We start from the raw sequence: 106444 nt of genomic DNA on the forward strand, positions 1-106444 counted from the left end.
CATTTCTAAAATTACTCCTCCAGGATTCATGAGTTTTTCTTGATTAGTTAGAGGAGTTAACTCCCTCCTTCAAGCATTACCTTATAGACCTCAAAGTTAAGATTCTCAAAAATGTAAGGAACTCCACTCATATCCTGAATGCTTATTATCCAAATGGAATAGTAACCTTTATGTATACATAACTCAAATAATAACCAATGAATTGCCACTGGCGCTCCATTAAAACACACACATCATACACAATTAAGGTAAGAGCTAAATATTCTTGTTTTTCAGTTTCTCTTTTGCTATGGCGGCATGTGGATAGAGTTCAGGAACCTATATAAAACTGAGTGAAGAAGAAAATGCTTTTATTAATCACAACATGAAATTAACAGACATCCTATTAGAATTAAACCAGGATAAATACTGCTGTTATAAAATTTACATTTCTCACATCCATTCCAGAGGAAAATCTTACGTATTAGGGCTCATCTTAATCTTATGGACTGATTTCAGTAAAACTTTTAAAATAGTAAATAGCAATTAACATATTCTCAAACTGTGCTAAGTAGTTAGAAAGGTAACTATAAAATATATAATGATAACACCCGGCAGGATTAGAACTGTTTTATTAAGAACACATCTCTGTTTTAGCTGTTACATCAGTGTACTTTTTTCACTGGTAAGGCAACTGCTTGCTGTGGGTGCCACAATGATTACCAAGTTTCTTCTTAAAAGACACTTGTTTGATCAAGACTCAAGTGAGTTTTCTTTCCCAATTTTGCTCTTTTGGAGCAGAAGGAAATACCTTGGTCTTTGATATATATAAGGATGAAAATATGAAATACAGCTGTTATAATCTTCTAAATCACAAACAGGGGCAATGAATTATTATTAGAAATAAGTCTTTGAAATATTTCACTTTTAAAATAACAAGGCTTCTGAATAATCTCTCAAAACTAGCTTTCTATTTTAGTACATGACTTGATAAACATAGCACATTAGATAGGTTTTTAGCAATTTCTACAACACTTTGCCCTCACTAAGGGTTAGAGTATGATTTCAAACAATTTCTACATATAAAACATCTTTAAATAAGTTTTGTGTTCACTGAACTGAGACTTCTTTCACTTATGTACCTGTGGAAGTTAATTTGAGCATACACATATATACATACTTGCATACATATGTGTACATGTATGTTTTTTAAGTAAGTTACTTTTACCATTAGAATAAACCTAGACACTACAGGGACAACTCTGGGAACAGTGCGGTCTGCCTTAGCAACCCTGCTCTAGGTTGAGGAAGGCAGGTATAGTTCACTGAAGGATGTGATGAGGCTGTAGTAAGTCTTCTCGTCATCTGTTAATCCTGCGTTGCCTGGTCTCACCACCACAGCTACGTGCACATCTGCTTCCTCAGCAGCACTGGCCTCTGTGAAAATCAAAGGATGTGTGTGTGTGTCAGAAACACCAAAAAATGATGTCTGAGATTTGCATCAAAGCCAGCAGGGGGATGTGGGGATGGAAGAAATGAATTTGGCCCTGATTTGATAACTGTTGAAGCTAAAAGGTGGGAACCGTGGGGTTGACTATATTATCTCTTTTATATATGTTTTAATTTTTCCATAATAAAAATTTAAAAAATACATAACTGTACTTGACAGAAGAGAATGGCAGTGTATCCTACACTTCTGAGCTTTATTAAGTACTTATGAATGCAGAAGGATGGAGTCATGTTCTGTCCTACACCTTTCCTCCACTTCCTCCCATCAGCCCATACCGAGAACTGAGCTGTTTCCCAAAGGACAGGCTGTTGGTAATACCAATTAAAATGATATGGGGCTGGGCACGGTGGCTCACACCTATAATCCCAGTACTTTGGGAGGCCTAGGCAGGTGGACCCAGGAGTTCACTTGAACGTCCAGGAGTTCGAGACCAGCCTGGGCAACATGGCGAAACTCTCTCTCTACAAAAACAGAAAAATAGGAAAATTATCTGGGCGTGGTGGTGTGTGCCTGTAGTTCCAGCTACTCAGGAGTGCTGAGGTGGGAGGATTGCTTGAGACCAGGAGGTCAAGGCTGCAGCGAGCCGAGATCGCAATACTGCACTCCAGCCTGGGTGTCAGAGACCCTATATCAAAAAAATAAAAACACAAAGAAGATAATGGGACAAATGGAATGCTATGGTCTAATCAGCCCAAGATATCTGCTCTTACCTCCAGACCCTAAATATGTCATGCTCCCAGCCTAGAATGGAGCAAGTTAGGGTGGGAAACAGGATACTGGACTATGATAAGAGAGATGGCGCTTACTAGGACAGATAGAACAAAACTGGTGAGAAATCTGGAATACATCCTGTGGAGTTTAGATTTGGTATAAGAGTAATCCCCAATAGTTTCTCAGCCTTTGGAGAAGAGTCACAGCACCTGAATAGATTAACTGCAGGGCAGTCATGCTGAGAGAGTTAAGAAGTTCCCAGGAGACACACTGGGGCTGAGCTGTCTCTTCCACCCACCCACCCACCTCAAGTGCCTATTTTCTGTTCTGCCTGCGAAAGGGCCTGTCACCTTCCCAGAGCAAACAGTAATCAAGACTCCCCTCTCTGTGTGGGAATGCCTTCTTCAGCCCACCTCTGCAGATGCCACTGGAGAAAGGCAGCTAGCTTCCACTCACCCCTACTTCCTAGCCTGACTGCCCTGAGCAAAGTTTTCATCGTGACTGGCAACCCGGGAATTTGACCAAGTTGAGCCATCACAATCCACGTGGGACTTGACACTACGAGTGGCTGTTCCATATTCAGGCTTCTTATCTAATTCACCGCAGGGCAAGTTTTATCCCTAAGCATCTATTTGCTCTACTATTATAATACTGAGATACATTTTCATACTTGGGTATTATTTGGGATTTTATTTTTTATTTTATTTTTTCAGACAGGGTCTCTCTCTGTCGTCCAGGCTGGAGTGCAGTGGCATGGTCTCCGCTCATTCCAACCTCTGCCTCCCAGGCTCAAGCGATTCTCCTGCCTCAGGCCCCAACAGAGTAGCTTGGATTACAGGCGTGTATCACTACTGCCCAGCTAACTTTTGTATTTTAGTAGACACAAGGTTTCACCATGCTGGCCAGGCTGCTCTTGAACTCATGACCTCAAATGATCCATTCGCCTTGGCCTCCCAAAGTACCAGGATTACAGGCGTGAGCCACCGCGCCCAGCCATTATTTGGGATATTAACTTAGTTTTTCATTCTGCCGCAGCAGTGGAAAGCATGTGGTACCAAAACAGGACCAGAGAGAGAGAAAAGAGCGAGCAGGCAGACAGCTCCCTGCCTCATCCCATCTGCCAATGACCCAAGTTCTGGCCCCACCGCCTAAGCATGTATGGGGCCAGCAGAAGACAAAGGGCAGGAATAAAACTGCCTTACAGAGAATCAAAGGGAGCCAATTTCATTTTGAAGCCAATTTAGGGATTATTTCTATTCTCCAAAATTAGGAATAATTTCTACAACTACAACTGAGGAAAAGGCTTAAGTGAGAAGAGAAAGATCTGAAATTATAGATGTACTATGTGATCCCAAATACAAAAACTAAGTGGCTACAAGAATATGAAGAAACTGTAAGTGGTCTAAGGACAGGGGTTGTAATTCTTAATATGGAGATAGAGCAAAGGTCTATCTCCATATTAGATAGAGCAAATTGAACTGTGCATTTAATCCCAGAATTGGCTGGCTCTGAGCAGAGCACTCGCCACAAACCAGACCCTTAATTCTAAGACTGCAGAAATTTACCATCCAAAGTGCTAGGGAAATTAAATATAAGCAAAACTACAGACTTTCATCTCCAACAGCCTGAATGGTTAAAGAAAAACAATTCACAGATTAAATCAGCTAAACTCACCAGAACAAGGCCTATTTCCTTTTCATAAGAAGCAAAACATATTAAAGGTTTTCAAATTCCCATTCTTCACAGGAACTGATAACACATACCTACCCTTCATTGATAGTAATGACCCCCCACCCTACCACTCTAAGCCCCTCAAAATCAGAAGAGTATACTGAAGTTTCAAATCAGGAAAAGGTTTCTATACAGAAGAATGATAGGCAAACATTTACAGTGAGTTCAAAGTAGAGGCCAGGTGAAATGGTTGTTGCTAAGGCTAATGCTCATTGACAGTACATTTCACATGGCCTGGCTACCTAGTCATTATACAGTGACCCTTGAAGCACTGTGTCTGTGCATCTGTCAGTCTCTCTTCCAGTGCAATCAGATATGTAAATATAAAGCTTTCCAGAAAGTAGAAAAAAATGAGCTGAGAGTTTGTAGAAATGCTTGGACACACAGGACATGGGCTGATCCCTGCCAAATCTTTTCAGTTTTCAAATCTCGTCAATTAACATCTAGATTTAAAATTCCAGGCCAGCTGTGGTGGCTCACGCCTGTAATCCCAGCACTTTGGGAGGCTGAGATGGGTAGATCACCTGAGGTCAGGAGTTTGAGACCAGCCTGGCCAACGTGGCAAATACCTCGCCTCTACTAAAAATACAAAAATTAGCAGGGTGTGGTGGCAGGTGCATGTAATCCCAGCTACTCAGGAGGCTGAGGCAGGAGAATCGCTTGAACCTCGGAAGCGGAGGTTGCAGTGAGCCGAGATTGTGCCACTGCACGCCAGCCTGGGTAACAGAGCAAGACTCCGTCGCAAAATATAAATAAAAATAAAAATAAATAAAATAAAATTCCAGTCTAGATTAACCAAGGACTGAAATTTAACAAAGACATTAATAATGACTGAATGTCTATCGTATGTCAGATAAAATTAAGCCTGCTCTGCCTCTATTTCTCTAGAAAAAGTTATTAAAACTTTTTAAGATATTAGATGACCTATGCTGATTGTTTTTAAAACCGCTTAGCAAATTAGTATCTGCGTACATACCTACAACTCTTGCCTATCTCAATAAACCAAAAGCTCAAGGGTCAGCAGAAGAGAAAGAACAGTTCAAACACACTACCTCAGGTAAGGCACCTTTACCAGAAGCCTGGATTTTCCTTTGGGTCCTAGCTCTGAAAATCTCAGGAGTGACATTAGTTCTATAGTAACAGATAGGGAGGGCTGGAGAGAGGACTCCTGCCTACAGACTGCTGAAGCTACTACCAGGAGGCCCCAGGAGTCATGTGGAGTTGACTAAGCAAAAGAGCATCCTCCTCCTCTCCTCCGCCCCTTTTCCCTAACCCCTTCCCCAGCCTCCTGTCACAGACACAGTTTGCCAAGAGCAGCTGCACAGTACACAAAGCCCTGCTTTGGGGTAAACAGAAGGTATGATTTCAGGCCTGGAGAAACCTGCAACCCATCGCAGAATGGAAGAAACACAAGTATGCAGAGCTGCCCTCAAATACAAGGGAAATTATAAACCTACCAAAAGTAGGCTCAGTGGGTGATGCACTAACACTCTAAGGAGAATGAATGCTCAATCACAAGTTGGAGCCAGGGGAAAGCCTTACCAACCAGGGGCTTTTCAGTAAGAATTGCAGAGGCCACCTTCCTTCAGCACTCTTTACCTTTCACCTGCTTGTTTCCTCATTCACTACTTTCTCCTTCTGTAATTCTCTAGAGGACTCACATTCTTAGGTAGATGCTCCAGTATGTTTTCCATTTGATCAAAACTACTCTTGAAGGCCAGGCACAGTGGCTCACACCTGTGATCCTAGCACTTTGGGAGGCAGAGGCAGGAGGAACACTTGAGGTTAGGAGTTTGAGACCAGCCTGGCCAATATGGCAAAACCCCATCTCTACTAAAAATAAAAAAAAAATTAGCTGGGGTGGTGGTGCGCACCTATAATCTCAGCTACTCAGGTGACTGAGGCATAAGAATTGCTTGAACCCAGGAGGCAGTGAGCCAAGATTGCACCACTGCACCCCAGCCTGGGCAACAGAGCAAAACCCTGTCTAAAAAAAAAACTACTCTTGAAATAATGTATATTACCAACAAAGTATGGTATACACTGTTTTGTGCATTCAACCCATAATGTAATAATATACATGCTACTGTTACTATAAACAATAAAGAGGGCCATGCTGAGTAAAAAATATATACGTCTCTAAGTGAATCATATATAACAAAGCCTGAGATTCACAACCTCAGAGATTCCTGGGGAACGAAGACCATCTGGCAGGGGTGACTCACCTACTCACAACGGGGAAGTGCATCAATTGGAACGATGGGCAAAACTGCTTAAGCTAATTACAGTTCTCTTTCTCTCCCTCTTTATTTTGGCTGGGTGCATATAGCTGATCTTACTATTGTTAACCGCATTTGATGTAGGTCTACAGTGACTTTATTGTCAACTAACCACCCCTCTCTGCCTGCATGCTCCTTCCCATGACAATTCCTCTAAGTCTTCCTTTGTTAATTTCCTGTGTCATAGTGTGTATGTGTGTGTACATAGCAATAGGTGGGAAATCATGGACAAGGAGTTAAACGAGAAGAGTTAGTCTTTTCAATGCCACTTCCCCACATGCAACCCCCAGAGTTGGTTCATTCTTTTTTGAGACAGTCTTGCCCTGTCACCCAGGCTGCAGTGCAGTGGTGCAAACAAGGCTCACTGCAGCCTCGACCTCCTGGGCTCAATTGATCCCACTGCCTCAGCCTCCCATGCAGCTGGGACCACAGGAGTGAGCCACCACACCCAGCTAACTTTCTGAATTTTTTTGTAGAGACAGGGGTCTTACATTGTTGCCCAGGTTAGGGTCGAACTCCTGGGTTCAAGCAATCCTCCTGCCTAAGACCACAAAAGTGCTGGGATTACAGGCATGAGCCACCATGCCTACGTTCACTGCTGTTTTTTGTTTGTTTGTTTTTTAAATTCAAACATGAACCAGACAGTTTCTTTATATAAAACTGTAAAACTGATTTTTTAAGGATCCCCATATAGACTTTCTTTAAAGAGGCAATATATTTGTAGTGCCAGGCCCAGTTCATATCCTGGAGTATATAATATAAGAAGTCTATTACTCACCTCGAGTAACATCTGTCAGAAACAAAATGTTGTTGGTTGAGCACCCAATGCTGTCTGCAATCTTTCGGTAACTTTCACTCTCCACTTTGCGTCCAATCTTGGTATCAAAGTGACCATCGACAAGCTGAACAAATAGAAGGTGAAAGACTCACAATACAAATACACTTGCAGTGCCCCTCATGCCTTTCTCTGAAACACATGATAATCACAGTTACTTCATTCATTCAGTATTTACTGAAAATCTACTTAATAGGGAACTTTATGGAGGCTACACAAAGTAAAAATAAAGATTTTATAGCAACAGACATTTGGAAGAAGAAAACTAGCAGCTTAATATACATAAGATCATTTTATAATCTACCTGGTTTTCACTAGCATTCCTTTTACATCTGAAATAGCTTAAAATAAACATGCCCTACATCCTACCCTTAAAGATGATTTGCACTCAAACTACTTACTGGATTGAATTTTACTCCTGATGAAAGATTCTGAACACTGTCGTTTAATCTTATGGTGAAAAAATTTCTCTAACCTGCCTTATGAATAAGCTATTATTTTACTTACAAGAAATTCTCATTTTCTAATTAAAACATTTTGAAATTCTACCCAAGGGCTCATCTATGTCTCTGCCCTCTTGGAAACAATTGGAGTCAAATCTGTAACTTGCTAATTTAAGCAACAGTAATTAAAGTAAGTCCATATTTAGGGTCAGTTACTAAGATGTGATTTTTTGAATGTTTTCAGAACTTTTCACAACTAAAAACAAGCATAGTAAGCACTCAAAGACAAACTGGGTTTGGCCTATGGGAAGCTAAAAATAAATAAATAAATAAATAAAAAGTAATTTTAAGGTTTTTTTTTAAGTCAAGATTGATTTTGCGTATTTTCTTTTTCTCGCGTTTGCCTCACTTAGTAACTAGAGAGTAAAATCCTTATTAGTGAACTCAGTAGGTACTTTTGTCCTGTCATGATTGTCACAGAGAGCAGAAAAGAAGTTGTATCTGTATTAAGAGAACAGTCACCAAGGATTAAAGGGTTTCATTATTGATTTAATATTTGATTTAAAAATAAGACAGAAAGTAGGAAAATCCTAAAATTAGAATATGACAACCTCCAAAGCCAAAGTGTTCTTTGCACATGATAGGTGCTCAATAAATATTTATTTTAAAAACTTGTCTGGCCAAGATACCTACTGTAAGTAACCTATTGTAAGTGTGGTCTATATTCAAGTTACTTATTATAAGTTAAAATTGCAAGGTCAGTCTATATTCCAGTTACCTATTGTAGGTTAAAATAAGTAAAATTTTTTTTGTTGTTGTTGAGACGGGAGTCTCGCTCTGTCGCCCAGGCTGGAGTGCAGTGGCGCGATCTCTGCTCACTGCAAGCCCCGCCTCCCGGGTGATGCCATTCTCCTGCATCAGCCTCCCGAGTAGCTGGGACTACAGGCGCCCACCACCACACCCGGCTAATTTTTTTTTTTTTTTTTTTTTTAGTAGAGATGTGGTTTCACCATGTTAGCCAGGATGGTTTCGATCTCCTGAGCTCATGATCCGCCCACCTTGGCCTCCCAAAGTGCTGGGATTACAGGCGTGAGCCACCGCACCCGGCTGGTAAATATTTATTTTTAAAAAGTATCTGGCCAAGTTACCTATTGTAAGTAATCTATTTTAAGTTGTCTATATTCCAAGTTACCTACTGTAAGTTTATTCAGCTAATCAGCACTTCTTTTTAAAACTCTAAATGGAGTCACTTCTTTCATTGATCACCCCATCCTCCAGGGGGCGCAGGGATGATGACACAGAGGGGCTAGCAAGAATTTTCTCATGTACACGAAATGCAACAGGTGACGACCTTAACTTATCACTGTATTTAAAAATGTGCCTGGTTCTCCTGTAATATGCTGTTTCTTCTTAAACAAAATCTATACTTCTTCAAAGAGCCAGAAACAAATGAGTGCACCTTGTCCTCTGCTGTATTCAAAAAATCTTTATGTATTTCTCAGGACTGCACAATCCTGTTTTGCATCCTACCTGATTTTATTTTTGAAGACACAGAATAAACTTTATGTAACAACCTTATATAAAATAAACTGTAAATACAATATAATTAAAAGTGATTATTTTCTTCTTACCTAATTTTAAACAACCAAAAAAAAAAAAGCATTCTATTAGTTCCAATTAGTTTTCCTTTAACATTCATTATTTCATGCTTTGATAGCATCAAAAAACAAAGTAAACTAGGTAACCTACCTCAAGAATATCTCCCTCCGTAGAGTGCCCAAATAACAGTTTCTGTGCCTCCACACTCCCTGAGGAATAGATGTACACCTTCATTCCAGCCTCTCTCCATTTCCTGACTGCTGGAACTACATCTGCAAAGAACCTAGAGGGAAGACCACTAAGTTAAAACACAGGAACACGTCATCTAGCCGTATGAAAACCTGTCAAAACAGATGCCATATGTTTCTCTATTTGTGCCCAAATGGTAACCTGAGAAGCAGCTCCCTGAGACTACAAACTCCTGCAGTTCTAATAAACGTATTGTCCAAGTTCCAGGCTCACAGCAGGTTAGAGGCAACAATCTATGTGGAAAGGAGGATAGTTATGAACAGACAGCCACTAGTGACAGTAAAAAGGGACTACAGATAAAAGGATGAAATGGGAAAGAGTTTTTTAAATTCCCAAAAAACTCAAAAAAGCAAACAACAGCTTTATTATACATAATATAATATAATATATATGTTATAATATAACATAATTTTGGATGTTCTTCATGACAAAGAAAGGTTAAATTATGTCCAGTGTGCTTTAAGAAAGCATGGAAATGCTTTTTTAAAAATATCTGCACCCAAAATAATCAAAACAAAGTTTGAAGGCTCAAAGCTATAAACTTATGATTAGCTAGAAAATGGAATTACTTTTTTTATTTTGAGACAGGGTCTTGCTCTGTCACCTAGGCTGGAGTGCAGTGGCGTGATCTCAGTTCACTGCAACCTCCACCTCCTGGGCTCAACTGATCCTCCCACCTCAGCCTCCCAGGTAGCTGGGACTACAAGCAGGTGCTACCACCCCCAACTATTTTTTTTTTAATTTGTTGTAGAGATGGTGCTTCGCCATGTCACCCAGGCTGGTCTCAAACTCGTCGACTCAAGTGATCCACCCACTTCAGCCTCCCAAAGTGCTGGGATTACAGGCGTGAGCCACTGCACCTGGCCTGCATTTCTTGAGAACTAAGAAAACAACGTTTTATTATATGGGGAAAAAAATTACGTAACAAATCAGTTGAGACTTGTACCATCTCACATTAACCAGTCAGCCAAAGGTGTCTTTTTCTGACTTCTGACACTGTCTCTTTTACCAATTCCACAGTGTCTTCCATATTCATGGAGGAAATTAACATCACAGGAGAAAGGTGAAAAGAGAAGCACAAAGAACCTAGGTTGTAGAACCAGTCATCTTTAAAAAATTACCTGGAAAATGTCAGTGGAGTCTTCCACTTTGTATGTATTAACATGCTTAATATGTTGCACTAATTGAAGGAAAGAGATCAACATATTCAAAACCAGTAGACATATAAGTATGTTATTCTGAGTACTAGTTTGCACTCATGGAGACAGGATTTCTCCTGTCTTCAGCAGTTAGTTGTATAATTAAGGAACCAAGACCAAGAGAAGTAAGGGCTAACTACCGGGTGCACAGTCTCCTGTCTCCACTTTTTTGAGTGCTTTACAAAGTGAACCTGGCTGATATTCCCAGATCACTGGCATATCCTGAAATTCCAGTCCATCCTTTAAAAGGTAGAAGCTCCTTGTAAAGTACATAAAGAAACAACATCTCATTTGACAGAAACACAAAAGAAATATACACAGCTGGAAACAATCTTGGATCTTAGGGTTTACAGCAGGCAATGGCCCAAAATCCTTAGAGGCAAAGTCTTATTAAGAATTTCACGGCTGGGCATGGTGGCTCACGCCTGTAATCCCAGCACTTTGGGAGGCCGAGGCGGGCAGATCACGAGGTCAGGAGATAGAGACCATATTGGCTAACACGGTGAAACCCTGTCTCTACTAAAAATACAAAAAATTAGCTGGGCGTGGTGGCGGGTGCCTGTAGTCCCAGCTACTCGGGAGGCTGAGGCAGGAGAATGGTGTGAACCTGGGAGGCGGAGCTTGCAGCGAGCAGAGATCACTGGGCAACAGAATGAGACTCCATCTCAAAAAAAAAAAAAAAAAAAAAAAATTCTTAGCAGGCCGGGCACGGTGGCTCATGCCTGTAATCCTAGCACTTTAGGAGGCCAAGGTGGGTGGGCTGCCCTGAGCTCAGGAGCTTAAGACTAGCCTGGACAACATGGTAATACCCTGTCTCTACTAAAATACAAAAAATTAGCCAGGTGTGGTGGCCTGTAGTCCCTGCTGTTCGGGAGGCTGAGATACAAGAATTGCTTGAACCCAGGAGGCGGAGGTTGCAGTGAGCTGAGATTGTGTCAATGCACTCCATCCTAGACAACAGAGCAAGACTCTGTCTCCAAAAACAAAAATAGGCTGGGAGAGGTGGCTCATACCTGTAATCCTAGCAGTTTTGGAGGCTGAGGCGGGGCGGACCACTTGAGGTCAGGAGTTCAAGACCAGCCTGCCAATATGGTGAAACCCCATCTCTACTAAAAATACAAAAATAAGTATGGTAGCAGGCGCCTGTAATCCCAGCTACTCCAGAGGCTGAGGCAGGAGAATCGCTTGAACCCAGGAGGTGGAAGTTGCAGTGAGCTGAGATTGCACCACTGCACTACAGCCTGGGTGAAGAGCAAGAATTGGTCTCAAAGCAAAAACAAAAACAAACAAATGAAAAGAATTTCTCAGCAATATGGTATGGACAACATAGCAAGACCACACCTCTACAAAAATGTGGTGGTACATGCTGCAGTCCCAGCTAATCAGGAGGCTAAGGCCGGAGGATCACTTGAAAGCTAAAGTGAGCTATGAAGGCACCACTGCACTCTAGTGTGGATCACAGAGCAAGACCGCAGCTCTAAAAAAAAAAAATAGGCCAGGTATGGTTGCTCATGCCTGTAACCCCAGCATTTTGGGAGGCCAAGGCAGGCAGATCGCTCAAGCCTAGAAGTTTGAGACCAGCCTGGGCAACATGGTAAAACCCCATCTGTACTAAAAATACAAAAACTAGCCGGGCATAGTGGTACATGCCTAGTCCCAGCTCCTTGTGAGGCTGAGGTAGGAGGATCAACTGAACTGGGGGAGGTCAAGGCTGCAGTGAGCCATGATCATGCCACTGCACTCCAGCCAACAGAGTGGGATCCTGTCTGAATCAATCAAGAATTTCTCAGTAGTGTAATACTCCAAAGTCTCCTCAGGCAGGAGTGCTTTTAGGAACTCCATAACCAAGACTCAAAGAATCTGTGGAAGTTGCTCAAAAGAGCAAAGAAGAATGTGGTAGTGAGGATATCCTCTGAGTAACCTCAACATGATGGGGAAACAATTTCCTATGTCTCACAGAGCAAAAAGCAGGTAATTCACAGTCCAGGGAAGCAGCCCAACAGAGCTGTCACTCATGTGCTAAGAATCAAATATGACTTAGTTCAAGGAAGTCACCATTTTCTAGGAAGCTATTTTAAACGGAGACTTTGACAAGTCCTTCAACCAACCCACAAGACCAGACAGGCAGGTCCGGGTAATCTAATCAGCTGAAATATTTTAGCCCAGTTTTGAAAAAATGCAACAAAGCTCACTTGTTAGACTTAAAAAGAATGTGGATTTTTATCTATTTTACCAATCATGTGACTTACGCTGGAAAGGGAGACTAGTGAAAAAACATATTTGGATTTGGGACTGGTGAAACGTTTAGGCTGACTCGAGCACATACTCTGCTTTCATGCGCCCAGCTGTGAATGCCGCCCTCCACATGTGGCCCTGCAGCTGTTTGAGTGCAGTGGTCTTTCGATCCAGGGACATCTGCCAGCACACATTATCTACCACGGCCTGGATCATCTGCTGCAGATCATCCACTCCATTCCCAGACGCTGCAGGGATAGGAACAGCCCCATCCAGGTGGGCGTCCTCTTCAGCCTTTAAGTCAGAAACAACATGATGTTTGTTTTTTGCTTATTCAAAAAAGAGTCATTTAAAACGAGACCCAAAAACCCAGCAGAACAACTTTCTCCATCATTAGCCCTAGTATGGCTGCAAATTGAAACAGCATATACTTTGGAGCTGATACAAATGATTCCTAAAAGAACCTGGATTAATAAATTTGCATTACCTTTCCTTTTGCTAAAAGCTGAAATTTAAACTGAGAGGCATGTTGTTTATGAGACAAGAGAGCACATAAAGATAGAATTAAGACTTGATTTGTTGATTCACTACTGGGATCAACAAACCAGGACTTTAACTCAATCTGATCATTTTCTCTGCACTATAACTAATTGAGAAAGAAACGAAGAAAATCTCATAAATTAGTTTATGCCTGGAATTCAGTGAAAAGAAGCTAGTGAAGTAATGAGGTTGGTTCACATTCAGTCTCCTATGATCTCCCACATCTTGCAAAAATCCTAATAGCCACTTAGAACAATGACCTTGTGACAAAGCAGTCCAATTTCTAAAGATACATATATACATATTTATATACAATAATGGGGGACTATGTATGTATGTTTCAACAAGGTTTTGACAACAAAAAAAGGTAAGGGAGGAAAGTAAAGTAAGTCCTCATTTAACATCATCGAAAGGTTCTTGGAAACTGTGACTTCAAGTGACATGACCTTCTCAAATACTGTCATTTCCTTCAACATCATTTTGTTATAACATTTATGTGGGAAAAAAATTAGTTTTGTTATAGTTGGTTTAAAATTGAAAATTGAAATTGAAGTGCCATTTCACTTAAAGTCAGTTTCCAAGAACCTAAAAACAACATTAAGTAAGGACTCATGTATTTCAGATTAACCCTGAGTTATCCAGAAAATTAAACAAACCCAAATATTCCATGCCCAAAGGACATAACTACATTTCGAATCCTAATTCCTAACAGTAAAACACCTACAGAGAGCATTCCACAGTATCCAATATAGAACTAACTAGAAAATAACTGCCAGGCCGGGCGCGGTGGCTCAAGCCTGTAATCCCAGCACTTTGGGAGGCCGAGACGGGCGGATCACGAGGTCAGGAGATCAAGACCCTCCTGGCTAACACGGTGAAACCCCGTCTCTACTAAAAAATACAAAAAAAACCTAGCCGGGTGAGGTGGCGGGCACCTGTAGTCCCAGCTACTCGGGAGGCTGAGGCAGGAGAATGGTGTAAACCCGGGAGGTGGAGCTTGCAGTGAGCGGAGATCCGGCCACTGCACTCCAGCCTGGGCGACAGAGCGAGACTCCGTCTCAAAAAAAAAAAAAAAAAAAAAAAAGAAAATAACTGCCAGTGAGTTAGCTCTGCAGACCTTTTAAGATCTTTGCCATTGAAGCAATTTTAACAAGAAAAACAACAGAGCAGGAGTTCCGTAGCACACAATGTGGAAGGAAAAGACAGACTGATGACTGCTGGGAAGAGAGCAGAACAAAGCACAGGAGACCAAAGGAGGTATGAGGGCTGGGTCAGAGTGAGCTGGGGTGAGGAGTCTGGAAGGGGAGTATGGGTGTGAGGACCCAGGAGCACTGTAGAGGGGGCAGCAGGGACCTGCAGTGAGGAAGGAGGGAGTGCAAAATGATGAAGTACTGTCATGGAGAATGACGTAGCTTGGATGTGTGTCCCTGCCCAAATTGCACATTGAAATTGCACCATCCTCCTTGATGCTGTCCTAGCAATAATGAGTTCTGGCTGTTTTAAAGTGTGTAGCACCTCCCCTCCCCACTCTCTTGCTCCTGACTTTCACCATGTGAGACGCCTGCTCCTGCTTTGCCTTCCATCATGACTAGAAGCTTCCTGAGGTCTCCCCAGAAGCAGATGCCACTATGTTTCCTGTATAGCCTGTAGACCTGTGAGCTAATTAAACCTCTTTTCTTAAAAATTACCCACTCTCAGGTATTTCTTTACAGCAATGTAAGAACAGACTAATATAGAGATGTTAATAAAAAATGCACAGACTGCTCAAAACCTTTTGCATTCTACCCAGAAAGGGCTTTTTTTTTTTTTTTTTTTTGAGACAGAGTCTTGCTCTGTAGCCCAGGCTAGAGTACAGTGGCGCCATCTTGGCTCACTACAACCTTCGCCTCCCATGTTCAAGCAATTCTCCTGCCTCAGCCTCCCAAGGAGCCAGGACTACAGGTGCCTGCCACCACATCCAGCTAATTTTTTGTATTTTTAGTAGAGGCAGGGTTTCACCATTTTGGCCAGGCTGGTCTCAATCTCCTGACCTCGAGTGATCCACCCACCTCGGTCTCCCAAAGTGCTGAGATTACAGGTGTGAGCCACCATGCCCAGCCTAGAGTTGCCTATTTCTAGAGCTATTTAAATTGCCTAAAAATGCCATATATTTGCAAACTTAGGCCCTTTCTGGGTGGGCTGGGGGTAGTAAGCTCATGCCTGTAATCCCAGCACTTTGGGAGGCCGAGGAGGGTGGATCACTTGAAATCAGGAGTTCTAGACCAGCCTGTCCAATGCGGTGAAACCCAATCCCCACTAAAAATACAAAAAATTAGCTGGGCATGGTGGCAGGCGCCTGTAGTCCCAGCTACTCGGGAGGCTGAGGGAGGAGAATCGCTTGAACCCAGGAAGCAGAGGTTGCAGTGAGCTAAGATCGCGCCACCACACACCAGCCTGTTCGACAAAGCGAGACGTCATCTCAAAAAAAAAAAAGAAAGAAAGAAAAAAAACAAAGAGCAACTCCAGAAACAACAAACTGACATGATCCAGCCTTTAATCATGTACTGTGAATTCCTAAGCAGGCAACTCACTAAGTCACTGCAAATTCCATTCCTTATCAAACCAGGGCACTTATTTTACAAAATGCTCATAGCATGTTCTAAATCTCCAGGTACTCTCATTTCTAAGACACTTGGGAATGTAAGCCAGAAATGTCCCAACCTGTTTCCTCAAAAGACTGACATCCTGCTGGCACTCCTCTTCTTCCCAATGTGTCTGCAGATACTCTTTAACATTTTCTTCGATGTAAGGAAATAAAATGTCCTGCATAAAAGAGTAAAAGAAAATACAAGAGTTAGCTTGTATCAGTTATACAAGATCCAGTTCTTCCACAATCTTACCTTACATAACTGTAACAAATAAATCAATGGAACTCTTTATAAAAATTGCTGCTGTGAATATAAGAGCAAGAAAGAGAGACAGAGGCCAAGAAACAAATAAACCAGACCAAGAGTTGGCAAACTACAACCTGCAGACCAAATCAAGTCCACTGCTTATTTCTGTAAATGAAGTACCATTCTTTTCAGCAGATTATTTGAGTGATATGTACAATAATGTGGTATGCATTGGGGATACAGCTGTGAGCAAGACACACTTGATCCATGTACTCAAGGACCTTTGGTCTAGCCATCTAGTTCCGTAGTTGGGAGACTTTTTCTGTAAAGGACCAGACAGTGAAGATTTTAGGTTTTGCAGGCCCTACGGTCTTGGTTGCAAATACTGAATTCTGCCATTGTGATGTAAAAGTAGCCACAGACATTGTTTAAATAAATGAGTGTGGCTAAATTCCACTAGATGTTACAGGGGACACTGTGCAAGCAGCAATTTATATTACTCTACACAGCTCAGTGATAGCTTACTGAAAGAGCCAAGAAATTTTGAAGATCTAATTACATTAGTTGCCTTGTAAATGTTTAGAAGTTCAAATATGGATATGCTTTTTTTTTGTTTTTTTTTTTTGAGACGGAGTCTCCTTCCGTCGCCCTGACTGGAGTGCAGTGGCGCGATCTGGACTTACTGCAAGCTCCGCCTCCCGGGTTCACGCCATTCTCCTGCCTCAGCCTCCCAAGTAGCTGGGACTACAGGCCCGCCACCACGCCCTGCTAATTTTTTGTATTTTTAGTAGAGACGGAGTTTCACAGTGTTAGCCAGGATGGTCTCGATCCCCTGACCTCGTGATCCGTCTGCCTCCACCTCCCAAAGTGCTGGGATTACAGGCGTGAGCCACCGTGCCCGGCCTATGGATATGCTTTATGGTCACGTGGTTGTTTCAATGAAAAGGTCATAGAATTAATAAAAATCAAACTGTTGTTACAATATTTACTCATCTCCTTTGAAGAAAACAGGTAATAAAAGGTACCTCCTAAAAATAGTGCTGAGAGGCCTGGCCAACATAGTGAAATCCCGTCTCTACTAAAAATACAAAAATTAGTCGGGGCGTGGTGGTGCGCACCTATAGTCACAGCTCCTCAGGAGGCTGAGGCAAGAGATACGCTTGAACCCGGGAGGCGGAGGTTGTAGTGAGCTGAGATTGTGCCTGCACTGCAGCCTGGGTGACAGAGTGAGGCTGCCTCTCAAAAGAAAAAAGAAAAAAAAGAATAGTGCTGAGAATACAGCTACATAAAGAAACTACTTTAAAAGCTTTCCAGCAGGGCGCAGTGACTCACGCCTGTAATCCCAACACTTTGGGAGGGATCACGAGGTCATGAGATCGAGACCATCCTGGCTAACACAGTGAAACCCCGTCTCTACTAAAAATACAACAAATTAGCCGGGCGTGGTGGCAGGCGCCTGTAGTCCCAGCTACTCGGGAGACTGAGGCAGGAAAATGGCGTGAACCCGGGAGACGGAGCTTGCAGTGAGCTGAGATCGCAACACTGCACTCCAGTCTGGGCGACACAGAGAGACTCCGTCTCCAAACAACAACAAAAAAAAGCAAAAAAGCTTTCCAAGGCTGGACGCGGTGGCACCAGCCTGTAATCCCAGCTACTTGGGAGACTGAGGCAGGAGAATCACTTGAACCTGGAAGCAGAAGTTGTAGTGGGCCGAGATCACACCACTGTACTCCAGTCTGTGACACGGAGAGACAGTCTCAAAAAATAATAAAAATAATAAATAATAAAACAAAAGCCCTCCAAGGGAACTATACGACGCAAATGATTTATAGTACTTGAGAACTTAATATTCTTTAGAAAACAAATTAAACAACACAAAGGTAATATTGGTGGGCTATTTTTTTTTTTTTTTTTTGAGACGGAGTCTGGCTCTGTCGCCCAGGCTGGAGTGCAGTGGCCAGATCTCGGCTCACTGCAAGCTCCGCCTCCCGGGTTCACGCCATTCTCCTGCCTCAGCCTCCCGAGTAGCTGGGACTACAGACACCCGCCACCTTTATATTTTTAGTGGAGACGGGGTTTTTACCTTGTTAACCAGGATGGTCTCGATCTCCTGACCTCGTAATCCGCCCGCCTCAGCCTCCCCAAGTGCTGGGATTACAGGCCTGAGCCACCACGCCCGGTCCCCATTGGTGGGCTATTATTTCTTTTTTTTTTGGAGTGCAGTGGCATGATCTTGGCTCACTGCAACTTTCCTCTCCTGGGCTCAGGTGATCCTCCCACCTCAGCCTCCTGAGCAGTCGGGACTACAGGCGTGAGCCACCACACCCAGCTAATTTTTTAAATTTTTACTAGAGATGGGGTTTCACCACGTTGGCCAGGCTGGTCTCAAGCTCCCGGACTTGGGCAATCATCCCACCGCGGCCTCCCAAAGTGCTGGCATTACAGGCATGAGCCACCATGCCCGGCCCCACATAAATTTATTTGGCTTTTTATTCTCTAACATTAATAGAGACATAGGCCCGGGCTCGGTGGCTCCACCTGTAATCCCAGCACTGTGGGAGGCCAAGGCCAGCGATCACTTGAGGTCACGAGTTTGAGATTAGCCTGGCCAACATGGTGAAACCCTGTCTCTACTAAAAACAAAAACTTAGCCAGGTGTGGTGGCTGGCGCCTATAATCCCAGACACGAGAATTGCTTGAACCCAGGAGGCAGAGATCGCAGTAAGCCAAGATCACGCCACTGCATGCCAGCCTGGGCGATAGAGCAGGACTCTGACTCAACAACAACAAACAAAATTAAGTGGCTTGATGGTTCCTAAATATAAATCACATCATACAAATAATTAATAAAACACGATACAAACAGTATGTAAAGCATAATCTTATTTGGGGGGATATTTAACACACTGAACAAAATATAAGAGAACATGAAAAATGTTTTCAAAGGTTCTCTCTGGGTTATGACATTAAAAGAAACTTTTTTGCATATCTCTTTTCTACAATAAAAATGTACAACCTTAATAGTGCAAAAAGTTAGCAAAATTAAATGTTAAAAAAAAATCAGAGATTGCCGACAGTGCTTTTCTTTTTTCTCTTTTTTTTTTTTTTTTGAGACAGTCTTGCTCTGTCAGCCAGGGTGGAATACAGTGGTGCGATCTCAGCTCACTGCAACCTCCACCTCCTGGGTTCAAACAATTCTGCCTTGGCCTCCTGAGTAGCTGGGACTACAGGTGTGCACCACCACGCCCAGCTGATTTTTGTATTTTCAGTAGAGACGGGGTTTCTCCATGTTGGCCAGCTGGTCTTGAATTCCTGACCTCTGAGATCCCCCCATTTTGGCCTCCCAAAGTGCTGGAATTACAGGAGCCACCACCAAGCTGGCCTGCTGACAGTGTTTTAAACAAAATCACCCCCTACAAAGAAAAATAATTAAAGGCTGTATCCAGAGAATAAAATTACGGGAAATTACATGCAATGGACAAGAAGAGCCAGTTATCTGAGGCAGTATGACTGAGGAATTTAGCAAAATCCAAATTCCAATCAGAGTGACTAGACTGTGACTCCAACAGAACAGACCTTATCAGCACAGGCAGTGAATCAGCTATACTATGATCAATCTGAAGAACCACATTTGTGCTGAGCCACTTTTCTTCCCTGGCTCAAAGTCACTTTGACGATCTTGCTACCTAGCATCTTTCTCTATTAAAGTTAGCCTTCCCATGCAGTCTTCCCACAGATGTTTACTGTCAGATGTCTGTGATAATAATATTAGGAAAATGTAATACATTAGGTTTTTTTAATTTATTGTTTTTTTTCTTCTTCTTCTTTTTGTAGAGACAGAGTCTCACTACATTGCCCAGGCGGGTCTTGAACTCCTGGGCTTAAGTGATCCTCCCATCTCAACCTCTCAAAGTGCTGGAAGTAAATAACTGTCACAAGATCTGATGGTTTCATTTTATTTTATTTATTTTTTGAGATGGGAGTCTCGCTCTGTTACCCAGGCTGGAGTGCAGTAGCACGATCTCGCCTCACTGCAAGCTCCGCCTCCCGGGTTCCCGCCATTCTCCTGCCTCAGCCTCCAGAGTAGCAGGGATTACAGGCGCCCGCCACCACATCTGGCTAATTGTTTGTATTTTTAGTACAGACAGGGTTTCACCATGTTAGCCAGGATGGTCTTGATCTCCTGACCTCGTGATCCACCCGCCTCGGCCTCCCAAAGTGCTGGGATTACAGGCGTGAGCCACTGCGCCCAGCAATCTGATGGTTTTATAAAGGAGAGCTCCCCTGAACATGCCCTCTTGCCTGCCACCATGTAAAACGTCCCTTTGCTCTTCCTTTGTCTTCCACCGTGATTGTGAGGCCTCCCCAGCCATGTGGAACTGTAAGTTCATTATACCTCTTTCCTTTATCAACTATCCAGTCTCAGGTATGTCTTTATTAGCAGCATGAGAACAGACTAATACACCAAGCTCTGTTTAAATACTTCTAACAATGAAAATTGCTACTTCTTGGAGTGGTCCATGCTATCTGCCAGATAGTTTCAGCAGTTGTGGTATTAGAATTGCTCCTCAAATAGACTTCCTGAAGACCATAGTAGGAGCTATCAAGAAGTTTCTGCGTTCTGGCTGCCACATGGTCTCAGGAATTAAAATCCTACTGTCCTCATCTTCATGGGGGTAAACAGGGCTGGACCCACATGAGGTATGTAGGTTGAAAACTGAAACCTTAGGAATGAACATCAGATTTCACATGTGCATTCAAAATGAATTAATCAATGTTGTACTGATAAGACAAAAGATAATCCCATTAAGGAGATTAAATTATAATTAGCAAAAGATATGCTGTTATCTAATTAAGTGCAATGAATCACACTGAACAAGGGATGGTTATCAGTACAGAAGGGCTAGTAATTGGAGTAAGGTTTTAAGAAGCAGCACAAAAGAGACAGAGTATCTCCATTATCTCCAATGAGTTCCAGAGAGGGAACTTGACTGGCCCAGAGTCCTAGTCCTTAACAGTGGAGGGGAAAGGAAGGCATTCACATTCATCTCCTTGAACTTGCCTAACATCCCTGCAAGGTAAGCCCTTTTTCAAAGATGAAGAAACTGAGGTTCAAAGAGGTTTCACTGCAGGTGCAGAGTAAAGCCAGGACTCAAACCCAGGCCTATCAAACCCCAACACCTGTAGCCATCCAGCTCTCACGGGTGAATGACTTCAAGGAACACTACTCACTAGGATTATCTAACTCCCTGGATCTTGACAGCATATTCTTTATGGAAATTTCTAATATAGCTTTGATTCCCCAAAGAGGTTTCATACGAAGAAAATGAGAGATTATGGTTCACCCAGCAGTTCTGTAACATTTCCTATAAAGTATCAGCAATAATAACTCAAGAAGTTATAGTAATGGGAGTAACTGCCAACATTTACTGAGCACTTAGTATGACAAGCACTTCTCTTTTCTACCTATAATCACTCCTTTGTGATCTTATCTAATTCCATGACTTTAAATACCATTTATACTAATGATCCCCAAATTCTTACCTTTGGCTTGGACCTTTTCCAAATGCCTACCCAATATCCCTACTTGGATGTCTATTAAGTATCTCAAACTAAACACGTCTGAAACCGCACTCTTGATTCCATCCCTTAATCCTCCTCCTCCCTCTACATATCCACATCACAGTAAATGACAGAGCCATACTTCTAGATGCTCAGGCCAAAAACCTTAGAGTCATCTTTGACTCCTTTCTCTCAAACTCCACATCCAACCAATCCATCAGCAAATTCCATCAGCTCTACCTTCAAAATATATTCAGAGCCAATCACTTCTCACCACTGTCACCACGAAGCAATCAAAATTTACTCAACTTACTGATAATGCATGGCCTGAATAATGTCATTTTAATCTTCATAATAACCCTATGAAATAGGAGCTCCTATTTCCTCCATTTTTCAAAGGCACATAAAGGTTAAGTACAAATTAACAAACTGGGATTACAGTTTATCAATCAGGTCTTTCTTTTTGAGTTTGTAGAGTCAGATCCCTGGAATCTACTCCCTGTCAGATCAGGGGGTGAAGATCTTTATCCCCATCAAAGGGATCTAATTAGCTTCCTGAACTTACAACGACTTGGACCCATACGAGACCAGCCCAGGGAGTTATCAAGTCTCTTGGAGTCCAAGTATACACAAGCTTAACTGTCAAACACTGTTCTGATAGTGAGCTCCAAAGTCCCACCCAAGGTCTCAATGCTGAAATTACCATTAGTGTCCAAACCGCACACCTTAGTTTCTCTTTACTCAGTAAAGGGGTATCAGGTCCACACTTTTTAGACTTAAGAAAACGAACTTGTTAGGTCACATCATGAATCACTGGAAAGAAAATCAAGCTAAGAAATGAACCCCTCATGCACATACGTAGAAGGCAAACAACCCCCTTCTGTCCTAAACATGTTCTGTCTTGGAAAAGAAACACATTTTCCTGAAATGGTGTCACCTGGGAAAGGTCCAGAGAGGAGCCAGGAGGGCCTCTGAGGATAAAGCTACCAAGTTTCCACACAACTCTTTAGTGAGCTGATGGGAAAATGGTGCAATAGGATTAGGGCGGGTTGGTTTCCATTCCTCTTCTGACCTGCACCTCCACCAAAACCAATTTTGAAAATCAAATGAGTTGATAAATGTGAAATTCAAAGTTTCATATAGAAATAACCTTTTATTGTAAAAAAGAATACTTTTTTTTCTTTAGTGGAGTGGTAGGTAACACAGGGTAAGCTGTAAGGATAGAAAATGTTAAGAACCATCAGACAAAGAAGAAGTAAGCACTTTTCAGGGCTAAACACAGGGTATCATTTTAAGTCTGTACGAGCAAGATAAAATCCAGCCTATGTATTTAAAATACAGGGGTTATAGCTTAAAATTAGTGCCCCTTTTAAAAATTGTTATTTATTTTTTTGATCATGCCACTGCATTCCAGCTCTGTCACCCAGGCTGGAGTGCAGTGGCACAATCACGGCTCACCACAGCGTACCTCCTGGGCTCAAGTGATCCTCCCACGTCAGCCTCCTGAGTAGCTGGGATTATAGGCGCACACCACCATGTCCAGCCAATTTTTTATTCTTTGTAGAGATGGGGTCTCCCTATGTTGTTGCCCAGGCTGGTCTTGAACTGCTGGACTCAAGTAATCTCCTCGCCTCGGCCTTCCAAAGTGCTGGGATTACAGGTGTGAGCCACCATGTCCAACCCCTTTTACTCAATCAGTCTGACTATATATCTTTAAAAGATCTCTATGACTTTACTGTGTACCTAGGGAAAAAAACAGAAGGAATATTCACCAAATTCTTAATGGTCAGCTCTGGGTGGTAGGAGCATATCAGGGCTTTCACGCTCTATATCATACTCTTCTTTATCTGCAATTTTATAATCAAGGTGAACTAATTTTCTAGGAAGAATATTTGGGGAGGGTAGGAAAACCTTTCCTCTAGTCTTACATTAACAGATGCAAGTTTCTATAGAATAACATATTTCACTTTTTATCTTAATTTTGTTAATAAAATTTTCTTTTATGACATTTAATTTCCATTATCAACTGGTTTCATCCTCCAAAACTTGTACGTTTTGGAAATGTTGAGTCAATGAATTCCAAGGCCACTCTAGAAACACTTTCAGTTAAATCATCCAGATATAATAAAGTACCACCTTGAGGAAATCTGAAATAGCAAGGACTGTAGAGTGTGGAAGAAACTGAATCCCAGTCCCTCCCAACCCATTCCAGAATGCATATCACCATCACCCAGCATGCACGGCATGCCTGATATGTTAGCACTATGTGAGGCTCTGGTCCTTGCCCTTGAGGAGCCTTCCATATAGCCTGGAAAAGAGGACACACATCCAACATCACAAGTCAGCTACTGGCTCCGGTAGCAAATACTACACATGGTACTGGCAATGAGTACAGAGGACGTGCTTAAATAGGTCCTTTAGAAGCAGAGGTAGCTCTTACTTCCATATTCCCACAGCTTAGCACAATAAATAATTTTTTTTTAAGTTAATGAGTGCATGAGCTCCACACTTGGGGAGGAAAAGGTATGACATTCCAAGTTGGAAGAATGGTGGCAGCAAGAAAGGGCATGATTGGAATGTGCATGTTCAGCTGTGTAAAGTGTAAAGAAAAAGAGGGATAGAAAGTTGGAAAACCCAATTTGTTGAAGTCTCATCTCACAGCCAATGGGAGACTACAGAGGACATTGATTGTGCAAAGGTAACCTATTTATGTAACTGTCTTCCTTTCTAGGTTCCCTGAGGGTGAGTTGGGTCTTAAGGACTCTGGATCCCTACCATATCCTGGAACATGACAGGTATTCAATTAAATGTGAGGGAAAGGAAAGAAGGATTGATTAGGCTGGAAAGATTATGCTAATGCTACAATACTGAAGGTTCTAGAAAAATAAGGAACCAGAAATCAAGGCCAGAGGTGCTTTCTATTTTTATAATTTTTTTTTAAGACATGGTCTTGCTATGTTCCCCAGGCTGGTCTCAAACTCCTAGCCTCAAATGATCCTCCAACCTTTGCCTCCCAAAGTGTTCGGATTACAGGGGTGAGCCACCGTGCCCAGCCTGAATTATTTACTTAATGCAGATTCTTTCGGTTCCAACAATGATGATGATGACGACGACATATTCTGTGTGAGAGCAGGATGAACATGACAGTCCCAGCTTTAGGGAACTAACAGGTGGCTGGGTGAGCAGATTGTCTAATGCTCGTGTGGTAGGCAGCCCAGGTCTCCTGAATCCTAGGTGAGGCCCCTCCCAGCTAGGTGGGACAGTTTCCTTCCAGAGGAGGCTAGAGGTGCTTTCTATCTACCTTTTTTTTTTTTTTTTTTTTTTGAGACAGGGTCTTGCTTTGTCATCCAGGCTGGACTGCAGTGGCACAATCATGGCTTACTGCAGCCTTGACCTCCCAGACTCAAATGATCCTTCTACCTCAGCCTCCTGAGTAGCTGGGATCACAGGCATATGCCACTACACCTGGCTAACATTTTTTATTTTTAGTAGAGACAAGGTCGTGCTACGTTGCCCAGGCTGGTCTTCAACTCCTAGACTCGAGCAATCCTCTCACCTCGGCCTTCCAAAGTCCTAGGATTACAGGAGTGAACCACCAAGGCTAAGGCTCTATCCACCTCTTGATATACGCAAGATGGTGATTCTCCAAAGACTCCTCACCTTGTTTCAAGCCGAGTCAACAAAAATCGTCTCACATACTACCATGAATGTAGTTGGGAAACACTGCCCTAAGCAGTAGAAAAGGTTGGGGAGAAGGGGGCAGTGGTTTATCAACCCATCAATAACTACTTATCTGCCATTCCAGTGCTTCCACAAATTCTTAGAGATCAACAATATCCTGCATCTTATTTTTAACGTATCTCTGCGTAGGGCAATAAGGAGCAGACTAACTGGGAGTAAACATGGTGGAAGTAATTGGAAGCATGGTGGGTTTCAGGAAATGTAAGTTCCCTCTTTTCCTTACCAATCCTTTCTATTTCCTCTCCAGTCTGATACTTCCTGCATTATAATCAGTGTTTCTATAGGACTTCATAATTTTCAAAGGCTTTTGCATTTAACCTTCATCACCACCTTTATAAACAAAACATATCCTAGTAACCCATCCTTGCGGATGAAAAAGCCTAAATCCGTAGACTGAATGAAGATAGGGAAAGAGACCCTATTACAGTTACTGGTGTCAGTAATAAATAGTACAGGTAGAAGAATGCTTCCAGTTTGCCATCCCTTGTAGGCTTTATTCTAGCTGTTTCATCGTGTGGGCAGAGTGCACATCATACACTTCTCAATGCTGGCAATAACAGAAGTAATAATACTTATCAAATGGATGTTTAACCAAAGTTGGGAGATAACTATCAGACTTCAAGCTGCCTTCCTAGAAAGACCATAATTTAATATAGCAGTTTTCATAAGGAAGATGTCAACTGCAACACTCCCCAATTATTATCTTCTAAAATACATTATTAGAATATGAGGACATAAATTATAAGCACTGTTAAATAATCAAGAATGAATTCACTATTTCTAAAAATGCTTTACCAGCCTGAACAACCCATTGACACCCCATCTCTGCAAAAAATTTTAAAAACTAGCTGGACATGGTGGCACATGCCTATAATCCCAGCACTCTGGGAGGCCGTGAAGGGAGGATTGTTTGAGATCAGGAGTTTGAGACCAGTCTGGGCAACACTGTGAAACCCCATCTCTATAAAAAATAAAAATAAGTTAGCTGGGTGTGGTGGTGCACACTTGTGGTCCCAGCTACTCAGGAGACTGAGGTAGGAGGATTGTTTAAGCCTGGGAAGCCGAGGCTGCGGCGAGTTGTGATCGTGCCACTGTATTCCAGCCTGGGGGACAGAGGCAGACCTGGTCTCAGAAAAATAAAAACAAAAAAGAACAAACACCAGAGGTATGTGTCCTGTGGTAAAGGGCAAGGATGGTAGTGGTGGACTGTAGATGCAGCGGGAACATCTAAGGAAAACTGGGCTCTGCTGCAGCTCTACTCCCAACAAGTTGCAATGATCCTAAGGCAAGACACAAAGATGTAGTATAAAATGAAAATTTGTTACCATATACTTTTTTTTTTTTTTTTTTTTTGAGACGGAGTCTCGCTCTGTCGCCCAGGCTGGAGTGCAGTGGCCGGATCTCAGCTCACTGCAAGCTCCGCCTCCCGGGTTTACGCCATTCTCTCGCCTCAGCCTCCTGAGTAGCTGGGACTACAGGCGCCCGCCATCTCGCCCGGCTAATTTTTTGTATATTTTTTTTTAGTAGAGACGGGGTTTCACCGTGTTAGCCAGGATGGTCTCCATCTCCTGACCTCGTGATCCGCCCGTCTCGGCCTCCCAAAGTGCTGGGATTACAGGCTTGCGCCACCGCGCCCGGCCTACCATATACTTGTTTAAGACAGAGTCTCGTTCTTTCACCCAGGTTGGAGTGCAGTGGCACAATCTCAGCTCACTGCAACTGCTGCCTCCCAGGTTCAAGCGATTCTCCCACCTCAGCCTCCCCAGTAGCTGGGATTACAGGTGTGCGCTACCATACCCAGCTAATTTTTGAATTATTTATTAATTTTTTTCTTTCTTTTTTTTTTTTTTTTTTTTGAGACAGAGCCTTGCTCTGTTGCTCAGGCTGGAAGGGAGTGGCACAATGTCGGCTCACTGCAACCTCTGCCTCCCGAGTTCAAGTGATTCTCCTGCCTCAGCTTTCTGAGTAGCTGGGATTACAGGTGCCCACCACCATGCCTGGCTAATTTTTGTATTTTTAGTAGAGACGGGGTTTCCCCATGTTGACCAGCCTGGTCTTGAACTCCTGACCTCAGTGATCCACCCATCTCGGCCTCCCAAAGGGCTGGGATTATGAGCTACCACGCCTGGCCTAATTTTTGTTATTTTTAGTAGAGACTAGCTTTCACCATGTTGGCCAGGCTGGCCTTGAACTCCTGACCTCAAGAGATCCACCTGCTTTGTCCTCCCAAAGTGCTGGGATTACATGTCTGAGCCACTGCACCCAGCTTGTTACCATATACTTTTATAGCACAGTACTTCACATTGATTAAAGGACTCTCATACTAACTGTATCATTTAACATACACAGCAGCCAAGCAAAGGAGACAGGACAAACAGGAGGGTCCCATTTCCAAGGCTGAGTGCAGCAATGGAAAAAATAAGAGTTTTTATGAATAAGACAATCTGAGTTCAAATCCCAGGCATCTTTTTCAACTTTTCAGAGCCTTAGTTCCATCCTAAGTAAAGTGTAGACAGTACATACACATGGTCTTTTAGAATGAGTCAAGGATTGAGTACTGCGTGTATACAGTACTCAATGTTTCCTTCCATCGTTCCACAGGAGGAAGGACTACAAGTTCACACACCTACTCTGACTTCAAAGCTCCAAGTAGATTATCTTTCAACTCCCATGTTCAACCTCTCCATCTGCGCTCAGATTCAAGAACGTAACTCAGCATCTCTTTAAAAGGTGTTTAAAAGATTAGTCACTGAGATACTCTACTAAGTTTTTTGTTCAGGTACATTTGTGAAATGTCACTCTCTTGAAATCTCACAGTGTGTATGTGTGTATATATGTATGATACTGAAGGTTCTGAGAAGTCACGCAATAAAGAAATCTATTTGCATTCATTCTGACTAGCATTTCCCAAAAGTGCATTTAATGGAATCCTTTATTACATAATTACCATAAACATCCACATAGACCTAACTTTCTTGTAAACATACTTTTAGGAACAATGGTTTTGATAAACGCATGTCTAACAAATTATAATAATAGATTAGATTATAATAGATTAACAATATTAATAACTAACAATAGATAGCATTATAGGACAGGGCACAAGAAATTATCCTTTAAACGAGATCCCTGAATCATTCTTTTGCAGCCTGCATTGAATTTGCACATTGCCTAGCGTCAAACTCAAAAATTTATTCAGGCAACTAAGATATTTTTATTTTCGGATTTCAGAATAAGTCTGCCGGCCGGGCGCGGTGGCTCAAGCCTGTAATCCCAGCACTTTGGGAGGCCGAGGCGGGTGGATCACGAGGTCAGGATATCAAGACCATCCTGGCTAACACGGTGAAACCCCGTCTCTACTAAAAATACAAAAAAAACTAGCCGGGCCTGGCGGCGGCGCCTGTAGTCCCAGCTACTCGGAGGCTGAGGCGGGAGAATGGCGGGAACCCGGGAGGCGGAGCTTGCAGTGAGCTGAGATCGCGCCACTACACTCCAACCTGGGCCACAGAGCGAGACTCCGTCTCAAAAACAACAAAACAAAACAAAACAGAATAAGTCTGCCACAGACACAAAGATTCCAAGAAGTGGCTCATAATGTCCTCTAGCCGAAGACACACTTGGGGAAAAAGGTGGGGGAGGGGTATTATGTGTTGATGCAAAATTGATTTTGTATGAGGTTTCTTACTCCCTAAATCTACCTTAAGATAATGGTAGTATCTAATGATCTAATGCCACATCACTACCTCTCCTGTTCTTATCTTTGGTCTCCTGATGACAGTAGAAAGCAAGAGAGAGCCAGAATGGAACGAGTGAGCTGTTAACTATAAATAACAAAAATGAGGACTCCTTTTTTCTCTGAAAACCAAGAAAGCGGTTACTCTGTCACAATCCAAAAAAAGGAAATTAATCAATCATCAGTATTTGTCCTGAAATTTTCCGCAGAGGTCTCTTGTGTGATTAAAAACGTGAAGAAGGTCAGGCGCAATGCTCCCGCCTGTAATCCCAGCACTCTTGGGAGGCCGATGCGGGCGGATCACCTGAGGTCAGACCAGCCTGACCAACATAGCAAAACTGTGTCTCTACTAAAAATACAAAAATTAGCCGGGCGTGGTGGTGCACATCTGTAATCTCAGCTACTCAGAAGGCTGAGGCACCAGAATCGCTTGGGGCGGGAGGCGGAGGTACTCGCTTGAACCCGGGAGGTGGAGGTGCACCACTGTACTCCAGCCTGGGAGACAGAACAAGACTCTGTCTCAAAAACAAAACAAAACAAAACAAAATGTGGGGAAGAGGCCGGGCGCCATGGTTCATACCTGTAATCCCAGCACTTTGGGAGGCTGAGGTGGGTGGATCACTTGAGGTCAGGAGTTCGAGACCAGCCTGGTAAAACCGTCTTTCTACTAAAAATACAAAAATTAGCTGGATGTGGTGGCACATGTCTGTAATCCCAGCTACTGGAGAGGCTGGGACAGAAGAATCGCTTGAAGCTGGGAGGCAGAGGTTGCAGGGAGCTGAGCTCACGCCACTGCACTCCAGCCTGGGTGACAGAGCAAGACTCCGCCTCAAAACAAAAATTAAAACTGTGGAGAAAATGCTAAACTCGATTTCTTCTGAACCTATGCTAAGATGTCAAGGTACTGTGATTCTTCTAAAAGAATATTAAGTGGTTGTTATGTTTGGTGTCCTAAAAGCATACATGGATTTTATATTATAACCTACATCAAGAAACTCATTCAGGCCAGGCGCCTTAGCTCATGCCTGTAATCCCAGCACTTTGGGAGGCCAAGAATTCCAGACTAGCCCGGGCAACATGGCAAAACCCCGTCTCTACAAAAAATACAAAATTAGCCAGGCATGGTGGCTCTCCCTTCCGTCCCAACTACTCCTGAGGCTGGGGCAGGAGGATGCCCTAAGCCCAGCGAGGTCGAGGCTGCAGTTAGCTGTGATCGCACCACGGCACTCCACTCCACTCCAGCCTGGGCAACAGAGTGAGACTGTCTCAAAGAAAAAAAAAAAAAGCCTCATTCACAGTTAATTTTTTTAAAAAAATGGAAACTAAAATAGAATTTAAAACCCAAGCTGCTCAGTTTCTCGGAAGATGGATTTTTCCTACTTCGTAATATACTTTGTATATCTCGACTACGATTGTGTATGCAAGCACCTCTAAGAAGTACTTGTATCTACAATGAATTCTTTTTTTTTTTTTTTTTTTTGAGACGTAGTCTCGCTCTGACGCCCAGGCTGGAGTGCAGTGGCGCGAACTCAGCTCACTGCAAGCTCCGCCTCCCGGGTTCACGCCATTCTCCTGCTTCAGTCTCCCGAGTAGCTGGGACTACAGGCGCCCACCACCACGCCCGGCTAATTTTTTGTATTTTTAGTAGAGACGGGGTTTCACCGTGTTAGCCAGGATGGTCTCGATCTCCTGACCTCGTGATCCGCCCGCCTCAGTCTTCCAAAGTGCTAGGATTACAGGTGTGAGCCACCGCGCCCGGCCTGCAATGAATTCTTAAACCTCAGGGAGCCAAATAAAAAGACAAGGCCTGAGGAATTCTTTCAAAAATTAGAGTAACATTTCATATTTACTTATTCTAACAGACAAAGAACAAAGAAGGAATCCGCTAAGTTGTAAGCTGAGGTGCAGACAAGTGCTGGTTCACAATGACATCCTAGAAGGAATGCTCTGCATAAGAGCTTTAAGCGTCTACGATTTTCTGAGGAAAGTGAACGGAATCTAAACGTGTCCTGTCGCTCAAAAAAATCAGCGCTGTGGACCACAGAGCCTAACAGAGTAAAATAATACAGCGTGTAGTTTGGCCACTAACAGCAAGAGTGGGAAGGGACAAAGAGGAACCTTGATTGCCCGACACCAGGGCCACCTGAAGACTCATCTTGACACTTCAGTCTTTCCATTTTGAGATTAGAAGCTTCAAGGACCATTAAATCGCTGCCGCTGCCACAACAGGCCCGACGGAGCAGAAAGGCTGCGCTCACCGGCAAAAGTAACCGGGTGCACACCTGCCGGGTGGGGAGGCCCACACGGTCACACCCCGCCCCGGCTTACCTACCCTTCGGCGATTTTTAGCGTCAACTTCCATCCCTTCCCACCCGTCTGGATCCAACCAAGCCCAAGGGCGGGGGAGGGAGAAGCTAGTGCCGCGAGGAAAAGCATCCCCGCAACCCGCCGCAGGCTTTCTCTCCTCCCTCCCCATTCCACAGAAGACGCAAAGCCACATCGCCTCTCCTAACGCTCGTCTCTAATGCAAGGCCTGCAATACTTAGAAAAAAATAGTAACTGTTTTTAAGGAAAAGTAACATCCCCGCTCCCTTCCGCCCCTCACCTTCACGAAAGCAATCGGGGTTGTGGTACCTTCGATATCTAACAGGATCACGGTGACTTCGGCGGGGACCGAAAGCACGACCATTTCCCTACCGGATGCTACGGGACTCGGCCTGCAGTCGGGGAGGGTGGAGGGCGGCGCCGGCTGCGGCTGCGGCTGCGGCCCCCGGTACCGTCCTGGGCTTCCGACGGCCCCGCGCGATGTTGGAGCCAGCGACCAAGTGCAGACCGCCGCGCGTAGGGAAAACACCTCTGCACACCTGGAACTGGAAAAGGCGGCCGCCCAGGAGCCCCTGAACTCGTGAGCAGGACGGGGCAGGAGCCCGAGACCACGTGGGCACGAAAAGGGGCGGGCCGTGCTGCGTTCGGCGGGGCGGGGAGGGCGAACGCCCAGCGCCGATTGGTCGCCGTCGGGCTTCCAACGCGATCCGTCAAAATGGGCCTCGCGTGGGCGGGAACAAAGCAGCGAACGCGGGAGCAGGGTGCGCGAGAGCGCGCCCACCGCAGACAGGTTGAGCGAGCGGGAGAGGCCCGGGGCACGTGCAGAAGGGAGCCCCGCGAGTGGCGCGCCGGGGATGTGAGTGCCCCTTGTCCTCTACTGCATCCAGCCCCCTCCCCGCCCACCGCCTCCGTCTTGGCATAGATACAGTCATCTGGCCAGCCTCCGCCCCTCCTCCCGGCCTCAGCCTGCCAGAGAGGCCGCGCGAGGCTCGGGCTTCGGCCGATCAGCCAGGAGGCCTCGCTGCGCCCCCTCGGCCCGCGCGCCAGTGGCCACAGCGGAAGAGACGCCCGCGCTGCGCTGCCCGGAGGGGCCGTCGCGCGCTCGCTTCCTGTTCGGCTGGTTTCTGCCAGCTCGAGGACAAAACACGCGTGCGCGCGGCGGGCTAGCGCGCTCGCCGCCTCAGTCGCCAACGCCGGGCGCAGTCCGCTTTTTTCCGGAGTAGCCCGGCCGCGGTGCTAGTCGGTAGCAGCGGCCGCCGCAGCGGCTCCGCACTGGCGAACCGAGGGCAGAAAAAGGCGGGGTTCACGGCTCTTTGGTAGGAGTGGGCTGGACCGGACGCCAGAGACAAAGGCTCCCAAGGCAAGAGGGACTGTGGCCCTGCGTCGGCTCTGTTCGGGACTGCTGACCCCAGGACTTGACGCCCCTTCGTTTTTCTCTTCTGATTCTTCTCTTCTCCCAAGCCCGCATCCCCTCACGCGTGGCCTCTCTCCTTGCCGGGAGGGCCGCGATGGAGGTCCCGCCCCGGCTTTCCCATGTGCCGCCGCCATTGTTCCCCTCCGCTCCCGCTACTTTAGCCTCCCGCAGCCTCTCCCATTGGCGGCCGCGGGCGCCGCGGCAGCTAGCCCCGCTCCTCCCTTCACTCGCTCCCAGCTCCGCCCGGCAGGGGGCGCGCCGGGCCCAGCGCCACGTCACCGCCCAGCAGCCCTCCCGATTGGCGGGCGGGGCGACTATAAAGGGAGGGCGCAGGCGGCGCCCGGATCTCTTCCGCCGCCATTTTAAATCCAGCTCCATACAACGCTCCGCCGCCGCTGCTGCCGCGACCCGCACTGCGCGCCAGCACCCCCCTGCCGACAGCTCCGCCACTATGGAGGATATGAACGAGTACAGCAACATAGAAGAATTCGCAGAGGGATCCAAGATCAACGCGAGCAAGAATCAGCAGGATGACGGGTACCGCACGCTTCTTCCCCCGCTCCCCCTCCCCCAGCGCGCCGCACGCGCCCTTCGTCCCTCGTGAGCCGCGCGCTGCCCCCATTCTTTCTCGGAGTCGATTCCCCGCGTGCCTTCTGGGCTCCACTAGCTTGGAGGGAAGAGGAAAGTAAGAGATCGAGGGGGTGACTGGAGAGACCCGGGAAGAGTGGGGGAAGGGCGGAGGGGTTGGAGGAGGAGGGCGGCGGCGTCTGTGTCCCGAGCGCGCAGGCGCCGCGTGGGACCGGGGGGGAGGGGCCGGCCTCCCAGCGCTGCTCGCTGCAGCTGCCGCCGCCTCTTCGTTGTGTCTCTTATCACTCGGCGCGATTTTCCTGGGAAGAGTTTTAGAGGACTCTGAGTTCGGGCACAAGCAGGCTACTGGTACCCATGTTCACAAAACGTATTATGATTGATGAGTTCTCTGGGTGGAATGTTGGCTTGACAGCTGAGGACGAGGATGGACCTAAGATAAGATGTGAGGGATTCATCTAAGAAGTTGGGCCTTCTATCTGAAGGAATCTGGGCAGAACCTTTACTATATTTTATTGGTCTCCTTTGAGTTTTGCTTTATGTAGTGCGGAGAGCGAGCTGTCCGCTGGTTTGAGTAACTTTGTTGGGAAATTGGGATTTTTGTGTGACATAGATTAAATGTAAACATGGATTAAATTGCTTACACTTAGGGGGTAAATGTCCCTGTTTTTATTCCACGATTTAATTCCAGAACTGAAGGATCATTTGAGTTATTGCTAATTTTTTAAAAAACCTTTTATTTCTAGTAAAATGTTTATTGGAGGCTTGAGCTGGGATACAAGCAAAAAAGATCTGACAGAGTATTTGTCTCGATTTGGGGAAGTTGTAGACTGCACAATTAAAACAGATCCAGTCACTGGGAGATCAAGAGGATTTGGATTTGTGCTTTTCAAAGATGCTGCTAGTGTTGATAAGGTAGGAACTGTGTTTTGCATTGTGCTGCTTTTGTGGTGTTGTGCACATTTTTCTGGGGGTTGTATGCTGCTGTCAGATTAAATAAATCTGTCTTGTAGGTTTTGGAACTGAAAGAACACAAACTGGATGGCAAATTGATAGATCCCAAAAGGGCCAAAGCTTTGAAAGGGAAAGAACCCCCCAAAAAGGTTTTTGTGGGTGGATTGAGCCCGGATACTTCTGAAGAACAAATTAAAGAATATTTTGGAGCCTTTGGAGAGGTGTGTGATTATGTTTACACAAGTTAAGCTTGATGTGTTTATAAAATGTTTAATCCTGGTCCGATTTATACAGGGCAGATTCATGTTTCGTGTGAGGGTAGGATTAAATGACTGCTCAAGTCGCTTCCAGGGACTGTACCTTGATTTGATTGCTGCTCTGATGGAAACCCAACTATCTAATTTAGCCAAAACATGGGCACCTAAATGTGGTCGGTGTTTGGACTTGTTAGCTAGTGGCATCTTTGGGGTACAAAATAATATTAAAGGATGTTTTGTTTTTGTCTCAATTGCTTCAAATATACAGCAAATCACTGAAGGTTGATGTTGATCATAAAGCAGTGATGTCTGTATAGAAGTCACCTGTTAATAACATGTTTAAGTTGAAGCCTGAAAAGTACCTGTGGCATTCTGACACTCTGGTAGCATTTTACAATTATGGGATGACCTTGAGTGTGCATCTCGATTTCAGATTGAAAATATTGAACTTCCCATGGATACAAAAACAAATGAAAGAAGAGGATTTTGTTTTATCACATACACCGATGAAGAGCCAGTAAAAAAATTGTTAGAAAGCAGATACCATCAAATTGGTTCTGGGAAGGTAAAGCCATTTAAGTACTTTAAATGAAAATTTTAAGGTTTTCTTTTCTCTTTTTTATTTTTTTACTTTTATTTTTTGAAATTTCTCAATGTGAGAAAAATAAAATGATTAAATTTTACAACTCGGGTAAAAATTCTATTTTTGTGTTTTTTAATTTGTTTATAGTGTGAAATCAAAGTTGCACAACCCAAAGAGGTATATAGGCAGCAACAGCAACAACAAAAAGGTGGAAGAGGTGCTGCGGCTGGTGGCCGAGGTGGTACGAGGGGTCGTGGCCGAGGTGAGACTTAATTCTTGGAATATGACTCCATGGTTTAAGCCGTATACTGCTAAATATGAGTAGTTCTGTATGAAACTAAAACTTTAAACTTAAAACAATTCCAACGGGAGGAAAACGTTCAGCTTAGTGGGGGTTGTGTGTGGTGGTTTTTGTTGTGAGCTCACTGGTTTCAAAAAACTGTTAAAAGTATGGTCACTTTGACAATTAGTGTCATCACTGACAGGAAAAGTGTACCATTACATGATGCATCATGGCGTGGTAGGTTTTCTTGGGCAGGAGTCCTTGTTTTAAACAGAACAGTATACCTGTCTTGAGCTTTAATGGAAAATTGAATGATTTTCCATTAAATTTAGGAAGTTTGTTACTGGCACAATTGGACTTTCTACCCCCTTTTTTTGTAACAGTTGGAAGAATAGTTTTTCAAGCAGATAGCAATATATATGTCCATTCTGCCCTTTAAGATTTGCAGAGTGAGAGACAAGAACTCATCATTTTATGTTAGAATTGGGGGTCAGAAGTTGTTTCCTAACAATCATTGTGCATTGTTTCAGGTCAGGGCCAAAACTGGAACCAAGGATTTAATAACTATTATGATCAAGGATATGGAAATTACAATAGTGCCTATGGTGGTGATCAAAACTATAGTGGCTATGGCGGATATGATTATACTGGGTATAACTATGGGAACTATGGATATGGACAGGGATATGCAGACTACAGTGGTAAGAACATTTAACTTAATTTTATAAACCAGTGGTATTAAAATTCATTGTTAACATATAGTCCTGTTCTGAAATTGTGTGTATGGGCTTTCTGTTTGGAGTTAAGTGTTAGAGGCATGTTACAATCATAGGGTGATTATACTAACATAGCCTGGTGGTTATAAATGAACTAGGATGTATGATTTACGACTAGCTTATAATGGGTGTTAAAATATCTTAATATTTTAATACTTTTTATTTAGCATGCAAAGATTTGTAGATTTAATTGTTTCTCAGTGTATTGTAAAGAAACAGTTTTGTAGAAAACTAATATCTTAATGAAATTTGTGTTTTCAAAATAGGTCAACAGAGCACTTATGGCAAGGCATCTCGAGGGGGTGGCAATCACCAAAACAATTACCAGCCATACTAAAGGAGAACATTGGAGAAAACAGGTGTGTATAAGAGTACAGGAAAACAGTAGAAATGTCTAATTTAATTTAAAGATCAATAGACAAACGTAAAAACAAAATACTATGTAGCCTGTTTTTACTAAATTGTTGATTTTTTTAAATTGCTTTATGAGCCTGTTTTGCCTAAAGTGTCTATAGATCTTTAACTTTAAAGTCTTATCTCACTTTCTTTAGTATTGCAGAAAAACTTAAGAGTTTTTCTGTTTGCTTTTGTGTACCAGGTGGTCTAGAGGAATAATTAAACATTTTAGAACTATTAACAGGTAAAGTACTGAAATGGGTACAACTTAAGGAAAACAAGAATGTTGTCTTCTAACTCTGACATTATACCTTGTTTGTACCCGCCAGCGGGAACTTCATTGCAGGCCGTGTGTCACCCTGACCACGTCTATCTCTGGGGGTCGCACGTTGCGGGCAGAGCGCAAGGCATACACCAGAAAACGCTGTCCTGTGGTATGGTCTCTTCCAACTTCATGTACCAGCGTAAAGATTAAAGTGGAAAACTTCAGACTTTGGCTTCTTTTTTAATCTTTTTGGAGATTAAGTGTCTAAACTTAACTTAAATGGTTTTTTACAGGAGTTAAAATACATAAATGCCTTTTTACAGCTTAATCATTTTGGTCTTCTGTTTAGTGTTGTATTTCAATTGTGGAGCCTCATTTTAAGTGTTCATTCTTTTAAGATTTAATGCTTGCTTTTTCTTTTTATAGCTAATAGTGAAATCTACAAACCAAAACAAGAACTTTTAAATCTGGGATATAAATTAAAGATCATATGCACAATTCAATTTATGTTCTTGTAATAATCTTATTAGAAATTGGTGTTTCTGATAGCATTTTACTTGGGTTACTAGAGATGCTTCTAGTAGACCTTCATCTAGCATAGTTGAACGTGTGAATATGGGAAGATTGTATTCCCAGATTCTTTCCTGAATAGATTTGAATTTAATATTATTTGGGAACTCCAGGGTGAGTTTATTGACTACCCAAACTGTATTTTGCCAATAAATATGCATATGATCTTTAATTATTGAAGAAAAGAATAAAGTGAGGACTTAAAACAATTCATGAAAGTGGACCTTTAAAAGCTTGTCAGAGTTGCACAAATCTAATTGGTATTTTGTTTTTGTTTTTAGGAGGAGATGTTAAAGTAACCCATCTTGCAGGACGACATTGAAGATTGGTCTTCTGTTGATCTAAGATGATTATTTTGTAAAAGACTTTCTAGTGTACAAGACACGATTGTGTCCAACTGTATATAGCTGCCAATTAGTTTTCTTTGTTTTTACTTTGTCCTTTGCTATCTGTGTTATGACTCAATGTGGATTTGTTTATACACATTTTATTTGTATCATTTCATGTTAAACTTCAAATAAATGCTTCCTTATGTGATTGCTTTTCTGCGTCAGGTACTACATAGCTCTGTAAAAATGTAATTTAAAATAAGCAATAATTAAGGCACAGTTGATTTTGTAGAGAGTATTGGTTCATACAGAGAAACTGTGGTCCTTTATAAATAGCCAGCCAGCATCACCCTCTTCCCCAATTTGTAGGTGTATTCTATGCTCTTAAGGCTTCATCTTCTCCCTGTTAACTGAGGTTTCTACCACACCTTTGAACAATGTTCTTTCTCCTCTGGTTAGCTGAAGACTGTCCTGAGAGGAAGACGTAAGTGTTGTGATTAGTAGAAGCTTTCTAGTAGACCATGTTTCTTCTGGATTGTAATAAAATTGTTAGTAGTTCCTTTTACTTTGTTCCTGTCTCTGGAAAGCCATTTTTGAATCACTGATTACTTTGGCTTTAATCAGTGGTCACCTAGTAAAAGCTTTGTAATCATAACACAATGACTTTTAATTCTTGATAAAAATTCAGATGCACACAGGAGCACTGTAAAACTGGTAGGATCTAGGGTTTAAGAGCATTTAAAGTAATTATAACTCAAGGATTTTGGTAGAAAGGTATGAGTGTGGTCAAAAGTTAGATTAAAATTAGAAACGGCAAAAGATTTAGTTGTGTTGTTTTCTCACAGTCACCACAAGATTGAACAAAATGTTTTCTGTTTGGGCATTCTGAGGAAGTTGTATTACAGTTAGCTGTTAATGCTGTGTGAGTTTAGAAAAAGTCTTGATAGTAAATTAATTTTTAACACAGTGCATGAACTGAGTAGTTAAACATTTCCATATTCAGACATAGGAATAGTGGAAAAGGTATCTTAGGTGTGTCAGTCAATCCAAATGTGACTTGAGTCATTACAGTGGACCCTCTGGGTGCACTGAAAAGCCGTTTTATATCCAAGTTTGAGAGGACCTGGAATAAATAGCTTTGAATTTTGCATTCAGTGTAGTTGGATTTTGGGACCTTTGCCTCAGTGTTAGCTACTGGGATTGGCAGATGTGTTTGCAGGCAGAGTAGTTGATTTCACACAATGGGCGATCTCAAAAAACTGGTGTTTTTTATGCTGATGAGCCCCACCTTTTTTTTTTTTTAATTTGGTGCTTACAACTTGGTTACAATGATTGTACTTTTTGGGCTATCAAGTTATAATGCTCTTGGCCTTTTTTTGCTGCTGTTTTGCTATTTGTTCTCACACACACCTAGGCCAAGTACCAGTGCTGGCTGTTAGAAGGGATTCTTTTCATTCAACATGCAACTTTAGGGAATGGAAGGAAGTTCATTTTTAAGTTGTGTTATCAGGTGCAGTGTCTAGGGTAGTGAATCCTGTAAGTTCAAATTTATGATTAGGTGACAAGTTGACATTGAGATTGTCCTTTTCCCTGATCAAAAAATGAATAAAGGCTTTTAAAACAAAATCCAAACTTTTAATCAAGTCTTGATATGTATGACTGAGAAAAAATATATCTAGAGATGATTGAGATGTTTTACAAAGAATTGAAGGGAAAATAAGAATTCACTTGGTTTTTTTTGCAGGGGCTTTGAACTCTAGATTTAATTCAGATATCAGGGCCTATCAGTTCACCAACTGATGCAAATTTGAATAGATACTCTTAGGTTAAGTGTCCTAGGTTGGATGAACTGTGAAGCTAGTATCAAGATCTCATTCCCAAACATTAATTTAGAACAAAGTAATTGGACAAGTTTATTGGGGAGGGGATAGAAATGAATTCTGAAGTACCTATAACAAATAGTTTGTATGTTTTCATACATCGTATTTGCCTTTTGCATTGTTTAGACCAAATTCTGTGTGATGTTATCCTAACAAAAGACCTTAGTAATTTCATTGGTTAACGTGTTAATCTATAATCTCGCTCATTTTTATAGTATGAGGACTATTAAAATGAGATGTCTGTTGGGATGCTAGCATGGATAAGCATAGCTTATTCCATTACTCTTCAGTGCATCTTTTCGTAATAGCAGAGATCCTCACTAATCTTCACAAAATGTAATATAAGGGCATATCTGAACAATTAAGCCACTTGCCATTACCAAGATTTGATTTAATGTCAATCAGGATGCTAGGCTGCATGCTGTAGATCATGCCTGTATTTCCAAGTACTTTGGGAGGCCAAGGCAAGTGCATTGAGTCCAGCCTAGGCAACATGGCAAAACCCTAGTCTCTACAAAAATTAGCTCAATGTGGTGGTGCACACCTGTAGTCCCAGCTACTTGTGCTGAGGCGGGATGATTGCTTGAGCCAGGGAGATGAAGGGTGCAGTGAGTCATGTTCGTGCCACTGCACTCCACCCTGTTTGACAAAGTGAGACCCTGTCTCAAAAAATCACAGGATGCTAAACTTCACCAATTAAAAAGCTGACTAAGTTGGCTGGGTGCAGTGGCTCATGCCTGTAATCCTAGCACTTTGGAAGGCCAAGGTAGGTGGATGGCTTGAGTCCAGGAGTTCAAGACCAGCCTGGCCAGTATGTCAAAACCCCAACTCTACTAAAAATACAAAAATTAGCTAGCTGGGCATGGTTCTGCACTCAGGTGGGAGGATCGCTGGAGTCCAGGAGGTGGAGGTTGCAGTGAGATCTGTGCTCCAGCCTGGGCAACAGTGAGAACCTCTCAAAAAAAAAAATGACTAAGACCAGGTGTGTTGAGCTGCAGTTGAGCTATGGTTGCTCCATCACACTCTAGCTAGCCTAGGCAACAGAATGAGACCCAGTCTCAATTTTTTTAAAAGGTGATTCGAAAACATGTAAGTGTATGAATAATTTTAGTTATAGCTGTGTGTGTATACCATTTCAATTGATTCTAGTGTTGAGTAGTTACAAAGAGTCATTCATAGAAAACCCCCTTAAACTTACAGCCAAATAGAGTTGGCATCTAATCCGTGGTTTCAACTTTTAAGCAAAAACAATGCAAATTCTATATATTTTTTATAGTCACTAGAAAATATTGGGGGTTTTTTTTTGGAAAATACTGTCTATAAAAATATAGGCTGTTCTTTTAGGATTGATTGGGGTCTTAACATTTGTCTTGAAATAGATTAGATATGGAATTTCAGCAAGATTTAGTTAATATCAAAAAATACACCTTTGATTTTACTACTTTTTATAAACTAGGAAAGGATATAGTGATGTTCTGGGTGTTACAGAGTAATGCTGAACATTCTGAAGACCTTAACTTCTGCTGTTCTTCCCTCCCCCGCCACCCTCCACCCCCAACCAGAATGAGCTTGGAATTGTGCTGTTGTTTGGTTTTTCTTTTTTCCTTCCCTGAGTTGGAGTTTCACTCTTGTTGCCCAGGCTGGAGTGCAGTGATCTGATCAGGGCTCACTGCAACCTCCCCTTCCCAGGTTAAAGCGATTCTCCTGACTCAGCCTCCCAAGTAGCTGGTATTACAGGCATCTGCCACCATGTCTGGCTAGAATTTTTGTGTTTTTAGTAGAGACAGGGCTTCGCCATGTCAGGCTAGTCTCGAACTACTGACCTCGGGTGATCCACCCGCTTCCACCTCCCAAAGTCCTGGGATTACAAGCATGAGCCACCGTGCCCTGCCAGAATTGTGCTATTCTTAAGTGTCAATTTAATCTCTGGTTTTACCGTTTAAAGATATTTACCACTTCAAAGAGACTTAACCACTCATAAAGAGATGTACCCATTCGGGGAACTGTATCATAATCTTAGAGGGTGGTGAGACTAAAGTGTAGTTTGAAAAAGTATATTCAGCTGGACGCAGTGGCTCACACCCGTAATCCCAGCATTTTGGGAGGCCAAGGCGGGCGAATCACGAGGTCAGGAGGTTGAGACCAGCCTGGTCAGTATGGTGAAACCCCATCTCTAGCAAAAATTAGCAGGGCATGGTGGTGGGCGACTCTAATCCCAGCTACTCGGGAGGCTGAAGCAGGAGAATCACTTGAACCTGGGAGGCAGAGGTTGCAGTGAGCCAAGATAGCACCACTGCACTCCAGCCTGGGAGACAGAGCAAGACTCTGTCTGAAAAAAGAAAAAGTATATTCAACATAATCTTGTCACTTAAAATCCAAATAACCAAAAAGGCTAATTTTGGTTTCTTAAAGACCAGCACAAGCTAGAAAATGTGAGAAACTTTACTTGCAGGCAAGTTTTTCTCATACTGTTCCAATGGTAATCTCCTTTTGGGAGTCTGACCAAAAGTGAATTCTCTTCAAACCCAAAAAATACATGTCTATAAATATTTTCAATGTAGTTTCAGGAAAATTAGAGACTTAGAAAACTGTTCTAAAATGCTCTTGAAGCTGTTGGCTTTTATGGTAACAAACTGACTAAAATTGAATTTGTTGTAGTTGATGAGGTTGCACAAAGGGTTTCTTCATATGCTCTCCACCTTCCACCTGAGTATTTGTATTGGCTGATGAACACTGATAGGCGATTGTTTTATTGATGACAGAGTCTCACTCTGTTGCCCAGGCTGGAGTGCAGTGATGCCATCATGTCTCACTACAGCCTCAACCTCCTGAGCTCAACCAATCCTCCCACCTCAGCCTCGCATGTAGCTGGGGCCACAGGCACATACCATCATACCTAGCTAATTTTTTTTTATTTTTAGTAGAGATGAGGTCTTGCCATATTGCCCAAGTTAAAGCCTTTTTTTTTTTTTTTTTTTTTTTTGTCTTGGAGATAGGGACTCACTATGTCGCCCAGGCTGGTCTCAAACTCCTTGGCTCCAGTGATCCTCCCACTTAGGCCTCCCAAAGTGGGGAGATTACCAGCATGTGTCACCACATCCAGCTTTAGCTTTAATCCCCTGATTTTAAAATGGGGAAGTCAGCTAATTGAATGTACCAATGCTGATTACATTCTGCAGTCTGTTAAACTATAAAACTCCTATCAGGCATACTTAACTTTAAGCATTAAGATTGGTCAGTAATCTTTATTATTTTTTTATTTTTGTTTATTTTTATTTTTATTTATTTACTTATTTTTTTGAGACGGAGTCTCGCTCTGTCGCCCAGGCTGGAGTGCAGTGGCGAGATCTCAGCTCACTGCAAGCTCTGCCTCCCGGACTCACGCCATTCTCCTGCCTCAGCCTCTCGAGTAGCTGGGACTACAGGCGCCCGCCACCACGCCCAGCTAATTTTTTGTATTTTTTAGTAGAGACGGGGTTTCACCGTGTTAGCCAGGATGGTCTCGATCTCCTGACCTCATGATCAGCCCGCCTCGGCCTCCCAAAGTGCTGAGATTACAGGCGTGAGCTACCGGGACTGGCGGTCAGTAATCTTTTATACACTTGGTTTCTGAGTGTTGAGATCTATTGTAGCAAAGTAGGATTATATTACAATTGATCCATTCTTGTTCCTCTAATGGAATTTGAGCCTGGATAGTCTGGAGCAACTACTCTTCCCATGAAAGACATGGCCTATGATATTGACTCACTATTTAGATTGCCCTTGGACCATGAAACATCTGGGGCATATATGTTTTTCATAGACACTGCAAGCAGAGGAATGAAAGGAGGGTGTGAGTAGTGGGGGTTAAATGATATTATAGAATAGTTTCAATATTTCATTACCAGGAAACCCTTTAAATTTCTTCTCCCCATAGACAATGTGTTTTGAATGGCTTTACTTATCAAATATATTGCTCTCATTATGTAATAACATTTCTATTAATCAAAGATATATAGCTGTCGGAACTTACAATGTGATAATCTACATCATACCAGGTTAATTTATTGGCAGCCAAATCAAGAATATTTCTGTTAACTTGTGTACATTTTTTAATGATATATAACGTCTAACAGGCTTTTAAAATACCAGAAACGCTGGCTGGGCATGGTGGCTCACACCTGTAATCCCAGCACTTTGGAAGGCAAAGGCGGGTAGATCATTTGAGGCCAGGAGTTCGAGACCAGCCTGGCCAGTATGGTGAAACCCTGCCTCTACTAAAAATACAAAAATTAGGTGTGATGGTGCATGCCTGTAATCCCAGCTACATGGGAGGCTGAGGCAGGAGACTCGCATGAACCTGGGAGGCAGAGGTTGCAGTGAGCCAAGATTGTGCCACTGCACTCCAGCCCCCAGGCGACACAGCAACACGGTCTCAAAAAAAAAAAAAAATTTAGAAGTGAGAATAAGAGGCAACATTTCAAGAGGTAATGGCTTAAAATTTTCCAGAAGTGACAAAAGAATCTGCAAATTCAATATACCCTACAATTGCAATTAAGAAAAATAAAAATCTCCATGAAGATGCACTATGGCAAAACCAAAAAAATCAACAACAAAATCTTAAAAGCAGCCACATCTAGAACCAACTACCGGTAATCAGGAAAAGAAATAAAGGCACATGTTAAACTACCATGAAGATGCAACCATCCAAATATAAAATGTGGAAAATTCGTAAGAATGTCCCATTTCTTCAACAAGTAAATGACATGAAAAGAAGTGGGAAATGCAGGTGGATCTAAGATTAAAAGAGACATGTTAAGCAACCTTTATTATAGTAAGCAAGAATATAAAGTGCAAATTAATGATCAAAAAGACAAAGGATCCAGCGTGGGCAATAGGGCCAGACTTTGTCTCAAAAAAAAAAAAAAAAAAAAAAAAAGGGTAAGTGTGGGCAAGGAATGTGGAGAAAAAAAAGAACCCTTTCACACTGTTTGTGATAATGTAAATTAGTACAGCCGTTATGGAAAACAGTATAGAGGCTCCTCAAAATATTAAAAACAGAGCTACCATATGATCCAGCAACCCCATTATTAAGTATACATCCAAAGAAAATGAAATCAATATGTCGAACAGATATCTGCACTCTCATGTTTATTGCAACATTATTCCCAATACTCAAGATATAGAATCAACCTAAGTGTCCATCATCAGAAGAATGGATAAAGAAAATATGGTAGGGCTAGGCACGGTGGTTCACACCTGTAATCCCAGCACCTTGGGAGGCCAAGGGGAGTGAATCACCTGAGGTCAGGAGTTTGAGACCAGCCTGACCAACATGGCGAAACCCCAAATTAGCCGGGTGTGGTGGTGTGCACCTGTAGTCCCAGCAACTCAGGAGGCTGAGGCAGGAGAATCACTTGAAACCAGGAGGCGGAGGTTGCAGTGAGCCGAGATCGTGCCAGTGCACTCCAGCCTGGATGACAAGAGTGAAACTCCATCTCAAAAAAAAAAAAAAGATAAAAAGAAGAAAATTCCCAAATCTGTGACACCATGGATGAACCTAGAAGACATTATGTTAAGTGAAATAAACCAGACACAGAAAGATGAACACGTTCTCATTTACATGTAGAATCTAAAAAAAGTTGATTTCACAGAAGTAGTTAATGGAACAGCAGTTACCAGAGACTGGGGAGGGAAGGGAGAAGGAGGGGATGAGGAGAGGATGGTCAATGGGTACAAAGCTGCGATTAGGAAGAGTAAGTGTTGGTATCCTATTTTACAGTAGGGTGACCACAGTCAAAAATAAGGTATATCTCAAAATAGCTAGAAGAAAGGATTTTGTATGTTCCCACCACGAAGAAATGATAAATGTTTGAGGTGATGGGTATTTTAATTACCTTGATTTGATCACAATGTATACAGGTATTGAAACATATTGTATCCAATATGTACAATTATTGTGTCAATTAAAACTTTTAGCCGGGCGCGGTGGCTCAAGCCTGTAATCCCAGCACTTTGGGAGGCCGAGACGGGCGGATCACGAGGTCAGGAGATCGAGACCATCCTGGCTAATACGGTGAAACCCTGTCTCTACTTAAAAATACAAAAACTAGCCGGGCGACTAGGCGGGCGCCTGTAGTCCCAGCTACTCCTGAGGCTGAGGCAGGAGAATGGCGTAAACCTGGGAGGCGGAGCTTGCAGTGAGCTGAGATCCGGCCACTGCACTCCAGCCTGGGTGGCAGAGCAAGACTCCATCTCAAAAAAAAAAAAAAAAAAAAAAAAAAAAAAAAAAAAACACACAAAACTTTTAAAAATTAAGTACAAATCATTTTTATTATGACATTGTACAGGTTTTATGGAAAATAGAGAGTTACTTCCCCATGTTTGAAGAATTCCCATCCTATGAGTCATGGTGTACCAAGAGTACCACCCAATATAGAAATTTAAAAATCACTTTCCCCGGCTCCCTGATACCCAGAGCATAGACATGTTAACTCAGCTCTATCGATTAGAATTCTCTTGCATTGGACTTTGAGCCTGAAGCTGGTGAATCAAAAGAAGTAGGAATTTCGTGGAATCAGTGCTGGGATAGGGAGCAGCCATGGTGGCAATGAGTTTTCAGAAGAAGCAGTGGTTCTAGCAACAACATCCAGTATCTATACTGATAATGTTGAAAGGAGTAGCATCTGTGTGTAGCAAGACAGCAGCAGCAGAAGCAGCAGAAACAGGTGTCTTTATGAATCCAGTTCTGGCGTGATTTTGGAAATATTTCCTGGATGAGAGTTTCCAAGTGTGGCTTTCCAACCCCCCTGCAGAGCCTGAGATACCAAAATAGTCATTATTAAAATCACTCTTAGCTAAAACAAAGACAAATAAAAAACCCATGGGAATTAAGAATGGATATTTAACAAACATATTAATCAGAAGCACTTCCACAATAGCAGAGTAAGGACATCCAAAAATCTGCTCTGTCAAAGTGTGTCTGGAATTGGTTCCTTCCAGTGGGTTCTTGGTCTTCCTGACTTCAAGAATGAAGCTGTGGCCCCTCGCCAGGAGTGTTACAGTTCTTAAAGATGGTGCATCCAGAGTTTGTTCCTTCAGATGTTCAGATGTGTCCGGTGGGTTCATGGTCTCCCTTAACTTCAGGAGTGAAGCCACAGACCTTCGCAGTGAGTGTTAGAGCTCTTAAAGGTGACGCACGTCCAGAGTTGTTTGTTCCTCCCGGTGGGTTCGTGGTCTCACTGACTTCAAGAGTGCAGCCACAGACCTTCACAGTGAGTGTTACAGCTCATAAAAGTAGTGAGGACCCAAAGAGTGAGCAGCAGCAAGATTTACCGTGAAGAGCGAAAGAACAAAACTTTCACGGTGTAGAAGATGACCGTTGGGGTTGCCACTGCTGGCGCCGGTGGCGAGCTTTTATTCCCTTATTTTGCCCCGCCCACTTCCTGCTGATTGGTCCATTTTACAGAGTGCTGATTGGTCCATTTTTACAGAGTGCTGATTGGTGCGTTTACAAACCTTCTGCTAGATGCAGAGCACTTAATGATGTGTTTACAATCTTTTAGCTAGACAGAAGAGTTCTCCAAGTCCCAGCCCACCCGGAAGCCCAGCTGGCTTCACCTCTCAAAAGCAATGAGGACAAGTGGCAAAAATGGTCAAAATCAGCATTTTCAGAACTCTGGATAATAGTCTTGCAACAATCCAAGGAGTACCTTTTTTCAAAGGCTTTATTTCAAGGCCAGGTGTGGTAGCTCATGCCTATAATCTCAGCATTTTGGGAGGCTGAGGCAGGAGGATCACCTGAAGCCAGAAGTTCAAGAGTATCCTGGGCAACATAGAAAGATCCTATCTCTACAACAAATTAAAAAAAGAAAATTGGCTGGGCGTGGTGGCTCACGCCTGTAATCCCAGCACTTCGGGTGCGAGGATCACGAGGTAAGGAGGTCAAGACCATCCTGGCTAACACGATGAAACCCCGTCTCTACTAAAAATACAAAAAATTAGCCAGGCGTGGTGGCACATGCCTGTAGTCCCAGCTACTCAGGAGGATGAACCAGGAGAATCGCTTGAACCTGGGAGGCGGAGGTTGCAGTGAGCCAAGATCGTGCCACTGCACTCCAGCCCGGGTGACAGAGCGAATCTCCATCTAAAAAAAGAAAATTAGCTGGGCATGGTGGCACATGCCTGTAGTCCCAGCTACTCAAGAGGCTAAGGCAGGATTGCTTAAGACCGAAGTTAGAGACTGCAATGAGCAATGACCATGCCACTGCCCTGCAGCCTGCCAGGACCACAGAGTGAGACTATCCTCACCCCCTGGCCCCCCCAAAAAAGGGTTTTATTTCAATAAGAATAGGGAGCTTTGTGTATTCTCATCCTCCTCTTTCCAGCTCCATGGTAGCCTTGAAAACCAACATCTCTGCAACTACAGTGAGTACAAAAACCAGATGTTTAGGAACCACTGGGACACAACAGATTTAGACCATCCCACAAACACCAATTCCTACAGAATTGCAGCTATTTGACTTACCTGGTAATTCACTGAAACAAGCTTTATACTCAAATTTGTCCTTATCTCACCTGACTCAGAGCTCGCTCTATGCAAAAAGCCATAGCCCTAGATTGAGTCTCAAAAACATTCGATGGCAGTTGTTTAACATCACACCCATCTGAGGTGGCAATATGAGTTAGGGCTAATTAGAGACTAACAAATAAAAAAAAGAAATAAATAAAAACTGGGGAATAAATTATCCATTGAGGGCTTTAAAAATCTCCAACACATTATTGGGACTCTAGAAGTCCATACTCATGGCCAGAGCTGTACACATGCCCAGGAAACAGCTGAGAACGGGCTAATCTTTCACTGCTGCTTGACCATGAGGGTCTACACAAGCAGGAAGGGAAAGCTAAGGCAGAGTTGTTACCAGCCTGCTGGAGCATCAAAGTCATACCCCAGTACACTCAGAGAGCCCCTCAGCAAAGGCTTGGAGTCTTACTGCTTCAAAGCATTTAAGGAAAACACATTAAGTGAAATTGACAGAGTTGAAGAACAACAGTTGTAAACAATGAAACTTCATTTTCAATAATGGATAGAACAACCAGGCAGAAAATCAACAAGGAAACAGAAGACTCAGAACAACAGACTAAACACTAAAACAACCAGACCTAATAGACATCTATAGAACATGTCTCCCAACAATAGCAGAACACATATTCTTTTCAAATGGACATGGAATATTCTCCAGCATAAGCTGTATGCTACATTATTTTTTTTTAAAAAGCCTGAATTTATTTTGAAGTCATACAGAATATTTTCTGTGACCACAATGAAATCAAATAAGGACTTAAGGAAATTTGAGAAATTCACAAGTATGTGAAAATTAAACAACAAACTCCAAAATAGCCAATAAGTCAAAGAAGAAATACAGGAGAAAGTGAGAAGTAATTTGAGATGGATGAAAACTAAAACAGCTCTGGGCACGGTGGCTCTCGCCTGTAATCCCAGCACTTTGGGAGGCCCAGGTGAGCGGATCACACGGTCAGAAGATTGAGACCATCCTGGCTAACACAGTGAAACCCCATCTCTACTAAAAATCTAAAAAAAAAAAAAAAAAATTAGCCAGGTGTTGTGGCAGGCGCCTGTAGTCCCAGATACTCGGGAGGCTGAGGCAGGAGAATCACTTGAACCCAGGAGGCCGAGCTTGCAGTGAGCCAAGGATCGTGCCACTGCACTCCAACCTGGGCGACAGAGCAAGACTCCATCTCAAAAAAAAAAACAAAAACAAAAACAAAACTAAAACAGCATATGAAACTATGGGATCCAGCTAAGTTAGTTCATGGAGGAAAATATATTATTTAATTTAATTAATTTATTTATTTGAAACAGAGTCTCTCTCTGTTGTCCAGGCTGGAGTGCAGTGGCGCAATCTTGGCTCACTGCAACCTTTGCCTCCCAGGTTAAAGTGATTCTCCTGCCTCAGCCTCCCAAGTAGCTGAGATTACAGCTATGTGCCACCATGTGAGCTTATTTTTGGTATTTTTTGTAGAGACTGAGTTTTGCCATGTTGCCCAGGCTGGTCTCAAACTCCTGGCCTCAAGCTATCCACCCACCTCGGACTCCCACAGTGCTGGGATTACACGTGTGAACCACTCTGCCCGGCCTGACATCTTGCTTTTTAAATAAAATATTAGGACTGGGCACAGTGGCTCACACCTGTAATCCCAGCACTTTGGGAGGCCAAGGCAGGTGGATCGCTTGAGGCCAGGAGTTTGAGACCAGCCTGGGTGACATGGCGAAATCTGGTCTCTACAAAAAATACCAATAATTAGCAGGGCCTTGGTGGCTTGTGCCTATAGTCCCAGCTATTCAGGAGGCTCAGGTGGGAGGACCACTTTACCCTGGGAAGCAGAGGTTGCAGTGAGCTGAGATGGCACCACTGCACTCCAGCCTGGGCAACAGAGTGAGACCCTGTCTCAAAAAAATAATAATAACAAAATAAAATAAAAAGTAAGATGTCAAATCAATAACTATTTTTCCACTTTAAGAAACTAGGAAAAGAAGAACAAATCAAACTCAAAGCCAGCAGGAGAAATGAACTAATAAGGATTAAAGTGAAAATTAATGATATAGAGGATATAAAAACAATGGAGAAAATCAACAAAACTAAAAGTTGGTTTTTGAAAATCAACAAAATTGACAAACCAGTAGTTATATTGGCCAATAACAAAAGAGAGAAGACTTAAATAACTAAAATCAGGAATAAGAGAGGAGACATCAAGAGAGACCTTACGGAAATAAAAAGGAATATAAGAAAATACAATGAACAATTGTATATCAACAAATTAGATAACCCAAATGAAATGGGTAAACTCCTAGAAAACAAAAACTACTGAAATTAACTCAAGAAGACATAGAAAATCTAAAGAACTCCAGTCTGGGTGATAGAGCAAGACCCTGTCTCAAAAAAATAAAGTAAAATAAAAACTAAAACAAAAAGAAAATCTGAATGGATATATAACAAGTAATGAGGTTGAATTAATAATTAAAAAAAAAAACTTTCCATGAAGAAAAGCCCAGGACTAGATGCTTCCGAGGTGAATTTTACCAAAATGTTTAAAGAAGAATTAACACCAGTTCTTACAAATTCTTTCAGAAAACAAGAGGGAACTCTTTGCAATTCATTCTGTGAGGCTAGTATTACTCTGATATTAAAGAATAATATAGACATAACAAGAAAACTGCAGACCAGTATTTCTTATGAATATGTACACAAAAAGTATCAAAACAAACCCCAAGCCTGGGCATGGCGGCTTATGCCTATAATCCTAGCACTTTGGGAGGCTGAGGTGGGTGGACTGCTTGAGGTCAGGAGTTCGAGACCAGCCTGGCCAACATGATGAAACCCCCATCTCTACTAAATATAAAAAAATTAGCCAGGCACATTGGCGCATGCCTGTAATCCCTGCTACTCAGGAGGCTGAGACACGAGAATTGCTCAAACCCGAGGGGTGGAGGTTGCAGTGAGCCAAAATCACGCCACTGCACTCCAGCCTGGTGACAGAGTAAGGCTCTGTCTCAACAAACACAAAAGCAAAAAACCCTAAAACTTAGGAAACTGAATCCAGCAACATATAAAAAGGATTATACACGATGACCAGATGGGATTTATCCCAGGAATGCAAAGTTTGTTTAACATCTGAAAATCAATATACCATACAGTATTAATATAAAGAAAAACCACATGCTAACCTTAGCAGATACAGAAAAAGCTCTTGACAAAATATAATACCATTCCATGATAAAAACAAATACACACAACAAACTAGAAATAGAAGGTGTTATCAAGTGAATTGTGTTCCCCCTTCAAATTCATATGTTGGAACCCTAACCTCCAATGTGGTTGTATTTGGAAACAGGGCCTTTATGGAGGTAATGAAGGTTAAATGAGGCCGGGCACAGTGGCTCACACCTGTAATTTCAGCAGTTTGGGAGGCTGAGGTGGGCAGATCACTTGAGGTCGGAGTTCGAGACCAGCCTGGCCAACATGGTGAAACATCGTCTCTACTAAAAATACAAAAATTATCCAGGCATAGTGGCGCACACCTGTAATCCCAGCTACTCACGAGGCTGAGGCAGGAGAATCGCTTGACCCCAGGACATGGAGGTTGCAGTGAGCCGAGATCATGCCACTGAACTCCAGCCTGGGTGACAGAGCGAGACACCGGCTTAAAATAAAAGAAATAAAGGTTAAATGAGATCATATGGGTGGGGCCCTAATCTGAGGGGACTACTCTCATTATAAGAAAAGGAAGAGACATCAGTTCTCCCCCACTTCACCAACACAAATGCAGAGAAAAGGCCATGGGAGGACACAGTGTGAATGAAGCCATCTACAAGCCAGGAAAAGAGATATCAACAGAACCCAATCCTGCTGGCACCTTGATCTTGGGATTTTAGTCTCCAGAACTATGAGAAACAAATGTATGTTGTTTAGACCACCCAATTTGTGGTATTTTCTTATGGTAGCCTGAGCAGACGAATGCAGAAGGAACTTCCACAACCCAATAAAGACTATCTAAAAACAAACCCACAACTGGCTGGGTGCAAGGGCTCCTGCCTATAATCTCAGCACTTTGGGAGGCCAAAGTGGGAGGACTGGTTGAGCCCAGGAGTTTAATACCAGCCTGGGCAACATAGGGAGACCTCATCTCTAATAAAAAATAAAAATAAAAATAAAAATTGCAGGGCAAGGTGGCCACGAACCTGTAGTCCCAGCTACTTTGGAGGCTGAGATGGGAGGATCACTTGAGCCCAGGAAGTCGAGGCTGTAGTGAGCGGTGATCATGGCACTGCACTCCAGCCTGAGTGACAGAGCAAGATCCTGTCTCAAAAAAAGAAAAGAAAAGAAAACAAAGAACAAAAGAAAGAAAAGAAAAAGGAGCAACAGTAAAGCTGATTTTTGACTTTTTTGACCTCTGAATAGAAACTGTGAAAAACAGTTAACAGTGGAATGATGTGCTGAATGTGTTGAGAGTAACTACAGCTGAGAATTGCCAATCAGTCAAAATTATTTTAAGATTGGAGGTGACTCCAGGTGCAATGGCTCATGGCTGTAATTCCAGCACTTTGGAAGAGAGGGAAGGATCGCTTGAGCTCAGGAGTTCGAGAGCAGCCTGGGGAACATAGCAAGATCCTGTTTTAACAAAACATTAAAAGATTAGCTGAGTGTAGTGCGTGCCTATGGTCCCAGCTACTCAGGAGGCTGATGTGGGAGGATCACTTGAGCCCAGGAGGTCAAGGCTGCAGTAAGCTATGATGGTGCCACTCCACTCCAGCATAGGAGACAGAGTGAGACGACCTTGTCTCTTAAAAAAAAAAAAAAAAAAAAGATTTGGGGTGATAAAAGACATCTGATAATCTTCTGCAAGAAAAAAATTAACATGTAATCACCAGAAAGCTGTCACCAACAGAAATTCTAAAGCTAATACTAATTGTGGAAGAAAAGTGATCCCACATAGAAGTCCCTGGGATACATAAAGGAATAAAAGGGAAAGAACATGGTATAAATGTGGGAAAATGTAAATGACATCGACTACTGTAAAAAACTAAATGTTTGGCTAGGCGTGGTGGCTCAAGCCTGTAATCCCAGCACTTCGAGAGGCCGAGGCGGGCTGATCACAAGGTCAGGAGATCCAGACCATCCTGGCTAACACGGTGAAACCCCGTCTCTACTAAAAATACAAAAAATTAGCCGGGTGTGGCGGTGGGCACCTATAGTCCCAGCTACTCGGGAGGCTGAGGCAGGAGAATGGCGTGAACCCGGGAGGCAGAGCTTGCAGTGAGCCGAGATCACACCACTGCACTCCAGCCTGGGTGAGGGAGCAAGACTCTGTCTCAAAAAAAAAAAAAAAACTAAATGTTCATAGATAAGTGTGTGTGTGTGTGTGTGTATATATATATATATATATTTTTTTTTTTTTTTTTGAGACGGAGTCTCGCTCTGTCACCCAGGACTGGAGTGCAGTGGCCAGATCTCAGCTCACTGCAAGCTCCGCCTCCCGGGTTCACGCCATTCTCCTGCCTCAGCCTCCCGAGTAGCTGGGACTACAGGCGCCCGCCACCTCGCCCGGCTAGTTTTTTTGTATTTTTTAGTAGAGACGGGGTTTCACCGTGTTAGCCAGGATGGTCTCGATCTCCTGACCTCGTGATCGCCTGTCTCAGCCTCCCAAAGTGCTGGGATTGTATACATTCCACCGCTTTTATAACATCATGGATAAAATTTAGTTTTCAGAGTTTTGTTATGAAGACTATACTATAAACCTCATTGTACAATATCCTTTATTCCTTTGGATTGCAATAATTGTTTGTTGTACATTTCCCAAAGTAGTATAATTTATCACTATTGCCATATTGCTCTCCAAAAAGACTGAATAATCTACAGAGCCACTTATACAATTTTTATATTATTAATTTGATTTTGTTATGTTTGCCAACATTGGTCTTAACTTTTTTTTTTTCCAGCTTAAGACAGATGTAATGGTAACTTAAAGTTCTTTTAGTTTTCTTTCTTTCTCTTTCTCTTTCTCTCTTTCTTTCTTTTTTTGAGAGGGAGTCTTGCCCTGTCACCCAGGCTGGAGTGCAATGGCGTGATCTCAGCTCACTGCAACCTCTACCTCCCGGGTTCAAGCAATTCTCCTGCCTCAGCCTCCCGAGTAGCTAGGACTACAGGCCTCCGCCACCACGCCCGGCTAATTTTTGTATTTTTAGTAGAGGTGGGGTTTCACCATGTTGGCCAGGATGGTGTCGATCTCCTGACCTCATGATCCACCCGCCTAGGCCCCCCAACGAGCTGAGATTACAGATGTGAGCCAATGTGCCTGGCCTAGTTTTCTTTCTTTACATTTTAATATGACTGAACTAATTAGTAGTTCCCAAAACGCAAAAAAAAAAATTGGATTATTTGCCTTATACGTTTGACAGTGAAGCAGGGTATTTTGACCGTCAATTTGACCATTCAGAATATTTAATATACCACGATTTATTATTTGTATTCGTCACAGTGTGGACAGTTACTACTTTATACAGAAACTTAATAAGTATGTGGGAAAATTAGATTAGTAATGTATTACAGCATCTAGTACAATGGATGAAGCCCGAATGATGAAAAAGGAATTACTCATTATTTCTCATGGATTTTCTAAGAAAAAGTGCACATTATCAGCCGGGCACACAGTGGCTCACGCCTGTAATCCTAGCACTTTGGGAGGCCGAGGCAGGCGGATTGCCTGAGCTCAGGGGTTGGAGACCAGCCTGGACAACACGGTGAAACCCCGTCTGTACTAAAACACAAAAAATTAGCCCGGCGTGATGGCGGGCATCTGTAGTCCCAGCTACTCGGGAGGCTGAGGCAGGAGAATTGCTTGAACCTGAGAGGCAGAAGTTGCAGTGAGCAGAGATCATGCCACTGCACTCCAGCCTGAGCACTCCAGTCTCACTCCAGTGAGACTCAGTCTTTTGTCAAATTTAAAATGAATATTACTGTTAGTAATGACATCAAATAAAAATGATTTTACCTAAAACTGCACATGGTAAAATTGGTGATATATATATTTTATTTTAAAAATAATATCTCTTTTTTAAATTTTTATTTATTTTCTTTTCTGGTTCATGTTCTCTCATGAACATCTTTTCTCTCTCATGAACATCTTTTCTCTCTCACTGCAGCCTGAACCTCCTGGCTCAAGTGATCCTTCCGCCTTGGCCTCCCAAAGTGCTGGGATTATAGGCGTGAGCCACCTTACCCGACCATAAATGTTCTTTTTATTTCTCTGAAATTATTTAATCAGAATCAGTTTTTTTTTTTTGTAATTTATCTATTTATTTTATTTTATTTTGAGATGGAGTTTCACAGTTTTTGCCCAGGCTGGAGTGCACTGGCACGTTCTCGGCTCACTGCTACCTCTGCCTCCCAGGTTCAAGCGATTCTTCTGCCTTGCCTCCCAAGTAGCTGGGAATACAGGCACCCGCCACCATGCCCGGCTAATTTTTTTGTATTTTTAGTAGAGACAGGGTTTCCCCATGTTTGGCCAGGCTGGTCTCGAACTCCTGACTTCAGGTGATCCACCGGCCTCAGCCTCCCAAAGTGCTGGGATTATAGGCATGAGCCACTGCGCCTGGCCCTATCTATTTTTTTAACAGGCTCTCTTGCTCTGTTTCTTAGGCTGCAGTGCAGTGGTACATTCACTACTCATTGCAGCTGCAAACTCCTGGGCTCAAGCAATCCTTCTGCCTCAGCCTCTGCCCACCTCAGTGTGTGGTGTGTGCCTGTAGTCTCAGCTACTCTGGAGGCTAAGGTGGGAGGATAGCTTCAGCCCAGGAGGTCGAGGCTGCAGTGAGCCAGGATCACATCACTGCACTCCAGCCTGGGCAACAAAGCAATACCTTGTCTCAAAAAAGAAATTTTAGGCCGGGAGCGGTGGCTCATGCCTGTAATCTCAGCACTTTGGGAGGCTGAGGCGGGCTGATCATGAGGTCAGGAGATCGAGACCATCCTGGCTAACACGGTGAAACCCCGTCTCTACTAAAAATACAAAACATTAGCAGGGAGTGGTAGCGGGTGCCTGTAGTCCCAGCTACTGAGGAGGCTGAGGCAGGAGAGTGGCATGAACCCAGGAGGCAGAGCTTGCAGTGAAGGGAGATCGCGCCACTGCACTCCAGCCTGGGCGACAGAGGCAGACTCAGTCTCAAAAAAATATAAATAAATAAATAAATAAATAAATAAATAAATAAATAAATAAAATAATACTCTGAGGTACAATATAAGTTTCTTTTTTGAACCTAAAACTATTCTTATCCACTTTAAGCCAGCAAAAAGGGTCTCTAGAGGGAGTCTGATAGCAAGACAGAGTCTCAAGTAGGGTAAGATCATTACAAATGACATCCTATCACCTTTGCCATATTCTGTTGGTTGGAAACAAGTAACAAGTGCTGCTTGCACTCAAGGCAGGGGACTACACAAATGTATGAATATTAGAAGTGGAGATAATGGGACGCCACCTTACAGTATGTCCGCCATAGCTGGAAAGAAAGAAATGATAATACTCCAAGAAGAAAGCATGATAAATTGAAGGTACAAAATAAGATGACCAGAATATGCCCAAACATAACAGTTATCACAGTGTCAATGAATTAAATTCACCTAAAAAATACAGAAGAAAAAATAAACAGAAGACTTGGATGTGCTGTTTCTAGGAGACATACCCAAAAGAAAATGATACTAGAAGACTAAAAATATTGGCATTAGAAAACATACAGAACTGCAATACTAACAATATTTGGTAACAGAGAAAACTGCATTCAGGGTAAAAAGCTGTAACAGAGATAATGTGCGATATTTCATATTAATAAAAATCTAAAACACCTGGCAGATATCATAGTTTTGAATCTTTATGAACCAAACAATATGCCAACACTTTTAGTAATCAAGGAAAATTGAACAAATTCTGAATCATAATGGGAGATTTTCACACACATCTCTCACAAAATCAACACATCAAATAAATAAAAATAAGGCTATTTATGATTTAAGTAATGTAATGAGCAAGTTTGATTTAAAGGCATAGATATAGGCCAGGCACAGTGGCTCATACCTGTAATCCTAGCACTCTGGGAGGCCAAGGCAGGTGGGATCACCTGAGGTCAAGAGTTTGAGACCAGCCTGGCCAACATGATGAAACCCTGTCTCTACTGAAAAAAAATACACAAATTAGCTGGGTATGGTGGCGCATGCCTGTAATCCTAGCTACTAGGGAGGCTGAGACAGGAGAATCGCTTGAACTTGGGAGGCGGAGGTTACAGTGAGCCGAGATCTTGCCACTGGACTCCAGCCTGGGTAAGAAAGCAAGACTCTGTCTCAAAGAAAAAAAAAGGAAATAGATATAAAAAACTGATTATGCTTTAAGACACAAAGAAAATTACAACACATTTCAAAAGACAGAAATCAGGCCATTTCACTATTTGCAATGCAGTAAAATTAGAAATTAAAAGAAAATAACAACCATTGAGAGATCTATCCATGTTAGACTGGGTGTGGTGGTTGACGCCTATAACCCCAGCACTCTGGGAGGCTAATGTGGGAGGACTGCTTGAGCACAGGAGCTCGAGACCAGCCTGGACAATGTAGTGAAACCCCATCTCTGCAAAAAGAAAGAATATATATATATTTTTAAAAGTGATCTATTCTAGTCGAAATTAAGAAATATTCTATTAAATATACATAATAGATTTTATATTATATCCTGATTTCAGAAATATTAATATATGAAAAAGATCATTTTAGGAAAAATACCGTATGTCTCTGGTTCTTAAAGATTATCCTGCCGGGCGCAGTGGCTCACACCTGTAATCCCAGCACTTTGGGAGGCCGAGATGGGCGGATCACAAGGTCAGGAGATCGAGACCATCCTGGCTAACACGGTGAAACCCTGTCTCTACTAAAAAAATACAAAAAACTAGCCAGGCAAGGTGGCGGGCGCCTGTAGTCCCAGCTACTCCGGAGGCTGAGGCAGGAGAATGGCGTAAACCTGGGAGGCGGAGCTTGCAGTGAGCTGAGATCCTGCCACTGCACTCCAGCCTGGGCGACAGAGCCAGACTCCGTCTCAAAAAAAAAAAAAAAAAGATTATCCTTAGCCTCCTGCTCCCCTCATGCAAGCTGCAATCATTTCTGCCCCTATTTGTTAGGATCCTGAATGCCAACAAGTCTCCTCCTCCAGAATTTTCTTTACATTTCAAGACTCAAGAGAGCATATTTTGGGGGACAGGAACAGTGCTAAATATATTTGCCTGTTAACATATTTAATTCTCACAATAACCCTGATGAGAGAAATCCAGTTTAGAGTGTGTAGAGTAACTAGCTCCATGAACATCTGTTAATTAAAACCTCAGCAAGGACAAATAATTTGCCCATGTCTTGTCCTGTTAGAGACAGAATTCAAACCTGGCTGGCTAGACAGCCTGTGCCCTTTTCTGTACATCAACCTGCATGCCACTATTGTGTTCAAAGGTGTTTTCCCTAGCTTGGATTCTTGTGGAAAAGTTTAGCAAGACCATCTACATACCAGTCCATATCCCTTAACTATGTTAGACTAGTAAGAGTTGATCTGTAAAATCTCAATGCTTATTCATTTTCTTTTTCTTTTTTTCTTTCTGTCCTGAATGGTGTTAGAGAGAACACTATCTCACTGTTTCTGCAGGCTATTTTATTTTATTTTATTTTTTTGAGACAGTCTCACTCTGTCACCCAGGCTGGAGGGCAATGACGTGATCTCGGCTCACTGCAACCTCTGCCTCCCAGGTCCAAGCAGTTCTCCTGTCTCAGCCTCCTGAGTAACTGGGACTACAGGCACCTGCCACCACACCCAGCTAGTTGTGTATTTTTAGTAGAGACGGGGTTTCACCATGTTGGCCAGGCTGGTCTCGAATTCCTAACCTCAAGTGATCCACCCACCTCAGCCTCCCGATGTGCTGGCATTACAGGAGTGAGCCACGGTGCCTGGCCCATTTCTTCAGACTTTAAAACCGAGAAAATAAATTAACTGGGACTGAGAAAATAAAACTATGCCCTGCTATGCATGAATCTGGGAGGACACATACAAATAAAGTTAGCTGCAAAGTTAAAGAGAAATAATCTTTCCCTCAAGGACATGCTGCAGCTGTAAAGCATCAAAACACCCCCTTCCTGGAGTGACTACTGTTTTCTCTCTGACTGAGAAGCTTCGTTCCCTGAAATGATAGAATAGAAACCAGTTTGAAATTATGTCAGAAAGAATGAAATATGCCACCCTTACTTGGAACATCTAAGGCACAAAGAAGCAACTTTAATTTCCAATCCAGGTGCAAAGCTTCAGAGGACTTTGTGAAAACAACATTCCACCTTAACTTTCTAGTACCCAAAGAAATGGGAACCATGGCCAGGCATGGTGGCTCACCCCTGTAATCCCAGCACTTTGAGGGGCCAGGGCAGGCAGATCACCTGAGAATTAGAAATTCTAAATTAGAAATTAGAAGTTAAAAGAAGTAAAATTAGAAATTTTACTTTCAAGTAAAAGTTCAAGACCAACCTGGCCAACGTGGCAAAACCTTGTCTCTACTAAAAATACCAAAATTAGCTGGGTGTGGTGGCGGGCGCCTGTGGTCCCAGCTACTCAGGAGCCTGAGGCAGGAGGATCGCTTGACCCCAGGAGGCAGAGGCTGCAGTGAGCCGAGATTGTGCCACTGCACTCCAGCCTGGGTGACAGAGTGAGACTCTGTCTCAAAAAAAAAAAAAAAAAGAAAGAAAAAGAAAAGAAAAAAAATAAAAGAAATAGGAACCTGTTCTCCTTTGCAGTCCAGATCTGATGTTGTCCCACTTTACATACAACCCTATTTTGCTTTGATCCTATCTTTATTTAATTTTCGCCTAAATGTCTCTCTTCCCCAAATCCTATCTTTTTTTTTTTTTGAGACAGAGTCTCGCTCTTGTTACCAGGTTGGAGTGCAGTGGCGTGATCTGGGCTCACTGCAGCCTCCACCCCCCGGATTCAAGTGATTCTCCTGCCTTAGCCTCCCCAGTAGCTGGGACCACAGCTACTCCCCATGTGCCACCATGCCCTGCTAATTATTGTGTTTTTAGTAGAGACAGGGTTTCACCGTGTTGACCAGGATGGTGTCGATCTCTTGACCTCGTGATCCGCCTGCCTTGGCCTCCCAAAGTGCTGGGATTACAGGTGTGAGCCACCATGCCCGGCCCCTATCTTTTTTTTTTTGACGCAGGTTCTCACTGTAGCCCAGGCTGGAGTGTAGTGGTGCAATCACAGCTCACTGCAGCCTCCACCTCCTGGGTTCAAGTGATCCTCCCACCTCAGTCTCCTGAGTAGCTGGGACCACAGGCGTGTGCCAGCATGCCAGACTAATATTTTTGTATTTTCTGTAGAGACAGGGTTTCACCACATTGCCTAGGCTAGTCTCAAACTCCTGGGCTCAAGTGATCAGACCTCCTTGGCCTCCCAAAGTGCTGGGATTATAGGCTTGGGCCACCGCGCCTAGCCCCCATCTTATCTTTTCTTTTGTTTGGTGACATATCTCATAGTTTCTCTGATGTGCAGCCTCTCTTGTTGTAGCAAGTCAGTAAACCGTACTTCTTTCAACTACAGATTTGTCCCTGATGGTCTGAGGCTGATTGGGCTGGAACAATATCATGGAGGTATGGCCAAGATCCTTGCTACCATGAACCAGAACCCTTGGTAATAATATGCACATCTGAGACTTCTTGAGTCTCCCCTGCATTAGGCCTCTCTGTCCTTGATTACATGGGTTTTGCATTGAATCTGGACTTTTATTATCTCTTTGGCCCTTTAGAGTCATGCTGATTTCTTGAGTCAGCAGGCAGAGCAATTTATCCTTGGTCTTAGGGCCCAAATTCATGAGTTTTTCTTTTATATTTTGTATTTCAAAAAGAGAGACACAATGTATTTAAAAACAGTTTCTTTTTATATTACTTATAAAAGTAATATTTTTATTTTTTACCACGAGCCAGCCTCTTGTGGTTTGCCTCCAAGATACTTACACTACTTCCTGGCATAACTTCACAGAGGACAGTGAATTGTAGAGGCTACTCTGGAGAACTTTGGCTCAAATAAGATTGTTCATTTTAGACATGTCTTAAAATGAAAAAGGAAAAAAAAAAAAAAACCCAAGTCTTATGAGGAGACTGTCTTCTCTATTCTTTTTCTTTTTTATTAATTTTTTTCTCTTTTTTTAAATGTCTTTCCTTTTTGTCTTATCTTTCTAAAAGAGAGATCATTTAGTTTAATGAAAGATTCCCTCCCTCCCGAAACATCCTTCATTTCCATTCGTAGGGGTTTAATAAATATTGGCTGCTTTATTCTGTGAGTTGGCAAAATTGTGAAGGGCCCAAGTTACTGTTTCAACCAACCAGATGTAAAACTCGTGTGTGTGCATGTGTATCCTGAATTGGGTTTTTCTATATCTAAACTTTTTCCCTCTCCTTAGAGCAGAAAGATTATTAGCTTTTCTCCAATAATTGTACATGTATCTATAACTGGCTCCTGCTTTTTCTTCTCTTTTCTTTCTTTTTTTTAAAGAGACAGAGTCACACTATGTCACCCAGGCTGGAGTGCAGTGGCTATCCAGAGGTGTGATTATAGTACACTACACCCGAGAACCCCTGGCCTTAAGCGATTCTCCTGCCTCGGTTTCCTGAGTAGCTGGGACTATAGGTGCACGCCACTGTGCCTGGATTCTTCTCACTTTCTTTTCCTGTTTTCTCCCTCCTATCCTCCCTCAAGAAATTTTGAAGGTGAATTGACTAAAAAAAAAATCATTTTGTTGTCATGTGTGCACTCTAGAAAATCTAGTCCACATAAATAATCAAAAATTTCTAAACAGAAAAAGTTAAAAATGGTATTTTGTTATGTAAAAATGCTAATACTGTATTTTAATTTTCATAATACTAAAGTTAAATTTCTAATGCTTTAAACTTTCTAAATTTTTATATTGGGCTTAAGAGTCAAATAACTTATTATTTCCAAAAATTGTGTAAGATTGAAAATATAATATGGTGCTTAATTAAATAAAAATGTAATTAATTACAGATGTCTTTTAAAAGGTTTTGATTACGTGAAATTCCTGTAATACTATAAAATGTGTTAAAATTTTAATTTCTAAGTTCTTAAAATCTTAAGAACTTATACAACAAATTAATTGATATGTGATCTTTGGATACTTGAACAATTTTAAGTTAAAAAATGATATAAAACTCTGGTCATAGCATATGATGGAAAAATCTTAATCTTCTGAGACTTGTGATGTCTTCAAAGGAACCACTGATGCATGTGTGGAAATTTTATAATATAAAGAAAAAGAAAGGTTAAAAAAAGCCCTCCCTAAGATGGTTGCTGAGGACGAACTACTGCTTCCGCTGCCCCCCGGGCTGTTGGAAACCGGCAAACAGATTCTGGACGAAGTAGAAGTAGCGACTGAACCCGCCGGTTCCCGGACAGTCCAGGAGAAGGTGTTCAAGCGCCTGGACCTCCTTGATAAGGCTGCCGAAATGTTACCGCCGCTCGAGTTGTTCAGCCGAAATGAAGATTTGGAAGAGATTGCGTCCACCGACCTGAAGTGCCTGTTGGTGCCAGCGTTTCAAGGAGCCCTCACCACGAAACAAGTCAACCCCAGCAAGCATCTAGATCATTTGCAGCGGGCTCGAGAACACTTTATAAACTACTTAACTCAGTGTCATTGCTATCATGTGGCAGAGTTTGAGCTGACCAAAGCCAAGAGCAACTCAGCCGAAAATCACACTGCTAATTCCTCCGTGGCTTATCCTAGCCTCGTTGCTATGGCATCTCAAAGACAGGGTAAAGAAGAGAGATACAAGCAGAAGAAGGAGTTGGAGCATAGGTTGTCTGAAATGAAATCTGCTGTGGAAAGTGGTCAAGCAGGTCAAGCAGATGATGAGCGTGTTTGTAAATATTATCTTCTTTACCTTCAGAGGTGGATTGATATCATCTTAGAAGAGATTAAGAGCATTGACCAGGAAATTAAGATCATGAGAGAAAGAGACTCTTCAAGAGGTATCAACTTTTTTTATTTTTTAATTTTTTTTTTTTGAGACGGAGTTTTGCTCTTGTTGCCCAGGCTGGAGTGCAATGGCCTGATTTCGGCTCATGGCAACCTCCGCCTCCCGGGTTCAAGTGATTCTCCTGCCTCAGACTTCCTAGTAGCTGGGATTATAGGCATGTGCCACCACACCCGGCTAATTTTGTATTTTTACTAGAGATGGGGTTTCTCCATATTGGTCGGGCTGGTCTGGAACTCCTGACCTCAGGTGATCCTTCTGCCTTGGCCTCCCAAAGTGCTGGCATTACAGGCATGAGCCACCATACCTGGCCCAAAAGGCATCAACTTCTAACTCATCTCACCAGGAGAAGCCTCCAGTGAAACCCTTCATTCTCACTCAGAATACTGCCCAAGTCAAAGTGTTTGGAGCAGGTTATCCAAGTCTGGCAACTATGACGGTGAGTGACTGGTATGAGCAACATCGGAAATATGGAGAATTACCAGATCAGGGAATAGGCAAGGCAACACCAGATAAATTCAGAAAAGCAGCTCAGCAACAGGAACATCAAGAAGAAAAGGAGAAAGAGCATGATGAACAAACACTCTACAGAGCTCGGGAGTGGGATGACTGGAAGGACACCCATCCTTGGGGCTACAGCAGCCACCAGAACATGGGCTGCAGGGTGCACACCTCCCCCACCAAGGAAAGCCAGGCAGTCCTCCCCTCCCTGGGTTCACGCTTCAGCTGTGTACAACGAAGGCAAAGATGCTAAATCTTGCTCAATAAAGTGTCAAGTGATTAAAAACAAAAACAAACAAAAAAACCTCTGGTCACTAAATACAGATTTTATCTATTCTTATTCTCATAACGTTATAAAATGACTACACAAAGGATGTGCAAATGTGCTTTTCAGAACAGGGGATCTGATAAAAAATAAAATAAGCAAACAAGCAAAAATAAACTGTGCAAATGCTTTGGATGATATCATATATGGGTTTGTTTTGCCAGCTTAACATTTAGGAAGATAGTCTAAAATGTGTACCAAAAAAATTAGGTAGATATTTCTTGATTTTCTGTCTTCTAGACTTGCCTGCAAAAAACAGAAGTTGGTTGCTTTGGTTAAAAGTGATAATTAATAAAACAATAAAGACTATACTCATAATAATTACAGAGAAATATGAATATGTATGCAAGATAATTTAGTTTATTAAATAAATTCTTGATATATTTACATTATAATTTCAAGTATAAATACATTGATTTGTTTAATATACTGATTGGATTAATTTTATGTTAAAGTTAAAAGCTTTAATTTTGTAACTTATTTACATAGCCATGTAATTATATATGTCTAAACACACACATATAAATGTATATTAAGATCAATTGAAGAATCATCTATAAATGGTTAAAAAAAATTTAAGGTGAAATCAATGTTAGTAGATTTATTAAAAACAGATAAATTCTTGACTAACAATTGTTACATGGATGATATTCTAAAATAAAAAAGAGTAAAATTAGAATTTGGGTTTTCTTTTTGGAAAATGACCAAGATAGTCTGTGACCAGATAACAGCTATTCTTTCTAAACACCAAATATTCTATTGATTCTCTAGACTTCTTGACATACTCTGGAATAATTTTGACCAAAAATTCCTCACTTTTCAGTTAAGTTGCCAGTAATGAACTGTTCCCTACTGATGTGGTTTTAAAATATGTATAATAACTTTAGCTATCTTTTGAAGTTTTTGTTTGTTTTATTAGGGTCTCGCTCTGTCACCCAGGCTGGAATGCAGTGGTGCAGTCTCCACTCACTGCAGCCTTGACCTCCCAGGTTCAAGCCATCCTCCTACCTCAGCCTCTCCAGTAGCTGGAGCTACAGGCATGTGCCGCCATGTGCAGATAATTTTTTTTTTTTTTTAATTTGAGACAGAGTCTCCTTTGTTGACCAGGCTGGAGTGCAGTGGTGCAATTTAGGTTCACAGCAGCCTCCACCTCCCAGGTTCAAGTGATTCTCCTGCCTTGGCCTCCCAAGTAGCTGGGATTACACCACCAGGCGCATAACCATGCCTGGCTAATTTTTGTATTTTTAGTAGAGTCAGGGTTTCACCATGTTGGCAGGCTGGTCTCCAGCTCCTGACCTCAAGTGACCAGCCCGCCTCGGCCTCCCAAAGTGCTGGGAATACAGGTATTAGTCACCGCACCCAGAGGTCTTGGGCTTTAGAAATTAAAATTTCTGTTCATACCTTATATCTTCTGACAATTCTTCTTCACTCTGCCTTTATTTTAGGCCCTAAATTCAGAATAATAAAAATGTTAAGATGTCTTTTATCCTTAAAATATCTTTAGGCTTCCTAAAATGACCGTTAGGTATCACAAATATTTGCTCCTTCACTTTCTACGCAGGAAGAATAATTGAAATAATTGTTTGGCCTGGAGTGGTGGCTCACGCTTGTAATCCCAGCACTTTGGGAGGCCGAGGCGGGCAGATGACTTGAGGCCAGGAGTTCGAGGTCAACCTGGGCAACACAGTGAAACCCGTCTCTGCGAAAAATACAGAATACAAAAAATTAGCTGGGTGTGGTGGTGCATGCCTGTGGTCCCAGCTACTTGGGAGGCTGAAGTTGGCAAATTGCTTGAGCCCAGGAGGCAGAGGTTGCAGTGAGCAGAGATTGTGGCACTGAACTCCAGCCTGGGTGACCCCAACTCAAAAAAACAAAAAGAAAGAAAGAAATAATTAAGTGTGGGCGTTTTTCAAACTTAAACAATGGTGAGGACTATTTTTTAACAGCAAATATTTTTAAAAAACAGGAAAAAGAAGAAAAAAACCCATATTTTATGAATTTTCTATAATGTGACATTTTTATTTTAAAAATAAGTAACTTAAAAATAGATATTACTCAGCCCAGCATGGTGGCTCACGCCTATAATCCCAGCACTTTGGGAGGCCGAGGCAGGCGGATCACGAGGTCAGGAGATCAAGACCATCCTGGCTGACCCGACGAAACCCCGTCTCTACTAAAAAAATACAAAACAATTAGCCAGGCGTGGTGGCGGGCGCCTGTAGTCCCAGCTACTCAGGAGGCTGAGTCAGGAGAATGGCGTGAACCTGGGAGACAGAGCTTTCAGTGAGTAGAGATCGTGCCACTGCACTCCAGTCTTGGGGACAGAGCGAGAGTCTGTCTCCAAAAAAAAAAAAAAGATATTACTTAGAACATAGAAATTTACTTAAAAATATTACTTAAAAATAGAAAGTTAAAGAGCATATCAATCATATACATATTTAATGTATTTTAGTTTGTCTAAATCTCTCTTGGTAAGCCAACAGCTGGAAGACATGCACTAAGAAAATGGGAAGCTGTTGGTAGAAATAATTTTCGGATATGTAGACAAATAGCTGGGATTAAAAAAAAGAACTGTGGGAATCTGGAGTCATAAAGAGACTGTTGTAGAAGGGGGATGTTAGAAAGAACAAAAAAACGGGGAATTTAATTTTTTCACAGGAAAATGAAACAGAAAAAACTGCTTTGGATACAGCACAGAGCCAGTGAAGGATATATAATAGTACTTCTGAAACAAAGGGAAGAAAAGAATGCCCAGAAGTTTGTGTATAGGAGAACCCACCCAGCAGTTCTGCTGTGACTATCAAGAGGCAAGACTAGGTCTTTCTGCATCAAATGAAGAGCCTGGAGAATGCTGGGCTGGTAATGTCAGCAGATCCATTTACCTACTCAGAACTCATGTTTCCACTTTCCTTTTGAGTTCACAAGGGTGATCTGCTAAGATGGCTAAAGTCTCTGGGGACTTTTTTTTTTTTTTCTGAGAGAGTCTTGCTGTGTGGCCCAGACTGGAGTGCAGTGGCGTGATCTCAGCTCACTACAACCTCTGCTTCCCTGGTTCAAGCGATTCTCCCACCTCTGCCTCCCAAGTAGCTGGGATTACATGTGTCTGCCACCATGCCCAGCTAATTTTTTTTTTTTTTTTTGAGATGGAGTCTAGCTCTGTTAACCTCCGCCTCCCAGGTACAAGCGATTCTCCTGCCTCAGCCTCCCGAGTAGCTGGGATTACAGGTGCCCACCACCACGCCCAGCTAATTTTTGTATTTTTAGTAGAGACAGGGTTTTACTGTGTTTGTCAGGCTGGTCTCAAACTCCTGACCTCGTGATCTGCCCGCCTCGGCCTCCCAAAGTGCTGGGATTACAAGTGTAAGCCACTGCGCCCAGCCTAATTTTTATTTTTAGTAGGGACAGGGTTTCGCCATGTTGGCTGGGCTGGTCTTGAACTCCTGAGCTCAAGTGATCTGCCTGCCTGGGCCTCCCAAAGTGCTGGGATTACAGATGTAAGCTACCACGCCTGGCCTCTGGGGACTTCTTAATTTACTGTATTTTGTTCTAAAGGAGGACCTTTGATGTTAGCTAGTAGTACAGTATATTGTATAGAAAAAAGGATAGAGGCATGCATAACAACTATTAGCACAAATATATATGTGCATTTTTCTCTTCTAGCACTGATGTTACTCCTGTCAATTAGCAGTTGTGACACACATTGCTTACAATCAACAGCTGATTCAATAATTGGAAATACAAACTTTATGAATAAAAATTATGTAATAAATTGAAGATTTCTATAAGTTCACCCAAAAAGTATAAAACCTCAGCTAATTACATTCTTCTTTGGGATTTTATTCTTGCTTTTTGCTTACAAATATTTTTGAATTTATATTCCTAAAGGCAAAATAAATAAATAAATAAAAGGGCACTTATACTAAAATGAGCAACTTCTGTTTCTTTATTTTTTATTTTTTGGGGGTTGGGGGCACAGTGTCTCACCCTGTTGCCCAGGCTGGAGTGCAGTGGCACGATCTCAGCTCACTGCAACCTCTGTCTCGCGGGTTCAAGCAATTCTCCTGCCTCAGCCTCCCGAGTAGCTGGGACCACAGGCACATGACATTGTGCCCAGCTAATTTTTGTATTTTCTGATAGAGACAGGGTTTTGTCATGTTGGCCAGGCTAGTCTCGAACTCCTGACGTGAGGTAATCTGCCTACCTTGGGCTCCCAAAGTGCTGGGATGACAGGCATGAACCACTGCGCCCGGCCTATTTATTTATTTATAGACGGAGTCTTGCTCTGCTGCCAGGCTGGAGTGCAGTGGCGCGATCTTGGCTCACTGCAACCTCTGCCTCCCGCGTTCAAGCGATTCTTCTGTCTCAGCCTCCTGAGTAGCTGGGACTACAGGCACGCGTCACCACGCTCAGCTCATTTTGTTTGTTTGCTTGTTTTTTGTATTTTTAGTAGAGGCAGGGTTTCACCATGTTGGCCAGGATGGTCTCAATCTCTTGACCTCGTGATCCACCTGCCTCGGCCTCCCAAAGTGCTGGGATTACAGGCGTGAGTCACCGCACCTGGCCACATTCTTTATTTTTAACAGCTTTTTTGAGCTATAATTCACGTTTTGTGCAATTAATTTATTCAAAGAGTACAATTCTTCGGTTTTTAGTGTATTGACAAAGCTGTGTACCCATTACTGCAATCAATTTCCGAACATTTGTATCGCCCCAAAAAGAAATTATTTACCTATTAGCAATTGCTCCTTATTTCCCTCTGGCCTCCCAGCGCTAGGCAACCACTACTGTCTGTTCTGTCTTTATAGATTTGCTTCTGGGCATTTCATATACATGGAATCATACAATATGTGGCCTTGTGTTACTGACTTTTTCACTTAGCGTGATGTTCTCAGCTTCATCCATGTTGGAGCACTTATCAGTACTTTATTCCTTTTTATCACGGAATAATAGTCTATCATGTGGTGTGAAAAAAAAAAAAAGCATTAACACAGCAAGCTGGAGACTGCTATCCTTAGAAAAGCCTGCTTACGGCCGGGGGCGGTGGCTCACGCCTGTAATCCCAGCACTTTGGGAGGACAAGGTGGGCGGATCACGAGGTCAGGAGATCGAGACCATCCTGGCTAGCACGGTGAAACCCCGTCTTTACCAAACATACAAAAAATTAGCCCGGAGTGGTAGCAGGCGCCTGTAGTCCCAGCTACTCGAGAGGCTGAGACTGTAGAATGGCGTGAACCCGGGAGGCGGAGCTTGCAGTGAGCCAAGATCTCGCCACCACATTCCAGCCTGGGCAACAGAGCGAGACTCCATCTCAAAATAAAATAAATAAATAAATAAATAAATAAATAAATAAATAAATAAATAGAAAAGCCTGCTTACCAGATTGGCCCTTGACTGGTGTCTGGGACCTTGAATTTGGGGAGATTCCCACCCACCATTCCCTAAATGATATGAATGGTTTACTCTGCCTTAACTATTCGTATGAACTCTGTGGTTTGTGCTATCCACCTGTTTTCCTCCTGGAGTCTGCAATCTTGGTACATGCTAGGCACAGGGTGCCTACATGATCAGCTCCCAGTAAAAACCTTAGGCACTGAGTCACTAATGAGTTTCCCTGGCAGATACCATTTCACACGTTATTACAATTCATTGCTGGGGGATTTAATCTCATCCTGTGTGACTCCACTGGGAGAGGACTCTTGGAAGCCTGTGCCTGGCTTCCTCTTGACTTTGTCCTTAGTTGATCTTGCTTTGTATCCTTTTGCTGTAATAAATCTTAACCATGAGTATGACTACATCCTGTGGGTCTTCTCATCAAATATAGGGGTGAGCTTAGAGGCCTCCAAGACATATGAATATAGCTTATTTTACCTATCCATTCATTAGCTGATGGATATGTGGATTATTTCCACTTCTTGGCTATCATGAATAATGCTACTATGAACATTCATGCACAGGTTTTTGTGTAGACTTTCATTTTTCTTGGTTATTGTTGTATAATAGAGAATTTGGCCTCGTCCCTGGTTCCTGGGGAGAGACTCTAAATCTTTGTAATTTCTGAAGTAATAGGAGTATCTTTGTTTTTCATGGGCTCTTAGATCACACCTGAGTTTCCACTAATGAGGTGACTCATGCTGGACACCTCAGAAAACTTCAGGATGGGGACTGATCATGTGATGAGAGAGTTGGGGCTTTGAGGCATGTGATATCACCCAGTGTCCTGGGAGGGGAAGAGTGGGGAGGGAAGCTAGAGTCTGAGTCCATTCCTGTGGCTGTTGATTCAATTAATCGTTTCTACTTCATGGAACCCCGATACTGAATACTGAACCTCAGTGGTTTGTACTTCCTGGTTTGTGAACACGTCAGTGTGTCAAGAAGGTGACACACCCAGAGACAGCACAGCAGCTCTGTGTTTGGGACCCTCCCAGACCTCTCCCCATGTGTCTCTTCATTTGGCTGGTTCTGATATGTGTCCTTTATAATAAAATCATAATCACAAATATAGAACTTTCCTGAGTTCTGTGTCATTCTAGTGAATTATCAGACCTTAAGGGGATGTGGGAGCTTCCAAATATAGCCATAGGTCAGAAGTGTAGGTGGTCAGAAATGTAGGCTACAGTGAGCCATGATTGTGCTACTACACTCCAACTGAGGCTATGGAGTGAGACTCTGTCTCTTAAAGAGAGAGAGAGGAGAGAGAAAGAGGGGAAGGGGAGATAGAGGGGGGGGGGGGAGAGAGAGAGAGAGAGAGAGAGAGAGAGAGAGAGAGAGAGAGAAACAGAGAAAGCTGACCAGAAGATCTTGGTGGCAGAATTCAGGAATGGTAGTAACACTCTAAACTTTATGTGCCTATTTTCAGAGTGAAAGTGGTTGGGGGTGGAGTGTAGTGGACTCTCTTTTGTTACTCTATATATTTCTATGTGTCTGGATTTTTAGAATTAAATTGTATTCATATAGTACTTGTGTGTTTTAAAATTATTTTAGGTCTGGTGTGGTGGCTGACACCTACAATCCCAACACTTTGGGAGGCCAAAGTGGGAAGACTGCTTGAGCCTAGGAATTCAAGACCAACTGGGGCCACAGAGTGGGACTCTGCTTCTACAAAAATTATCCTGGCATGGTGGCGCACACCTGTAGCCCCAGCTACTCAGGAAGCTGAGGTGGGAGAGTTACCTGAACCTGGGAAGTTGAGGCTGCAGTAAAACGTGATTAAGCCACTGCACTCCAGCCTGGACGATAGGAGTGGCCCTGTCTCAAAAATAAAATAAAATACATAAAATACTTTTAAAGTAAAAATTAGAATACATAAACTGGGTATGGTCCTCTTATCTCAGCTACTTGGGACCTAAAGCAGGAGGACCCATTCAGCCCAAGAGTTCAACATAAGCCTGGGCAACATAGTAAGATTCTGTCTCAAAAAAATATATGTATAGTACAAAATAAAATAACACAGTGGTAGACAGTAGAAGGAGACTGACTTAAACCCAGGAAGAAGAGATGGGCTATACTATGTGCTGGGCCTATCATGCTGTTTGCAACACGCAAGAGGCCACAATGAACTGTTTGTGAACTGAATGATGTAGTGATGTTGGCAACTTCCTGAGGAAGAGTGCAGAGGCAGCCTTGGTCTCTGCTGTGGTCCACAGGGAGGTATGCTATCTTCCTGAGCCTCTAGCTGGAAAGTGATCTATGGTCTACAGCAGCGATCCCCAACCTTTTCGGCACCAGGGACAGTAACACCCGAAGTGTGTTGCTTATGTCCAGTCTACTCCGTAATCTTGTTCTGGTTGCTGTCGCTGCAGAAAACCCTGCTTCACAAAGATAGGATGTTGGAAATGGAAGTAGGCTTTCCAGTACTTCTGTGGCAATCTCAGGATATTCCACCTTGACTTTAATCCATAACGTATGGAGATTTGAAGTTGACTCCAACATACTGTTTTTTTTTTTTTTTCCTGTTTGTTTGTTTGTTTTTGAGACGGAATCTTGCTCCATCACCTCACTAGTGTAAACTCAGGCGTGATCTGAGAGTCTCATGAAAAACAAAGATACTCCTGTTACTTTGGAAATTACAAGGATTTAGAGTCTCCTCCCAGGAACCAGGGACGAGGCCAAATTCTCTATTATACATGGATGCTCTGCGTCCATCTCCTCACAGAGCTCTTGCTCCTCATAGAGCAAGAAAAATGAAAGTCTACACAAAAACCTGTACATGAATGTTCATAGTAGCATTATTCACAATAGCCAAGAAGTAGAAATCGCCCAGGCTGGAGTTCCATGGTGCCACTTCAGCTCATTGTAATCTCTGCCTCCTAGGTTCAAGCAATTCTCCTGCCTCAGTCTCCTGAATAGCTGGGCCTACAGGCACGCAACAACACACCCAGCTAATTTTTGTATTTTTAGTAGAGATAGGATTTCACCATGTTAGCCAGGCTGGTCTCGAACTCCTGACCTCAGGTGATCTGCCCGCCTCAGCCTCTGAAAGTGCTGGGATTACAGGTGTGAGCCACCGCACCTGGCCTCAAACTCTTTTGAAAGCTGAGAGAGGTGATCATGCACCAGCTGACAGAAAGAAGGCCCTGGCTCAGTCTCTTTCAAAATCTCTGCTAATGTTTGAAACACGTCAGAAATCCCAATGTTCACTCATCAGCCCCATAATTCCAGTTTGGTTTTGAATGCAGCCACCTTATCTGCTGGCTTGAACAAAGTTGTTGTTTTCCCCTGAAGTGACAGATTTTCTTGAACAGGTTGATACGTTACACAAGTAAACAAGTTTTGTGACCCATTCTGTGTCACTGAAATGTGCTGCCAGTGGTGACCATTTTTCTAAAAGAAATCTCTGGAGCAGCTCTTGTAACCCAAAAACTCTGGCCAGTGACCTGCCTTTAGAAAGCCATCTCACCTCTGTGTATAAGAGAAGACGTGTGTGCTCTGCATCCATCTCCTCGCAGGGCTGCATGAACAGATGAGTTAAGGGCATGTACTTTAATGTGGTTGATAATTTTAATCACATCCTGCAAAACGTTTTTAAGTTCAGATGACATTTTTTGGCTAGCCAGCATTTCTCTATGGATGACACAGAGTGTAGACTCATATTCAGAAGTGACCTCATGGCTAGGGATGGTGGCTAATGCCTGTAATCCCAGCACTTTAGGAGGCCAAGGCTGGCGGATCATCTGAGGTTGGGAGTTTGAGACCAGCCTGACCAACGTGGAGAAACCCCGTCTCTACTAAAAATACGAAATTTGCAGGGCATGGTGGTGCATGCTTGCAATCCCAGCTACTCGGGAGGCTAAGGCAGGAGAATCGCCAGGAGGCAGAGGATGCAATGAGCCGAAGTCATACCATTGCACTCCAGCTTGGGCAACAAGAGTGGAGTGAAACTCCATCTCAAAAAAAAAAAAAAAAAAACAAAACTGATCTCTTTCACCCAAGTAGTGAAACCAGAAAGCTGTCCAGTCAGGGCAGTCACTCAGTCCATGCATATACCATCCCAAGATGACCAATTCAGTTCTCCTGATATGTAATTATTCAAAGACTTGAATAGTTTTGCAGCTGTGTTGGTTGGCAACAAAAGTGCATGTAACATATCCTCATGCACATCCTCCTGAAAAAAATCACACAAAAACCAAGCATTGTTGCCTTGTTGTCAACATCAGTAGACTCATCAACCTGGATGGCGTACCATGGTGACTCATTAATCCTGACAATCGTGCATCAATATCCTCTGCTATTTCATCAATTCGTCTAGTGCCACCTTTTGAACTGCAGCCTCTCCTAAAAGTTCATGGCAAATGTCCTTAGCGGGAGGCAGGATCAACTCTTCACCAATAGTAAAGGGCTTCTTAGCTTTAGCAATGTGGTTAGCCACTAAGAATGATGCTCTCAGTGCAGACACATTTGACGAAGCGGTGGCCTTCAATAATTGCTTTTGTTCTGTGTTCACTTTTCTTTCTTTTTTTTATTTTTTGGTTTTTTCTTTTTTTTGAGATGGAGTCTTGCTCTGTTGCCCAGGCTGGAGTGCAGCGGTGCAATCTCAGCTCATGCAACCTCCACCTCCTGGGTTCAGGCAATTCTCCCTGCCTCAGCCTCCTGAGAAGCTGGGAATACAGGCGCCCACCACCACACCTGGCTAATATTTGTATTTTTTAGTAGAGACAGGGTTTCGCCATGTTGGCCAGGCTGGTCTTGAACTCCTGACCTCAGGTAATCCACCTGCCTCAGTCTCCCAAAGTGCTGAGATTACAGGTGTGAGCCACCGCGCCAGGCCTGTTATTGTTCTTTTGAAAAAATTCCAAAGGCAGTGGCTCATACCTGTAATCCCAGCACTTTGGGAAGCCAAGGTGGGTGGATAACTTGAGGTCAGGAGTTCGAGACCAGCCTGGCCAACATGATGAAACCCCATCTCTACTAAAAATACAAAAATTAGCCGGGCATGGTGGTGCACACCTGTAATCCCAGCTACTTGGGAGGCTGAGGCAGGAGAATCGCTTGAACACAGGAGGCAGAGGTTACAGTGAGCCAAGATCATGCCAGTGCACTCCAGCCCGAGTGAGAGAGGGAGAGTCCATCTTGAAAAAAATTTTTTTTTTTTAAATCCAAAGGCTTGTCTTTTAGTGCAGGGTGCTTCATCTCCATGTGGCAAAGAAGTTTTGAAAGGTTCATGGCTTTGTTGGATAGCTGGTCACCACATATTATACAAGGCAGGCTTGGAGAATATGAATCACCTGTTGCAATGAACCCATAATTTAAGTAGGACTCTTGGCATTTTCTTTGAAATGCACCTTTCTTTTTGTTGGCAGTCTTAGAGTCTTCTGCTATCTCATTATTGGGTCTTTCCTCCTTTTTAAAGAAACTCTTGGCTGGGCATGGTGGCTCATGCCTGTAATCCCAGCACTTTGGGAGGCCCAGGCGGGTGGATCACAAGGTCAGGAGTTTGAGACCAGTCTGACCAACATGGTGAAACCCCGTCTCTACTAAAAATACAAAAATTAGCCAGGTGTGGTGGCGCACGCCTGTAATCCCAGCTACTCAGGAGGCTGAGGCACGAGAATCCCTTGTTGCAGTGAACCGATATGGCGCCACTGCACTCCAGCCTGGGTGACACAGCAAGATTCCATCTCAAAAAATAAAAATAAAAAATAAAAAATAAAAAAATATAAAAGAAGCTCTCCAGTGACATTTGCTTTTTCTCATTTTGGCTAGGGCTAGCTTGTGGAATTACCAAAACTGTGACTGAGACAAGTGCACAGTGATGGAAAGAGGCAAAGACAGAAGTGGTATATCAAATAACGGGCAGGCCACATATGGACTGAAATAAATGTCGGATTCTGACTTAAAGCCTGCCACCAGATGCAGCTATACAACTGAAGTACATCGACTCACTTGCCACTTTAAAGCTTGCCACTTGATGAAGCTTAATTATCACTTGCTGATAAGGTTTTCATATGAGTCTGCAAACAACTAATTTATTATGGTCTCTGTGCAGTCAAACCTCTCTGCTAATATTAATCTGTATTTGCAGCCACTCTCCAGCGCTAGTGTCACTGCCTCAGCTCCACCTCAGATCATCAGGCATTCGATTCCTATAAGCAGTGCACAACCTAGATCCTTCACATGAGTACCTCAGAGTAGGGTTCGCACTCCTTTGATCATCTAATGCCACAGCTGATCTGACAGGAGGTGGAGCTCAGACTGCAATGCTCATTCACGTGCCGCTCACCTCCTGCTGTGCAGCCTGATTTCTAACAGGCATGGACCAGTACCAGTTTGTGGCCCAGGGGTTGGGGACCCCGGGTCTACAGTCTTATCAAATGTAATGGTCACTATCTGCTTTCACTGATTTTGAGGGAAGAAACCTAGAATGTATATTAAAGATTTTGAGGTGCTGGGCCAGAACATGAAGTACTTGGAAATACAAACAGCATTCTCAACAGTGTTTTCAGTAGAAGGTTGGCAATGGGAGGGAAGAAGAGGAGTATGGTATGTAGATGTACAGCTGCATAGAGTTTGGTTTCCTGAATCACATCTTTGGATAATCTTTGCTAGGGGCAGAGTGCATCCCTAAAGGACTATGGGAAAACACATTTTCCCAGAAACCTGCCAAACTGATCAAGAGGGCTTTAAGTAAAATGTTGAAGGAAGGAGAGGAGGAAAATCAGGATAATGCCCAGTCTGTATGTGATAGAAGACACCTGAAATGACAGAGAATAACAATGAGGAGTAATCTGACACCTTAAAGGTTATCAATATGAGACAGTATTTGAGGCTCTGAGTACAGATGAGGTTACTCTACCCTCTTCTCTACTACATTCTGCAAATTAATCTGCAATTGTTTGGCTCTCTTCTGTCAATTTCAGTTTTGAGGTCTTCCATAGTCAGCAAGGACAAAGCTCAGAAGACAGAGATGGGAATGAAGGGGGCTGGCCAGCCTCCCCAGAAGGGCCACAGGGTGGCATCTTAGTATGCCTACCACAGACCAAAGTCTAGTTCTCAGATTGTGCTACCGCACAATCAAACTCACAAGGCACCACTGCAAAATCCAAAACACCAATTCATTTATTTAGTAATGTACAATTGTAAGAACAAGAGAAGGCTTTCTTTCCAGTGGCCTGACCTTTATAGCTGCCATAAAAGGTGATGCTTTCCTTGTATGAGTAACTAGGAGGGTAACTAGGAGGCTGAATTGTTTATCAAAGAGTGATTAACCTACAAAAAAAGAGAAAGATGATGAACATTAATCTTGAGGGAAGCATGAGATGGTAGTCTGATTAACTTTTTTTTTTTTTGAGACCTGAGTCTCGCTCTGTCGCCCAGGCTGGAGTGCAGTGGCGAGATCTCGGCTCACTGCAAGCTCTGCCTCCCGGGTTGAGGCCATTCTCCTGCCTCAGCCTCCCGAGTAGCTGGGACTACAGGCACCCACCACCATGCCAGAATAATTTTTTGTATTTTTAGTAGAGATGGGGTTTCACCGTGTTAGCCAGGAAGGTCTCGATGTCCTGACCTCGTGATCCACCCACCTCAGCCTCCCAAAGTGCTGGGATTACAGGCGTGAGCCACTGTGCCCGACCTGATTAACTATTTCTAACCCTACCAAGGAGGACATCTCTAGTGACGAAAATAGCCATATTCACTAAGTTTGGAATTTCAAGCTGATGAGTGCTAGATAATCACCAGTGTTATTTTTATACCATATTCGATAGAATTTTAGGCATCCATTATAATTTTTGCTATGAAGACTATGCAGCAAGGTATACAGGAAATATACATGGCATAATACCTAACAAGAAAAGCAGGATATGCAATTGTATTTTGTACCCTAATTTCATTGTTTAAACCAAACACATAAGGAAAAAACTGGTGTGAAATACATAAAACTGCTCAGAGCAGTTATGTGATCTTATAAGTGATTTGTTTTTCCTTTTTTTTTTTTTTCCTTCCTTCCTTCATTCCTTCCTTCCTTCCTCTTTTTTTTTTTTTTTTTCTGGAGACAGAATCTCATTGTGTTGCCTCCTGGGTTCAAGCGGTTCTCATGCCTCAGCCTCCCGAGTAGCTGGGACTACAGGCGTGTGCCATCAAACCACATGGCAATGTTTTGTATTTTTAGTAAAGACAGGGTTTCACCATGTTGGCCAGACTGGTCTCAAACTCCTGAGCTCGGGCAATCCGCCCACTTCGGCCTCCCAAACTGCTGGGATTACAGTGTGAGCCACCGTGCCTAGTCATTATTTTCATGTTTTTCAAATTGAAAAGATTTTTAATGATTAAAAATAAGCTGTATTGTAAGAATGTAGTGGCTACTGTTTTTTTCTTTTCAAGTCTTCCAGGAGTATTCATTGAGTCACTAAATAATCATCCAGCCTCGTGTCACTTCCTTTTTTTTCTGACAGAACTGGTTATTAGACTAGTAGATTAACAAAGTGCTATACAGAGTATATCCTGATTTTAGCACAGCATTTGATAAATCTCTTCATCAAGGTTCTTTGGGTTACAAGTTACAGAAATGTACTCAGATTTGCTCATGTAAAACTGTGAATACAGGAGAACTAAGAGCACTACATATAATCCAAGGGAGGAAGTTCAGTTGAGGACAGAAATCAGTGACTGAAATGTCATCGAGAATCAAGGCAGATACCATCTGCATCTTGTAAGGACCACATGGCCTCTTGTCCCTGGTTCTTTCTTTTTTTTTTGAGACAGAGTCTCGCTCTGTCGCCCAGGCTGGAGTGCAGTGGTGCGATCTCGACTCACTGCAAGCTCCGCCTACCGGGTTTATGCCATTCTCCTGCCTCAGCCTCCCGACTAGCTGGGACTACAGGCGCCCGCCACCTTGCCCGGCTAGTTTTTTGTATTTTTTTAGTAGAGACGGGGTTTCACCGTGTTCGCCAGGATGGTCTCGATCTCCTGACCTCGTGATCCGCCCGTCTCGGCCTTCCAAAGTGCTGGGATTACAGGCTTGAGCCACCGCGCCCGGCTTTTCTGGAGATTTTCAGGGAGAATTTCTTTCCTTGCCTTTTCCAGCTTCCAGAGGCCACCAGCATTCCTTGGCACGTGGCCTTCTCCCTTCATCTTCAAAGCCAGTAGTGCAGCACCTTCAATCTCTCCTACTGTAATCTGACCCTGACCCTCCTGTCCCCCTCTTACATGGACCCTTATGATTACCTTGGGCCCACCTGGATAATCTAGGATAATCTTTCCATCTCAAGAATCTGCAATGTCCCTCTTGCCATGTAAAGAAATATATTCACAGACTTTATGGATTTGGACGTGGACATCTTTGGGGGCCATTATTCTGTCTACCATAGTAGAGGAAGAATGTTTGTTCACAATGAAGGCTTGGCAGAATTTTGAGGTTCAAGGTCCTCTGGTTCATTGGAATTTGTTCAAACTCTAATTTCCAAAGTTTCACTGTTTCCTGATCAATACCTTAACTTCAGCCTAAGAGATCATGTAAGTTAATTCAATTTGCTTTACAATTCAGCCATCTGTATGGTCAGAATTGGGGTTCAATTTTAAAAAATCTTGACCATGTAACTACATAAGGCAAGATTTTCTTTTCTTTCTTTTCTTTTCTTTTTTTTTTTGAGACAGAGTCTCACTCTGTCGCCCAGGCTGGAGTGCAGTGGTGAGATCTTGGCTCACTGAAACCTCCGCCTCCTGGGTTCAAGCGGTTCTCCTGCCTCAGCCTCCCGAGTAGCTGGGACTACAGATGCGTGCCACCACGCCCAGCTAATTTTTGTATTTTTGGTAGAGATGGGGTTTCACCATGTTGGTCAGGATGGTCTCAATCTCTTGACCTTATGATCTGCCCGCCTTGGCCTCCCAAAGTGCTGGGATTACAGGCATAAGCCACCGCTCCCGGCCAAGATTTTTTTTTTCAGGCAGATAAGAAACATTCTGGTTTCTTGACCAGGCCTTGAAGTAGTAATTTAAAGCCTTAAGCTTATCTTTTTCTTTCTCTAAGTTCTCCAGTGTACTTTGAAATAGTCAACCCACTCCACAATCCTTGTACCCTTTATTTCCATTATATAATCCTATTTCAGCAACTTCTTGGTCATCCAATTTAGTAACTATTTTGCCACTGTATGCCATGGACCACCAATGCCATTATCACTGGCAACGAAGTCATTAATACCTTTAAATCCAATGGGATCAGAAAATTTTTATCCTTAAAGTGTAGCTTCCTGGAAACCACTTCTCTTACTAATAACTGGGTATAGTGAGAAAACAAAGTCACTGCAAGTATTCTGGAACAAAGAGATTTAATGCAGGAATTGAGGGTTAGATGGATGTAGGAGAAGCTGGAGGAGTGAAGGTCTGGAGTTGCCACTGAAGGATTGTAGAACATTCACTAATGACTTTGGCTTGAAGCATTGGAGTCAATCAAAAAGCTGAGCTCATGGAGAAACGTAAGAAATCAGAGACTGTGGAGGAGCTTGAGGAGCTGCCATTTATGACCACCTTGGACTCAAAGCAGAAGCTTGCATGAAGTCTGGGAAGCTGTTGTGATTGGCTGACACAACTGCAAAGTGGTAGCTGGTGGAGAAACTGAGACACTGAAAATGGCCACAACTTACTGGGAGAAGTGGGTGATGCTTCCACATCCTGAGAATAAAAGCTTCCTTGCTTTGCCTTCTTATTCTGTTGTGAGTACCTGCTATGGGCTGAATGTGTCTCCCCAGAGGTCATGTGGAAATCCTAACTCCTGCGATAAAGGTACTAGGAAATGGGGCCTTTGATTGGTGATTAGATTATGAACCCTCATGAATGGGATTAGTGCCCTTACAAAAGAGATCCCAGAGATCTGCGTTATCAATTCCACATGTGAGGACTCTTGAGAAGGTGCCGTCTATGAATCAGAAAATGAGCCCTCACCAGACACAGAATCTACTAGTACCTTGATCTTGGGCTCCCCGCCTCCAGAAGTGTGGGAAATAAATTTGTTGTTTATAAGCTACCCAGTCTGTGTCATGTTGTCATAGCAGGCAAAAGGGACTAAAACAGCACCACTCACTGGCACATCCTAACTTGGAATCATAACGGGAAGGGGATTCTAGGAAATGTTCCTGGTTTCTCCTCTTCAAGGCAGAGATGTTACAAGTGGGCGGTATAATGCAAAGTTGACAATCAACAAATCAGTTAGGATACCTTTGATTTAGAGAAATAAACTGGCCAGTCAAACTAGCTTAAATGATAAAGGGAATGTATTGCATCATGTGACTAAGCCTAGAGGCAGAGATAGCTGTAGGGAGAAGTTGATCTGGTAGTTCAAAGAATGTGCCCATGACCTGGTATCCTGTCTATGACATCTCAGTAACTCTTCCTTGCTCTTTGATTCCTGTCTTCATAGGGATTTTTCTGTTGTGAAATGGCTGCTAGTAGCTGGTTCCCTTAGCTAAATGCTCTGTTTATGACCAATAGGAGAGTATTTCTTCAAATACCAAAAGGGGGCCGGGTGTGGTGGCTCACGCCTGTAATCCCAGCACTTTGGGAGGCCAAGACCAGCAGATCACTAGGTCAGGAGTTCGAGACCAGCCTGGTCAACATGGTGGAACCCTGTCTCTATTAAAAATACAAAAATTAGCCAGGCGTAGTGGTGGGCGCCTGTAATCCCAGCTACTCAGGAGGCTGAGGAAGGAGAATCGCTTGAACCCGGGAGGTAGAGGTTGCAGTGAGCTGAGATTGGGCCACTGTACTCCAGTCTGGGTGACAGAGCGACACTCCATCTCAAAAAAACTAAAAATCAAAGGGCGCTGGGCACAGTGGTTCAGATCTGTAATCCCAGCACTTTGGGAGGCTGAGGTGGGTGGATCACTTGAGGCCAAGTGTTAGAGATCAGCCTGACCAACATGGCAAAACCCTGCCTCTACTAAAAATACAAAAATTAGCCAGGTGTGGTGGTCCACATCTGTAATTCCAGCTACTCAGGACGCTGAGGCATGAGAATCGCTTGAACCCAGGAGGCGGAGGTTGCAGTGAGCTGAAATTGCACCACTGCACTCCATCCTGGGTGAGAAAGCAAGACTCTCTCTCAAAAAAAAAAAAAAAAAAAAAAAATCAAAGGGAAGTTCTTCAAATGTGACTGGCTGACTTAGGGGCTGTGCATGCTCCCAGTGGTGATGAGTTCATTCTGACGAGCTGGCTTGCTGTTCTTTATTCCCTCCTCTTGCTCCACTTGTTTCTCCTATGTTATTTATTATTAAGACAAGGAAAAATTGATGCTGGGGAGCCCCAAGTAGCAAATGTCTACTACAGTAGACAAAACATCAAGGATATAAATTAAACAGAAAAACCCCTCCTACAGAGGTACTATCTAATTATGTTACTATATTTGCAGTGTGACTTTTAAGCAATTGTACTGAGTCTGAGAGCCTGAGAACTCTCAGCCCCGGCATGAGAAAGTGATTATTCGGAGGCAGCTCTTATGGAGTAAGGAATATCAAACTGAGAGCCACTGCAACAAAGGAAAAGGCCCCAAAGAGCCACAGGGCAGAGACACTTTCCCAAACGTTTTCTTAGGTTTTCAATTATTTCTAAATTGAACCTTAATCTGAAAACCCTGACTCTTCTGTATACTCTTTCAATAATTATTCTCTTGAACTGCAACTCCTGCAAATGAAGTGGGACAATTATAAACTTAGCAGCTAAAAGAACCTTAAAAGTGGCTGGATAGGCCAGGCACCTTTTTCCAGGCCTGCCCATGGACCAGTCAGCATGCACTTACTCCTGCCCATGGACTAATCAGCATGCACTTACTCCATTCTGAGCCCATAAAAACCCTGGACTCAGTTATACTCAGACCCTGGTCAGGACTGCCTGCCTGCAGATAGGAGATACCCACTTTAGGTCTCCTCTCCACTGAGAGCTGTTTGATCTCCCAATAAAGCTCTTTTCCGCCTTGCTCACCCTCCAGTTGCCCGCATAACCTTATTCTTCCTGCATGTAGGACAAGAACTTGGGACCTGCCAAATGGTGGGAGTGGAAGGAGCTGTGGCTGCGGGTGGGAGCTAAAGGGGCTATAACACTTTCCTGGTTGGCTCACCAAGCTGCGGGCAGTGACACTCTCCCAGACTGTGGGATTGAAGAGTGACAACCCTTCTGGGGGCCCAGACCTCATGATTCCCCAAGTCAGAGCTGTAACTCTATAGCCTTCCTGCCTTCTGCTGGAACTGGGCAGCTGCCCCACACAATGGTAAGCAGTGGTGGGGCTGGGCCAGTCCAGGAGCTGCAGGCTGGAGCGGGGTGGCAGGACTGAAAGAGCTGTAACACAAATGGGCTGAAACATGTCCCCCCACTCCCCGCACTGTGGGTGACAAGAGAGAAGAGCTGTGACCCTTCTGGGAGACCAGACCTCAGGGTTCTGGGCTAGGGCTGTGACATGCTGTAACACCCCCTTTGGGGTTCTGTGGTTCCTGGTGTCTTTGAGCTTTCAGGCACCACTGTGTTCCCCTTGTCCAGACACTGGTGCCTGCAGTGGAAACCACCTGCAGTATGTCTTGTCCAGCTGCAGCCTCGCATGGAGCCAGTGCCTAGGCTGGTGCCTGGAGCTGCCGACCTCGCTGTAGCAGCCGGTGTGCCTGACTGTACAGTTGCCAGACTGCATGCTCACTCACACACCCCTCGCTGCTCTGTGCCTGGCTCACCCTTGGCAGGCATGAGATCTGGGCTGGTAGTGCAAGTGGAGTGCAGCCTGCCGGGCCAAGCTCATGCCCTCAAAACTGTAGCAGAGGCTAAACCACCAACCGCAGAGGTTTCCAGCTGGCAAAGCAACACCCAAAGGATCCTGTGACATTATGGACAAACCCTACCTGCAGCAGCTAATCAAAATCTCATACCAGAACTTCAGAAAGGGGTAGAAAATGAAGCAAAAAATATTGCATTGGATGAAAACGCTAGTCTGACTTTTTACTGGAAATACGATCAATATATATTAATTCAAGTCTTGTTTAATTTTGAATGATCCCTTATTGTCATTAGAGCATGATTTTTCTTTGTAGAAAAATATCTTTCTAGGAAAAACAAAGTCACATGACCACGTGCAAATAACACCCTCTTTGTAGATTTGTCTTCTCAGAAGAAATTAACCAAGAAAGGCTAAAAAAATAGTCAATTCATGGCCTGGCACGGTGGCTCATGCTTGTAATCCCAGCACTTTGGGAGGCCGAGGCAGGCAGATAACCTGAGCTCACGAGTTCAAGACCAGGTTGGGCAACATGGCGAAACCCCACCTCTACAAAAAATACAAAAATTAGCCAGGTGTGGTGGTGCACACCTGTGGTCCCAACTACTTGTGAGGCTGAGGGTGGGAGGATCAGTTGAGCCCAGGAGGTTAAGGCTGCAGTTAGTCATGATTGTGCCACTGTACTCTAGCCTGGGCAACAGAGGGAGATCCTATCTCAAAAAAAAGAAAAAAAAAAGTCCATTCATGACAGTGCCCTTTTAACTCATCTCCCTGATGTCCTCCCACAGTCCACTGTCCACACAGCATCCATCATCTTCTACTTAAAGTCAGGTCATGTTCTTCATCTGCTCAAAACCCTTCCATGGGTTCTCATGACTTTGATAATGAAAGTAGAGTGCTAACCAGTTTACAAGACCCTGAGTAACCTCATTACTGGATACCTCTCAGGTATGATCTATTATACTTGCTTTCCTTCACTTTAGCCACACTGGACTCCATTTTTCATTGTAAGCACAAATCACACTCCTGCCTCAGGTGTACGCTTTGCCTTGTGAAGTCTTCCCTAAGTTAAGTATATGGCTTTCTCTCTTACTTTCTTCAGGGTGCTACTTGAAAAGTTACCTCCTTGAAGAGTTTCCTCTGACTGCCCTATAGCACATACCCTATGTCTAGCATTTTATTTTTTTTCTTCTTATCACTTCCTAAAATTATATTACATATCTATTTGTCTGTCCTTTGTCTCTGCCACTAGAATGTCAGCTCCATGAGACCAGAGACCTTGCCTATTTTGATCATTTATATTTCCCAGCACTAGAAATGTACATGTGTCATTAATGTGTTGCATGGTTGAATGTGAATAGCTACCTAGAAATTACCCCAGTATTTATGTTCTAGGAAGCATTTAGATGAATCAAGATATATTTTGGAGGTGGGAGGAGTTGGTGATTGATTGGATGTGGGGGGTGAAGGAGGGGTGATATCAAAGATGATTGCCTGGATTTTGGCAGGAACATATAGGTGGGTGGAGATGTCATTTACTGAGAAGAGGAAGACCAAGTAAGCAGTTTTGTAGGGAAAGTAGAGCTCAGTTTTCGACATCTAAAGTTTGAGATGCCTGTGAACATTCAAGTGGGGATGTCAAATAGGCAATTGGATACGTAGGTCTGGAGTGAGAGCAGTGTATTTCCTTATTATTTAATTCTTTTTTCTTTTTTAAAGAGATGGGGGTCTGACTCTATTGCCCAGGCTGGGCTTGAACCACTGGGTTCAAGGGAATCTCCTCCCTCAGCCTTCTGAGTAGCTGGGACTACAGGCATGTGATCAGCTTTGTCTGAATTCTTTTAGCTAGGTTTTAAAAAACTGTATCTAAAAGCAAACTATTGATATCCACATGAGTAAGCAGAACTGACTCTACAGTATTAGACTTTACTGCTGAAGGAAAACCTGACTTTTCAGAGTTGATAGGGCTTTTATTTATTGAATAAAGTGAAGCTTCCTGATAACCAAGGGAGACGACAGGGAATGTTCACTGCATGGGCAATTGGTCACTTCACGTAAAATCACAAACTAACTCTCCAACAAAACACTTAAATCCCACTGAAGGTGTTCTGCAAATAGGTCCAGATAGGTTATAGGCTGTTTAACATGGTTGTAGAAGCAGCTCAAGTATGCGTACCTTGTATTAAAAAATGGGTTCTTCGGCTGTTTCTTCCACAGTTTATTCCAGGTTGCCAACTGGCATACATATCCTATTAATACTTTAAAAATTTGAACATAAGGAAACCTCCTGCTGCGTTTGTAGAGTGCATCTAGCAGATGAAAACTGCGATTTCCTTGGCTTAGGTGTATGCATCTTGTTCTAGGTAAAAGTGATTCCAGTTTAATTCTCAAATGGACTTCATTTTTGGCCTTTTACAAGAACTCGAGTTTTTGCTGCAGAGAATAATTGCTTTACGAAGGCTAAAATTCAATGACGATCTAGCAGTTTAGTGTGTTATCTGAAACACACTGGGAATCTCCTGAAGCAGTGGAACAGTTCATATCCTGTACATTGACAGGGGATACTGCTTCCTTCTAGCGTTTAGGGCAAGTCTAATACAGCCATCTCCAGCCACTTAAACAATTAATCGTGACCTATGAATGTGTTAACAAAAAGTTTTATTTAATTCTCAAGAAATTTTGTACATCAATCAGCAGGTCATTTGAAGAAGCATTTTTTTTTGTTTTTTGTTTTTGACACAGGCTCTTGCTCTGTCATCCTGGCTGGAGTGAAGTGGCATGATCACTGCTCACTGCAGCTTGAATTTTGGACTCAAGCAATCTTCCCACCTCAGCTGCCTGAGCAGCTGGAACCACAGGCTCAGGCCACCACACCCAGGTAATTTTTTTTTTTTTTTGAGACAAAGTTTCACTCTGTTGCACAGCTGGAGTACAGTGGTGCAATCTCGGCTCACTGCAACCTCTGCCTCCTGGGTTCGTGCAATTTTCCTGCCTCAGCCTCCCCAGTAGCCAAGATTACAGGCGTGCGCCACCATGCCCAGCTAATTTTTGTATCTTCAGTAGAGATGGGGTTTCACCACGTTGCCCAGGCTGATCTCGAACTCTTGGCCTCAAGTGATCCACCCACCTCGGACTCTCAAAGTGTTGGGATTACAGGCGTGAGCCACCGCATCCGGCAACAGAAATGGGTTAAACACAACCCAAGGCATCCCTGGGTGGGCAGGAACTGACTTCTAAAATGTTTTGTAGAGACAGGTTTTGCTATGTTGCCTAGGCTGGTCTCAAATTCCTGGGCTCAAGCAATCCTCCCTCCTTGACCTACCAAAGTGTTGGGATTGTAGGCATGAGCCACAGCACCTGGCCAAAAGTGGTTTTTGTTTTTGTTTTTTAATGCCAGGGATGAAATGAGATGGTGTGGAGAGGAGACTTTCAAGTCCCTGGAAGAACACCTAGTGTGCTTTTTGAAAGCCCCTTAACCTAGCAAGTTGGACATACCTAGTATTTTGTCATTCAATAATTCAACTGGCAATTATATAGTGTGGATATATTGCTGCTGTGTGTGTGTGTGTGTGTGAGAGAGAGACAGTGTGTTAGGGAGGGAGGGATACATAGAAGACACTCTGTTTTTTAAGAACTCATGGCCTAGTAAAAAACAATTAAGAATAACAGAGGTAAAGATAAAGGGCTGTGAAAAGGGATGATTAATTCTGCCTCAGGAAGCCTGGGAAGACTTCACATAAATAGTAACAATTGTTTTTGAGACAGGGTCTCACTCTGCCTTTCTCTCACTGCAGTCTCCACCTTCCAGGTTCAAGTGATCCTCCACTTCGGCCTCAGGAGTAGCTGAAACAACAGGAACCACCACGCCAGGCTAATTTTCTGACTTTTTGTAGAGGCAAGGTCTCACTGTGTTGCCCAGGCTGATTTCCAACTCCTCGAGGTAAGCAATCCTTCCGACTTGGCCTCTCAAAGTGCTGGATTACCTGCGTGAGTCACCACGTCTGGCAGAAGTTAAGTGAGTTCCAAGAGGAATATAGCGTAGATGCAGGAACACATCCTGGATGTAGAGATCTTGGCCACAACATGAAGAGCTATCGGTGATATAGACATCATACATCCTCATAAAGCATATAGTAGTTAGCTTTAAAATCATTCCTAGGTTGTCTGGAATTTTTGACATAAATTCTAAGAATTCCAGAAGCTCCTAAGCTACATGGGAAATCAAGATGAACCTTTTGGAAAAGTTACTATTACCAAAAGGTGGCTATGTCTAATGATATCTTAAGATCAAAATAAATGATAATTACCCTCGCCTGAAGCCAGAAAGATTAAACAGACTTCCCTTCAGTCAATCATCTTAGCTGTTTCTAACCAGGAATATATGGTTTCAGCACCATACCCACTTTATCCTTTGCTAATATTCTGGCAAGTGGAGACAAATGTGGAGTCACTACCACTTTAAGATAAACATTCTTGGTATTATCTTTACATGACTTGACTATTATAGGAGTTTGGTAAGATTATATTTTTAGGACGTTTTCAGAATTTGACCTGTATTCTTGAGTTTTAATTATTCTTTAATGTAAATTCTACTAATTTGATTAATAAAACTTATTTATAATCTTCCTTTGAGATTTTTGGATAGTGTCCAACTAACACAAACTCGTTTAACTACAGTGGAAAAACAAATACTTAAATTTTTTTTTTTTTTTTTTTTGAGACAGAGTTTCGCTCTGTCGCCCAGGCTGGAGTGCAATGGTGCATCTCCACTCACTGCAAGCTCCGCCTCCTGGGTTCAAGCCATTCTCCTGCCTCAGCCCCCTGATTACCTGGGATTACAGGCACCCGCCACCAAGCCCAGCTAATTTTTTTATTTTTTGTAGAGACGTGGGTTTCACCATGTTGGTCAGGCTTGTCTCGAACTCCTGACCTCATGATCCGCCCGCCTCGGCCTCCCAAAGTGCTGGGATTACGGGCGTGAACCATCAAGCCTGGCCCAAATACTTAAACTCTTAAGGTTTTTGCTGGATTCTGCAAACTCGTCTTTGTTTCCCCCGTGCCCGAACACTTACTAAACAGGCAAATAATTATTTGTTGACTACAGAAGTACCTAAAAGCTTCATTTTCTTCTAAGGATACTGCTGGAAGCAGCAAATACCAAAGCCCGAATAATCCAGTCTCCAGCTGAGGCACTGGTAATTTTTAATAGGTGTATAAAAAGTAATTTAATACACCTTAGTTAAACGCCTAACGGTGTTACAAGAAAACAAAACAAAACAAACAACCACACACAACAAAAAAACCCAAACCCGAACACAAACTCATAAAGCTCGTAAAGATGACTCATGACATTTATATATTCTATGTGGAAGGACTAAAGAACATTAAGCGAACCGTTGATTTAACACACTTTCCAATTATTAGTAACGTAAAGGAATCACGGTACCTTTTAGGATCTTTAAACAACAAAAGCAAAGCAAAAACGATGTTTTCCTTAAGATACGCAAGTTACCTGCTTCTTCGACCAAAAAAAAAAAATTCAGGAGAAAAGCAGGCAAACAAAAATCTTACTTGGAAAGTCAAATCTTAAAAAAAAAAAGCCCTATCGGCCCAGTGGCGATAGGCGAAAACCTCAATGTCACCCGGTCCCGGGCGGCGACGGCAGGAAAAGGAGTTGCGGCAATCAGTGCGCGCGCGGTCCGCTGCGGCGCCTGGCGCTCCGCAGGCGTCCGGGTGAACAGAGCCAGGGGCACAGGGCTGACATCTCAGGGCTAATTCCCTCCTGGAGTGCGTACATCCAGGCTTAAGCCGCCGCAGGGTGTGAGCCTCCCCTCCCCCACCTGAACGCCGCAGCTGCACGGGGAACGGCCGCCTTGGCGGAGATGCAGCCACACCCCAGCCTGATGCTGCTGCTCCCGCCTGCTACTGGAGTGTTGGGGAGGGGTGAGTGGACTCCAGGAATCCTCGGAAGGGCGGGGGCGGAGGCAGGGGGCCCCTCTAGCCGCTATTCGAAACAACACTCCTTGTTCTCGATGGTCCCCGCGCGACCCTCTTAGCTCACGACACTTCCGGTTCCTTTTAAAGGCCCCCCAAATTGTGCGACGCCGCGCGTGAGAGGAAGGTATAAAGGGGAGCGAGAGGGCGGGACCGAAGAGGAAAGGGAAAAAAAAAACCTAGGGGGAGAGGGGTGGGGGGGACGCGCGAAGGGCGCGCTCTCGCATCACGTGACCGGGACGCGCTGTTCTTCCGTCGGCCATTTTAGGTGGTCCGCGGCGGCGCCATTAAAGCGAGGAGGAGGCAAGAGCGGCCGCCGCTGGTGCTTATTCTTTTTTAGTGCAGCGGGAGAGAGCGGGAGTGTGCGCCGCGCGAGAGTGGGAGGCGAAGGGGGCAGGCCAGGGAGAGGCGCAGGAGCCTTTGCAGCCACGCGCGCGCCTTCCCTGTCTTGTGTGCTTCGCGAGGTAGAGCGGGCGCGCGGCAGCGGCGGGGATTACTTTGCTGCTAGTTTCGGTTCGCGGCAGCGGCGGAGACACTAGCACTATGTCGGAGGAGCAGTTCGGCGGGGACGGGGCGGCAGCGGCGGCAACGGCGGCGGTAGGCGGCTCGGCGGGCGAGCAGGAGGGAGCCATGGTGGCAGCGACACAGGGGGCAGCGGCGGCGGCGGGAAGCGGAGCCGGGACCGGGGGCGGAACCGCGTCTGGAGGCACCGAAGGGGGCAGCGCCGAGTCGGAGGGGGCGAAGATTGACGCCAGTAAGAACGAGGAGGATGAAGGGTGAGTAAGGGGCAGCCCAGGATAGTCAGGCCCAACTAGTCCCCCTCCCCCTCATTCCCCCGCCATTAGGCCTGGTTCCCGCTCTCAGCCCGGTCTCCGGGCCCCCTTGTAGCCTCCTTGTTTTGGTGTCCCCTTTTCTATGTTGGGTTCCCCGGACCTTCATTTCCTTCTTCCTTTGCCTGGTTATCGCCCCCCTCCCCCATCACACACGTTTCCACCTTTAGCCGTCACCATGCTGCTCCTCGGCCCGCCCTCCTTTCCTCCCTCGCCATGGGTCTCCTCCCACCGACTTAGCCGCCAGGATTTTTTCCCGCCTGTCGAGGGGTACCTTTTTTTCTTTTCATGCTGTCCCCTGTTTTTCTCTTTTTCTAAAGTCTTGGGCGTAAAAACGCAGACAGACACAAAAAGCTTCCCTGTTTGTATTGCTAAGGTTTATTTGGTGCTTCTCCACCATCCTGAAACGATGCGATTGTTTATAAGCCCATGTTTTGGGGAACGCGTAGGTTGTCTACCTCTGCCTCTCCCTTGTTGGCCTCAGGCCGAATGTTTTCTTGGGATTTTGAATAAGTTTGCCTAAGGACTTACTCATTTTCTTCACCATACGCTATCGCACAATGGCATGTTCATACAGGCCCCATGTTTTGACGTGCAGACCAAATTGGGTCCGGTGAAATGCTCCGACTTTCTTGTTGGGCCGTTGGTTTTGCTCCTCGGGCTCAGGTTAAGTTCCTAGTCGATGGGGGCCTGCACTTGACTGGAGCTGTCCTATCTCCGGCCTAGTGTCTACCCTTCCCCCACCCCACTGAGTTATTCTAACCGCGCACCCTTTTCGCGCCCTCAGCTATTGGGTTCCCCAACTGTTAGTACAGATTGTAACTTACTTTTTTTGTGCAACCTAATTTTTTACAACCTCCAGTCCCCTTTTTTTCCCGGTGCCCAGGATCCTATTTTGGTGTCTTGATTTCTTTCCCGCCCACTAAGGGAGGCTTATAGTCCTCTTAAGAGAAACAAATCCTGTATTGTGCTATGGGATCCTTTTTTTTTTTTTGGTGCAAATTTCTTAGTATTAACTTGCTTCCTCTGATTGAAATAACAGTTGTATATACTACCTAAATCTGCATTTAGTGTATTAAAATGCAGCATTTGGGATTGGGAACATAATACGGGAGTTAGCTGGAGGGACTAAATCGGGGTTCTTGGCTGAGTTTTCTTAGCTCCGATTACTGAGTGATGATCGTGGGTTCAGGCTTCCATTCCTTTTTGTAATGGGGAGGGGTGTGTGTGTGTCTGAATTTTTTTTTTAACTGTAAAGAGAAAGGTGTTGATGGATATAATAGTAAGATGTCGCTTTAACCCAGTGTTAGAAAACACGATTCCCTTTACTGAGAAAGAGCCCAGGATTTGGAGGGAGAGTGGGGAGGGGAGAAGCACTTTGGAATACAGGGTTAAACCCAGCCTAGGCAGATTCTTGTCAGGCTGTTTGATGATAGTGCTGGTTTTGGGGGAGTGGTGGTGGGAAGGGAAACAAACTTTTAAAAATTAAACAGATCTAACTCGAATTGTATATAGCTTATTTGAGAAAGGAAGATGTTAGATATTTGGAAACTTAAAATCTTTAACATTTTGGTTTTCGTTTGCTGAATTCTGTTCTTTGGACAGAGGCACCAAAATGATTAATTGTGTAACTTCCTGTTTGGGGCAGGCTCTCTGTTAGCCCTGATAATTCAAATCGCAAAGCAGCTGACTTTATAGTTACCTACTGTTGAACTGAAGTGTAAATGAATTAAAGTTTTTAACCCTAACAGTGTCAAAAACTAAAACTAGAATTTTGATTGGTTGCTGTACCGGTTGTTAATTCCCTAGCCATTCAAACTCCTCCCCACGACACTCTGAAGCAGCGACGGCACAGCGGGAAGAATGGTAAAACTTTTAAATTTTATTTCTGTATTATAAAGGTTTCAGTAGTCATAATATGCAGAGGCTGTGTATTGGTTAGTTGCCCATTGATCCCCAGGAAATTCTAGACCATAGTACATACAGTAGGCTTGTACCTGGGATATATACTTTTTTAGGCATCATGTGTAATCTTTGGGCAAAACTGATGCCTTTACATGGTATTTGGTCTGTGGTAATGCATGTAGTTGCAGTTTGGCAATTTAAGCTAAACAATTAGTAACGATATTTTTATATCGAGCAAGAAAAAATATTACTGTAATCTTCGCATTTAAGATGAAAAATATTTTTGTTGGAATTCTAAGTTTAATGGCTAAATATGAAGACTACTTGATATAAAATGTTGTGTTTAAAATGTCATGCATGTTATACTGAAATATTCTGGAGATGTCTGAAGCAGTTCTTTAAGCAGCACTGTGTATTATGGAAAAATGTTTTGTCTTTTACCTACCATATTTGTAAATAGACTTTTCATAAGAATTGTGTGTGTGTGTGTGTGTGTGTATACCATTCAAAGGTGGGCTAAAGTGGCTTTCCACTACAGCTCTTACCAGATTTTTTGTTTTCAGTGTGATTTGGCTGTGATATTAATAACAGTTGGTTGACATGTATTCACAATTGCATGACTTCTCTTTGGAGGCTGGTAGGTTGAGTATTGTTCTTTTTATCCATCCTTTCCCTTCCCCTAAATGTCAGTCTTTCTGCCTTTTAGGATTATATTTGAATTTTCAGGGGTTTATACACCACCACTGGAGAGTAGAAGGCCACTAACTTGCAGGCAGTTACCTTATATCTTTACAAGCTACATTCTATTTTAAGAGCCCATTTAGGGTAACATTTAAAAATTTGCTTATTACTGTAGTCTCATCCACTGAAATCAGTCCAGCTTTACGTTGGAGAAAAAGCAGACGGGAAACAGGCAAGGGGAAAAGCAAAAAAGAGAAAACAAAAGACTGGGGTCACAGTTTCAATGAATGTTATTCCCTATATTTGGTGAGTGGTTGGCACTAACAGCCCGATTTCACTGCTAGCTAAGAGTAGCAAATTAAGATTAAACTATAACTGTGTTTGACATTATTATATACTTTGAATCTCATGTAATTGTTTCCAATAATTTGAAATGATTATAAACTTAAATTTGAAGGTCAGTGTTTTGACTCTTTCAAGTAATTACACTTGTCCTGCTACCTAAAATGATGTAATATTACAACTTTTTTGAATAATCTCAGAAAAAATGGAGAAATGTTTATATTCATAGTTAATAAACATTTTAGATAGTGACTAGCTGTCGTTTACTGAAAATAAAATTGGTGTAAAATTTTATTACCCAGGTTGATTTTATTTTTGAGACGGAGTTTCACTCTTGTTGCCCAGGCTGGAGTGCAATGGTGTGCTCTCTGCTCACTGCAACCTCTGCTTCCCAGGTTCAAGCAATTCTCCTGTCTCAGCCTCCCAAGTAGTTGGGATTACAGGCATATTCCACCACACCCGGCTCATTTTGTATTTTTAGTAGAGACAGGGTTTCTTCATGTTGGTCAGGCTGGTCTCGAACTCCTGACCTCAGGTGATCGGCCCGCCTCGGCCTCTCAAGTGCTGTAATCACAGGCGTGAGCCACTGCGCCCGGCCTACCCAGGTTGATTTTAGAATTACACTTAAAAATAATGTAGTTCTTATTTTTAAGGGATCTAATACTTGATTTTTCTTAACTGCGCAATTTTGCAGCCCCATCGTGTTCCAGACATTAAGGCTTTCAAGAGTGAAAAACTTTCAGACCTTTTTTTTTTTTTTTTTTTTTTTTGGGTGTCTGCGCTTGCCACCATATCTGTCCCTTTCTCTTTCTCCCATTTTGAGGGATATTAAAAGGGCAACAGTTTTATAGTCAATATTGAGGATAAGACTGGTTAATACATACAGTATCCAAATTGAATTTCTTAAACACAGTTCTGTGTGCATTTCCTTCTACAAATCTGAGAATAAAGTGATTACAGTTTCATCCTAAAATACTTTAAAAATCAGTTGGTTTTAGAAATGTTTTTTTCCTTTTGCATGTAAGAATGGACAGCTATTTTTAGGAAGGCATGCCTGTTACACCTTTAGTGGATGTTTCTACAGTTTACTATGGGACTTTAGAATCAGTAATTACTTCCATAGTATGCCCTCCTGAGTTCACTTTGATTTACTCTTTCCGACATTAACATCAGTAGGTTTTACTTATAAGCATTGAAATTTCTCATTTTACTTTGTGGTGTGGACCCATTCTGTTCTCTGCAGTGCTGCAGTTCATTTGGGGTAGGTACTTTAAAATTACTTAGTGTCTGGCAAAATATACATGCCATGTAGCAAGCTATCTGAGGGCAGAGTTTTTAAAATTTAAAAATCAATGGAAACTACAATGTTGCATTAACTTTGAGATAGTTTTACAAGGTAGGTACGTAGACTTTCCTGCGTTGGATTGGGTAGGAAGCAAAAAAGTCCCCCCATTCACTTATCAGCCAAAGTCCAGCAATACTTCTTTAATAACAGGACAGTAGATCTGGCCCTATTAACGGTTAGTGTATAATGAGCCCAAGTGTGATTCTTCCCATTTGGGAATTTTGTGAATCCTGCTGTAGGTTGTCGCCTGTCTCATTATAAAAGACTAGGCTCTTGTTTTTGCTTTAAATTTTTGCGATTATGGTCTTATACCTTAGTGCTTCTGGGGCAATCTGAACATTGTTTGGTTTGTAAAATAATTGCTTTTAGAGTAGTCTCATGCCAAATTTACTGGTCTTGATTCAGTACAGTTGGGTTTACTGTATGTAGTAAAGTTGAGACCCTGAGTAGATTGGTCTCAGTGTTAGCATTCTTGGGAGCCTTTGACAAATTTCCCGAGTTAAAAATTCCAGAAATGGATGCCCTCAGATCTTTAGATGAACGTTTAGGGGAGGAGTATTACTTTTCATTGTAAATATTCATCTATTATGAAAGATACTAAAAATAATCTGGTTTTTTAGGTTTGGAATTGGAGAATGTCATTGAAGTTTTTCAGTGGTTGTTTTTGAGATCACATACTTTGCCTTAAATCTGGGTTTTTTTCCCCTTAAGCCATGTGACCCCTTCTACAAACTCAGTGTATGTTTTTAATATTTCCTGAGTACTCTGCCATCGTCCTAACACATAATATTAGGGTAAGGCTGCCCTAATACGAGAACATTTGGAGTATACTATTTCGGTGTGTGATTTATGGCCAACATGAAGGATGTGATTAGTTTTAGCCTTCAAGTGATAATACATGCCATGCTTGAAAAGCATTTAAAAAGGAATAGAGTAATAACTTTTTTTTCCATTCCACTTGAAGCTGTGTACCTCAAGTGTGTGCACATTTACAAATGGAGTGAAACATAACTTGTGATAGTCCAAGCTTGATTTGACTTCAGTTCTGCTTCAACGTTTTAGTAGATAGGGCACTGAACTGGATGCTGAAAGCGTGGGATCTCTTTCTGTTGCTTCACTTCCAACAGTGTGGTTTCAGGTAATACAATATGTTTGTTACTTGGTTTGCTGATCTATGTGTTGGAAACAATGCTCACCACAGGAAGATTGACTCCATAGCCTGCTTTCATAGCTTGTGTGTATTTATCCAGTGCCCTAATAGTTGATACTGCCAGTGATTTACTCCTGTGGAGTAAAGGTAAGCATGTTTTAGTTTCTGGAGTATTATATTGTACGTTGGAGCTAGGTATTTAAGAATATTTGGGGGTGGGAGGGAAGACTCCTATTTACTGGTGGTGTTTGTCCAGTAATCAAGGTGACAGTTTAAGTATTGGGTCTTGGACTGTAAACTCCTGCTTATCTAGACTTCAGACTAGCACAGAGCCCACACAGCCAGGAAGTCTGTCTCCCCATTTAGTCTTATGAGTAAGATAGATGAAGCCGTGAGAAAATACATTCAAAAAGCAACCAACAGACAATGTCATGGAATGAATCTCCTACAGATTTTTCCTTAACACTTTTGAAAAGTAACATGATTTTAAAATGTAAGAAAATTCTAAAAATTCACCAAGGTACAAATCATTTTCTGACTTCAGCATTGATACCTAAATTGACTTCCAATACACAATTTTATAGAATTGTGAATATGTAGTAATCTCAGTTAACCAGAACCTTAACCTTCAGGTTAAGGAAAATACTTATTCCTTAACCTCTAGGTAAATGGGAGTTTACCTTACAAAGCTGATTGAGAGCTTATATAAAATGTAAACATACAAGATGTCATTGCTTCCTTGTAGTGAAGTGAAAAAAGGGAGATGTTGGATTAAGCATTTAAAGTTAATTAGTGACTCATGCCTGTAATCACTGGCTACTCAGAAGTCTTGAGGTGTGAGGATCATTTCATGCCAGGATTTCTAGACCAGCTAGGTAACAAAATGTGACACGTTTCTTAAAAAAAAAAAAAAAAATTAATGTGTTGGGGGTGTGCTTGTAGTTCCAGCTACCCAGGAGACAGAGGCAGGAGAATCTGTTGAGCCCAGGAAGGAGCTCAGGGCTGCAGGAAGCTATAATGGAGCCACTGCACTCTGATAGTGAGACCTGGTCTCTTTAAAAAAAAAAAAAAGTGTTTATTTTTAGGCCAGGTGTGGTGGCTCACACCTGTAATCTCAGCACTTTGGGAGGCCAAAATGGGTGGATCACTTGAGGTCAGGAGTTGGAGAACAGCCTGGCCAACATGGCGAAACCCCTCTCTACTAAAAATACAAAAAATCAGCCAGACATGTGGTTACACGCGCCTGTAGTCACTCAGGAGGCTAAGGCAGGAGAATCACTTGAACCCTGGAGGCAGAGGTTGCAGTGAGACAAGGTTGCACTACTGCATTCCAGCCCGGGCGACAGAGCAAGACTCGGTCTCAAAAAAAGAAAAATAAGTTTATTTAAAAAACTATCTTGTTGGCCGGGCGCGGTGGCTTATGCCTGTCATTCCAGCACTTCGGGAGGCTGAGGCAAGCAGATCACCTGAGGTCAGGAGTTCGAGAGCAACCTGGCTAACATGGTGAAACACCGTCTCTACTAAAAATACAAAAATTAGCTGGGCATGATGGTGGGCACCTGTAGTTCCTACCTACTTGGGAGACTGAGGCAGAAGAGCTTGAACCGGGAAGCAGGTTGCAGTGAGCCAAGATTGCGCCACTGCACTTCAGCCTGGGCACCAGGGTGAGACTCCATCCCCCTCCCAAAAAAAATGTCATGTCTCATTTATTAGATGTTTATTTTTTCAACTTCGCTTTTTAGTAGTCATTTAGTTAGGTTCATTCTAAAGCGTGAGGTAATGAGATTTAATACAGGGAAATCTTTTGGAAAATGTTTGGTCCGTTGTATGTTAGTCTTGAATTAAAAATAGAATTTTTCACACTTACCTTGACGTCATATAGAAAGCTGGGGGAGAGAAATACCTATTCTTTAATAATGGGGAAATAATACCAAAATTCTTATTGACTAAAGTGTTTTTTGGGAAAACTAGCTAACCTTAATGTCTCATTAGGTTTAAACAGTTTAAAAAAAGTGGGCTGGGTGCGGTGCTTCCCGGTTGTAATATAGCACTTTGGGAGGCTGAGGTGGGCAGATTGCTTGAGCACAGGAGTTCCAGACCAGCCTGGGCAACATGATGAGACCCTGTCTCTCCCAAAACAAACAAACAAACAAAAAAAGGTGGGTCTTGTGGTGTGTGCCCGTAGTCTCAGCTACCCAGGAGCTTAAAGTGGGAAGATTGCTTGAACCTGGGAGGCAGAGGTTGAAGTGAGCCAGGATTGCACCATTGCATCACGGCCTGGCAATAGAACGAGACTCTGTCTCAAAAAAGTGGTTTTCATGAATTACGTACCAGATCAGATCTAAAAAGGCTGGTTAGTATTTGAACTCGATGAAAGCTTGTCAAGCTCTCTCCCAAGGTAGTTTTTATACAACTTCTAAAATAACTATTCTAATGTGTGATTATCTAGTTGTATTGTAACTTCCTCCCTTCCCCTTAGGTAACTAATGACTTAGCTTTAGTTTGTCATTTTAGGATTTTAGAAGAATAATTATGATGGATAAAATAGTGGAAAAATTCAGTAAGGATTAATGGTGTGCCTGAGTAACATTACTTTAAAAGATGACAGTGATTGGTCATTTAAGTTATACATCTGAAATGTGTATCAGGTTGACATTCTGTTATATTTTTTAAACTGTCAGAACTTGTTATAAAGCCACATACGTAAGATCATAAGTTGTTAGGAAGTGTTTGAAAGTTAAAGGATTGGCTGGGTGTGGTGGCTCCTCATGCCTGTAATCCTAGCACTTTGGGAGGCTGATCGCTTATGTCCAGGAGTTCGAGGCTAGCCTGAGTAACACAGCAAGACCTCGTCTCCAAAAAAATAAAAATGAAGTTATAGAACACAAAAAGAATACTATTCCAAAATTGGGAGTGAGTATAATGGCTAACTTTTTACCTTGAATAAGGTGTTTGACGATAAAGACTTGTTAGGGGAGGTATCTTGGAATAAAATACTTAGTATTGACTGGGAATGTTAAAAGCCTAGTGACCTAAATAGTCCAGAGAATAAGTTTATTGATGGGGAAAAGCCAGGATTATTAAATCGGAACATTTTCCACCAGCCAGGATTACTCCATGTATATTGCCTTTTATGTTTTAAATTATTCTTTACTAAAATTACTGGCGTAAATATAGGGTAGACCAAGTCATCAAGGTGATTTTAGAAGCTACATTTAAAAGGTCTTAGTTGAAATACCACCTACTTTTTAGTTTTTAATATATATTTTTTACACGACTATTTAAAAATTTCTGTGTTATTTCAGGTTGGAAGCATTGAAAATATTAGAATATGTTTATATAAAACTCATTGTGGCCTTTTCCTTTTAATATTGGAAAGTTTATAAAGTCTATGCAGTTTTAAAAAATTAAGCCATTGAGTAAATAAAAATTTTGCTTTATTAAATTATGTTTAGATAGTGCTTATAGTGCTTTACCCCTTCAAAATAGTAACTTTTGTCAATCATTTAGGATGTGTGTCAGACTATTCGGTGTCCTTTAAGTGTGTTAACTAGTTTAACCCTCTGCGAATATCTGAGGTATGCTCTTTTTACAGATGGGCAGACAATCTTGGACTTTCATAGTTTTTTCTTAATGTTACACAGTTAGTAAGAGGCAGGGGACCAGGTGGAGTGGTTCATGCCTGGAATTCAGCACTTTGGGAGGCTGAGGTGGGCAGCTTGAGCCCAGGAGTTCAAGACCAGCCTGGGCAACATAGTGAAACCTGATCTCTACGAAAAAATGCAAAAATATTAGCCAGGTGTGGTGGTGGGCGCCTGTAGTCTGAGCTACTGGTGAGGCTGAGATGGGAGGACCAACTGAGCCCAGGAGGTCAAGGGTGCAGTGAGCTGTCACTTAGCCACTGCATTCCAGCCTGGGAGACATAAAGACATTGAGGTCTTTAAAAAAGTCAGGGGTAGGGTTTAAACCCCGACATTTTGTCTTTATTGCTTCTAAACTTGCATTGAAAGATGATAAAATGTCCCACAAAGCAGTCTAAATTCCTGAATGATACTACATAACACTTGGATAGTCATCTATGCTGAGTTGTATAACTTTATGCTTGTCATTTAATTTTACAATTTGGTGTAAGCCAATGTGAAAGCAAGGAGACTTATATTGTTGAGTAGGTGTTTTAAACTGAATACCATATTCAGCCTTGGGGTGCTGAGTATTTAGTTCACAGCTAGGATTAAGAAATTCAGCTATGTTAATAAAATACTGTAGATGAAGTCCTACATTTTAATTGGGATTGATTCACTTAGAACTAAGGATTGAAGTTTAAACTTTATTGCAGCGTTAGGGGCCATCTTTGTTGCTAATTGAACAAGTTTTGGTTGTTTTTAACATGGCTGCATAGGGTATTTTCTGAAGTTCTGTCTACTTCATTGGCAAGTGTTTGCACTTACGTAGGATGAAACGCTTTGTATTCAAGGCAGCAGAGGTAATCTGGAGAGACAGTAGATGTGCTTTAAAAGCAAGATAAGTCATACAAAATATGTAGATAATTTAGCCGGGCATGGTGGCTCACGCCTGTAATCCCAGCACTTTGGGAGGCCGAGGTGGGTGGATCTCGAAGTCAGGAGTTCAAGACCAGCCTGACCAATATGGTGAAACCCTGTCCCTACTAAAAGTACAAAAAAAATTAGCTGGGCATGGTGGTGCGTGCCTGTAATCCCAGCTACTTAGGAGGCTGAGGCAGGAGAATTGCTTGAACCCGGGAGGCGGAGGTTGCAGTGAGCCTAGATCATGCCATTGTACTCCAGCCTGGGTGACGGAGTGAGACTCCGTTTAAAAAAGAAAAAAATATATATATAATTACTACCTTATGCTATCAGTTTGAGGGGGAGCATGTATGCCAACATTGTAGAGACTAAGTGCCCATTTATCCATAATTAAGATTAGCAGATCTTTCCTCACTGTACTATAGAGTTTGGGGCTGGGCATGGTAGCTTCCGCCTGTAATCCCAGCACTTTGGGAGGCTGGGGCGGGCGGATCACTTGAGGCCAGAAGTTGAAGAGCAGCCTGGCCAACGAGGGGAAACCCTGTCTCTACTAAAAATGTAAAAACTAAATCAGGCGTGGTGGTGCAGCCTGTAATCCCTCCCACGGAGGCTGAGAAATCAGAATCACTTGAACCTGGGAGGCAGAGGTTGCAGTGAGCTGAGATTGTGCCACTGCACTCCAGCCTGGGCAACAGAGTGAGACTGTCTCAAAAAAAAAAAAAAAAAAACCAAAAACAGAGATGGAATGGAATTAATATGTTCCATTTAGTAAAGATGGAATGGAATTGGTACAGTTTGTGTTCATTGTAGCATATTCAACTATTTGTTCAGCAACCTTTTTTTTTTTTTAAGCCTAAGCATAGCCTGAGAACAGCATCCTTTTTAAATTAGAGCAGAAGGAAAAGCCAGAGTGTTCTTGGGCTGCCAAAATATTAATACATTTGTCTCAAAGAAGAGCCACTTAGGTGCTTGCTTAGAGACTTAACACAGAATTTGAAAAGTTTGAGAGCTGGCTATTTACTCTGCAAAATGGAAGGGAGACATTTTAGAACAGCAACTGGTGATTGATCTGGCAAAAATGAAAAGTAGAACTTGTGAAGAAATGAGGTGGAGTTGGTGTATAAATAGCTAAGTTTAGAAGATCCTGTGGGTATTCTAAATTAGCGAAATAGTGATGACTGAGCCATCGTGTTAAATTATGATTACTGTATTTGAGGTATAAGAAGGCAGAAAAGTGTGATGCTATTAGAAAAAAAATCTCATTTCAAATGGTTGAAGGTTAAAAACAATTGGGGAAAGAGAAGGCAGGCAGTGCTTTAAGGGAGGTGGAATAATACCTGGCTCCTTATTCTCCAAAAGTGCTGTATAGCTGAAGTTTTTTTATTCTGCATGAGTGATACTTGATTATTAGTTGAAGAGTGAGAGCATCTTTAATGAACCCTTGTAGCAGTAAGGTAGGCATATTAAACAACTACCATACTAAAGGTGGGGCGTACATTTGGAGAGCACTTTGCTGGGCCAACTGATGATATGCTTAGGTATTTAAGAAAATCTGCTGCTTGTCTGAAAAACATTTGGGGCTTCAGAATAATAATACCACATACCTTATTCTTGGTGTTTTATTTCTTTGTAATTGTTTTCTGTTTCTTAATAATTTTAAATTAAGGATATTTTTCCCAATATAAACATTGCTTTTAGGTTAAATAAAATCAAAACTAGTTCTGTCTTCATATCTGAATAGACCAGACAGAGAATTTTCTTCCCTTTCAACAGCTTAAAAAATGTTTTTGTTAGAACTGTTGTGTTCAGGCTGAAATACTTGCAAAGTTTGTTAGTTATTATTGAGAAATTTCTGTAATCACGGAAAGGGTGATTTAATAGTTAAATCTCAATTGAAGTTGTTTCTGTTGGTGGAACTTGTCATGGGCATATTAATCTTAGCAAGAGGTCGTTGCTTTATAGTCAGTTCTCTTTCTCATTAAAAATACAGTGCCCTCACCTTTACAGGGTGAATGTTGGTAAATAACTTCTGTCTGTGAAGGAAGTATTCTGGACCTGTAAGTTAAAAATAAGGTGCTTATAGCAAATTATGTAAATAAAGATTGTATATTAAAAGGTACACACTATTCAAATTAAAGAAAATGTATATTGAGAAAATAACTCAAATTTCTTCCATGGAATTGGCAATAAATAAACATTTCAAATACACAAAACATGATGGGTGTTTTCGTTCATTTGATTATAAAATGCCAGAGTTGTTTTATAAATGCTACTTCAAGCCTGGAAACTTTGAGGAAGTCCTGAATATTAAGCATATAAATGGCCCAGCTCTAGAATACATGTGAGTTGAAAAGCTAACCTGAAGTGGGAAGTGCAGTATATACCTAAGACCTACTCTGCACTAAAAGTTTGCTTTGTCATTAGAAGTGAAACAGGACTGTGGTAGGATAGTAAGATCAGTAACACCTCAGTTAATCAGGTGTCTTTGAGGAAGTGAAGAAAGACCCTAATTCAAGGGACAATTGCCTTTTATTCCGAGAATGGGCCTTAGTGGCAATATCTTAAAAGCCCACAAGATGGAGATGTTTCCTAATAAAAGGCCTTTAATTTCTTTATGGAGCTGAGTTGGTGTCACATCCCAGTCCCCACCCAGAACCCCTCCCCAGTTAAAAAGATGAGAAAATGCTGAGCAAGTCTGATTTGATTCCCATGGTGACATTTTTAGCCATTACATAACAAATTCTGACAGTTTACCCTTAAAATTAAAAACCTCCAGTCCTGTCTTTTTAAAGGGTTGAAAGGTGGTTAGGTATAGGGTAGCCTTTTATTTATTTATTTACTCATTTTTGCACAAAGGGAGCATACGTAAAGCTGCCAGATCTGAACTTTCTGGTGTTTTGCTGTAATGTTAGTAAGATTTCACCTTAAAATCTTCTGTTTTATTTTGAGTATATACCTTTGGTCTTAAAGTGTCTTGGTGGTTTTCTGCTTACCAACCATCACTTTTTGCATTTTAAAAGCTTACTTTATTGCTGGTTAACTGAGGTTCTACTGTAAATGAATCATCTAAGTTAATTAGTGGATTGTGCTTCAATGGATAATTGTCACGAAATTGTTTATATTGCACATTACTTTTGTCTTAAGGACTCTTAGCACATCAAAAAAATTGGTTCACAACTTAATTGTGAGATGTAGAATTTTCCATTTTATGTGCTAAGAGTTTTGTTAATGAGAGAACTGTTAACATAGAAAAGGAGCTTCAGCATAGACACCAATGCTGGTTGCTGAGATCAGTGGGGAACTGCATAGCATTTTAACAAGTTTAATAAACTTTGGAAGAGAAATTTGAAGCTAAGATTCTGTTTTTTGTTGTTGTTGTTAACTTTTTAATTTGTAATCTAAGGAAAACCTTTATGTACAGTATTTTTACTTTGGGTATACGCTTATCTTTTAGCAAGTTGAAAGACTTAGTTTGCTGCTTGCTCACTATTTTGTAATTATCCGGGAGCAGCAGTAATAAGCCAGCTTTTTGGAATATGATGTTCCTGATGTGTGGTTATGTAGGAAGAATGATGTTTTAATATACTGCCCAGTAAACTGGTGCAGTTTGGAGAAGGTGTGTTATTGATGTGGATAATATTTAAGGCAATTTTTTTTTTAAGCATTTTAATACTGCTTTTTGTCTTTACAGGAAAATGTTTATAGGAGGCCTTAGCTGGGACACTACAAAGAAAGATCTGAAGGACTACTTTTCCAAATTTGGTGAAGTTGTAGACTGCACTCTGAAGTTAGATCCTATCACAGGGCGATCAAGGGGTTTTGGCTTTGTGCTATTTAAAGAATCGGAGAGTGTAGATAAGGTAGTGTGTTACGTGTTCTGATCAGTTAATAATATAAAATATTAACATATGGATAGTTTGATACAATGAGTTTGCCTATTTGTGGTTCCCCCTTTTGATAGTATAGGAAGGAAGATAATAGTTCTTGCCCCAATACATTTTATGAAGATAGAGGTAGGTTCAGGAATTGTTTCCTGAATAATTTGGGTTCCAGGCTCTGCTAAATTTTGAAATTAACTTTAAAGATACTATAGATTTAAAGATGCCTAGTTAAAAGGATGTGTTTTAACAGTTCACAGAAGTACGTATTTTGAAATTTTGTTAGGCAAGCAACTTTTAACTGAATCATCATTTTGATCCTGGGCTAAAGGGAAGTAGCAGTCATGTTTGTATATATTGCAGTTAAAAGGTAATGGTTATCTAGTAATTGGCTAAATTTGTGTATGTCCTACCATTCTTACCTTTAGATTTAAACACCTAGTATATGTTAGTTGATGTTACATCACCACCATGACTTGACAGTTTAATCTTGAGCAAGTCAACACATGCTTGGCATTATCTGTATTTGTAGTTACTTTTAAGTAAATTAATATTCTCTGAACTTTAGTTAAGATATGTATTTTTTAAATGAAAACTTCAATTTTCTTAGGTCATGGATCAAAAAGAACATAAATTGAATGGGAAGGTGATTGATCCTAAAAGGGCCAAAGCCATGAAAACAAAAGAGCCGGTTAAAAAAATTTTTGTTGGTGGCCTTTCTCCAGATACACCTGAAGAGAAAATAAGAGAGTACTTTGGTGGTTTTGGTGAGGTATGTTATAAATGTTTTGACCCAGTTTATGTCAAAATTAGTGTGAATGTGATTGTCCTATTATGGACTCAGAGTCACTTGGCTTTTCAGAACTGTTAGGGCAGATTATGTGATTTGTTTTGGAAGAAGGATATTGTAAATACTTTATTAGCAGGTCTTTGAAGGTTGGATGATGCGTTTTTTTCATTGAGTACCTACTCGATGCAAAGTATTGCTGGGGTAGAGTATACAAAGATGAAATAGACAAGCATTCTTAAATACAGACAATAAGAGGAAGAAATCCAGAGTAAAAGGAGACTTTTGTTCAAAAAAGGAAAGGAATTAAGAATAGGGTGTAGTGCCTTATCAATTGAAATGCATGTATACGTGCAAATTTAATGAGACTAACAATTATAGACTCATTAGGCTGGACGCAATGGGTCATGCCTGTAGTAATATCAGCACTTTGGAGGCCGAGGTGGGTGGATTACTGGAGACCAGGAGTTGAAGACCATCCTGGGCCAACATAGTGAGACCCCATCTCAATTAAAAGTAAAGCAAACTCAGACTCATTAGTGAACTAGATAATAGAGGTCTCTTTTTAAGAATTAATGAAAGTTGAGAAATTTGTGGCATTGGGCTCCAGATACATCCCGCAGACATTTATTGCTTGATTCAAACAATACATGCTTTTTTAGTATTGAGGATTTGAGATATTGCCCGCAAAACTCAGTATCTAGCTTTTCTTAAATATTTGCAAGAGCACACAACATGGGAATTGACACTGCCCTCCCGTGTGGCAGCATCTGTCAAACTGAGTAGTAGCTTCCATCTTGGTTTGGGCATACGCTCTCCAGTTTTTAGTAGTCTTCACCACCCTACTTTCTATTTTCTCTCAAATACATTTTTATTCTGTTTTTCTTAAATTTGAGTGTTTTCTTCGTCTTCTTTATGGGCATTTGAATTTGTGACCCTTGAGTTAGGTAGTAAATGTCAGTGCCTGGTGAAGCTTATTTTTGTAAATAGTTGTGAAGACCTTAGATGGAATGGATGTTCTAATTGGAAGAATTCCTTAAAAGGATTAGAATAAATAGGGGGAAACAGGAGAATAGAACTTAGTGCCAAATACATGTTTTCTTTGTGCATTTTGCCCCCTCTAAACTTGTGTTTCTTTTAAGGTCAATAAAATGCAAGCTAGCATATTGAAATTTGTTTTTTAATACCAGGTGGAATCCATAGAGCTCCCCATGGACAACAAGACCAATAAGAGGCGTGGATTCTGCTTTATTACTTTTAAGGAAGAAGAACCAGTGAAGAAGATAATGGAAAAGAAATACCACAATGTTGGTCTTAGTAAAGTAAGTTAAGCATCCATTTACTTGTAGAGAAAACTAGCTGTTGTAAAGAGCTTAATCATTTACCTTTCTCTGTAAAGGCTTAAGTTCTTTGCATGCTTTAAAAACTTCTCAATGGTTACTTACCATTGACCAACTTTTTGTGGGGAGCAGGATGGACACATTTGTTACTTTTAGTGTTTTTGTCTAGGCTTTCACAAAAATATTTTTTAGGACTCAAG

At 42.5% G+C, this 106444-nt stretch overlaps 5 protein-coding genes and 1 non-coding gene across 17 annotated transcripts in view; 5 read left to right on the plus strand and 1 right to left on the minus strand.

Moving 5' to 3' along the window:
* Nucleotides 1-329: 329 nt before the first annotated feature.
* ENOPH1 (enolase-phosphatase 1) lies at nt 330-32153 on the minus strand. 2 transcript variants are annotated; one of them, XM_010358928.2, is made up of 6 exons: nt 31854-32153; nt 16011-16112; nt 12862-13064; nt 9238-9370; nt 6989-7112; nt 330-1416 (listed from the first exon to the last, which is right to left on the minus strand). In XM_010358928.2, the coding sequence occupies exons 3-6, from the start codon at nt 12984-12986 to the stop codon at nt 1277-1279; spliced, it is 522 nt and encodes a 173-aa protein (XP_010357230.1). In that variant the 5' UTR covers nt 12987-13064; nt 16011-16112; nt 31854-32153; the 3' UTR covers nt 330-1276. The 2 variants fall into 2 exon arrangements, with proteins under 2 accessions (XP_010357230.1, XP_010357229.1); XM_010358927.2 differs by having other exon boundaries at nt 31825-32147.
* Nucleotides 32154-32876: 723 nt separating this feature from the next.
* HNRNPDL (heterogeneous nuclear ribonucleoprotein D like) lies at nt 32877-39582 on the plus strand. 8 transcript variants are annotated; one of them, XR_747495.2, is made up of 9 exons: nt 33012-33495; nt 34290-34458; nt 34557-34718; nt 35188-35319; nt 35485-35599; nt 36151-36321; nt 36663-36755; nt 37122-37226; nt 37909-39582. XR_747495.2 is itself a non-coding variant. In XM_010358922.2 (8 exons), the coding sequence occupies exons 1-7, from the start codon at nt 33053-33055 to the stop codon at nt 36731-36733; spliced, it is 1263 nt and encodes a 420-aa protein (XP_010357224.1). In that variant the 5' UTR covers nt 32877-33052; the 3' UTR covers nt 36734-36755; nt 37909-39582. The 8 variants fall into 8 exon arrangements, 5 of the variants coding, with proteins under 5 accessions (XP_010357224.1, XP_010357225.1, XP_030772079.1 ...); XM_010358922.2 differs by lacking the exon at nt 37122-37226 and having other exon boundaries at nt 32877-33495; XR_747494.2 differs by having other exon boundaries at nt 36663-37226.
* A 23053-nt stretch (nt 39583-62635) lies between these two features.
* On the plus strand, nt 62636-62702 carry LOC115896226. Its single transcript, XR_004056143.1, has one exon. It is a non-coding gene; the product is annotated as a small nucleolar RNA SNORD42 (small nucleolar RNA).
* Nucleotides 62703-62758: 56 nt separating this feature from the next.
* LOC104658843 (immunoglobulin-binding protein 1-like) lies at nt 62759-64202 on the plus strand. The gene is made up of 2 exons (XM_010358965.2): nt 62759-63443; nt 63766-64202. Exons 1-2 carry the CDS (start codon nt 62759-62761, stop codon nt 64200-64202), a joined length of 1122 nt encoding a protein of 373 aa, XP_010357267.1.
* A 25060-nt stretch (nt 64203-89262) lies between these two features.
* On the plus strand, nt 89263-89981 carry LOC115892636. The gene is made up of 2 exons (XM_030913934.1): nt 89263-89391; nt 89533-89981. The coding sequence occupies exons 1-2, from the start codon at nt 89331-89333 to the stop codon at nt 89979-89981; spliced, it is 510 nt and encodes a 169-aa protein (XP_030769794.1). The 5' UTR covers nt 89263-89330.
* The window catches only part of HNRNPD (heterogeneous nuclear ribonucleoprotein D), a 20677-nt gene continuing 3782 nt past the window's right edge, over nt 89550-106444 (plus strand). For 2 of the 4 annotated variants that reach the window (XM_010358918.2, XM_010358920.2), the window contains exons 1-5: nt 89550-90218; nt 92082-92138; nt 103931-104099; nt 104728-104889; nt 106095-106226. In XM_010358918.2, coding sequence (XP_010357220.1) covers nt 89986-90218; nt 92082-92138; nt 103931-104099; nt 104728-104889; nt 106095-106226 — 753 coding nt within the window. In that variant the 5' untranslated portion in view covers nt 89550-89985. The remainder of the gene's footprint in view (nt 90219-92081; nt 92139-103930; nt 104100-104727; nt 104890-106094; nt 106227-106444) is intronic. The other 2 variants (XM_010358919.2, XM_010358921.2) reach the window with 1 other exon arrangement.

The sequence above is a fragment of the Rhinopithecus roxellana genome, chromosome 2, assembly GCF_007565055.1.
Source record: "Rhinopithecus roxellana isolate Shanxi Qingling chromosome 2, ASM756505v1, whole genome shotgun sequence".
Classification (NCBI taxonomy): Eukaryota; Metazoa; Chordata; class Mammalia; order Primates; family Cercopithecidae; genus Rhinopithecus; species Rhinopithecus roxellana.

Coding starts and splice junctions, on each gene's coding strand:
- ENOPH1 (XM_010358927.2), bottom strand. CDS start 31,908: ATGGTCGTGCTTTCGGTCCCCGCCGAAGTCACCGTGATCCTGTTAGAT. Junction 13,065..16,010: donor TCAGTCTTTTGAGGAAACAG/GTTGGGACATTT, acceptor TCTGACTTAAAG/GCTGAAGAGGACGCCCACCT. Junction 9,371..12,861: donor GCTGGGCGCATGAAAGCAGA/GTATGTGCTCGA, acceptor TCTTCCCTCTAG/GTTCTTTGCAGATGTAGTTC.
- HNRNPDL (XM_010358922.2), top strand. CDS start 33,053: ATGGAGGTCCCGCCCCGGCTTTCCCATGTGCCGCCGCCATTGTTCCCC. Junction 34,719..35,187: donor ATTTTGGAGCCTTTGGAGAG/GTGTGTGATTAT, acceptor TCTCGATTTCAG/ATTGAAAATATTGAACTTCC. Junction 36,322..36,662: donor GGGATATGCAGACTACAGTG/GTAAGAACATTT, acceptor TTTTCAAAATAG/GTCAACAGAGCACTTATGGC.
- LOC104658843 (XM_010358965.2), top strand. CDS start 62,759: ATGGTTGCTGAGGACGAACTACTGCTTCCGCTGCCCCCCGGGCTGTTG. Junction 63,444..63,765: donor AGAAAGAGACTCTTCAAGAG/GTATCAACTTTT, acceptor ACCTGGCCCAAA/AGGCATCAACTTCTAACTCA.
- LOC115892636 (XM_030913934.1), top strand. CDS start 89,331: ATGCAGCCACACCCCAGCCTGATGCTGCTGCTCCCGCCTGCTACTGGA. Junction 89,392..89,532: donor TACTGGAGTGTTGGGGAGGG/GTGAGTGGACTC, acceptor TTCCTTTTAAAG/GCCCCCCAAATTGTGCGACG.